The sequence below is a fragment of the Coenobita brevimanus genome, chromosome 29, assembly GCF_032717465.1.
Source record: "Coenobita brevimanus isolate Jiangsu-jjx chromosome 29, ASM3271746v2, whole genome shotgun sequence".
Classification (NCBI taxonomy): Eukaryota; Metazoa; Arthropoda; class Malacostraca; order Decapoda; family Coenobitidae; genus Coenobita; species Coenobita brevimanus.
This window is the reverse complement of record NC_136982.1, coordinates 12,034,988-12,179,166: the sequence shown is the minus strand read 5'-3', so window position 1 is coordinate 12,179,166 and position 144,179 is coordinate 12,034,988.

Here is a 144,179-nt window from a genome sequence, read left to right as displayed (position 1 = left end):
ATCTACTGAATCTCTGACTAACTTTGGATTGTTTTGGATTATTCTTTTCACTTCCTTTTTAATGCTTTTTTCTTCCACCTTTGTTTCTAATTCTTTGTTTACTTTCACCATTTCAGCATACGTGGTTTCCACCTCATTTTTGTAGCTTTGCACAGCTTCATTCACCTGTGTTATCGTCTTCTCAATTACCCTGTTCTGGTCTATCAGACTGCTTACTTGCCTAATTGTCTCTATCATTTTTGAACTCTTCCATAATACTCTCGTGGTTGACTACTGTGCTTGCTGTTTCACTCATTTTCCTCCTAAGTGTACTCACTTCCACTGTTAGCTCATCTATGGCTGTGTCTCTCTTGCTGACCTCCCTTCCTATTTTTTTGTATTTCTTCCTTTTGCAAGTGCACCTGCTTCTTTATTTCATCAATCTCATTCTGAAAAGCCATCTCCAGTCTGTGTACACGCTCCATCAGTTTATTGAGTCTCAATTTCAACCAGTTCTTGGTAGAAATCATCATCCTGCTTTCTACCTTTATCCCTTTTCTTTTCCAAATTTGCTTTACTAAAGTATGTGGCCATTTTGCAATACTAACAGCACAGAGTACTTACATTCCCTAGGGCAGTTGTAGTCTAAACAAACAATCAGCTGATTGAGCACATTCTTTCGTTACTTGGTTCTATTTTCCGTTTGAACAAGTCTTGCTTAAACTTATTATTTTTTTTAAATAATAGAAAACCATTTAGTATAACCTGGTACAGAGCTTGATTCATATAAAGATACTAATTAAGGTAATGCCACTGGCCATGCTGGCTCGGTATGGAGCGCTGTCGGCCCCCGTCCACTCTCCTTGGTGCCTCCTGTGTGTGTGTGTGTGTGTGTGGTGTTCCCACTATATCTCATGAACGGCTTGAGTTGTCAACATGAAACCTTCAAGGTATCAAGATATGGCCAAAATCTGGGACGACTTCGAAAATGGACACTCAGGGTTAACGTCAAGGTTACCGAAATGGCTGCCAAATGTCAACTACTTTATACTGCCCACCGTAGCTCAATTATATCCCATGAACTGGTTCAGCTATCAACGTGAAATCTTCAGGGTATCAAGATATTACTAAAATTTTGACCGAGTTCAGAAATGGGCAATCGGGGTCAATGTCAGGGTCACCAAACGACCGCCAAAAGTCAACTAGTTTTTATCGCCCACCTTCGGCACCATTATACTTCACGAACGACTTGAACTATCAACATGAAACTTTCAGGGTATCAAGATATTGCCAAAAACTTTGACGAAATAAAAACCGGGTAGTCGGGTTCAAGGTCAGCATCACCATAATGGCTGTCAGAGGTCAACTACTTTTTATCACCCACCTTTAGCACCATTATATCTCATGAATGGCTTGAGCCATCAATATGAAGCCTTCAGGGTATCAAGATAATTATGGCCTAGATCTTGGACTTCGCGAACAGCATATTCTGGCAGGCGATTAGCGTTCGGCCATCGAATCCTTTTCTTTCATTATTAAATGAGTTCTTAAAGGCTATAAGTAGCAATTCCTGTTCGCAGTGCCTAACCTGAGTTTAATCAAATCGTCTAGAACTAGAAAGACTACATAAAGCCTATGGCATCGGAGTGAAGGTGCTTATTTTGAAGCAAGTTACCTTGGCAGTTCCTGTGGAATGTCATGAAGGGATAAGCAATGCGGTATACAGGTTGACGTTCTGGGAAAAATAACATGAAACTGTGAGATAGTTTTGCAGCGTGGACCTAATGGAGAGTGGGAAACTGACTAGGAGTGTGTGTGTGTGTGTGTGTGTGTGTGTGTGTGTGTGTGTGTGTGAATTAGGTTATTAGGAGGAGAATGAGGGAAAACCGAGAACGCTGTGCATAGATAATACAATGCAAACGGGTAAAGGAAGGTCGTTTGTGAAAGAAGAATTGTTCGTTAGTTAGCCGGATGAATACCATCTGGAGGTTCTTTTGTTGCAGTAGTCTTTCGTAGGATGCAGCGTTTGTCAGCACATACATAGGTAGATTTCCATGTACGTGATGTATAAGTGGCCATCTCTGTATGACAGTGTGGAGTTCAGTCAGTGAGTACAGGGTTGTATTCAAAAACTCTTCACCATAAGCTGAGCACAATATAACATAATAAATCAATTTTGATAATAATTAACTGCTATGAAGACTTGATTACAAATTGGCTAAAATCCTTTATTATGTGCGAGCGAGTGCAGTGCTGTTTACTTTCAGCTGCGAAATGAGCGACGTGACCCGACACAATCCGACTGCGATAGTTTTCAAACGCTAATAACTTTTATACTGTGTGAGATAGAGAAGAAATTCCTTCAGCAGGCAGTATAGGTAGATACAGTCAATAAATTTTGTTTTTGGCTATATATTTCCTCGTTAGGCCAAAGAAACCGCTTTGAATCCCAGGTTACCAGGGGAATGTACCGAGAGATTCAATTGACATGCTCTACTATGAAATCGATTTACAGCACTGTGAATGTGACACATGCGAGTTATGAGTTAGTTTTCACTTTCACATGTCGATTGCACGTGCATGCGTGCCTGTGTGTTCTTACCTAATTGTGTGTGTGTGTGTGTGTGTGTGTGTGTGTGTGTGTGTGTGTGTGTTCTTACCTAATTGTTCTTACCTAATTGTATCTTTACAGGAATGAGTCAAGCTCGTACTGTCCCGTGTCTTAAACCATATTTATCGTACATATCCTTAAATTTGTGAATTGTTTAGGCACACACTATTTCATTCGGTAGTGCATTCCATTGATCAATTGCTCTGTTTGGGAAACTGAATTTCCTTACGTCTTTATCACCTCTCTTCTTACGCAGTTTTTTGCAGTGTCCTCTTGCTGATGCTTCTCCATATGTTAAGTAATCATTTATGTCTATTTTCTCCTTTCCTGATATGCACTTATATAGCATTATCATGTCACCTCTTTTCCTTCTCTCCTGTAGTGTTGGTAGATTCAGTTTATTTAGTCTTTCTTCGTAGCTTAGGTCCCTTAAGCTTGGTATCCATCTTGTAGCGGCCCTTTGAACTTTTTCAATCTTGTCTATATGCTTTTTGAGATGAGGACTCCAGACTACTGATGCGTATTCCAGGGTTGGTCTAATGAATGATGTTATTATCCTTCTTAGCATGTCTTCATTTATGTATGTGAATGCTATTCTCATATTTGCAAGCAGTGTATACATGTTCCGTACCTTCTCGCTGATGTGGTCAGCTGGAGATAGTCTGTTATTGATAATCACACCTAGGTCTTTCTCTCTTTCTGATGTGTATAGGGTTTTATTTCCTAACTTATAATCCCAATCAGGTCTTTTCCCACTTTTACCAAACTTGATTACATGGCACTTATCCACATTGAATTCCATTTGCCATGTACTACTCCATTCATGAAGTTTATTTAATTCTTCTTGTAGCTCCCTACAAGAGTCTGTGCTAGTAATTCTCCTTTGTATTTTTGCATCATCTGCAAACATATTCAGATAGCTCTCATTTCCAGTGTTACTGTTTATATCATTTATATACACTAAAAACATGATTGGTGCCAGCACCGAACCCTGTGGTACTCCACTAGTCAGTTCTTTCCATGATGAGTAGTTTCCCCTTAGTACTGTCCTCATTTCTCTTTTTATGAGAAAGTCTTGCATCCAACAAAGCAGTTTGCCTCGAATTCCTCCTTGATGGTACAGTTTCCATAAAAGTCTTTGGTGTGGTACTGTGTCAAAAGCTTTCTTGAAATCTAAATAGATACTGTCCACCCATCCTTCCCTTTCCTGTATTGTGTTATTACTCTGTCATAGTAGCTCAACAGATTAGTAACACATGATTTTCCTTTTCTGAAACCAAACTGTCTTTCTGTTATCATACTGTGTTCTTCTAGATGATTTACCCAAGCTTTTCTTATAAGTTTTTCTAATACCTTGCTTACAACACTGGTCAGTGATACTGGTCAGTAGTTAAGAGGATTTTGTCCATTTCCTTTCTTGAATAAGGGGACTATATTTGCTTTTTTCCAAATATCAGGTAGTTTCCCTTGACTCAAGGATTTCTTGAAAATTAAAAATAATGGTTTACTTAACTCCTTTGCACATTCTCGTAATACCCAACATGAAATTTCATCAGGACCACTTGCTTTTCCTCTGTCTAATCTACTTAGCTCCTCCTGTATTACTTTTTCTGCTACTTGTATATCTGGTAGTATGTGTGGACATGCGTGTTCCGCATAGTCCCTCTCAAAATTTTTTCCTTCTGTAAAAACTAACTGGAAATTCTTATTTAGTGCTTCACAAATATCTTTCTCTTGTGTATAAGTGATTCCCTCGTCCGTAATGGATTGTATTATATCTTTTACTTTGTTTGCTTCTGATATAGCTGTAAAACAGCTTTGGTCGATCACTACTTTTATTTATTACATCCTCCTCAAACTGTTTTTGGGCTTCCCTCCTTATTCTTGTATAGTCGTTCCTTGCCTGTTTGTAATTATTGTACGCCCTTTCACTATTGTGTCTTCTGTATCTATTCCACAACAAATCTCTTCTTTCTTTTGATTTTTTACATTCTGTATTGAACCATTTCTGTATTTTCTTATCTGCTTCTTTGTGCAGTGGGATGTACTTCTGGACTCCTATTTCATAAAATTCACAAAAATTTTTATATACAGCATTTAAATCTTGTCCTCTAAGCTCATTTTCCCAATCAACTTCTAAGAAATACTTCTTTAGGTCTTGATAATTTCCCTTTGTAGAGTTTAGGCTCTTTTTGTAACTGTCATTGCTGTTTACTATGTCATATGCTATCCTGAAGTTATAATTTAGTACTGCATGATCGCTTTTGCCGAGTGGAGGGTGATATATTAAACTGTCAATGTCAATTTCTTGCCTAGTAAATATTAGATCTAGCACTGAAGGTACATCAAGTCCTCTTTTTCTGGTGGTTTCCCTCACATGTTGCGTTAAGAAAAACTCATGTACGAGATCCAAGAGCTTTTGGTCCCAACAGCTTTCTTGGCTATTTATATCTAGAGTATTCCAATTTATATTTGTATTGAAGTCCCCAGTTAGTATAATTCTCTCCAATTTCTCTTTCATTTTATGTAGCAATGATCTTATACTCTGAATTGTACTCTCTGCCAGGTCCTCATATTCGTCTCTTTCCCATGTGTTTGATCTGTGTGGCATGTACAAATTGGCTACAATTGCTTTACCTTCAGATGTGTCGATCTCTACTACAATCAGTTCTACTTGTGATGGTATATCTAGGTTTATTTCCTTGACTTTTTAGATTTTTCTTAGTTAATATTATAATTCCTCCTCCTTTTTTTAAATATTTGTCTCTTCTCCATATATTGTATTCCTCTAAGTTTAGTATGTCATTGGATATCCTTGGTGTTAATTTTGTCTCAGTTAGGCATATTATTTGTGGTTCATTTTCTCTGACATAATCATTCATCTCTAGTAATTTAGTTACCATTCCAACCACATTTGAGTACATCAACTTTATCATCTTGTTTATATACTTGTCATGACATGGTTCTACTACCTTCCTCCTTTTTCTTCCATCCTGTTTGTGTACCACTTTCGTACCTGCAATCCTATTACTTTGTAAAAAAATTTCTTCTCCTCTTCTGATCTCTCATTTTTTATTTTTGCTTCCTCCCTTTTCTCTTTCAGTAATTCCAGTTCCTCTTGTGTTAGGCATCTTTTTATCCATACATTATTGAACTCCTCTTTTTCCATAAGATTCTTTGCATTTTTTAGTATCCCTTCCACAGTGTTTACACTCTGGAAAGTCACCTTTAGAGGTCTTGTCTTGCTTTTCTCGTATTTCCCTAACCTTTTGTGTTCCTCTATGTCTTTACTACAGATTTCCTCTGATACTTCTTTCAGTAAGCTCATTACATTTGCCATCTCCTTTTTGTCTCTAGTGATCTTGTTTTTAACCTCTTCCTCTTCTATACCAGTGATTACTATTGATTTATTTATCTCTACTGAATCTTTGACTAACTTTGGATTGTTTTGGATTATTCTTTTCACTTCCTTTTTAATGCTTTTTTCCTCCACCCTTGTTTCTAAGTCTTTCTTTACTTTCACCATTTCAGCATACGTGGTTTCTACATCATTTTTGTAGCTTTGCACAGCTTCATTCGCCTGTGTTATCTTCTCCTCAATATCACTGCTCTGGTCCATAATACTGCTTGCTTCCCTAATTGTCTCTGTGTTACTTTTGAACTCTTCCATAACACTCTCGTGATTGACTACTGTACTTGCCATTTCACTCACTTTCTTCCTAAGCGTACTCAATTCCACTGTTAGTTCACTGATGGTTGTGTCTTTCTTATTGGCCTCCCTTCCTAGTTTTTCTATCTCTTCCTTTTGCAAGTGCATTTGCTTCTTTATTTCATCAATTTCATTTTTGAAAGCCATTTCTAGTTTGTGTACACGTTCAACCAGTCTATTGTGAGTCTCCACTTCAACCAGTTCTTGGCAGAAATCATCATTTTGCTTTTTACTTTTATCCCTTTTCTTTTCCAAATTTCTTTTACTGAAGTATGTATCCATATTGTAATACTAAATGAACAGCGTATGTACTTACAGAGTATGTACACTTTCCCCGTGTTGCTGTAGTCTAAACAAACCCTGCTGACTCAGCACATCGTGGTTCTTTGTTCAGCTTGAACCGGTCTTATTTAAACTTATTTTTTCTTTTCCTTTTAATAATGAAAAATCATTTAGTCTAACCTGGTACAGAGCTTGACTCATTCAAAGACGCTAATTTAGGTAATGCCACTGGCCGTGTTGGCCTGGTACGGAGCGCCGATGACGAACATCTACCTCCGATGACTCCTAGTGTGTGTGTGTGTGTGTGTGTGTGTACTGTATATGTGCGTGACAGAGAGAAAACGTGAGAAAGTAAATAATTTAGCTCAATTATTATTCTGTTATTGTTTAACTACCTCACCAGAAATGTTGAAAGTTAACACCAAGATGAAATTATGATGATAGATGTATGTACAGTTGAGCAAGTAGAAAGTGAGAAAAAATATTGGGGAATATGGAGACATTGGCAATTCCCTGTAGTAAGTCCACGTATCTTATGAATGAATCGCTCAGAACTTAGAGCCTGTGTAAGGTGGACCGTGATTGGCTGAACTGTTGAGTGGCCGTGAAGCAATTATTCTCATCATAATATACGTAAATCAAGGTTAATAACTAATAAGTGGCACGAAACAATGTATAGCGAATACTACAATATTTAATGACTGAAAGTGAAGTATAATAGAATAATAAGCATCAGCAATCTTTAAAATGTAACTGGCAACATAGCACCGAAGAGCAGCGTGTCAGTTGGTAGTTTCGTTTGTTCATAATGTTCAAAGCAGTGGAAACGAAGTCTTGTGAATCAGATTAAGAGAATTTGACCTCTAATGAAGAGAACTGGCAATGCTTTCTTTAACGAATGTAATATTGGTATTACATTCCATCAATTACAAGGGTTGCTACTCTCTATGACGCATGATATCTGTTAATATGCATAGGCAGTAAATTAATACTAAAATACAGTATCTGTTGTCTCACTACCTTTTATATTTCGTCAAATATATTATATTGAAATAAGAAGAGAGAAGACTGTATTAAGCCTGGAAGACCTTGGAGCAGGAGGGAGAAGGAAGTAGAGAGGGACAGCAAGCACGACGAAAAAAGAAAGAAACGAGGGACAGTTGAAGATCTGAAAAGATCTGACTTAGGACCAAAGGGGTGCCAAAACCCTTTAAGTATCGCCCACGTCTTTGCAGACAGTACCCCCTCACGGGGCTCATTCTCAATATAAATGCATTACATTAGAAACGCAAAAATATAGTAAGATAATTAGCAACATTCATATGAGATGGTTACCTTAAAATTTTTCCTAGCAGCTCCACTTAATTACTTATCACTCGGCAATGCCTGATAATTTCTCTCAGCTACGGGCACTGGCTGTCCGCTGGTTTGCCCATCAAAGTAGCCACAAAGTGTTCGATGACCGGCTTTAAGATCATATGATTGCTTTGACTTTACAGTATTTGTGTATCACTTACTGGCATCACTATCGATTGCCAGGATGTTTACCGTGTACGATATAGCTGCGAGATGAGCATGGCGCTGATTCCAACACATATCTCACAACGGCTTTATCTCCATTTATCATGTCCAAGAAAGTTCATCGCAATCATTAAATAGGACATGTTTTCTAATGTGGTGAAAATGAATACAGGGACGGCATGGTAATCGATTAGGAAGGTTTGTTTTTGCCTAACATATATTTGTCCCTAATGTTGATAATGTTTCAACTCTACTAGCCTATATCTCCTCATCGGTAAGCATAGAACAAAATCATAATAATTTACAGTAAGTTTATTCTACTATACCTCATCATCGGTAGGCATAGATCAAAATCACAATTTACAGTACGTTTATTTCCTGACAAAATATTCATTCCTCATCACATTATGAAACAATGTTCTCCCCAAACTAACGAGTGATCTATATGTGACAAATAATTAATACTCCTGTTTTATTCGGAATATTGTTCAAAAGAATATATCATGACAACATCATTGGATGAAATTATTAACTCAAAATATATCTGCCACTTTAATTACACTCAACATTTAGTCCACAGACCACTGCTGGTAATCACATTTTGAAGACGGTCAGGTAGTGGCGAACTATGATTGTGAATGATGTGAGGCTTTCTCCCTAGGTCCTAGGACCTCCCACTCCCTCATCATGTGACGCAACAGTCGCTGTGGCGTCCTTTCCTCGTTGGGCTCCCAAACATTAACAATATTGGCCCAAACATTCTCAATGGGATTTAGGTCAGGGCTGTTGCTAGGCCAAAGCAAAAGTTCTAGGTGGCGCTGATCCTCAAACCATGTTCGCACAAGTCTCGCTGTGTGCACGGGGCAATTATCATGCATGAAAATGATGTTCTCAGGATACGGAAGGGTGTATGCGCGGACATTAGGCAGCATCACCTCCTTTAATACCTCCAGATACTGCTCAGCCCTGAACCTTCCCTCTATCTCTGTGACCTCACCAACACTATGGAGACCAATCCACCCCCACACGTTACATGTTACGTGACCACTCGGTGCATATACGTAGATGTGTTCCCGAGCATAACCATAAAACATTATGTCCTTGTCAATTTTGACACGTAATACACATTTAATACTTCATTTTCTATCTTTATTCTGTAATATATATTCCATAAGATTTATTTATTTATCCGGTTACACATTACCTATGGTAAATAAAAATTCTCTCTCTCTCTCTCTCTCTCTCTCTCTCTCATGGCCACACTACCTAACAGTAGGCTACACAGTCAGTATTTGTTTCCTTATCTGGATTACTGGGGGAGAGTCATCTTTTCTGATGAGAAGACCATCTCTTCAACTTCCCATGGGAAACTTCATTGCTACAGGCTTAAGAGCACAAAGTGCCAAGTATCAGACCACACTTCACAGTCACTAGTAGATTTTTTTTGTTTTATAACCCGCCCCGTCCCATCGATGTATGGGTATGTTGCAACATTTTGCATTTGCCAGTCCCGACGACGACTGGTACGTCGTGCAATTGCAAGGTCCCTAATTTGCACAATTTTCAATTTTTGCGCGTGATTTTTTGTACGTATACACGGGACACCTTCCTCTATTCCTTTTCAAGATGCCAAGCAGGAACAATGCCTTACACCGCATAACCTCCCCTCTCCCCCCCTCACGCCATTGTCTCGGCAATTCACCTGTTACCAGTGACCTGGCCAGTAAAGACATTCAGGGTCAGAGTGATTCCCCGATCGATGACAATGTGTAGGAGAAAGTTTACATAGCATTAGAGGAAGAAACAGTCAGAAATAATGATCAGGTAATGTGGCAAGAGAAGGTCAGGTATGGTGATGATTTAGTGAGTGAAACAATGCATATAATGCCTATATTACTGTTTGAAAACCAATATACTCTTGTACTACATATAAATTCGTATCAAGTAAATAAATAAATACTGTTTATGAGTGGTGTGAAATAGTTACCCTCCCATAGAACTCGTTTTCTTTGGTGCCAGCCTGTTAGAAAACCCAGTCAGGTAAGGAGGTACTCATACCTGGATCGAGTATTTTAAACCTCAGGTGAGCGATTTCTCTATGAATTTTCGATGTTTCTCACCAAAAGCAGAGGTTTTAGCCAAAAAAAAAAAAAAAATCGAAAATACCTCGGAATTGGGGGGTGTCAGAGGTGCTAAATAGCTCGGGACGTGACGGGTTAATGCTAGGAAGAGGGAACCAATGGCCACGAGCCCGCAATAACTGTACCTTCTAAGAGAAAAACAAAATACAGTTGTGGTCCCTCCTAATGATCCATCATCAGATCCATCCTCCTCTGATCTGCCTGATCCAGTTACTGACTTCTCTGAACCCCTTAATGATGATCTCGGTGACCCATCCCGTGGAACTGAGCTGTCACTGAACTCGTTGTTTCACTGAACTCGTCATTACCCACCCAATGATCCCCAGCAGACTTTATGCAGTCCTCAACAACAAGCACAACGGTGGTAAAACAGTGCACGGTTTTACCCCCCAATGTATATAAAAAGATTGCTCTGAGGATTGTTGGGTCACCTAGCGGTGTCACTGCTATTTCTCTTCCAGAGATCTGTCATGCTACGAGCCTGAGTTACGAGTCTGCAATGTGATTGGTGTCAGATGATGGCTTATGCTATTTGTGCTTAGCCAACTCTACTAATGCCCCACTTAAGCTGCATACTGAAACACAGATTGGTGATTTTTTGGTCTACCCAGTGGGTGTCCGTGTATGCAAAGACTTCCCACTCTCTGTTGCAGATGTGTGCTCAGTTGTTCACTCTATTGACATTACCACCTCATCTTATCTTGAATCTCATGTGAAATGGGACGATTATCCTGAGTACAGAAGTCAGTTGCTTGATCTTTTGCAAGATTATCGTGAAGTACTAGTCCTACCCTGTGAGAACACGGGCAAAACAAATCTTGTAAAATATTTCATTATATTGCGCCCTGACGCCCAACCCATTTATGTCCCTGACTACGGTTTACCTCATATTCACCATCAACGGGCTGTTTATCTTATTCAGGAAATGTTGGAATCTGACATAATCGGACACTCTGACAGTCAGTGGAATAGTCTGTTATTTCTCGTTCCAGAGAACAGTGGCAAGCTACAGTCAGTCATTGAGTACCATTGCATAAATGGACTGATTTGTTAAGGACAGACTCCCAGTTCCTATAGTCACTGATTTGTTCGAATTCTTCGGAGAAAACAATTATCTTTCCACCTCCCTGGATCTCTTGATTGGCTATTGGCAAGTAGAAATGGACGAATCGTCTCATCCAATCACTGCCTTCAGCACCCCATCCGGTCATTACCAATTGTATAGACGCCCATTTGATTTAAGTAATGCACTGTCAGCGTTCATGCAGCTAATTCATACAGTCTTTGCTGGCATGATATGTCACTCAGTCTTTGCTTATCTTGATGATATCATTAACGCTAGGTGCTCTGCAGAGGAACACTTAGAGAAATTGGCCGAGGTATTCACTTGGTTCAAACAAGGTGGACTTGAAATCAAGTTATCAAAGTGTCATTTCTTATGTAAGATGTTACAGTTTCTAAGACATGTCGATGCTAACGGCATTCATACATCAGATGAAAAGGTAAATACAGTGACAAACTTCCCTACTCACACCAACACAGATGCAGTACGTGGTTTTCTCGATCTTAGTGGCTACCATTGTCATTTCAACAAAGGCCCAAATTCCTGCACCATTAAGTAAACTGCTGAAGAAAGACGAGCCTCTTATGTGGTCAGACGAGCAAGCTACCATGTTTTCCACCCTGAAAACTGCTCCTGCAGAAGCCACTGTCTTGGTGTTCCCTGGTTATGCAAAACCATTCCTACTATGTACTAATGCTTCTGGAGTGGGCCATGGTGCTGTTTACATGCAAGATGACTCCGAGGGAAAGAAACGTGGCATTGCCTATGCCAGCCGTTTGTTAAACTCCACAAGAAAGAACTAAAGTGTAGCTCATCAGGAAGCCCTCATCATGGTCGGCTCCCCAAAACATTTCTGCGACATCATCTATGGTTGCCCTGTTCGTATCCAGACAGACCATCCTCCTCTGTGTGACCTGTTTTGAGTATGTAATCTTACCGGTCACCTTGAACATTGGGCACTAATTGTTAATGACTATAATCCAACATCTGAATATGTCCCAGGAAAGACATATGATGTAGCCGATGCTCTCTCTCATTATGTTGCCACAGTCTTGACTGGTTGTGACGTAAATTTGGCATTCAGTTATGACACACCATGGCTTCCAGTGTGTTGACCCTTTATGATCTCAGGTCATAATTATACCAATGATTCTTCCTTACCAATGTTACCAGTTCCTGTGTCTGATTTCTTCGTCTTTAATGTCTTTCTCTACAAAAAGATGGTAGTCATAGGTAATGACGTGCCTCATCATGAAGTTAGGTAACTAGTCATTCCAACAGACTTAATTCCTGTTGCCCTCCATTTAACCCGCGGCGTCCCGGGGATGTACTTCCACGTCCTCACGTTTTGTCACAGCTAATCCCGGGGACGTACTTCAACGTCCTGCAATTGCAAGGTTCATAATTTCCACAATTTTCAATTTTCGCGAGTCATTTTTGGTACATATACACGTGACACCTTCCTCAACAAGATGCCAGGCAGAGACAATGCCTTACCCAGCATGACCTCCTCCCCCCCCCCTGCATGCCATTGTCTCAGCAATTCACCTGTTATCAGTGACCTGGCCAGTATAGCCATGTCATGCCACGGTACGAAATTCAGGGCCAGAGTGATTCCCCAATCAATGACAATGTGGAGGACAAACTTTACATAGCATTAGAGGAAGAAACAGTTAGAAATGATGATCAGGTAATGTGGCAAAAAAAGGTCAGGTATTAGTGAGTGAAACAATGCTTATAATGCCTATATTACTGCTTGAAAACCAATATACTCTTGTACTACATATAAATTTGTAACAGTAAATAAATAAATACCGTTTATGAGTGGTGTGAAATAGTTATCCTCCCATAGAACTCGTTTTCTTTGGTGCCAGCCTGATAGAAAACCCATTAAGGAAAGGAGGCTCTCCTACCTGTAATGAGTATTTTAAACCTCAGGTGAGCGATTTCTCTATGAATTTTCAATGTTTCTCACCAAAAGCGAAAGTTTTAGCAAAAAAAAAAAAAAGGGTCGAAAAATGGTCGGGATTGGGGGGTACCAGTGGTCAAAAAGTGGTCGGGACGGGGCGGGTTAATCCATGACACCACTCACACGTCACACCCGGATAAAGGCAGAAGCTTACTATGAGCATGTCTTTCATAGTATTAGCCCACTGTGTGAAAGGATGTAGAAGCTCACTGCGATGCATGTTTATCATGTGCTCATAATAAATCATTGGTCAACCTGCACCTATATTGCAATACCCTGTACCGTCAAGGCCTTGGCAATCTGTCTCCCTTGATCTTTTGTAATTATCATGTACAGAACCTGGCTTACTTTATCAATTAGCGGCAGTCGATCATTTCTCCAGGTTCGTGATATTGGCTCCACTGCATGACAAATCTGCAAATGTGGTTGTCCATGCTTTTGTAAATTCAGACATTTGTCTTTTCTCAACCTCAGAAGTCATTCTAACTGATAACGGGTCAGATTTCAACAATTTATTGCTGGAAGAAATTTGTCATCTCTATAGAATTAGGAAGTGAAATATTGTTCCCCATCATCCAGTCTCTAATGGCCTCGTAGGGCGCCAGAACGGGAAGACATTGGAGAGTCTACATCACATGGTGGGAGATCAGAGTTCCACTTGGGATGAGTGGATTCTCCAGGTGGCTGCATCAAATAATGGATCACTCAATAAATCAATTGGTGAAACTCCGTTCTTTGTCATCTACTGCTTCAACAAAAGACTACCTTATTCCTTGCTGCAATCTAAGCCTGATCCGGTCTGCAGTCATGATGATTATGTCAAAGTCCACCTCTCAAATTTTCAGAAAATTCATAAGTACGTTCAGGATAATTTGGCTCACTCAAATGCAGATGTGGTACGTAAGCATCACACAGATGCCTTCGAAGTTACAATCCAAGTAGGTGATTTAGTTTTTGCCCTGGATCGCGAGTGTGAATCAAAACTTGATAGTAAATTCCTGGGTCCTTTCCGAGTCAAGATTCTCTCACAAGGACAATAAATTTGAAATAAAAGATCAGTCTAACACAGACACCAAATGAATGCATGCCAATTACCTCAAACATACACCGAGGGGCACAGTATTGGAGGAGCCACTAAGAGATGCCTCATCTTTTTCTCAACACAGAAATTTCTTCTTCTCCCATTTCTTCTTTTGACACTTCCTCAGATTCCTCTTCTTCTAGAATAGAGCCACCTTCCCCTGTTGTTAATAACTATCATGCAAAGATGTGCTCTGCCAACAACTCTCTTACATAAAATTATCGCCCCGGACTCTCGTCATAATCATCTTCATAATCACTGTCTCTGACTTTAACGTATTTTATAGGAAAGATGTTGTGGGTCCACGTGCTGGCAGTGCTGACCCTAGGAGGGTCTGGGTTGAGCGAGGACGATGGTGCCGTATGGCCCGGGGCCTTGGTTGGCACGGGAGGCGAGGTAATGGTGGTGAAAGATGTAGTCTCCATGTGCTATGACCTACAGCCGCTGGCCTCTGTAACCATCGCCCTGCCTGATGTAGGACACCAGCTAGAGGAGATACAGGATTTTCTGTCTGACATCATGGAACTAGATAACAAGGATGCATTTTGGTACCCACTTTACCGACTCTCCCGTTTACATGACATCTTCTCTAACCAAACACCCATAGGTCATTCACGATTGAAGCATGCACTCTTTGATCTTGGGGAAGAAATTCTAAGTGGGTTATTTGATGTGGCGAGCACTCATGACCTTTCTGGATTCAAATCTGACTTTGTTGAATTAGCTAGTGTCCTAGAGTCTCACAATAGGGCAACTAACGTTCAAGATTCTATTCTACAGAAGATCACAACTTACTTAAATGACGTCACACACACATTAAACAAATTCAAAGGAACTCTAACAAAGGAGACTTCAAAACTCAATATTATCTCAGAATTGTTGTATGTCAAACTACACATGGACAGCCTACATGTTTCCCTGGATCTCTTCTCTCCCAGGCTACTACCTTAGTTCGTAATCTAGTGAATGCTGTCGATGGTCTTGTCATTGTAGACTTAGTACCTATCTCTGACCACTCTACATTGGAATAAGCTCGCTTAACCTTCGACTTGTATCCAGTGCCTTCATATTCCTCTTTAGAATACTACTATCCAATGCTTTAACCCACTTTCAACACTAAAGAAATTGTTGTTCATGTCACTCTTCGTTCTTTTATCACATTCGATCTCTTCCACATCATTCCATTTCCTTTCTGGTACAGTGATTCCCTATTACATGCCTCTGTTTCCTCGGAGTACCTCCTCCTATCTCATGATAGTATCTCTGTTGCTTTCCCTTTCTCCAATGATCTCAGCATGTGTGCTTTTCTTACACCAAACTCTCGAGTTTGTGCTGCTTATCTCCTGACAATTTTTCTTAGTAGCACTGCTCCTTGTGAATCTGACTTAGTTCGTAATTTCTCGGTACTATCTGTTTATTCCTTCGTTCCAGCCCTCCCAGTGTCCTATGTCGTCTGAACCATATCCGCTATTTCTTCTTCAATAGCCCAATTCCTGTTAGTCTTATTTGTCCTGCAACTCCTGTTGCTCAGTATCTGCAGCTGATTTGTACAAGGCCCCTGATTATTGTACAGTAAAATCAGAATCTATGGTTGCTCACGCTACACATCATCACTCTGCACTTCGTTCCCACAAATATGAAACTTTCCAACCCATCAATGTGACATTCCACCTGCCTGCTGACAGTCTCTCTGTTACGTGAGATAACCTACGCATGTTGGATTTTCTTAATGACAGTGATATTGCTATGGACCAGCTTTCTTCAGCCTTTAAGAGTTCATGGATACATCCGATTTTTGTTTCCCCCAGTGGCAATTTCTCTTATTGGATTTTTTTTTACTATATGTATATTTAACCGTTGTGTTACAAGAATGGATAAAAGACTGCATGAGATCCACATTGCGACAAGATTAGTGCTGCAACCACTAGACCTGGAAACTAGTAGTTCTTACGGTCGTAGTCTTAAAACTATGGGCAGGTGTTCACCTTGCCCTGTCCGTATCTATTGGTAAACTTAATGCATGAAAGGGAGAGTGTTCCCCAGTGAACAGGAGAGTATTACCCCAGCGTAGTACTGGAATCTGCAGGGAGTCTCATAGCACCCCTTCGCATGCCCCTTCGTCTTACTATAGTACCTTTGTGCACAGAAAACTGTGTAGAATTTGAAGGACCCTATGGTGCGTGTGATGGGAATTTTAATTTAATAATAAAAACATTGTGTAAAGAAAACAATAAGCATTTGATATTTTTTCATCAAGTTTAAAAGACTTCACCACTTCTCCAGAGATGGTTAAATTACGACTAGACGAAAACAAAATGAGATACTGTATCCACTTCCATTATATTTTTTTCAGTATTTCTACGAAGCTGTTTATTAGATACGGTGCATGATACTCTTATAAAATAGTTTGATTAGTCATGAAATGATTCCTACAGCAAAGAATGGCCGAGTGGAGGTGTAGGAGGACTACTGGGCCTCGGAATGGGTCACTGCCCCCGAGAAATAGGCCCTGCAGCCTTTGCCCAGAGTCGGACACATTAAAAAAAAATAATAAAAAAAAAAACAGACAAATCGTGCACAGCCAGTTAGTTTGAAATAATGTCTCATGTTTGCGTTTAGTAAAATTTTACAAGTCCATACTATTTTGTTTTGCTTAGCAGTATATTTTTCTGCTGTATTCTGGTGTGATTTGAACGAATTTGGTCTTTATTTTCGGTGCTCGTGATCGGTTTTCAAATTACACCCCCCTCCCAAGTGTCTTGGGGGACTGGTTGGTTTTCGGGGTTCTGGGTGGGAAAATTTACAAAAACAAGCATATGGAGCAAAAATATCACCAAAATCGGTGTGACCAGCCAAGGCGTATTCGTAGGGTTATAACTGACAGCATGAACCACTCTGAAGCTATGTCTGCCACCGAATTTTCCCCATGGTACGGGTATGGTATACATACTCATACAAAGTATTCAAGAACAAATGCCAGTCTTTAATAATAAATGAGGAAAGAATTGCTAACATTAAGAGATTATATAGTAGGCTATATGAATCTTAGAAGCTTTTTTTTTTTTCAGTATTTTAAATTTAAAACTAATCAGGGTTGCCAACTGTTTACTGCGCTTACCCACACGATGGGGTGCGCTCTCACCCTTTCAAGATTACCACTTACGTTGAAGGTGTGAGCTTCCACTTCGAGCTGGGTGCGGGAAGGGTAACTCCCTGCCCTCAGTTTCAATACTACGGGCGTTAATGACACTCAGTGGGTCTGCTGAAGATGTGAAGATCATGTAACTTGATAATGAAGGAAATATAACTGTAAGTGATAACTATACCAATTCAGAATAGTAAATGAAAAATTAAGTAATATGATGATAAAAGGATAGCAAATGAACGAGTTTAAGTGAATATAGTTGCAAAGGAATCAAAGGTTAATAATAATATAGACAAAAACAATGAACTGTGAATCAGCAACATAAACAACGATATAGTAGATATCAGAAAAGGATAACAAATGTGAAGAAGTTAATCAATGACTAAGAGACATCACTCTCAAAGACAGTTTTTGTGAAATCAACTAATGTGTACTCAACTGCTACGTATTCATTATTCCGTGTATTATTACAGTTTTCAATACGAATTCTATATAATGAACTTCAACTGTGAACTTCTGAAGTATAATAGACTATGTGTTCCTACAGTTTCTATGCTTATCACATGATCCTTGCATTGTTAATTAATTTTTATTACATTAACACATTAATTACCTTGTAATTTTACACCCAATAGTAGTAACTTTTCACTGAATTTTAACATGGCCATGAACTGTAAATATACTTCCTTCCTTATTGGATCCAACTGCTTGATTACAGCATTCTGCCCCTTTCATTGTTATACTCCCATGGAGTTAGAAGTTAACTATATTATGTATCCATTTACTCTTACCATATTACTGATTCATATCTCCAATGAGACTTAATACTGTCGTCCCCCCCTCCTTTTTTTCTTCGTCTTGCATAAATTTTATCTGTTGCTTCTGCTAATCATAATAAAGCACAGTAATCACATTAAAGATTGCTATGGGTTAACGAATTTCCAAGAAAGGGTACAGCGCGACATTAGTTAACGCTGAAAAAATACAGTAAATGCAATGTGTGTGTGTGTGTGTGTGTGTGTGTGTGTGTGTGTGTGTAGTTCTGGGTAACACCAAGCAGTTTTATCTAGCTTTGGTAAGAAGTCATTGTGCCATAAGAATCTATAACCTCTTCAGTACCCTGATGTCTTTATTCATGCCGACCAGGTCGTTTTTATTAGGTTGAGCAAAAAAATAAATAAATGAATAAAATCTTGAAGGAGTTCCGTAATCCCTTCACCATTCTAAAATAATGCTCTTGGTGAAGTGGTCACAGATAATTGGCCGTACCTGTATTTATAAAAGTCTCAAATAATTTTTATCGATAAAATTAACTATTTTCTTTTTTTTTCGTATATTTTCACTATAAGCATTTAACTGATTTGGTTACCAAGTGTCTGGTGTACACTTTTCACTCTAACTTGGCCTATAATCAATATCCCTCCGTCTTGAATGCTGAGTTGTGTCAACAGATTATCACTTCATAATGAACCTGATAACAAAGAAGTGCTATGGAAAGAATGTAAAGACGTAGCTTTTTCGTTTTCTACGTATGTGGTGGTGGTGGTGGTGGCGGCGGCGAGAATATGAAGACTTGAATTAACGCCTGTCACCAGCACTAGACTTCGTTAAGAGGTAACAATAAATGCCGAAAACATGTGACCGTCTGTATGAAACGAAGCACCGGGTTGGAGCCGCTGCAATATCGGGGTCTGAACGTTGGACGGACTCCTGAGACTCGTATCCTCTTGTCCATCACATGTTTGGAGTATGTGTGGCCGCATCCAAAGATACACATTCAGTTTTGGCCAACACTAAATCTTTTCCTAAATAGCCACACTTAGCAGGTCAAATGCACGGCGCAGGTTCCTATTTCAGTTCTAGGTAAGTGAGAGTGTTTAGTGTGAAATAGTCCCGGTCCAAGGGTCTTATTCTGTCTAGGTTGGCAGGCTTTGTTGCACCATTGAAAGTCCCTATTTCAGTAAGGATGAGAGTTTAGTGTGGGTTAGATTTGTATTCTGTTTGGGTTAGGGGACTTTGAAACACCATCGAATTTACATTTTAGTGCTTTACTTCAGTAAGGGTGAGAGCTTAGTGTGCATTGCTCTGGGGTGTATTTGACTATGTAAGGAGATACTGTAGCACAATCGAATGTACAGTCCAGGTCCCTATTTAAATAAGGGTGAGATTTTACGGTCGTAATCTTAAACTGTGGGAAGGCGTTCACCTTGCCCTATCCGTATCTTTTGGTAGTCTTAAAGCACGAAAGGGAGAGCATTCCCCGGTGAACGGGAGAGGATTACCACAACGTAGTACTGGAATCTGCGGGGTCTCATAGCACCCCTTCGCATGCCTCTTCGTCATATTATAGCAGCCTGGTGCAAAGAAAACCATGTAGAATTTGAAGGACCCTATGATGTGTGTGATGGGAATTTTAATTTAATGATAAAAACATCGTGTAAAGAAAAAAAAATAAGCGTTTAATATTTTTATTGTTTTAAAAGACTTCACCACGTCTCCAAGGATGGATAATTTCCGACAAGACAAAAACAAAGATGAGATACTGTATCCAATTCCATTTTCTTTCTCAATGTTTCTACCAAGCTGTTTATCAGACATGGTGCTTGATACTTTTATAATTAGTTTGATTAGTACATGAAATAATTCCTACGGTAAAAAATGGCCGAATACTACCAAAACAGACGACTGGTGCACAGCCAGTTTGAATTACAAAGTCTCATATTTGTGTTCGGTGAGCTTTTACAAGTCCGCACTATTTTGTTTTGGCTTGGCAATATATTTTTATGGTGTATTTTGGTGTAATTTGAACGAATTTGGCTTTTATTTTCGGTGTTCGTGATTGGAGTTCAAATTAACACCCCCGCCCCATGTTTTGGGGGGTGGGATTTCGGGGTTCTGGGTGGGAAGAATGGCAAAAACAAGTATTTGGGGCAGAAATATAGTCAAAATCGATATGACCAGCCAAGGCGTATTCGTAGGGTTAATACTGACCGCATGAACCCTTTTAAAGCTATGTCTGACACCGAATTTTTCCTGCGGCACAGGTTCTCCAAATCCTGCATGCATACTCCTGAACAGAGTATTTAAGAACAAATGCCAGTTTTTAATCACTGATGAGGTAAGAATTGCAAACATTAAAGATTATACTGTGTGTGAATCTTAAGAAGTGGCATATGTATTGTGTTAATTTTAAGATTTTGAATTTTAAAATTAATCAGCGTTACCAACTCTGCCACGCCTACCCACACGAAGGGGTGCACCCTCCCGCTTTCAAGATTACCACTTACGTTGAAGGTGTGAGCTTCCACCTCGAGCGGGGTGCGGGAAGGGTAACCCCTGCCCTCAGTTTCAAGACTACGGGCGTTAGCGTGCACTGGTTTGGGTCATATTCAGGTTATGTTAGGAGGCTGGTAGCACCCTCTAATGTACAGTCCAGGGCCCGGATTCACAAACGGTCGCACGCTTTTGGCGCCTGCCTTACCGGTCGTGCAGCTCCCTTTTGGGGTTACACCGGCATGTATAAACTGTGTCGGCCGCCATTTTTTGTCGTAGCATCTCCCTTTCGCTAAGGGTCCTCCAGACCACCCTGACAGGATCGTGATTCGGAAATAGAGGCACATTGTATCAATTACATGACCCCCGACTAAAACAACTGTGAGATGTGCGACGTGAAGGGAATGTACACGTACCTATGTACATACCGTACTTACGTACGCACCTGTGTACATACGTCTGGATCTACGTACGTACTTACATCCACATCCACGTACGTAATTACGTATGCATATATTTATGTGAATGTATGTACGTGCCTACCTATGCACCTGTATACGTACCTACGTACACGCCCATGCACGTATTTACATACGCACCTATGTATGTACTAAAGTATTCATGTACTTACCTATGTATGTACTTACGTACGCCCGTATGTACGTGCTTACGGAAGTACTGTAAGTACATACGTACGTCCTTGCGTAAGTATTCACGTACGTAAGTACGTACGCATGTAATTACGTACGTACGTAATTACGTACGCATGTGTCTATGTATGAACGTATGTACATGCCTACGAATGCACCCATGTACGTACTTACGTACATGTATACGTACTTATGTACACACCTATGCACGTATTTACGTACGCACCTATGTATGTACTAACGCATTCATGTACGTACTGACGTACACACCTATGTACGTGCTTATGGAAGTACGTACATACGTACGTACTTGCGTAAGTATTCACGTACGTAAATACGTACATACGTAAGTATTCACGTACGTTCTTCCCTAAGTATTTACGTACGTACTTACGTTAGCATTCACGTACGTACGTAAGTGCGTGCTTACATGAGTTGACGAACGGACATAAGTACGTATTTATGTAAGTATTCACGTACGTAGGTGACTACTTATATTCATATGTACGTAAATACCTTAGTCCGCCTTGGGATACATTTGTCCTTAAGTACGTACGTGATTACGAGCGTAAATGCATATGTATGTATTTGTGTACAGTATGTACTTGTTTTGTGGGGAGAGGAAGGGAGAGAAAGAGGAGGAAGGGAGGAGAATGGGGGAGGGTGTGGTCTGTTTAAATTCAGTCACGTGATAGATCGGTGCCTGCTGATTGGTAGGGAAATTTTTCCCCAGAAAAATCCCTGCTCGCTAAGGAAGAGACTTGGAAGGGAACCTAATACAGCGTTTGTGAATGCCCTTGAGGGGTGATCGTTCACTCTCGTACGACGTCGTGCGGCGCTGTTGCCCAGCAGCCTTTGTGAATCCCGGGCCAGGACTATTTCAGAAAGGGTAGGAGTTTAGTGTGAATTGCTTGGGGTTGTATTCTGACAGGATATGAGGTATTGTGGCACCTCTTTCTTACCGATATATTTTCTATATTACAACTTAATTCACTCTTGAATGATATCTGTACCCTCTTCATATAAACATTTCTTGCATATACAGTAGAACTGATAGTAAAATATTAGCGTAGCAGATATATAAATGAACTGGTAATGAAGAAGTGCCGGACAGCCTTCTTAGCATTTTGGCTGCAGTTAGTCAATTTGGAAAGGCTATTTTAGCTGACAACAAACGATATTATTAATGTGAGACATATCCTTCAATATCCTTTTTACTCTAAGGTGGCCTGAAATTGCTATCTCTCCATCTCCAGCTGTAACAATAGATCAAGACTAAAATATGGTGCTGGTCACTAAAAGTGTTATGGAAACAGTGTATAGTTGTAGTACTGTCTTTATCTTCCACTGAACTGCATCAAATAAGCTGCAAAAGAACGATAATATGGGTCAAATTAATGTAACAAAAAGTAAAGCCAAAGATTCTATAAGCTATCTCCTGTAACACTTATTCTGCTACGGATTCATCATCATCGTCATCATCATCATCATCATCATCATCATCATCATTGTCATCATCGTTATCATCCCGCTGCTCTTTCCCCTAGAAGTGAAGAAATAAAAAGAAAAGTACTGTACCAAGGATGAAACCTTGGCTGTCTGGCGAAGCTCAGAAAGCTCATCCACTGGGCCAACAAGAGGCAAAAGGATAGGGACGCCTTCACGTCGTGGCACAGATATGACCGGGTGGTGGAGCTGGCGGGTTATATGAACGTTTCTCAGTCCTCTTGTTATCCTCCGAAAAGAGGATGGTGGACTACGGAAGAAGGGTAACTTGAAGTGTTGTCCACTGGGTTCACGCTCAGCTGAACCTGGAGTTGCAATTTCTTTTTTACATCTCTGGCTCAATCACATAATCTAGGTTACTTGTCCCTGCACAGTTCAGGTGGACTAATATTAGTTGATTTTAATTTCTTAGATTGCAAGTTAAACAAACAGTCGCAAGCACGACTTCAGCTTGAAAAAGCGTACCAGTTCGACCGCACGACTTTGTCAGCTGTTACTACACATGATGCTTCATTAATGGTGAAAAGGTTTTCGATGACAAGCCTTGTTATTTTCAGGTGCGAATGAAGAAATTATTTTTAAGTACATTGATAATAATCAATACGAATTCTGGTTACTGAATAAAAAAAAAAATCCTACTACTACTACTACTACTAATTATTATTATCATTATTATTATTATTATTATTATTATCATGATACTTAGTTATTTGACAGGAACATGTGGAGTTACATGGAGAAGCAACTGTCAAAATGAAGAAGTGAACAAGCTATGTGCTGTCGATGTGGATGTGATAGAAGGCATTAGAAGTACACTGAGGTGGTTTGGCCATGTGGAGTGGATGGGGAGTGAGAGACAAACTGGGAGAGTGTATGTGAGTGAGGTGGCGAGGGAAAAGGGAGATGTCCGAGTATGACATAAAGGGACGGATTAGAGAGGTATGTGAGGTAAGAGGGAGTAAATTTGGAAGAGAGAAGGGAAAGGGCAGGGTGACATATACTGTATATAGGCGAGTTGTTTCTCGCCACCCTTGAAGTGATTGAGGCATCCGGGTAAACAAATAATAACAATGATGATGATGATGATGATGATGATAATAATAATAATAATAATAATAATAATAAGAATAAGAATGTAATGTCGAAACATGGCACGAAACTAGATACACGAGTTCTTTTTTGAGTCCACATTCGTGAAGTAAATTATTATCTTGCAGCCACATTCCACATGTCTAATATGTCTGTTGATATTAGTCTAGTTCTGGCTAATGTAATGGCTACATTCACTGCTGACATATGAACATTCGAGTTGCAATAACTGCTGAGCAGATTTTAGACAAAACATTTGGCATATTGTCTGTGGATGATGGTGTTGATGAGTTTTTTTTTTTTTTTTTTTTTTAGCCTCGTCATACTCGAACTGAATTTCGCACACCACTTTTTAATAGGGGAGTGTGATGGGTTTGTCCCCTAACGTGTGCTACATGTCTTGAAACACACCTTGGGGAGCCACTGTAGCTTCACCAAGAAATAATGATTACTTGCATGCTAGACTTATATTTATCAAAGTGCTTTTTACTACAACTTGTAAAACGAACAGTTTTTAGATTAGTAGCGATATAATTTATTTGCATGGGATTATTAATAGTAATAATTGTATGAAATTAGAAAGACAAATTAATCTTAATATTCGGGGGCATCATTCTGGATAGGTAAAGAAATATATAATTTTCCATTCTGTATTTTGAGATATATAGGAATGTGAAAAGGATTTGTTTTTTCTCTTACTCAGATGTATAAGTTCAACAGGATTCCACGTTTAAATTCCTTAACCCGCCCCATCCCGTCGACGTATGGGTACATTGCAACGATTTTGCATTTGCCAGTCCCGGCGACGTACCAGTACGTCGTGCAATTGCAAGGTCCCTAATTTGCACAATTTTCAATTTTCGCACGTGATTTTTCGTATGTATACACGGGACACCTTCCTCTATTCCTCTACAAGATGCCAAGCAGGGACAATGCCTTACACTGCATAACCTCCCCCCTCCCCCTCTCATGCCATTGTCTTGGCAAAGGACCTGTTACCAGTGACCTGGCTAGTAAAGATATTCAGGGCCAGAGTGATTCCCCAATCGATGACAATGTGGAGGACAATGTTTACATAGCATTAGAAGAAGAAACAGCCAGAAATAATTATCAGGTAATGTGGCAAAAAAAGGTCAGGTATGGTGATTAGTTAGTGAGTGAAACAATGCTTATAATGCCTTTATTACTGCATGAAAACCAATATACTCTCATACTACATATACATTCGTACCAAGTAAATAAATAAATACCGTTTATGAGTGGATAAAATAGTTACCCTCCCATAGAACTCGTTTTCTTTGGTGCCAGCATGTTAGAAAACCCACTCAGGTAAGGAGGAACTCCTACCTGGATTGGGCACTTTAAACCTCAGGTGAGCAATTTCTCTATGAATTTTCGATGTTTCTCACCAAAAGCGAAGGTTTTAGCCAAAAAAAAAAAAAAATCGAAAATACCTCGGGACTGGGGGATGTCGGAGGTGCGGAAAACCTTGGGACGTGACGGGTTAAATCAACAGAGTTTATGCAGGAAATAAAAAAAAAATCATGTACAGTCGTGGCCATAAATAATCACCTATCATCCTGTACCCCGATCCTCAGACTGGCTCCTTTATGCGCAGCAAGTCACACTGGAGTAAGAAGGGCTGAGAGGGAGGGGCCAGAGAGAGAAGGGAAGGTAGGTGGGGGAACAAGCGATGGTGCTGGGGCGGAGTGAGGGAGGGGAGGGAGGGTAGGTAGGGGAGGGAGAATGAAATGCGAAGTTGTGGCCAAATAATTTGTCTATTTTCTTTCATTCAGGGGATCATATAAAGGAGTTACTGTTCAGTAGATAAAGCTGCATTACACCTTGTGTAACGGCGTCAGATAACAAGCTTTAGACAGGTGCTGATATCAAGGACTGGCTCGTGGGAGAGATATACTGACGTGACAGATCAAACAATTGTGCGGAGCCAGATATTTGTGTTTATCAGTGTATTTTGACTTCAGACGTAGAATGGAATCTAGATGGCTTTGACTTCCGTAATGTTTGTATAAGAAACTTCCGCTTCCCTTACATGTAATTAATATTTGGAACAAAATATTATATGTAACTTTTGACATGGCTGTGTCCACAGTAAATATGATCACCCTCGCGGTATACACTCCCTCTATACAGTCACCATCACGCCAATTCAATAATTATATAATGACATCTCTATATGAAAAGGCTATTTAAAATAACTGTGCATAAAAGGTAAATAAAATTGATGTTTGTGCTGATGGGTGGATATGGTAACCGTATCTCATAATCTGTCAGGGGGAATATGAAACAAAATCCTACCCAAACTCCCAAAGTATATCTATGTCAATGTTCAAGCCAAAGCAACTAGAAACGCCTTAGTAAGTAGTCCAGTGGCCTCATGCCTTAAAAACCTCATGCAGGCGTCGAGGCTCCGGGGAAACAAGGTTGTTGATGGTTTGCATGTTCCATTTGAACAGCTCCCATTCGTTTTTGGTGTACTGGAGAAGGAGGGCCCTTGTTCTCTCGTTCTTTGGCTTCCACGCGTAAGGTGACCAGATTTATTAGAGTTAAAAGCGGGACATTGTCACGTGTGTGTGCGTGTATATATATATATATATATATATATATATATATATAGAGAGAGAGAGAGAGAGAGAGAGAGAGAGAGAGAGAGAGAGAGAGAGAGAGAGAGAGAGAGAAAGAGAGAGAGAGAGAGAGAGAGAGATACAGTGACATGCGAGCGACAGCGACGGCTGCTACGCAGCACTTCACGCTAGGCTGCTAAACAAACACTAAAGTCTAAAACGAACTCCAATGACCAATATACAGTATGGTACGGGCAATGGGCCGACCAAAGTTACTAGTTAGTATTACAGATTTTATATTAATAATTCGGTATTTCATTTGGTTTAGATAATGCTTAATTTTACTAATTCATCATAACTTCATAAAAGATCATGTTATATCTAGTACAATAGTAATTTTCTAAAAGGGGGACAGTTTAGATAATTTGCACAAGAAGTAGGACATTTTATTTACAATTAAGAAAGCGGAACAGATGCAAAAAAAAAAAAAAAGCGGGACTGTCCCGCCTAAAGGCGGGAATCTGGTCGCCTTATCCACGCGTTGACAATCTGGGCCCACATAATCTCGATGGCTCTGCACTAACGTTTGATCTGTCACGTCAGTATATCTCTCTCACGAGCCAGTCCTTGATATCAGCACCTGTCTAAAGCTTGTTATCTGACGCCGTTATACAAGGTGTAATGCAGCTTTATCTACCGAACAGTAACTCCTTTATATGATCCCCTGAATGAAAGAAAATAGACAAATTACATGTATTTGGCCACAACTTCGCATTTCATTCTCCCTCCCCTACCTACCCTCCCTCCCATCCCTCACTCCGCCCCAGCACCATCGCTTGTTCCCCCACCCACCTTCCCTTCTCTCTCTGGCCCCTCCCTCTCAGCCCCTCTTACTCCCGTGTGACTTGCCGCGCGTAAGGGAGCCAGCCTGAGGCACGGGGCACAGGAGGATAGGTGATTATTTATGGCCACGACTGTACATACAAGTATACCAAGAATTTTGAATTTTCCCACTGTGCGGCTCCGGTGAAAGCATTTCAAGGACTCTGTGGGTGAGGTGACGCCGCTGTCACCGTCTGATCTGACTCACTCACACCTGACTAGTGAGGTGGCCACTGACTGCTGACCCGGACTGATCATCCGGGTGGGATATTGAGAACCAGCTGCTGCTATAACAGGTGGCAGTGGGTCGAGTTCCTGACCCTAACTTCTTCCCATAACTGGGTGATAGAGGGTGGAACTTGCTGACCGACGTATAAATCAGGCTGGGTTATACAGTTTTCACGAACTTTTAATTTCTGGAACACCCATTTATGTTATATAACTCCCCTTTTTCTCAGAACGTCCACAACCCTTCATACATTATATGGGGGTCAACACCATCACCGTCAGAGTTGTTTTAGTTCAAAATGGAGTCTTTGCGAAGGAAACTAATATCAAATTCCAACCACACCAAAAACCAGCGGAAAAACCAGGGCTTCATGTCCAAAGCGAACTGGAGCTGAAGCGGCAAATGTATATATTTTTTTTCCATCGCCCACTCTCTCCTTTCTCTTTCCGCTTCTTCCTTCTTTTCCGTCTTCACCCTAACTTCTTTGCTTTCCTTTTTCATTTGTTTCCCATTTTCATCGTTCTCTTTCCCCTACCTTCTTCCATAATTTTTCTCCTCTCTTCTCACTGTTAACTATTTTTCCCGTTTGCCTGTCACTCTTTCCCTGTCCTTCTTCATCCTTTTGTCTCTCTTACTCTTTTTTTGTACTTTTTCTTTCCTCTTTGTCCTTCATATCCCCTTCCATCTCAATTTTCTTTGCCTTAATGTAAATTTCGCTTCATTACCTTGCTCTTTGCTTCGTTCTCTTTGAATTTCCTCCTTCCCTTTTATTTCTTTTTTCTGGTTCACGTTTATAATTTATTTCCTGCTCATTTCATTTTTTTTTTTTTTGCTTTCGTTATTTTTATTATCATTTGTTTTATTTTCCCCTCATTTCTTTTTTTTCTTCATTTTTAATCGTTTTTGCATCCTTTCCGGGTTATTTGGTAAAATCCTTGCTTCCCTTTCGTCTTCATCGCTTCCTCCTTTTTTTTTTTTTTTTTTTTTTCATTTCTGTCTCCTTTCCCTCCATTCTCAATTCTTTACTTTTTACTGTCTTCTTTCTTTTCCTTACTTGCTTCCTTTCTTTCGTTTCTTCCCTTCTTTCTTCGTCCTTCCCCCTGTCCTCTCTTTTTAGCTTCCCTCTCTTGTACCTTTTCTCTTCTCACTTCATAATCCTAACTCTTTTTTGCTTTACGGTTATTTGTTCATCTCTTCCCTCTCTTGGTTAGAAACCCCATTATTCTTGTCATTTTACTTCCCTCTTCCTGTCCATTCCATTTTCGTTCTTCTGCCCTCTTCTCCCTATCTTTTGCCCTATTTTCTCTTGTTATGTCATAGCTCACCTCCTTATGTCCTCTCTTATATTTTCTCTTGCCTTCCTTCCTATATCATTCCACCCAGTCTCATCTTTCTTCTACTCTTCTCTCGCCTCGTCCCGGCTCGTTACGCCATCCCTCTTTTTACCTCTTCATCCGTCTGCCTGTCTCGTCTCGTCTCTCTCTCTCTCTCTCTCTCTCTCTCTCTCTCTATCTATCTCTCTCGAGCTTTTCATTTTTGTCACAGGTCGTCTGTCTTTCATTCCCGTCTCTATATCTCTCCTCTTAAATCTTTTCACTTTACCTCCTTTCCTTTTTTTTTTTTCCCCTTTTCTCTTCTCTGCCCATTTTCCTTCTCTCCCCTCTTTCTTTCTCTCTTTCTCTTGCTTCTTTCCTTCACTTCTTTTTCCATTTTCTCCTCTTCTTCCTTCTCTCCTCTCTTCCCTTCCGACTTCTTTTTACTTATCATCCCTCTTCCCATCTCACCACTCTTCACTTCTAAATTCTCTTCTCTTGTCCCCTCTTCCCTTCTCCTTCATTTCTTTTGGCTTCTTTCATTCTCTCTCTCTTCTTTTTTCCCTTTCTCTCCCTCGCCTACCACACCCTTTCTCCTCCATAACCTTCTTCTCCTTCTGTTTCCCTCCACCTTCTTCCTCCTTTCTTGCCTCCTATTATTCTGCTCTCCGTCATTTTCATTCTCTCTTCTATCTCCCTCTTCCTTATTCGTCTTCCAGCCTCGTTCCCTGTCAGTCAATGGATCTCTTTCTTCTTTTCTAGTCTTCCACCACTTTTTTCCCTCCTGCCCTCTTCTTCTCTCTTTACGTCCAATCCTTTTTCTCTCTACCGTTTTTCCTTGCCCTTTTCTTCTTTCTCTTCCCCATGTCTCTCCCTTCGCCTCTCCTCCTTTTCCTGCCACTATCTTTTTGCCTTTTTTATGCAAGGAAGAAGGAACCAAAGGCCAGGAGCCCGCAAACCGTCCCTTCCAAGAAAAAAACAAAAGCAATACGAAAGAGAACCAAATTGAAGATCCGTTCATTTCGAGATGCCTGGACTCACTGCGTTTGAAAGACTATAGATCATAGGAAGTAGGAAATACAGACAGAGGGAGACAGTTCCAGAGTTGTCCTGTTGCATAAATGAAGGACTGGGAGTAACGGTTAACTCTTGCATTAGAGAGTTGGAGAGAAAACGGATTTTTTTTTTTTTTTATGTGGGGAAGAAGGAACCAAAGGCAATGAGCCCGCAAAATTGTTCCTTCCAAGAGAAAAACAAAATACAAGACAGAGCCAAATTCAAGATCCATTCATTTTGAGATGCCTTGACACACTGCGTTTGAAAGACTGGAGATCATAGGAAGCAAGAAATACAGACAGAGGGAGACAGTTCCAGAGTTGACCTGTTGCATAAATGAAGGCCTGGGAGTAACGGTTAACTTTTGCATTAGAGAGTTGGACAGAAAAGGGGTGAGAGTTTGCTGCTAGACGGTTGCAACGCGCCCGTCGTAGAAGTGGAGGAATGCATGCAGACAGTTCAAAGGAACAGTGACCATTGAAGTAGCGATAGAAAAGAGATAAAGATGCAACATTGCAGCAAAGAGACAGAGGTTGAAGGGAGTCAGTAAGAGGGGGAGAGTTAATGAGACGAAAAGCCTTTGACTCCACCCTATTGAGAAGAGCTGTATGTGGGGAGCCTCCCCACACAAGAGAGTTGTACTCCACACAGGGATGAATAACACCCGTGTATGAAGTCAACAGCTGTGCAGGGGTAAAGAAAGTACAGAGTCCATTTCGCACACCTAATCTCTAGGAAGCAAATTTTACAAGAGATGTTATATGATCTTTCCAGTTTAAGTCCCGAGAGAATGAAACCCCAAGTATGTTTAAGGATGATGCAAGATTAAGCTGGATAAACATTAGTCGGTACCCTGTACAAGATTTTGCCTGGTTGAAAGGTGTAATAACTGAGTTTATGATGGATAAAAACAACAAAATTATTTTTACCTCAGTCAGACAAACGACCCAAATCAGACATTCGGTGTGTGATAGCCTCATCCCTTGTTTGTTGAAGTAACTGCTGAGATGGATGTTGCGAGAACCAAATGGAAAGGTGAAGGGTGGAATCATCAGCATTTGAGTGGATAGGGTTAGATGCACAGCTTAGGTCATTGATGAAAAAAAGGAAGAGAGTTGGTTATAGGGCAGAGCCCTGAGGAACACCACTATTGATAGATCTAGAAGAACAATTGCCGTCTACAACAGCATCTATAGAATGGCCAAAAAGAAAGCTACAGATTAAGGCACAGACAGAAGGATAGAAACCAAATGAGGGCAGTTTGGACATACGGGTACGTCTCCATGTTTTGTCACAGTGACACCTGATGACGTATCCATACGTTTTGCAATTTCTAGGTCCGTCATTTTCACATTTTTCAAATTTCATGTGTGATTTTTTAGTATGTACAAGCTGGACACCTTTCTCTACCTGAGGCCAGGTGGGGACAATGCCTTACCCCTCGTGACCTCCCCCCCCCAGCACGCCATTGTCTCGGCAACTCACCTGTTACCAGTGACCTGGCCAGTAAAGACATGTTGCACCACAGTACGAAATTCAAGGCGATATTGATTCCCCAGTCGATGACAATGTGGAGGACAAAGTTTACGTGGTGTTAGAGGAAGAAACATGCAGAAGTGATGAGGAGGCAACATCGCCAAAGAGGGTGTGGTATGTTGATGTGTTTGGTGAGTGAAACAACTCTTATATCGCCTATATTACTGTGTGAAAACCAATATACTTTTGTCTATCTATCTATCTATAGCCCGACGCCCTAATCCCGCAAAGGGTGGCCGCAGACAAAACGCCTCCAAGTCACTCTGTCACCTACCATTTGACTCCCCTCCCCCCAACTCACCCTCCCCTCCCTCATATACCTCTCAACTCCATCCCTCCACCTCATCCTCGGTCTACCCCTCCTTCTCCCTCCCTCCACCTCACCTACATACACCCTCTTAGTCAGTCTTTCATTCTCCATCCTCTCCACATGTCCAAACCACCTCAGTGTATTTCTCCTAATCTTTTCAACCACATCCACATCTACCCCACAACGTTCCTTCACTTCTTCATTCATCAACCTGTCCCTCCATGTCACTCCACATGCTCCTCTCAAGTAACTCATTTCCACTGCTCTCACTCTTGACTTGTTCCCCTCTTGCAAGGTCCACGCCTCGCTTCCATACGTCAGAGTAGGGATCACAATACCATCATGCAGTGACTTCTTAACTTCCGTACTCACCTCCCTATTTCTCATCACTGCTTTCAGTGTGCCAACAACCTTCCTTCCCTGCTGTACCCTTTCACGTACTTCATCCCCCAAAGTTCCATCCTTACTCATCACACTACCCAAGTACTTGAATGCACTCACATTCTCCATATCCTCACCATCCAACCTCACTGCACACTCTGTGACTTCATTCCTCTCAAACACCATAACTTTACTTTTGTTTACATTAACTTTCAGCTTCCTCCTCCTACACACTGTCCCAAATTCATTCACCAAACCTTGCAACTCCCATTCATCTTCACTCAACAATACTGTATCATCAGCAAACAGCAACACCGGAAGCTTCCAAATCTCACCCTCATTCATTAGGGCCACCCCCACATCCACTGCCCTGCCTTGTACCTCCTTTACGACCCCATCCATATATATATTAAACAGCCATGGAGACATTACACACCCCTGTTTCAGTCCCACATTGAGATCAAAGAACTCACTCAGCTCACCATCCACTCGCACCGTAGCCCTAGCTCCCTCATACATACTCTTCACAGCACTCAACAATTTCCCCTCCACTCCATATATTCTTAATACCTTCCACATACCTTTCCTATCTCCAAGTCCATGAAGGCAGCGTACACTTTCCTTCCCTTCTCTAGATACTTCTCCACTAAACATCTTAGAACAAATATCTGATCTACACACCCTTTTCCCTTCCTAAATCCCCCTTGTTCTTCTCCAACTAGCTCCTCTGTCATATGCCTAACCCTATCAATGAGTATTCTACCATATATTTTACCAGTCACACTAAGAAGGCAAATACCCCTATGGTTACCACATACTTCTCTCTCCCCTTTTCCTTTGTACAGAGGAACAATTATACCTGATTTCCAGTCCTCTGGAACCCTTCCCTCTTCCCAAGCCAATCTACACAACTTCCATATCCACTCCACAACAATCTCACCCCCATACCTAAGCATTTCACCACACACTCCATCAATTCCTGGGGCCTTTCCCAGCTTAATCTTCTTCATCGCTTCCACTACTTCCGACCTACTGATCTCTTCCTCCCTCCTCTCATCTTTTCTTCTCCCAGCCATTCCCCAACCACTTATACTCACACTGCTCTCACTCTCTACATTCAACAAATCCTCAAAGTGCTCCTTCCATCTCCTCAATTTCTCTCTCTTTTCTCCACCAACAATCTATTATTCCTATCTTTCACTCCCCTACTATTTCCCCTTTCACACTGCCTTACTTTCTTTACCTCCTTCCAAAACAATTTCTTACTCTCCTCCATTTCACACTCAGATTCCTCCCAAACTCTTCATCCACTTTCTTCTTACTCTCCTTCACCAGTCTCTTAACCTCCCTTCTCCTGCTCACATATACCTCTCTCTTCTCTCTCTCATCTTCTCCCCTACCTCTACTCGCCAACCATTGACCATATGCCTTCTTCTTTTGTTCCACAGCTCGTTTCACCTCATCATTCCACCATGCTGTCCCTTGCACACCCTTGCATCTCCTCCTCACTCCACAAACCGCCTCACACGCTGCTCTTATCTCTTCCGTGAATATCTTACATACGTCTTCCACCCCTTCCATCTGCTCTAGCTCATACCTTCCCAATCTTTCTTCCACTATGCTCTTATACTCTGTCCTCTTCTCACTATCTTGCAATTTCTCCACTCTTCTCACAGGAGCTGCTTCCTCCTGTCTTCCCCTTCGCCTCCTCAACCACTTTCTTTGCAGCTCTACCCTGGCCATCACTAAGTGATGGTCCGAGACTCCATTCCCCCACCCTCTCCACACCCTTGCATCCAACACTTGTCTTCTCATTCGCTCATCCACACACACGTAGTCTATCATTGCCTTTCGTTCAACAAGTTCACCATCCATCCTCCTCATTACTCTCCATGTATACCGGTGGATCATCTTATGACGAAAGTAGGTGTTGGCTATTGCCAACCCCTTACCAGCACAGATGTCCACCAAAGCACTACCATTCCCATTTACTTCCGCTGGCACACCCCACTGACCAACCACTCCATCCACTCGTACATTCCCGACTTTGCCATTCATGTCTCCAATCAACAGCACTCTCTCGCTCCTCTCAAACTTGTCCATACATGCTTCTACTCTCGCCCAAAACTCATCTTTCACTCTTGCCACTCGATCCTCAGTTGGAGCATACACACATACAATCGCCCATGCTTGTATACCTACTTTCATCCTCACCCATACAATCCTTGCACCCACTGTTCCATACTCTCTTATATTCTCCTTCCACTTCTTGCTTATCATCAGACATACTCCCTCTCTTGCCCTCTCGCTCTCACTGACTCCCGCACATATACCTACACCGTATTCCCATTCTCTCATCCTTTCACCTTCCCATTTAGTTTCAGTCAATCCACATATATCCACTTTTGCATCCTCAAGCACCTGGACAATCTCTCTCTCTTTCACTTCATCATTCACTCCTCTCACATTCCACGTTCCTACTCTCAGAATGTCCTTTGTCCGTTCCTTAGTCGTCAACGTATGGTCCATCCGGGTCCGAGGCGCTTTATTTGCTTTTTTAGTTAGTACTACTTTTGTACTACATATAAATTTGTACCAGTTAATTAAATACATACTTACTCTGAGTGGTTTGGAATCGTTTCCCCTCTCACAGAGAACGTCTTTTCTGGAGCCTGGCTCGAGAGAATATGGTACCAGGTGAGGGTAGGGCCACCTGAATTGGGCATTTCTAAGCTCAGGTGAGCACTTTCTGAATTTTTGATGTTTCTCATAAAAAGCGGAGGTTTTAGCCCCCCCAAAAAATCGAAAATCTGCCAGAACTGGGGGGGTCATTGGTGAAAAATCTGCCATGACACAGTTGGGTAAAGATTTGTGCCAGACTTGATCCAAAGCCTTTCAGATGCCAAGTGCTATGGCACAGCTTTAGCCAAAATCCCAAATGGAGGATGTACAGAAGTCTGAAAGGTAGGTGAGAAGACCACAAGTGGAGCGTAGCTGATGGAACCCACACTGATGATCAGAATGAAGGTTATAATAGGAAAGCTACTTTAAAATTATTCTGTTAAGAACTGACTCAAAAACTTTTGAGACACAGGATGTAAAAGAAATTGGACTATAGTTAGAGGGTTGAAAATGGTCCCTCTTCATTGTTACTGGATGAATGAGAGCAAACTTCCAACAAGAAGGAAAGTTACAAGTTGACAGACAAAGATGAAAGAGTTGACCTAGGCAAAGTGTAAGCACAAAAGCACAGTTCTTGAGGACAACACGAGGGACCCTATCATGATCATATGCCTTGTACATGTTGAGGCCAAAGATGTCAGAAAATACATCAGCTGAAGAAATTTTAATGTCAGCCATGAGGAAGTCAGAGGGGGAAAAGATGGAGGAACAGGACCGTAATTGTCTAAGGTGGAATCAGAGGAGATCTGCTTTATCAACAGAAGAAATAGCTACAGAGCCATCAGAGTAGAAAAGAGGAGAGAAGGATGATGAGGTAAAGTTGTTAGAAATGTTTTTGGCAAGGTGCCAGAAGGAGGGGGAAGAACTCGAGTTGGAGAGTTCAGAACATTTAATATGAATGAAATTATTTTTAGCAGAGTGAAGAACAGACTTAGCACGATTCCGGGAAGAAACAAAAAAAGATGTGATTCGGGGGTGGGTTGGCTCCTGTACCTTTTATAGGCCTTCTCTTTGTTGTGGACAGCATTGAAACAAGTGTAATTAAATCAAGGCTTTCTTACTTTAGTCAGAGGATATGAGAAAGGAATGTATGCTTCCATGCCCAAGAGAATGACCTCTGTAATGCAAGGCACACTCAGATGGCTCCCGGCCATGGAGCCAATAATCATTCCAGGGAAAATCAAAGAAGTACTGCCTGAGGGCCTCCCAATCTGCAGCTCCAAAGTGCCACAATTGACATTTCTTTGGAGGGTTCACAGGCCATACCAGAGAGATAGGACAGCTTAAGGTAATAAGATTTTTCTTTTTTATGTGAGGAAGAAGGAACCAAAGGCAACGAGCCCACAAAACTATTCCTTCCAAGAGAAAAACAAAATGCAAGAGAGAGCCAACTTCAAGATCTGATCATTTTGAGATGCGTTTGAAATTTCGAGATTTTAGGACACAGGAAATACAGACAGAGGGAGACAATTCCAGAGTTGACCTGTTGCATATATGAAGGACTGTAAGTAACGGTTAACTCATGCATTAGAGAGTTGAACAGAAAAGGGATGAGAGTTTGCTGCTAGACGGGTGCTATGTGCCTGTCGTAGAGGTGGAGGAATGCATGTAGACAGTTCAGAGGAGCAGTGACCATTGAAGTAGCGATAGAAAAGAGATAAAGATGCAACAGTGTGGCGAAGAGACAGAGGTTCAAGGGAGTTACTAAGAGGAGAAGAGTTAATGAGGCGAAAAGCCTTTGACTCCACCCTATTGAGAAGAGCTGTATGTGGGGAGCCTCCACACATATGAGAGTTGTACTCCACGCAGGGGTGGATAAAACCCCTGTATAGAGTCAACAATTGTGCAGGGGTAAAGAAGGAACGGAGTTGGCTTAGCACACCCAATCTCTTCAAAGCAGATTTTACAAGAGGTATAATATGATCTTTCCAAGATAAGTCCCGAGTAAATGAAACCCCAAATGTTCAAGGATGGTGCAGGATTAAGCTGAATATTATTAAACATTAATGGGTATACCTGTGGAAGATTTTGTCGGGTTGATAGATGCAAAAACTGAGCCTTTGATACATTAAAAACAACCAAATTATTTTTATCCCAGTTAGAGATACGAACCATGTCAGATATTAGGTGTGCCATAGCCTCATCCCTTGTTTGTTGAAATAACTGCTGAGATGGACCTTGTGGGAATCGAATGGAAAGGTGAAGGGTGGAATCATCAGCATATGAGTGGATTTGGTTAGAAGTACAGTTTAGAAGGTCATTGATGAATAAAAGGATGAGAGTTGGTGATAGGACAGAGCCCTGAGGAACACCACTGTTAATAGATCTAGGAGAAGAACGATTGCCGTCTACAACAGCGGCTATAGAACGACCAGAAAGGAAGCTAGAGATGAAGGCACAGATAGAAGGATAGAAACCATAAGAGGGCAGTTTGGAAATTAAAGATTTATGCCAGACTCGATCGAAAGCCATTGAGATGTCAAGTGCAATGGCAAAGCTTTCGCCAAAGTCCCGAAAGGAGGATGACCAGGAGTCTGAAAGGTAGATGAGAAGATCGCCTGTGGAGTGTCCCTGACGGAATCCATACTGACGATCAGAAAGAAGGTTGTGATAGGAAAGATGCTTTAAAATGTTTCTATTAAGAATGGACTCGAAAACTTTTGAGATACAGGATGTTAAAGCAATTGGACGATAATTAGAGAGTTGGGAATGGTCACCCTTCTTTGGGACAGGTTGAATGAGAGCAAACTTCCAGCATGAAGGAAAGGTACAAGTTGATAGACAAAGGTGAAAGAGTTTGCCTAGGCAGGGTGTAAGCACAGATGCACAGTTCTTGAGAACAACAGGAGGGACTCCATCAGGCCCATATGCCTTATTAGTATTGAGGTCTGTGATGGCAGAAAATATATGAGCTGTAGAAATTTTAATGTCATGCAAGAGGAAGTCAGAGGGGGGAAGTGATGGAGGAACAGCACCGGAATCGTCTAAGGTGGAATTGGAGGAGAAAGTCAGAGCGACGAGATCTGCTTTATCAGTAGCAGAAATAACTACAGAGCCATCAGAGTAGAAAGAGGAGGGAAGGATGATGAGGTAAAGTTGTTAGATAGGTTTCTGGCAAGGTACCAGAAGGAGCGGGAAGAATTCGAGTTAGAGAGTTGAAAGCATTTACTATGGATGAAATTATTTTTAGCAGAGAGAAGATCAGACTTAGCACGATTCCAGGCAGAAACGTATAAAAGACGTGATTCAGGGGTGGGTTGGCTCCAGTACCTTTTATAGGCCCTCTCCTTGTTGCGGACAGCATTAGAGGAAGCATAATTAAACCAAGGCTTTCGTGCATTAGTCAAAGGACATGAGAAAGGAATGTATGCTTCCATGCCAGAGAGAATAACCTCCGTAATGCACAAGGCACACCCAGATGGCTCCCGGCCATGGAAGCAATAATCATTCCAGTGAAAATCTGAGGGCCTCCCAATCTGCAGCTCCAAAGTGCCACAGACGACGTTTCTTTGGAGGGTCCGCAAGCCGTATCAGAGTGATAGGACAGGTTAAGGTGATAAGGTTGTGATTGGAGGAGCCCAACGGAGAGAAAAGATTGACAGTGTAAGCAGAAGGATTAGTTGTAAGGAAGAGGTCAAGTATGTTGGAGCTCTCTCCAAGGTGGTCAGGGATAAGGGTAGGGTGCTGTACAAGCTGCTCTAGGTCATTAATGATAGAAAAGGTGTAGGCTTGTTCACTAGGTGGATCAGTGAAAGGAGAGGAGAGCCAAAGGTGGTGGTGAACATTGAAATCTCCTAGAATGGAGATTTCAGAGAAAGGAGAAATGGATAGAATGTGTTCGATCGTGGAAGATAGTCAAAGAATCTTTTATAGTAGAATTAGGAGATAAGTAAACAGCGCAGATATATTTAGTCAGACAATGACAGGAAAGCCGAAGCCAGAGTGTAGGGAATTCAGAAGAATGGAGTTCAGGAACATGAGAGCAAGATAAATTGTTGCGTATATATAAACAATAGCCACCTTTGGCTTTGAAATGAGTATAGATAAAGTAGGAGGAAACAGAACAGGGTCTGCAGTCAGTTGCCTCAGACAGGTGAGTCTCAGTTAGAAAAAGAAGGTGAGGTTTAGAGAAGGAGAGGTGGTGCTCAACAGAGCGAAAGTTAGAGGAAAGGCCACGAATGTTGCAGAAATGAAGAAGAAGAGAGTCAGACAGTGGTTCCAGGCATCTTGAGTCGTCACCGGGAGAGGGGCAGAATGTGGGGACATTTATGGTCCCCCCCTGGGAACTCCGAGGCTATGTTATTCGAAGCCTTTTTTTTTTTTTTTTTTTGAAAAGGAACTGTGGTGTGTCCTGTGCATGTAGCTTTGTGTTGATAGTTAGATAAACTTGTATTGGAGAGCATGCTGGCCTGTTCCCTGTGTTACTGAAACACTGAAAAAGTTCGGCAAAGGGGATGGTCGGGACATTGTCCCGAGGGCTGATGAAACTGGAGCTCCAGCTCTCCCTGTCATCAGCTTTCCATCCACCTTGGGAGTACTGCCCTGCTCAACTGGTGCTACAGTCTACTCCTGCTATCGGAGAAGCCCAACGAAGATGAAAGATTAACAGTGTGAGCAGAAGGATTAGTTGTAAAAAAGTCACGTATGTTGGAGCTCTCTCCAAGGCGATCAGAGATACAGGTAGGATGCTGTTCAAGCTGCACTAGGTCACTAAGATTTAGGCTTGTTCACCAGGTGGATTAGTGAATGGAGAGGAGTGCCGAAGGTGGTGATGAGCATTGAAATCTCCTAGAATGGAGATTTCAGAGAAAGGAGAAATGGATGGGATGTGTTCCATCGTGGAAGTAAAATAGTCAAAGAATATTTCACAGTCAGTGGAATTAGGAGATAAGTAAACAACACAGGTATTTATTTAGTCAGAGAATGACAGGAAAGCCGAAGCCAGAGAGTAGAGAATTCAGACGAATCACGTTCAGGAACACGAGAGCAAGATAAGTCGTTGTGTACATATACACAACAGCCACCTTGCGACCTCCATATCTACTTCTTCACCCGTTCTCTACCTCCCTTCCATCTCCTTGCCCTTCTTTCCTCATTTAATCATCTTCCTCCTCACTCATATCTCGTCTCTTTCCCATCACTCTTTTCCCTTGATGTCCTCTCTCTCTCTCTCTCTCTCTCTCTCTCTCTCTCTCTCTCTCCTATCTGTCTCCCTTCTTTCCTCTTCCCTCTCCTTCATTCCATGTTTCCGTTCTTTTCTCCACTTATTCGTCTCCTCCGTCTCTTTCTCATTCGCCCCTCCTTTTTCTTTCCCAATCTCCTCTTTGTCTCCCCTCTTTTCCCTTTTTCTCTTCCATCTCTCCCCTTCCTCTCAATGCTCTATCTTTCCTTTTCCCCTTTTATCTTTCCTCGCCCTTATTCTCCATTTCTTGCATCTTTCCCCTTCTCATTTTCCTCTCTTTATCTTCTTCTCTAACTACCTTACTCCTCCCTCAGCTTTGTCTCACTTCTCTTCTCTTCCTTCTTTTCTCCTAATACTTCTCCTCTCCTCTCTTCCTCATATTCTTTTCTATTCTCCCTACTTTTCTCCTCCTTCTCTTGTACTCTCCCTCTTTTTACCCAACCCCTACTTTCCTCTTTCTCTGCTCCTCCTGTCCCCTCTTTCTCCTCCTCCTCAATGTCACGCCCCTTCCCTCTCCTGCTCTCCAATCTTCTTATCATCATCATCATCCTGTCTCCTCTATGTTCCTGCCTCTCTCGCCTCTCGTTCTCCCTCTCTTCCACTTTCCTATCCTCATCCACATCTCCCGCTTTTCTCTTCATTACACTCTTCCTTCATTCCTCTCCTCTTTGTTTTCTCATTTCTTCTCCTCGCTGTTTTTCTGTCTACTCCGCTTTCCCCTCCTCCTTCCCCTCACCCTCTTCTTCCCTACCCTTTTGTACTCCACTTCTCATATTTCTGTTCATTCCCCTCTATCCCCCGGCTCTCTTGTTGTTGTTTACTTGTGCCTACCTTCCTTCTTTCTCCTACATTTTCTCTCTTTCCTACCCTCTTCCTCATTCTTCCCTCCTCATTCCCATCTCCTTCTCCCACTTCTCCTCTCCTTTTCATTTTTTTCCCATTATTCTGTGTTTCTCTTCCTTCTCGCTCTCCGCTCTTCTCCTCCTCCCTTCAATTTCCTATTTCAATTTGCTCATGTCTCTCTCCTACGTCCTCATCTTCCCTCCACCTCCATGGCTTTTCACCTCCCCATCTAATCTCATCTAAGCGGTTAAGCCATATATTCTTTTCTGCGCCGTTTTTATTTCTTGTTATCGATTTCTGTGTTCTTGCTACATGAATATTTGATTTATGGCTTCTGCCTTGCCAGTGTTTATGCGAATTTTAACCATTTTCGTCCTTGTTTTGCCCCCCCCCCCTTTATCTCTCTCTCTGACCTAAGGATGTAAGATAGTAACAGGACAGGGCGCATGTCGAATGCCGATTTTTTTTTTCTTTTTTTGTTGCTTGTGTTAGTTTGAGCAGGGCTACTTTCACACCAGCGGTTTCTTCCGCGGCTGGTTAGCCGCTCGTTGGATGTGCGATTTTGGTCATCCCTTCACAGGATGGTTGTAGCCGCCACGTGTCAGTCTACTAGTGTCTCTTCATGATGGAAGATGTGAGGAAGAGAGTTGTGTGTGTTTATTTAATGAAAAAGGTCATTAAAAAAAAAGACACATCGGAAATTTTGGATCAGTCCCTTGAACAGTAGTCGACTCCTACAGGGTGCATTTTACATTGTATGAAGACATGAAAGCTGATGATGCCGTGACACAGTTCTGCAATTTAAAGTCATCCGTGTTCATAAAACATACCGTAGAGCTCCATCCATCCATCCATCATCCAATCCTACGTTGTCCCATGAGGAACGTAGGAGTCCGGTCTAGGCAAGTTGGTCTTGACATTTAAGATGAGAGTGACCAGCCTCACTCATCCCTGAGTGGCATTATGAGCAATAAACCCCAACCCCCCCTTGGATATAAACCATCACTGGCTCAATCTGAATGGAGCACAGTAATTGGCTGAATCGGTAGAGAGGCGGCTTGCAGTCCTGATGGACCCAGGTTCGAATCCTGGCTGGGGCAGGGGACAGTTTAAGGATTTGAATTTCATAAAAGAAAAAAAAAAAAAAGCAGACTTTCCTGATCTACCAGATTACCCGCCGACATGTAAAAATACCCCCGCTAATACCATTACACCAGTCCTGTATGAGACAGCCCTGGCATGTATTCAATATGGACGGTGGGTGTTAGCGCCGAAGTGGTGACATGTGGAGGTGTAGGAGGACTACTGGGCCTTGGGATAGGCTACGGCCCCCAAGATATAGGCCCTGAAGCCTTTGCCCAGAGTCGGACACATAAAAAAAAAAAAAAAAAAAAAATTACCCACTAAACCACCGGGTGCCAAAATTTGGTTACACAGTTACCACCCAGCGTAGTAAATGGTTTCCTGGTGTACAAGAAACCATTTGGCTTGTCACTCACTGTAGAGTCACCCACAGGGAGAAGGATAAGGAAAGAATGAAGGAAAGAAAGACAGAAGAGGGAGTGTAAAGTCACTCGGAGGCAGAAGGTCGAGGAAAAAATGAAGGACAGAAAAACAGAATAGGATGAAAGGAAAAAAGGATGGAGGAGAGGAAAGGGCAGACACCTGGGAGTAGCGCTACATCGAGTGAGTGGATGGTGAGCGCCCCCACCTACCACACAGAACATACAGCTGCAGGGTTAATAAGTCTGTAATAATTATACACTACTACATTAAGAGTGCTGTGGTGGGGCATGCGGAAGAGGTGTGTGGTGCGAGACCAGTGGGTGGTGGTGTAAGAAAGGGAAGTGAACGGTGGTGCGAGGAAGTAAGTATGGCTGTGGCTGAAAAGAGACGTGCATATGATGCATGGCTGCAGAGGAAGGATGAGGTGTCATATGAGAGGCATAATGAAAAGAGGAATAGGGCGAGAAGGGCTATGTGTGATGCTAAAGTGGCAGCAGATGAGAGGTGGGGTTGGCGGTTGACTGAGAATTTTCAACAGAATGAAAGAATGTTTTGGAAGGAGGTGAAAACGGTGTGAAAGGGAGAGTCTGGGAAGGAAGAGTGAGTAAAAGCAGAGGATGGAAAGATGTTAACTGAGATGGATGCAGTAAGGAAGAGATGGCCGGAGTATTTTGAAAGATTGTTAAATGTGGAGGAGGAAAGGGAGGCTGAGGTTGTGACAGAAGGAAGGATGCAAGGAATAAATGTGTTGGGAGAGATGAATGATTCTTTGATCACGATGAAGGAAGTGCAGGAGGCAGTAAAGCAGATGAAAACAGGGAAAGCTGCCGGTATGAATGGGTGTGCTGTGGAATGTCTGAAAGGTGGTGGAGTGACTATTGTTGACTGGTTAGTAAGATTGTTGAATGTGTGCTTTGTGCAAGGTATGGTGCCAAATGACTGGGCAAGTGCTTGTGTGGTCCTGGTGTATAAAGGTAAGGATGAAAAGTATGAATGTACTAGCTTCAGGGGTATAAGCCTGTTGAGTGTCTCGAGGAGTAGACTGTAGCACCAGTCCAGCAGGGCAGTACTCCCAAAGTGGATGGAAAGCTGATGACTGGGAGAGCTGGAGCTCCCATTTGATCAGCCCTCAGGACAAGGGCTTGTATCAGGACTCCATATTATAAATACAAATCATAATAGACAGCATGATGGATAGATAGATAGATAAAGCACCAGACAAGGTGTGGGAAATGGAAAATAGCTTGCAACTCTTTAAGTGAAGGAATGCTGGACTTGCACCAGAAGCTGTACATACACACAGACATACAGTGTTCTAGAAGCTTCCACAACAGTATAGCTCACGTGACACAACCCCTGCTAAACGAGAATGTAGGAATCAGAGCTCAGAACGGGGCAAGCCATAGAACCAGCAGGTAGTGGAGAGATCAAATAAGAAGAGGGGTCCGACTAGACTTAGTAAATTAAGTCCCTGTGTAATACACACGCTGCTCAGCTTAGACTTTCTTTGAAGATAATAAATCAAGATCAACTCCCTGTATTCATCTTTAATTCCTCCTGCTCTTCAAGAACCAAAATAACTTTAACCAAAATTCAAGACTTACCTATTGCAAGACTAAAGAGTTACATATATATAAATGGTGGCTACGAAGTTCCAACAATAAATGGTGGCAGCAACGATCGACTCTATGCCTACGAACCATCATTTCTACAAAAGCAGGCAAAACTTTAACCAAGATCAGCTCCAGTTCTACAGCTGCTTCTACATTACTACAATTCTATGATCAAGTAACCACAAGCGAATATACAATAAGAAGAACGAGTCTACGAGGCTACAAGTCTACGAGCATACAGTAGCAATGACGAGTTACAAGTGAGGATCAACAAGCTCTACAATTAACTACAAATAACAAGTCTACAAGACAACTCTATCATCTTCATCATGCAACTTCAAGCAGCAGCAAGAAGAATAAAAAACAAAGCAAGTAAACGACAAGCAAGAACAAAGCAACAAACACTAGATCCCCAACGCTCTCTCCTACCGCCCCCCTACCTCCATTGTTGACGCTGGTCAAGACGACGCGGCAAACATCAGAGCCACATTTATAATGCATCTCACTCACCTTTCCTCACTCAGGTTACTCATTGCTACTCAATTACCCACAACAGCTACCAGTGTGGGAAGCCGACGTCACCATGTGTATCTGCTGAGACGATGTCACCATGCGTGTTCACTGGGACGACGCCACACCAATCAACGTGTGACTGACACCAGGCACTTCTCACCCACTATTCATTACTCATGCTCCTACTCATACTTATTTATTTCCACAGTATTTAGTGGGAATTCGACGTTCTGTGGTGAGGTTCGCCTGTGAGTACAGCTGTTAACCACTACATTCATCAGGCCATGGAATTTCCTGAGTAATATCGTCCATCAACCCAACCCTAGAAATATAGAGATCTTCATTCAAATCTGCATTTATCTTCTGAGATCGACAGCCGCTTTCGACTCACCTCTCCGAGTAACCATTTGTATCAAGTGGGTGTAATTATACTTACTCGTTTATTCTCAGTGCTTTAAATTAGATATAATCACCCCCTTTACTTATTATTATATATACATTTATACACTCACTATCTAGCATTCATTACAACTTGTTTACTCATCTATTTAGTTAGGACATAAACAAAAGACGTATTTCATAACACCATACCTTAGCAACATGAATTCTTTATAGCTGAGTCATAGGACAGGAATATTTTCACCTCCACCTGTGTTAGTACCAGATGATACACATGTAGAGCCCACTGTGGATACACAATTAGGAGAGCACCAGGGCAACACACCCAATCTACAAAATGCACCGAAAACTAAAGATAAAGAAACTAATACATCAATTCTAGATGATAATGATGATGATTGGCAAAACCCCTCTGATATAGTGAGTGAGAACTTTGTCTCTGACTTGCATTTCTATGAAAATATACTTAACAGAGTTCATCGTTCAGGGAAAACCTATTCCACTATTCCCTCGCACAACGATAAACAATTCCAAGTTAAATTAACAGAGCAACCAGTGAAGATGAATACCACGGATCAAACTCAGATATATGTTTATCATGAGGATAAAACTGCCCTGAAATTCTCTGGCACAGAAAAAGACAGTACCGTTACCTGGGTTTCTAGTCCTGAAAACTGGGGGGGTGGGGGAGGGAGTGGATCTATACACTCATCTGTTTGTGTATGTTTGTTTAAGCTTTTAATATTACCAATTCTTTTTGGTTTTACTATCAGCTTAGGAGACATTGCCTATGGTATCATTCATACTAGAGACAATAAATTATCCCCGAAATTTAAGGCCCCATACAGAGTAATTAACATAAAAGCAAAGTTTTAATTAGGTCACTGTCAAGTGGCGAACAGAAACAAGTTCATATTGACCATTTAAAACGAGTTTCAAGGGAATTATCCAATAATTATACAGCCTAGGATACCACCGAACAACCGAACATAACTCATGAAACTAATCAAGAAAACAACAATAAGTACAAAAATAAATTAAGGTCACATACCAAACAATCAAACATAGGTGCAACAGTTCCAATAAAATCTATAGTACATCATTTATATGAATTAAATACCGATTTAAACTCCTATAAATGAAATAACAAGCAAGGTATTGTTCTACGTTAGTCAACCGTAACCCACATCATCACTATCATCGACCACAGTTTGACCATAATAAAAAATTAATAGATTTTTTTTGTCGGTAGGTAACGATGAAGGGACTTATGCTATGGATTCTCCTCTACATAGCTAGAGGATATGCTTACTTAGACCCCCAACACATAGTACGGCAAGGATGCCTCATAGCTCCAACGGCCACGACATAATCGTAAAAGATGTCATGAGTACTGAAATCAGTTTGGATTACTTGTACGAATTACCTTCTTATCTAGAAAACTTCACGAGACCAATGAGGACCCTGGACTTCATGATAGGAGGCTATGTTTCACAAACACATAACACACAGGAAGTTGATGAAATAGTGAAGTTAGCGAAATAGAAGATAGAAAAGGCGAAGTCAACTATGCTCATCATGATCCAAGATCTCCCATCTCATGGAACGGAGGTATTGAGCGCCATGAACAACATTACACGTTCTCGCCAAAAGCGCGGTTTGTTCGACCTGGGTGGTGCAGTTCTTGGGAACATCTTAGGATTAGCTACAGAGGAAGACATTCAAGAAATAACAAATTTAATAAAACAGCTCAGGTACTAACATACCAAGATAAATTCATCTCAGGACATAACTCAGCAATGAAGACAATCAAGAAAAATCTGAAAAAGACGGAAAACATAGCTGTTGAAAGTGTAGATAAAATAAATGACATGGAAGGAAACATAACACTTTTCCAACACTTCTCCTTCATCACGGAACACATTGACACAATTGTACTCCAATTAGACTACACTAAAGGTCGTTACAGGGCACTTATGGAAGGAAATTCGAATGCCGGTGATGGCAAGATCACAATTGACTTACTTCCTGTTCATGAGCTACGTCAGATAATTAGTCAAGGCATACATAAACATAAATTGAAGCCTTTGTTCCGAAGTAGGGATTTCATGGAATATTATCCATATTTAGAAGCAACACTAACACCAACATCAGTAGTAGTTCATGTACCACTCATAACTGACGACCTGTTCACAGTATACGAAATACACCCCTTCCCTTCTAAGAATAAAAACACTTTGGTCATCATCAACATCAACACAGACACCGAACTCATCACGGTCTCCAAGAGATGGAACACTGTCACTTTCGCAAGTGAATCAAAGATTGAATGAAAGTGCCGCACATCCTTACACGCCGTTCACCTTTGTCCTGCGTACATTATCACGTTTCAGCCCACTGACACAGTCCCTTGTGAAATGGCTATCATAAAAAATGACAATAATCATAATCATTGCAACTTCACTTTTGCTCCAGATAAGTTTGTACACCATCAACGCATCGGACACTCACAGTTTTTTTATTTCACTCATAACACATCAATTTACATAGTCTGTCCAGATATGCCACCATCTTACACTTCAGCATCAGGATTATACATAGCACCAGACTACTGTGAGGTATTTACACCATCCATGTCCACTTTATCCACCATCAATCACTATGCCATCCTCAATCGTACACACAAACATTTCCACCCACTACCCACTATGGACTTCAACATGAGCACAAGTATTAAGTTGACTTCACCTAAGTTTGAAACTATGCAACTGATCAATGAAACAATGAAGCCCTGGGAATATTATAGTTTGAGTATGTTCAACCCATATTACGTGTATAGCCCAGCATCTACTGTCTTTATAATCTTCTGTCTTGTATTTGCAGTAGTGCTGTTCACAATGCACAGAATGCATGCAAGAAATGCAAACTTGGAGTCAGCATTTAGTGAGGGTAGAGTAAGCATTCGAGTTAACCCCCCTGAATGAAGTGTAGATATTTTGTGTGTATATATATATATATATATATATATATATATATATATATATATATATATATATATATATATATATATATATATATATAATTGTTACGGAACAGAGACAGATAATGTACACTTTAAGTGATAACACTAAAAATCATTACTGTCCCGTAAAGTTCCAGGTTCAAAACAAAAGAGTTAGGTAAAATTACAAGTTAAAGTTTAATGCTCAAACTAACAACAAAACATTCAGGACTCATAAGGATAATGTAATGGCAAAAAACAGGTTAAATATATATGGTTAACTGCAATAGCCTCTATTAACACGAAATTAGCAAGAGTAAATTTATCTAAGTCAGCCCTGATAAAATGACAATACACTGGATAATGCTCAGTTAATGCAAGATAAATTATTACAGATACAAACTACCATTAACAATTGGCTGACATAAAACCTTACATTAATCACAAAAACCTTACTAGGCCTAAGAATTAACACCTTATGCTACACAGTACAAGAAAAAATGCTATATCACTTATCCTCAAATTACACAGCTGCTAGATGGTTGGAGACTTCCTGAGCACTTACAATAATAACAACTGTACAGGGGAGGACAGAGATGTGAACAAAATGAAGAGTAGATCTAAGTGGCAATAATGCAGAGACTGAGCTCATTATATAGGGGCCGGCAGAGCTTGATACAACTTGTAAGAAGGACGCGCAAATGAAGCCAGAGGGGACAAAGAGTTGACACTCCTGCTCTGAACAACAGAAAGAACGACTTACTTTACTATAAGGGTAGAAGGGGGGAGTGAGGTAGAACACGCTCGTGATCAAACATGCAGCATACTGTACGTTAGAATTACACAAAGGATGATGAAATCAAAGGCTATGTAACACCTCCCCACAAAGAAAAAGAAATTTACAAAGGAAATTTCTTATTACTCTAAAACAATCTGTCTAAAGTCTAGATAAGCAATCTGCAATAACATTTTCTTTCCCCTTGACATGTTGTATGTCTAATGAATACTCCTGAAGAAGTAGACTCCATCTTGTCAATCTCTGATTTTTATCTTTAAACTTACTAAGGAATTTCAGTGGGTTATGATCGGTATAAATGACTATGGGGTCAAAACCAGAACACAAATAAAATGAAAAATGCTGTAAACCCAAAATCAAGGCCAAAAGCTCTTTCTCAATAGTTGAGTAGTTCTTTTGAGGTGTAGTGAACTTCTTACTGTAATAAGATACAGGGTGTTCAATACCCTGATTATCCTCTTGCAGCAAAACAGCCCCAGCTCCTGTATCACTTGCATCAACAGCCATCTTAAAAGGCTTAGCAAAATTTGGAGTAGCGAGCACCGGCTAACTTAATAGGATAGCTTTAAGTTTGCTGAAAGAGGATTCACAGTCATCAGTCCAGACAAATTTAACTCCCTTTTTCAGTAGGTCTGTAAGTGGTGATACAAGAATTGAAAAGTTAAGAACAAATCTCCGGTAATAACCTACCATTCCCAAAAATCTTTGTAGCTCTTTCCTACTTTTAGGTCTGGGAAGATCACTTATAACCTGAACCTTAGCTCCTGGTGGTGCAACATGTCCATCACCAATTACGTACCCAAGGTACTGAACTTTAGCTTGACCAAACTCACACTTTGATAAATTAGCTACAAGATTAGCCTGAACCAAACGCTCAAGAAATTTACTGACATGGCATAGGTGATCTTTCCAGTTGTCACTGAAGATTAATACATCATCAATATAAACAACACACCCTGCCAAACCCTCTGTTACAACATTCATGAGCTTCTGAAATGTGGCTGGTGCATTCTTCATACCATATGGCATTACGGAACATGCAAAAGTCTTTCCTAGTGTTACAAAACATGAGATCTCCCTAGCACATTCAGTCATAGGTACTTGCCAGTATCCCTTTAACAAATCAAACTTACTTATGTACCTAGCCTTTCCGATCTTGTCTATGCAATCTTCCACGCGAGGGAGAGGATAAGTGTCTGTTTTGGTTATCTGATTAACACGTCTGTATTCAATGCAAAGCCGCTGTGACCCACCTGGCTCAGGGACTAGAGTGACAGGAGAACTCCACTCACTCTGACAGGGCTCAATCATCTTGTGGTCCAACAGGTAGCCAAGCTCCTTCTGGATGAGAGGAACTTTCACTGGGTTCACACGGTAAGGAGGCAGTTTAATTGGCTTTGCATCTCCAACATCGACATCATGCATCAACACAGTAGTTCTTCCTGGAGTGGCACGGAACACTTGCGGGTACTCCTGCAGTAATGCCGAAAACTCCTGCCTTTCCTCGGGAGGTAGATGAGAAAGCTTAGTCTGGAGATCATTCATGATATCAGGATTCTTCCCCAAACTATCACTCAGGCTCATGCTGCATGGGAGAACTTCACTTGCAGACTCGGGTGGAACAGCTACAGTGCAGACTGGGTTATTTTCGTCCCGCCTGTGATATAACTTTAGCAAGTTGATGTGACAAAGTTGCTTGTTCTTTCTACGATCTGGTGTGGCGATGACATAGTTGACATCACTGAGTTTCTTCTCCACGAAATAAGGACCACTAAACTTGGCTTGAAGAGGTTGCCCATGCACCGGTAGCAGAATCAAAACCTGATCTCCTGGCTGAAAGTGGCGTAACCTGGACTTCTTATCATACCAAGTTTTCATCTTCTGAGCAGCTCCTAAATTCTCTCTCGCCAGCTGTAAAGCAGTGGACAGCCATTCTTTGAACTTCATCACATACTCCAGCAGGTTGACGTCATCTTCCTCCGACAGCCAGCATTCCTTGAGTAACTTAAGAGGTCCTCTTACTTCATGGCCAAACAGTAGTTCAAAGGGTGAGAAGCCCAGTGATTCATTTGGAGATTCTCTTGCGGCAAATACAACGAATGGAAGGCCTTTATCCCAGTCTTTCTGATGTTCCAAACAGTATTTCTTGAGCATCGATTTGAGTGTTTGATGATATCTCTCCAACGCTCCTTGGGTCTGGGGATGGTAAGCTGAAGACGTGATCTGGGTGATGCCCAACTCTTTCAGAGACTGCTTGAAAACATTTGACATGAAATTACTTCCCCGGTCGGACTGTACCTCCTTGGGCAGACCAAACTTTGTGAAGAACCCTAGCATTTCCTTGACCACGTTCTTTGCTGAGATATTTCTAAGTGGAATGGCTTCAGGATAACGAGTAGGCATATCAATCAGGGTCAACACATAAGAAAATCCTGAAGAAGTCTTAGGAAGAGGGCCCACAATATCCACAAACACACGGGTGAATGGCGCCTCAAAAGGAGGAATGGGAACTAGAGGTGCAACCTTTTCGGTCTGATTACACTTCCCCACAACTTGACAGGTGTGACAAGACTTACAATACCAGGAAACATCCCTGAAGATACCTGGCCAGTAGAAGTGTTTCAAAATGCGTGCCACAGTCTTCCTTACTCCAAGGTGTCCTGCCAAACTGGAATCATGAGCCACTTGAATGATATCCTGCCTACAAACACGAGGGATGACAACTTGATGTACAACCTCCCATTCACAGTCGGCTGATGCTGTTGGGGGTCTCCACTTCCTCATAAGTACTCCTGACTTTATATAATAACAAGTAGAAGCACCAGCTGACTCTTCCTCACTGCAAGCAGAGTTAGCTAGACCTTTCAACTCAGGGTCAGCAACCTGCAACTCGACCAACTCTTGACGAGACAAATTATCAACAATACTCATCTGGTGAGTGGTCCAAATTAGCAAGAAAAGTGTCAGCTAGGATAACATCATCATCATCATCATTATCCTCTAAGTCACCAGTAACTTTAGACTTAGCCCTAGTGACAGCACATGCAGGGAACACGTCAGGGACATCACAATCCTGGGCCGCAGCCACTGGCTCACTAGACAACTGGGGAGCTGGACACACTTGACTTCCACCAATATCATTTCCAAGTAAGAAAGTTACACCTGACATTGGAAGTGTCTCAACCAACCCAACCATAACGGAACCATTAACAAAACCAGACTCTAAATTCACTCTGCACAGAGGGACAGAGAAGTAATTATTCCCAACGCCTTGTAAGATTACAGTTTCATCAGAGGAATTAACATTAGAGCCTAGAACACTGGTCAGCATAAGGGATTGGCATGCACCTGTATCACGATATACTGTATTTTAACTGATTTCCTGTCATTACTGTCCAGAGGACTGACAAAACCATCAGACAGGAAATTAGCACATGAACTCTTGAGAGTGTCACCCACATTACTGCTCAAAAGAGGAGCTCCATCATGAGAATTTAATTTACCCCTCAAAGCAGGTTCATAACTCAGTTAAAGAATTCTGGGAACCCTCAAGGGTGGACACTAGACCAATTGACTGAATATTTAAAGACTCCTTTTTGTTCACATCACGCTGTCTCCTGAAACATTTCTCCGTAGTATGACCAAGCTTACTACAATAAGTACATTTACTTTTCTGAAATCTAGAGGTGGAGCTGGTATTTACTTCCTGAGAAACATCATCTTTATTCTCTTTCCTGTTACCTGTACTCTGAGTAGAGGCAACGTACTTACTCTCAGCTTTCCTCTCTTCTTTAGAATATCTCTTGTGAGTGAGAACATATTCATCAGCTAAAACTGCAGCATCAGACAAATTATCTACTCTTTTCTCATCAAGATATAGGCTTACATCTTTATAAATACACCTTTTGAAGTCCTCCAGCAAAATCATCTGCTTAAATTTGTCAAAATCAGAATCCACATTCTTAGAATTTAACCACTGCTCTAACAGATCTTCTTTGATTTTTGCATACTCAACATGGGATTGCTTATCTTGCTTATAAGTTGTCCTAAATTTTACTCTAAAGGCTTCAGGAACAAGCTCATAGGCCTTAAGAATCAAGCTCTTAACTATATCATAATTATCAGATTGATCCTGAGGCAAAGATGCGTAAGTTACTTGAGCTTTACCGGTGAGAACAGTTTGAAGGAGTACTGGCCAATACTTTTTGGGCCAATTAAAACCTGTAGCTACCCTCTCAAACAACTGAAAATACTTTGTTAAATCAGATTCATTAAAAGGAGGGACAAGTTTAACATTTTTAGCCACATCAAAATCATCAGAGCTAGATGATCCAGTTCCACCTTGTTTCATGCGATACTCATGGTCTGCCTGAATCCTAGCAATTTCAACTTGTGCCTCAGCCTCCTTAGCTTTTGCCTGAAGTTCAGCCTCCTTAGCACGAGCCTCCTGCAGGGCTAGCTGTAACTTAGCTAATTCAATCTGCGTTTGCTCATTTGGAGGAGTTACATTAAACAAGCTTTCATTAATCATGTCAACAATTTGATCTTTAGAATGATGAGAGCGAACAGCAATTCCCAATTGTTGAGCAACAAGCTTAAGTTCATTCTTTGTTCTGTTTTCTACATCACACACTGTTTGCACATTTGACAAAAATCCTTTGGCTTCATCAAGAGTAGTAATAGTAGACATCATGAATAAATCACAGTCACAAAATATCAAACAATATCCTGATGATAATATCCTGAATATCCTGATAAGAGGTCGCCAAATTTAATGTTACGGAACAGAGAAAGATAATGTACACTTTAAGTGAGAACACTAAAAATCATTACTGTCCCGTAAAGTTCCAGGTTCAAAACAAAAGAGTTAGGTAAAATTACAAGTTAAAGTTTAATGCTCAAACTAACAACAAAACATTCAGGACTCATAAGGATAATGTAATGGCAAAAAACAGGTTAAATATATATGGTTAACTGCAATAGCCTCTATTAACACGAAATTAGCAGGAGTAAATTTATCTAAGTCAGCCCTGATAAAATGACAATACACTGGATAATGCTCAGTTAATGCAAGATAAATTATTACAGATACAAACTATTATAACAATTGGCTGACATAAAACCTTACATTAAACACAAAATCCTTACTAGGCCTAAGAACACCTTATGCTACACAGTACAAGAAAAAATGCAATATCACTTATACTCAAATTACACAGCTGCTAGATGGTTGGAAACTTCCTGAGCACTCACAATAATAACAACTGTACAGGGGAGGACAGAGATGTGAACAAAATGAGGAGTAGATCTAAGTGGCAATAATGCAGAGACTGAGCTCATTATATAGGGGCCGGCAGAGCTTGATACAACTTGTAAGAAGGACGCACAAATGAAGCCAGAGGGGACAAAGAGTTGACACTCCTGCTCTGAACAACAGAAAGAACGACTTACTTTACTATAAGGGTAGAAGGGAGGAGTGAGGTAGAACACGCTCGTGATCAAACATGCAGCATACTGTACGTTAGAATTACACAAAGGATGATGAAATCATAGGCTATGTAACAATATATATATATATATATATATATATATATATATATATATATATATATATATATATATATAAAGAAGAATGACACCTGATATAGAAGTATACCAGTATCATTATCTTTATATGAAATATTAATAGCTCATACCATAACCTTAACTTTGAACTATTATTTTTTTTGCATAAATGCATTTTACTATTATACATACACATCTTACAAAATGTCATACAATAACCAATTTAATTATATTGCATTTGGTCAGTTATGTATACTACTTGTTTAAAATGTAATATTACTGGATTATTGCACTATTAACATGAATATTATATCTATACAATATTATAATCAATAATGTGTAGTAATAGATTAACATATGTCAATGATGATTGTTGTTGGAGGACTGCCAGCTCACGTGACCGAGCGATGTCAGGACTCCATATTATAAATACAAATCATAATAGATAGCATGATGGATATATAGATAGATAGACAGATAGAGCACCAGACAAGGTGTAGGAAAAGGAAATTAGCTTGCAACTCTTTAAGTGAAGGAATGCTGGACGTGCACTGGAAGATGTACATACACACAGACATACAGTGTTCTAGAAGCTTCCACAACAGTATAGCCCACGTGACACGACCCCTGCTAAACGAGAATGTAGGAATCAGAGCTCAGAACAGGGCAAGCCATAGAACCGGCAAGTAGTGGAGAGATCAAATAAGAAGAGGGGTCTTATTAGACTTAGGAAATTAAGTCCCTGTGTAATACACATGCTGCTCAACTCAGACTTTCTTTGAAGATAATAAATGAAGATCAACTCCCTGTATTCATCTTTAACTCCTCCTGCTCTTCAATTACCAAAATAACTTTAACCAAAACTCAAGACTTACCTATTACAAGACTAAAGCATATATATAAATGGTGGCTACGAAGTTCCAACACTCGACCATGCCCCTTTGCTGAATTTTTTTAGTCTTTCAGTAACACAGAGAGTAGGCCAGCATGCTCTCCATGTTTCTCTAACTGTCAACACCAAACTAGATGCACAGTACACACTACACTTCCTTTTCAAAATTAAAAAAAGAAACATGGCTGACACAAATCAAGCCTCGGAGTCCGCGGGTGGGGGGGTGACCATAAATGCCCCAACAATTCTCCCCTCTCCCTGTGACGACTCCTTGAGCTTCCTGGATCCACTGTCCGACTCCTTTCTTCTTCATTTCTGCAACATTCACAGCCTTTCCTCTAACTTTCTGTCTGTTGAACAGATCTCTCTTCCTCTAAACCTCACCTTCTCTTCCTTACTGAGACTCAGCTGTCTGTGGCAACTGACAGCAAACCCTTTTCTGTATCCTTCTACTTTCTCTATATTCATTTCAAAGCCAAAGGTGGATGTTGCGTATATGTACGCAATGACCTATCTTGCTCTTGTGTTCTTGAACTTAATTCTTCTGAATTCTCTACTCTCTGGCTTTGGCTCTCCTGTCATTCTCTAACTAAATATATCTGCACTGTTCACCCATCTTCTAATTCTACTGACCATCAAAAATTCTTCAACTATCTTCTACGATGCAACACATTCTATCCATTTCTCCTTTCTCTGAAAACTCCATTCTAGGAGATTTCAGTGTTCACCACCACCTTTGGCTCTCCTCTCCTTTCACTGATCCACCTGGTGAACAAGCCTTCATCTTTTCTATCCTTAATGACCTAAAGCAACTTGTACAGCACCCTGCCTATATCTCTGACTGCCTTGGAGAGGGCTCCAACATACTTGACCTCTTCCTTACAACTAATCCTTCTGCTTACACTGTTAATCGTTTCTCTCCGATGGGCTACTCCGTTCATAACCTTGTTACTTAACCTGTCCTATCGCTACGGTACAGCCTGTCGACCCTCCAAAGAAACGTCGTCTGTGGCACTTTGGAGCTGCGGATTGGAAGGCCTGCAGGCAGTACTTCTTTGATTTTCCATGGAATGATTATTGCTTCCATGGCCGGGAGCCATCTGAGTGTGCCTTGCGCATTACAAAGGATATTCTCTAGGGCAAGGAAGCATACATTCCTTTCTCAAATCCTCTGACTAATGCAAGAAAGCCTAGGTTTAATCACGCTTGTTCTAATGCTGTCCAGAACAAGTAGAGGGCTTATAAAAGGTACTGGAGCCAACCCACCCCTGAATCGCATCTTTTTTATGTTTCTGCCCGGAATCATGCTAGGTCTGTTCTTCCGTCACCTAAATATAATTTCATCCATACTAAATGCTCTCATCTCTTCAACTTGAATTATTCCCGCGCCTTCTGACACCTTCCCGAAAACCTTTCTAACAACTTTACCTCATCATCCTTCTCTCCTCTTTTCTACTCTGATGGTTCCGTAGCTATTTCTTCTACTGATAAAGAGGATCTGTTTGCTCAGACTTTCTCCTCCAATTCCACCTTAGACAATTCCGGTGCTGTTCCTCCATCACTTCCCCCCCTCTGACTTCCTCTTGACTGACATTAAAATTTCTCCAGCTGATGTATTTTCTGACATCACTGGCGACAATACTAACAAGACATATGGGCCTGATAGAGTCCCTCCTGTTGTCCTCAAGAATTGTGCATCTGTGCTTACACCCTGCCTAGGTAAACTCTTTCGCCTTTGTGTTCCAACTTGTACCTTTCCTTCTTGCTGGAAGTTTGCTCTCATTCAGCCAGTCCCCAAGAAGGGTGATCATTCCCAACCCTCTAATTATCGTCCAATTTCTTTAACATCCTATGTCTCAAAAGTTTTCGAGTCTCTTCTTAACAGAAAATTTTTAAAGCATCTTTCCTATCACAACCTTCATTCTGATTGTCAGTATGGGTTCTGTCAAGGACACTCCACTGGCGATCTTCTCACCTACCTTTCAGACTCCTGGTCATTCTCCTTTCGGGACTTTGGCGAAAGCTTTGCCATTGCACTTGACATCTCAAAGGCTTTCGATCAAGTCTGGCATAAATCTTTAACCTGTACAATCTTGCCGTCGGCATGGTGCCGACAGTACAAAACGTCTCGATTAATCCCAGTGACGTGATGGTGCCGACAGCATAATTTGAGTGCTGTAGCACATCTCAAACTGCTTTAATCTGGCAAATTTTTTGCCAAGGAGTAGCTTAATGTATTGGCAACACTGTGTCCAAGCAGTATGGCTAATTTTTTGCCAAGGAGTAGCTTAATGTATTGGCAACACTGTGTCCAAGCAGTTGCAGTACTGAGTTTGGTTTTGCGTGGGTGGGTAACATCAGTGTGCCACTGTCCGTCATAGCATCAGAATGTCGCGAAAATCACACCATTTTTCCGCCTCACTGGGCTGGAGGAGGCTGTTGAAATTGTCACATGGACCCTTCTGTCCCTTCATTTACTGATTCTTCAGAAGAGAAAGACCTGGATGCCTATTCTGGGGAGGCATCCACTCGTACACTGATGATTCCACCCTACACCTTTCCATTCGTTTTCCGCAATGTCCATTTCAGCAGTTACTTCAACAAACAAGGGATGAGTCTATGGTACACCTAATGTCTGACTTGGCTCGTATCTCTGACTGGGGTAAAAATAATCTGGTTGTTTTTAGTCCATCAAAGACAGTTTTTACACCTATCAACCCATCAAAATCTTCCACAGGAGTACCCACTAATATTTAATACTATCCAACTCAATCCTGCATCATCCCTGAACATGCTTTGGGTTTCATTCACACAGTACTTATCTTGGAAAGATCATATTGTATCTCCTGTAAAATCAGCTTCCAAGAGATTGGGTGTGCTAAGCTGACTTCATGCCTTCTTTACCCCTGCACAGTTGTTGACTTTACGCACTGGTTTTATTCGCCCCTGTTTAGAGTACAACTCTCATATGTTGGGCGGCTCCCCACATACAGCTCTTCTCAATGGGGTGGAGTCAAAGGCTATTCGTCTCATCAACTCTCTTTCTCTTACTGGCTCCCTTCAACCTCTGTCTCTTCGCAGCACTGTTGCCTCTTTATCTCTTTTCTATCGCAACTTCAATGGTCACTGCCACTGAACTGTCTGCTTGCATCCCTCCACCTCTACGACAGGCACGTAGCGCCTGTCTAGCAACAAACTCTCATCCCTTTTCTGTCCAACACTCTAATGTAAGAGTTTACCGTTACTCCCAGTCCTTCATTTATGTAACAGGTCAACTCTGGAAGTGTTTCCCTTTGTCTGTATTTCCTACTTCCTATGATATCCAGTCTTTCAAACGCAGTGTGTCCAGTCATCTCGAAATGAATGAATCTTGAATTTGGCTCTCTTTTATATATTTTTTTTTCTTGGAAGGAATGTTCATGTGGGCTCAGCCTTTGGTTCCTTCTTCCTCGCATAAAAAACAGGTATGGTGTATGGTAGAGTGTTAAGAGAGTTAGAGAGGGTACAGATGGAATGATTGGTGATAAGCAGTGTGGCTTTAGGAGAGGGAGGGGATGCGTGGATCAGGTGTTTGCTGTTAGACAGGTGTGTGAACAGTATTTAGCGAAAGGTAAGGATGTGTTTTGGGCATTCATGGATGTAAGTGATTGGTTTCCCGTGAGACTGGGGCTGCGGCAGGGATGTGTGATGTTTCCTTGATTGTTTAATATTTATATGGGTGGTGCTGTGAAGGAGGTGAATGCAAGAGTGTTAGGTGAATGTCTGAGTCTGGTGAATGTTGATGGTAGAGAGTGGAATCTGAAGCAGCTGCTGTTTCCAGATGATACTGCACTGGTGGCTGATTTAGAGAGGAGATTGAGATAGTTGGAAGAGGAGTTTGGAAGGGTGTGTGAAAAGAGGAAAATGAAAGTAAATGAGAGTAAGAGTAAAGTGATGAAGTGTACGACATTGGTAGATGGTAGGAGGATGAATATAGTTTTGAATGTTGAGTTGCTTGAGGAGGTAGAGTGTTTTAAGTATTTAGGGTCACATGTTGCTGTGGATGGAAGAATAGATGCAGAAGTCAAGTTCAGAATGAATGAAGTAGGAATGGTGCTGGGAGGAATGAAAAAAATGTTTAGATGTCGTTCGCTTTGAATGGATGTAAAGAGAAGGCTGTATGAGGGTATTGTGGTACTGGCTCCATTATACGGGGCTGAAACATGAAATATGGGTGTAGCAGAGAGGAAAAGTTTGAATGTAATGGAGATGAGGTGTCTGAGGAGTATGTGTGGAGTGACGCGTATGGATCGAGTGAGAAATGATGAAGTGCAAAGGAGAACTGGAGTTGTTCTGGAGATGGCTGATCGAGTTGAGCAGAGGGTGTTGCGACAGTTTGGGCATATGGAGAGAATGGATAATGAGCGATTGGTGAAAAAGATAACTAGATCTGATGTGAGAGATGTAAGGCTGAGAGGTAGACCACAAATAGGATAGTTGGACAGCGTGAAGAGAGCGTTGGATGCGAGAGGGATGTCTGTTGAGCAAGAAAGCGTGGCTGTGCATGACAGAAATGAACAGAGAAAAATTGTGATTGAATAAATGATGATGCAACCCTGACGGGATATTCTCCAGCATTCTGTCTGATCAGCTGATCAGGTCAGATGCAGGTAATGGGATGGGTCTATTATGATGTGGCAGGGATAAACCAGCTCTGCTGTTGGGCCCTGCTGCGGATGTCACTGATTGCACTGCACAGTTGACCCTCGTGTGTTGTGGTGCGGTGAGGATCTGTTCCTTCTCCCCTTTGGGTCTAGGATGCAAATAAACGTGTTTGAGCGGATGAGTAAATTGGGACTGTGTCGTCCTGCTTTGACTACCTCCCTTTCTTTGGGAGAAGCAGCCTAGGTATATAGAGAGATTACATTTGCAGTATGAAGTTTTATATATATATATATATATATATATATATATATATATATATACCGGGTATATAAAAATATGCAAAATTATAGTACATCCACCTGGTGAACAACCCTACATCTTTTGAATCCATAATGACCTAGAGCAGTTTGTACAGCACCCTACCAGTATCCCTGACCGCCTTGGAGAGTTCCAAAATACTTGACCTCTTCCTTCCAACAAATCCCACTGGTTATGCTGTAAACCTTTCCTCTCTGTTGGGCTCCTCCAATCACAATCTTATCACCTTAGCCTGTCTTATTGCTCCAGTACGGTCTGTGGACCCTCCGAAGAAACTTCGATTGTGGCACTTTGGAGCTGCTGACTGGGAGGCCCTTAGGCAGTACTCCTTTGATTTTCCCTGGAATGATTATTGCTTCCATGGGTGAGAGCCATCTGAGTGTGTCATATGCATTACGGAGGCTCTTCTTTCGGACATGGAAACATACATTCTTTTCTCATATCCTCTGACTAATGCAAAAGAATCCTTGACTTAATCGCACTTGTTCTAATGCTGTCCACGACAAGGAGAAGGCCTACAAATGGTGCCAAAGCCAACCCACCCCTGAATCTCATATTTTTTTTTTATTCTGCCTGGAATCATGCTAAGTATGTTCTTCTCCCTGCTAAAAATAATTTCATCTGTACTAAATCCTGTGAACTCTCCAACTCGAATTCTTCCTGCTCCTCCTGGCACCTTGCCAGAAATCTTTCTAACAACTTTATCTCATTATCCTTCCCTCCACTTTTCCACTATGATGGCTCAGTTGCTATTTCTTCTACCAATAAAGCACAACTCTTCACTAAGACATTCTCTTCCAATTCCACCTTAGATGATTCCAGTGCTGTCCCTCCATCTTTTACCGCCTCTGACTTCCTCGTGGCTGACATTAAAATTTCTTCCATTGATGTATTTTCTGCCATCATTGGCCTCAATACTAACAAGGCATATGGACCTGATGGGGTCTCTCCTGTTGTCCTCGAGAACTGTGCTTCCATACTTACACCCTGCCTTTAACATCCTGTATTTCAGAAGTTTTCGAGTCTATTCACAACAAAATAATTTAAAGCATCTTTCCTATCACAACCTTTTCTCTGATTGTCAGTATGAGCTCCGCCAGGGATGCTCCACTGGTGATCTTCTCACCTACCTTTCAGACTCCTGGTTGTCCTCCATTCGGGACTTCGGTAAAAGATTTGCCATTGCACTTAAAATCTCAAAGGCTTCCAATTGAGACGGCCTCTGTTTTTCTCCTACAGCTGTAAATAGTGGTGTTCCTCAGGGCTCTGTCCTATCACCAACTCTCTTCCTTTTATTGATCAATGACCTCCACAGCTGTACATCTAACCCTATCCACTCATACACTGATGATTCCACCCTTCACCTTCCCATTCGCTTCTCGCGCGTCCATCTCAGCAGTTGCTTCAACAAACATGGGATGAAACTATGGCACATCTGATGACTGACTCGGCTCATATCTCTGACTGGGGGTAAAAATAACCTTGTCGATTTTAATGCATCAAAACTCAGTTCTTTCATTTATCAATGCGACAAAATCTTCCACAAGAGTACCCCCCTAATTTTGAACAGTATCCAGCTTAATCCCGCATCATCTTCAAATATAGTTAGGGTTTCACTCTCTCAGGGTCTATCTTGGAAAGAACATATTACCTCCCATGTAAAATCTGCTTCCAAGAGGTTGGGTGTGCTAAGCCGACTCCATTCGTTGTTTACCTCTGCACAGTTGGTGACTTTATGCATGAGTTTTATTCGCCCCTGTGTAGAGTACAACTCTCATACGTGGGGAGGCTCCCCTCACACTGCTCTTCTCAATAGTGTGGAGTCAAAGGCTTTTCATCTCATGAACTCTGCTCCTCTTGCTGGCTCCCTTTGACCTCTGTGTCTTCACCACAGTGTTGTATCTCTATCTCTTTTCCATCACTACTTCAATTGTCACTGCTTGCCTGAACTCTCTGTTTGCATTCCCCCACCAACTACGGCGGGCACATAGCACCCATCTAGCACCAAACTCTCATCCCTTTTCTATCAAACTCTTTAGTGCAAGAGTTAACCACTTGTCCAAGTCCTTCATGTATGCAACAGGTCACCTCTGGAACTGTCTCCCTCTGTCTGTTTTTCCTACTGCTTATGATCTCCAGTCTTTCAAACGCAGTGTATCCAGGCATCTCGAAATTAATGGATCTTGAATTTGTCTCTGCTATCTTGTTTTTGTTTTTTCTTGGAGGGAGCAATTTGCAGACTCCTGGCCTTTGGTTCTTTCTTCCTGCATTTAAAAAAATGCCAGCTATTGGTGCTGCAGAGCGGTTGGCTGGGTGTCATCAGTCTCAGAGCTGAAACCTAACTGGCGACGCAGGCAAAACCGCTCTTTTCGATTTCAGCTCTGGGATGGACAATACCCAACCAACTGCTCTGCAATATCAAGAGCTGGTATGTACTGTGATCGCGTAAATATTCATTTGTCCATAACTGCATACTGAAAATATAAGTCTATATAATTAAAGATTTATTAACTCTATAACTTTATGTTTTATGAACACAGATGATGATTTTAAATTGCAGAACTGTCATGGCATCATCAGCTTTCAGATCTTCATATAGTGTGAATTGCATCCTGCAGGAGTCTACTAGTGTTCAAGGGATGGATCCAGAATTTCCGATGTTTCTTTTTTTTTTTCTTTATGACCCTGTTCATTACATAATTACACAACTCTCTTCCTCACGTCCTCCATCATGAAGAGACTAGTAGACCGACATGTAGCGGCTAAAACCACCCATGTTAAGGGCTGACAAAAATCGTACATCCAAGGGAGCGGGTAAAACCGCCGCTGCAGAAACCGATCGTGTAACAGCAGCCTAAGGGTGCTTCTCCTGTCTTTCCTACCCCCTCCCACCATCTCTCTCTCTCTCTCTCTCTCTCTCTCTCTCTCTCTCTCAGACCTGGCCATACGAATATAATTATTATAATTTATGGGAAACGGCTTTACACTGAGTTACACACAAAATGGTTTCTTGTAAGCCAAGAAACCTTTAACAACGATGGGGGGTAACCAAATAAAAAAACTCATACATGTCCCCAACATGTCAACAAGTAGATTGTTGGAGGGTTAGTGCCCCTCCTCGTAAAACAATTAACTCAACTAACTCAAAGACAAATGGCCACTTTTTAAAGGATTATAGCATCTGGCGATAGACAGATAGATATATAGAAACCTTAACCATGATCATAAGTTAAATTAGTATATTGTTGTTGCCTCCATACAATACCCCTCTAGCTGGGGATATGCTTCTACTTATGAAAGATTATTATGATCTAATATACTAGAATCCTAGTATGTGTGTGTGTGTGTGTGTGTGTGTGTGTGTGTGTGTGTGTGTGTGTGTGTAGTGCAGCTAAAACTGGAAACAGTATTTTGATGAAACTTGGCACAATAGTTGGAACTGGGTGTCAGATGGGTCAGTTTCAACTTGATGTTGATGGATATATTCTGAAACGGTGTTGCGGCCCATTATAATTGTTCTCAGTAGTGTTACTATATGCGCACAGGTACGAGGCGGTGGGACATTTCCGTGGAGTGTTTCATATGTTGCTGCAGAGAGAGAGAGAGAGAGAGAGAGAGAGAGAGAGAGAGAGAGAGAGATGTACAAATGGAATAAGTTTGTTTCCTTTTCCGTGGAATAAGATGTTTGTAAGACTGCACGGTGGATATCTATCCCCTCCTCCCTTCTTCCTCATAGTCCCATACTCCCACTCAAACCCCTCATATTCTCTCCTATCCCATAACCCCATCCTGTACCCTCCATACTCTCGCTCACAGCCAGCTAGAGTTTACTGTACTTCTTGCACCTCTCTAATTACTTGTAGTCCGAGCAACTAATAATGAAATACCGTAAACTGTATTATAAACATCTCTTTCGACAGCCATCTCCCACACATCTCATTTCCCAGACGCTTCAGTCCCAGATGCTTCAGTACAACTATTTGCCCATGGAGAGCAACTTTGTTATGCTGCTGAACCTGAACTATAATAACCACGATAGGGATACTCAGTGTGGGTAGATTTGGAATCTTTATGAGAGAGAGGTAATTCTACTCCCTTGACAATGCTTCAATATAACCCTTAAGAGTTTCAGTGGTAAATGAATCAGTATGTAGCCCTCATCATCCTTTTATGCACGGTTTTCAGTGAATAGTTTAACACGCCACGTCCTGGTTATTTTTAGCCCTATGGGTCACCCCAGTGCCGGACATTGTTGACCTTTTTTTTTTTTTGGCCTAAAATAATAGAATTTGATGTGGAAACAACTAATTTCTCCATTAAAATGCTCATCGAGTCTCGGATATCAGTTTTATTGAGTCCTGCATACTCATATACAGGTATAGTTGCTCTCTCACGCTCACCACGTACGTGAGAAAGCCGTTTTCTATGTAATGTATACTCAGGAAATTATGCTGGGAAGATATAGCAATGTTCAGTACGCTTTTCTGATTACTTATTACTTCAGGATCTATCACAATTTGCTTGTCTTTCTCACTCTGAATGCATTATCTTACACTTACTTGAAGATAGGTACAACCTGACTTCATTGCGTACAATCCTGGCACTTACAAGAAGGTATTTACAACTTGACTTCACTATATAGTCCTTACACTTACAAGAAAATATTTACAATGTACACTTACATGAAAATATTTACAAAATGCCTTCACTATGTACAGCACTAGGTGAGGCACACAAGCAGTGAGGCAGAGCGAGCGTGAGGGGGGAGCGAATGAGTGTACGGCCTTCACAGCCTGGGGGATGGTAGAGGAACAGTTACCTTACATGCCTGCCAATTTTTACCCATGAATTTTGAAAAATGCAGTCACAGTGAAGTTTTTTATTTTAAACTGTTTTAAAACGGCACTGGCACTGGCCGCGGAATTATGTCAGACTGTTTTCAAACGGCACTGGCATGCGGCGGGTTAAACTAATGCATTCCTCTCTCTCTCTCTCTCTCTCTCTCTCTCCCTCTCTCTCTCTCTTTATATATATATATATATATATATATATATATATATATATATATATATATATATATATATATATATATATATATATATATATGCACACAGAGTCTGTATAGGGTATTGTAACAGCAATTTCTGGCAATGGAGATCTATTTCGATATCCCAGAGGTCGCAGCAGTTCTGGAGATTGCAAGAACGGCATGTCTCTTATCCCACGGATTCGTATCGCTCATCTTATATACTGGGGAGTTATTTGTTACTCTGACAGAGGTGGGAGGAATGACATGGGTACAGAGATTCGGGCTTGTGGGATGGCATCAGCTGTTGAAAGAGCATTACCAATAAACAATAGTTACCACATAATATTCGACTAGATTAGTCCTCAAAATCACTAGATTATTGCTTTATGGCATAAAATACTTAAATCTCTATAGACAATTGGGTGCACTTCCTACAATATAGAATAAGATAGCTTAAATCCACAAAAATAGCTAGCATTCGTGTTACTATATGTCATATCTTCTGCTGGTTCAAAGTAATAATTTCTAGAGCTTGCAGTAATTGAGGTACATTGGCAACACTGTACACGGTCGGTGTAGGGAAATTAGAGCAGCGAGCGGGAGGGTGTCTGTGCATGACTCTGGCTGGTGATGATATGAAGCATATAATTATGCCTGCAGGTGTAAGGAACAGATGACCTATTGGGGTTTTGTGGGACAACTCCACCCACACCCACACCCTTGTCATAACCAATGGAAATTAACCCATTAGCACCCAGTGTCCTCAATATAGGACAGAACTGGGCATTTTCAAACTTTAATAAAGAAGGGAACCTGGGGGTAGATACCTATGAGCTTCACGACTATGAGCCGACAGGAGGAGGGCGGTACGCCTAGCACCCTTCGAGCAATATCCCTTGCACAGGATATCTGGAAAGCAATGGGTTAAACACTGGCAAATCTATCAGTTTTTTTCATAACGTCACCACAACTGATAAGGTGCGATATCCCAGTTGTCGTACTAGTAGATCACCAGTATACGTTATACGTATGATGTGTGTGTGTGTGTGTGTGTGTGTGTGTGTGTGTGTGTGTGTGTGTGTGTGAGAGAGAGAGAGAGAGAGAGAGAGAGAGAGAGAGGGGTGTCTACTACCGCAATATTTAATCACTTTAGATTTATTTTTTCTCAGTGTAGTACACCTTCTTCCTAAATTGGTGTATGATATATACTGTACTATTCCTTTATTAGTTGTTCAAATTACACGTAATTGGAGAGGTGCAAGACATACAGTAAACCCTTGCTGGCTGCAAGTGAGAGTGTGGAGGGTACAGGTGGGGTTATGGGGTCGAAGAGAAAAGTGGAGGGTTTGGGTGGGAGTGTGGGACGATGAGGAAGGGAGTAGGAGGGGATAGCTCTCCACCGTGCAGTGTTACAAACACCGTAGTCCACGGGAAAGGAACTTATTCCGACGTCTGTACATGTACACTTCGATGTCTATTACTTCACTGATGCTACAAACAGACGATATTATTCATCAGAAAATGATGATAGGTGTAGTGGTGATGGTAGTGGTGGTGGCGATGGTAGTAGTGGTGGTGATGGTGGTAGCTATGGTGGTGGTGGTGGTAGTGGTGTTGGCTGTGGTGATGGTATCTGTCATGGTGAAGGTAGTGATGAATGTGGTGGTAATGATGGTGGTGATGGACCTTCGCCATATGAATGATACAACCCGTGCTGAGCGCTGCTATTGTCACAGTATTATTACTCTTGGCCATATATTGACAGCTATTAAATATTAGCAGCTAAAGGTGAGATCACATGTAGTAGCTGTACGACGTATGGAAGCAACAAGATCAAATGAGAGCTATAACCAGGTACAGTCACGCGTACTAATTTCTGCTCAGGGGTTACCCCTTCCTTCCCCCCTCTACCCTGGGCAGAGGGAAGGGGGGAATCGCGAACAAGTCTACCCCGCCTTCTGCCCCCAACTCCCCCACCCTCCACCTCCAGCTGCCAGTTACTGATTAGACGCAAATTTTCTCATGTCCTGTAAACATGACTAAACTGTCGTCGTACACGCTTTCAACGGCCAAGATTTGGACTATATTTTTAGAATAAATTATTACCGTATTGAACTGCATTCTCAAAATGAAATTATTCACCATCATTGTAATCCAGTGTCGTCCGCTGCACAATTCTGGGTTCCAGTGGTTACCTTTTCACTTCCCCCAGCTGTCTCTGTCTCTCTCTGTCTGTCTGTCTCTTTGAATTTACCTTTCCCACTCTTTCTTTTTAAATTTATATAACTTTCTCTTTGCTTCTCTCCCCCTCTCCCCCTTCTCTCTCTCGTTCTTTGTCTTAAGTCTTCCCCGCCTCTCACCCCTCCCCTCCCCCCACCTTAGGCCTGATCAGCAGTCAGTTATACCGTCACCGCTCCTTCGTATATCGTGTGCAGGCAACATTTATCACACACACTTAGGTCAGATGTATGGAAAGCAAATTTTATATATATATATATATATATATATATATATATATATATATATATATATAATTGTATTTCTCATTATGTGCCAAGTTCAAATAGAGAACACCAGACCAATATTCGTAATTTTTATTAGAGTGACCGTTCCACTTCACATAGCTGGGTAGCTGGGCTTATAAACTGCACACACACACACACACACACACACACACACACACACACACACACACACACACACACACACACACACACACACCGCTCGCTGGTGCGGTGGTAACGTTCCCGCTTGCCAACTGGTGGACGGGAGTTCGCGCCTCGCTCAGGTTGCGAAAAGTTTCACTGACTAAGTGGGTGGTTACTGTCCCCCTTGAGCAAGGGGACGGGTGTGTGCGTGTGTGAAGGTCACAGCCTTGCCCTTAGATCGGACTAAATGAGCTTTCAGCTCCCTTCCGGGAGGGTAAAAGCTGACGATCACGACCATCAAGAGATCCTGACCGACCCGGTGAATTACACACACACACACACAAACACACCTTTGTCATGCTGAGAAGAGTTATGTTGCTCCTGCTCCTGCTGCTGCCGCTGCTTCTGCTGTTGTTTTTGTTGTTATTGCCCCAGGCTTCCTTGAACGTGGTTTCAGTGGTCTGCAGGATGAAATATTCACTTCTGCAGTTTACCATCCTCGTTTTCGCGGGGATATGGAGGGAGTTGATGGATGTTTGTATAACTGATATCGGTTAGACAGAGTGAAAGCTCGCTGGTGCAGTGGTAACGCTCTCGCTTGCCATCTGGTAGACGGGAGTTCGCACCTCGCTCAGGTTGCGAAAAGTTTCACTGACGAAGTGGGTGGTTACTGTCCCCCTTGAGCAAGGGGACGGGTGTGTGAGTGTGTGAAGGTCACAGCCTTGCCCTTAGATCGGACTATATGAGCTCTCAGCTCCCTTCCGGGAGGGTAAAATGCAGACGATCACGACCATCAAGTGATCCTGACCGACCCGGTGAATTACACACGACTTAAATTTTGCACTGAGCGTGGCGACTACAAATATAGTCATTCTAACAACTGGATCTGCTGGCTCCAAACCTTCCCTGTCCCAGTCAAACTCCTCATTCAATAACCGGTTATTGAATGAGGAGTTTGACTGGGACATTTGGAGCCAGCAGATCCAGTTGTTAGAATGACTATATCTGTAGTCGCCACGCTGTCAGTGCAAAATTTAAGTCGTGTGTGTGTGTGTGTGTGTGTGTGTGTGTGTGTGTGTGTGTGCAGTTTATAAGCCCAGCTACCCAGCTATGTGAAGTGGAACGGTCACTCTAATAAAAATTACGAATATTAGTCTGGTGTTCTCTATTTGAACTTGGCACATAATGAGAAATACAAATATATATATATATATATATATATATATATATATATATATATATATATATTTATATATATTTATATAATTAGCTTTCCATACATCTGACCTAAGTGTGTATGATAAATGTTGCCTGCACACGATATACGAAGGAGCGGTGACGGTATAACTGACTGCTGATCAGGCCTAAGGTGGGGGGAGGGGAGGGGTGAGAGGCGAGGAAGACTTAAGACAAAGAACGAGAGAGAGAAGGGGGAGAGGGGGAGAGAAGCAAAGAGAAAGTTATATAAATTTAAAAAGAAAGAGTGGGAAAGGTAAATTCAGAGAGACAGAGAGAGACAGAGACAGCTGGGGGAAGTGAAAAGGTAACCACTGGAACCCAGAATTGTGCAGCGGACGACACTGGATTACAATGATGAATAATTTCATTTTGAGAATGCAGTTCAATACGGTAATAATTTATTCTAAAAATATAGTCCAAATCTTGGCCGTTGAAAGCGTGTACGACGACAGTTTAGTCATGTTTACAGGACATGAGAAAATTTGCGTCTAATCAGTAACTGGCAGCTGGAGGTGGAGGGTGGGGGAGTTGGGGGCAGAAGGCGGGGTAGACTTGTTCGCGATTCCCCCCTTCCCTCTGTCCAAGGTAGAGGGGGGAAGGAAGGGGTAACCCCTGAGCAGAAATTAGTACGCGTGACTGTACATCATTCATATACTATTTTTGGTCAAAATTCATTTGTATTAAAAACACAATCTAATATATTCCCATTGTTTCAGGCAAGTATTTGTGAAGTCTCTGGTGGTCTACGTATGAAAGAACCAACTTCGTCCATTATATAGGTTATTAGAGGTAACCAAAGTAATTCGTGTTTTATAAAATGGTAACGTGAAAAATGTTAACAATTATAAGTATGAATTTTGCTTGTGTTTAATAAAGCATATGAAAAAGTTACTGCTAATCTGTTATTTATTTGTCTTGAAAGATTCTGTTATCGGGCAGTGAACATGGGTTCGGACAGATGAGATACGAGACAGTCCTTTTACAATTTACACCTAATGTTTATGAAAATCTTAAAGATAAATATCATGCCGCATGCATATTTCTCAGTCTATCGACGGTATTTGATTCCTCAGGTCACAAAGTTTTTTCAAGACAAGAAATACAGGAACAAACAGAATGCAAGACATTTATTGTAATACCAAGTATTCTTCAGTTGGCAATATCAGTGAGGAAGTTCCTCGGGGATCTAATTTAGGCTTTTTTTTTTTCATTTATGCCAATGAGTTACAATTTGCAAGTCAGATATGAAAGTACTTTTTATTTATTTATTTATTTTTTCAGATGATACGAGCCCCCTATTTACTTACGAAATTTGAATTATTTGCAAAATAATGTGACTGAACATATATAGTCTGTCACAAAATGAATCTATATGATATGCTGAAACTAAATATCAAGAAAAAAATTCCCTTTCTCAAATAATATGTTAAAGTGTGAATTACCTATCGATTTACTGGGAAATGAACCTATAGAATATGTGGATCTAATTTTTGTGGAGTTTATGAGAACTAATACTTACACTGAACGCCATTTTGTAGGTAACAAACTGTTTTTAAAAATGTATGGTATTATCTAAAGAACATGACACCAATTAACGCAGGAATCTTTTGTTATTATTATTATTATTATTATTATTATTATTTTTATTATTATTCACCCCTTTTTTTCGATTCGGCCTATTTTTGCGTTTTCATTCGTGATCATTTCAATCTTTTTTTTTTTTCATAAATTTCTTGTTTCATCCCAATTTCTATCCTCCAATTTTCTCCGCATTTACCCTTTTGTTCTAGTTATCGCATATTCTCATTTCGCCCGCTCTTTAGTTCGTTAAATTTTCTCGTTTTCATTATTTTTCCGTTTTCGCTTATAGTCTCCATTCATATTTTCATTTCATTCATTTACTTCAGTTTCCTTCTTTAACCCCCATTTTCTTGAAATTCATCACATTTCCCTATTTGACTCTCCCTATTTTCTTTTCTTTTTTTTCGGCTCAGCGATTTTTCTCTTCTCTATTTTCACACGTCATCCTTTAATTCCCGTTAGGCGAAATTCTCATTCTATTTCATTTCCTGGTGTTTTACCTCATTTCCCCTAGTGTCATAATTGTTACCCGTCCCCGCCCCGGATGGGCTTGGGGACGAGTATTATTTTCACTTGGTTTGTCTGTTTGTATATTTGTCTGTCTGTCTGTCTGTCTGTCTGTTAACAATTTTACACGAAAACTGCTGGGGCGATTTTTACTAAAATTATAGGGATGATGGGCTATGACCTAATCACGTGATTAAATTTTGGGCCAAGCTGGGCCAAGGCCCATGCTAAAGGCTAAGCCCCAAAAAAGTAAAAAAAAAACACACAATCGTATTTTCGCAATAACTCCATCCAAATTCGTCATATCAACATGAAACCAAAACCTAAAGGTGCATCTTTCAAATCTGCATCCTGTAACATACCTTATTACATCAGGGGGGTCACGCCTCAATTAGCGGCAGGGGAAGAATTTCAAATGGGTAAGGCTCAAAATTTCAAATGGAAATAAAATCGTCAATTTTCACCCGACTTACTCCAAATTTGATATGACATCTTTGACTATATATCCTGTTGTTTTCAAACGTTAGCACTAAAATGGCTGCCGGGGACGGGTTTGCTGTGTCTTGGCAACTCTTCTTGTTATCTTTTATCTTTTCCCTTACGTCTATTGAAGTTCGTCTCTCTCAGTGTAATAATCTCTCGGTTAATCTCATTTTCTCTCGTTTTATTCCAATACCAGATGACAAAAATAAAAGGGAAACGGAAAATGCAGGAGAAAGGTAGTGACTGTAGAAGCGAAATACCCTCAATGAGATTGAAGGATTCAAGGGGGTAGAGAGAGAGAGAGAGAGAGAGAGAGAGAGAGAGAGAGAGAGAGAGAGAACGACCATGACGACCACAACGACGATGAAGAAGAAGAAGAAGAAGAAGAAAGACAGCAGGAGTAAAATGAAGAAACCAGAGAAAAGAGGGAGATATTAGAGACTAATAGACGAGGGAGGGAGGAAGACTGAAAAAAAAACATGGTGCGGGGGAGGAGGAGAAAAGAAGAGAGTTCGTAGATGTGGAAACGATATATACATCAAGGTAAAGAGAATATGAGAGGTAGGTTCACCGTCCCCGGCTCTCACAGAGGGTTTGACGTCAAGGATAATAAGAGCGAAAGTGAGAGAATGGGAGAGTGACAGAAAACGAATGTGATGGTATACCAATGTAAACTGATGATTTCTGGATCAATTGGTAGGTGTTTGGTGTTGCCATACTCTCAACCATTGATGTCTGTCAATATTTTCAGTTGTTTTTCTCATAATCTGCTAGCCTACAGGCACCTGTGACATCGGATCTGTGTCTGTATGGCCCTGTATACGACATTCCTACATTCTCTGAAAACAAATAGTTCTTCTTGAAAACATATTTCATATTATTTCAGAAACATAGCATTAACCTTTTCATTGCTCTACATGCAGTTTAGGATGCAATTAAAAGTAATCCATATAGGCCAGGGAGCTCACATCACAGGGCAGGTAGGTGTGTGACTGGCCTAGCTACCAAGAGGAGACCCTCAGTCTCATTATATGTGACGTCATGCGCAGAGAGAGACACGTTTTTGCTCCCGGTCCCCTCGGTGTGAAACTACCTTATATTCTCTTTACCATGGTATACATAACAAGACTCCTGTTGACCCAGAACGAGGTTATGTGCTCGGTGAATAATTACAATTGAGATCTAGCCAATGTTTTTTTTTTTTTTTTTTTATGTGACCGACTCTGAGCATAGGCTTCACAGCCTGATTTCAAGGCCCAGTAGTCCTCCTACGTACCGCACACCTCTACATGTCACCACTTCGGCGCTAACACCCATCGTCCATACTGAATACATGCTAGGACTGTCTCATATAGGACTTATGCATTGGTATTAACGGGGGTATTTTTATGACATGTCGGCGGGTCTTCTGGTAGATCAGTAAAGTCTGATTTTATGAAATTCAAATCCTTGAACTGTTCCCTGCCTCAGCGGGATTTGAACCCGGGTCCGTCAGGACTGCAGGCCAACTCTCTACCGATTGAGCCACCGCAATGTGCGTGAGGAAATGACAAAAAAGGAGGAAGGCTCTCCCCACCCACCGCTTTTTTTTTTTTTTTTTTGTTAATATAGCCGGCAAGAAAAATAAACACTCCATTATTAATGAAAAGAAGAAACATGAACTTTTCTATGGAAAGGAAAGATGTACTTTTCATTATACAGTCTCTGATCTACAAGGTATGCTAAAGGATATACAGAATCGCACAGTCGTTTGCATACATATCTGCCCGCAAGTAAACAACACTGGCTCGTTTGTGGCCAATAATGTCGAAACTTTTACCCAGCCGAATCGTAAATACCTTTTTACTATTATTGCACCAGGACCTAACAGTAGATTATTCTTTTATTCTACCGCGCCATTTCTGAAGTAATTCTTTCCTACTGTATATTAATGGTGCATCTGTTTCCTTTTGGTTTCGTTTTATTTCTATTAGAGTGATCACTTTGTACTGGAACAAATTTTCATAACTGATGTCGCCGAGTTCAGAATTTTGTATTCTCGGTCCCACTCCCCCTTTTTTTAGGAAGAGAAAAAACATATTGAATTTTTTAATGTTTTCTTCCTGTGGCAACTTTCGCAATGATGAAATAATTTTATGGCGATTTGCTGTTCTATGTCGACTTTGTCTTTGTCTTGAATAAAGTTTGGTGACAAGGAGATGGGTTTAAGTATTTTGTAGTCAAAGTTTTTAGGGATGAAGTTGAGCATCTTTTTGCCTTATTACTCGCCTCTCTACTCTGTTCGGAGATTTCAAGATCAGTACTGATACTGGGAGGTAATGGGAGGTATTCTCATCTATCTATCTATCTATCTATTGCCTGACGCCTCAATCCCGTTTGGGGTGGCCACAAACAAATCGCCTCCAAGTCGCCCTGTCCCCCGCCATTTCACTGCCCTGCTCCCAACTCACACCCCCCTCTCTCATATACCTCTCCACCCCATCCCTCCATCTCATCCTCGGTCTCCCCCTCCCTCTTCCACCCTCCACCTCACTCACATACACTCTCTTTGTCAGTCTTTCACCCTCCATCCTCTCCACATGGCCAAACCACCTCAGTGTGTTCCTCACAACGCTTCCTATCACATCCACATCCACACCACAACGTTCCTTTATATCCTCATTCGTCAGCCTGTCTCTCCACGTGACTCCACAGGCTCCTCTTAAATAACTCATTTCCACTGCTCTCACTCTTGACTTGTGTCCTTCCAACAATGTCCAAGCTTCACTTCCGTACGTTAGAGTTGGTATCACAATACTGTCATGTAGTAACTTTTTTACTTCCATGCTCACTTCCCTGTTTCCTATCACTGCTTTCAAGGAACCAGCAACCTTTCTTCCCTGCTGTACCCTTTCAAGCACTTCACCCTCCAAACCTCCATCCTTACTCATCACACTACCCAAATACTTAAACGTACTCACATTTTCCAATTCCTCACCATCCAACCTCGCTGTACATTCACTGACTTCACCTCTCTCAAAGACCATCACTTTACTCTTCCCTACATTCACCTTTAGGTTCCGTTTCTTACACACTCTCTCAAACTCATCCACCAAGCCTTGCAGCTCCCCTTCGTCTTCACTCAACAACACAGTATCATCTGCAAACAACAGTACAGGAGTTTCCAAACACTATCCTCTCTCACCAGGGCCACTCCAACATCCACTACCCTACCTTGTACCTCTTTTATTACCCCATCCATGTACAGATTGAACAACCATGGAGACATGACACATCCCTGTTTCAAACCAACTTTCAAAGAGAAAAATTCACTTAGTTCACCATCCACACGCACTGCAGCCTTCGCACCATCGTACATACTCTTCACAGCATTCAACAACTTCCCATCTACTCCATATATTCTTAACACTTTCCACAATCCTTGTCTATCCACCCTGTCATATGCTTTCTCCAAATCCATGAAAGCCGCATACAACTTCTTTCCCTTCTCTAGAAACTTTTCCACTAAAGATCTAAGAATGAATATCTGATCTACACAACCTCTTCCCTTCCTAAAGCCTCCCTGTTCTTCTCCAACTAATTTCTCTGTTCTTTCTCTTACTCTGTCTATAAGTATCCTACCATACACTTTTCCTATTATACTAAGAAGACAAATGCCCCTATGGTTACCACACACTTCTTTTTCCCCTTTTCCTTTGTACAAGGGAATAATTATACCTGACTTCCAATCCTCCGGGACTCTACCTTCCTCCCAGGCCAATCTGCACATCTTCCACATCCATTCTACTACTATCTCTCCCCCATGCTTCAGCATTTCACCACACACTCCATCAATTCCTGGGGCTTTCCCCGATTTAACTTTCTTCATTGCTTCCACAACTTCTATCCTACTAATTTCTTCCTGTCTTCTCACCTCCCTCCTTCTCCCAGCCATTCCCCAGCCACTTATACTCGCATTACTTCCATCCTCTACGTTCAACAATTCCTTAAAGTGTTCTCTCCATCTGCTCACTTTTTCTCCCTTCTCTACTAGTAATCTACCATTTTTATCTTTCACTCCCCTGCTAACTTCATTTCCACCCTGTCTTACTCTTTTCACTTCTCTCCAGAACATTTTCTTACAGTCCCTCCACTTTACACTCAAATTCCTTCCAAATTCCTCATCCACTCTCTTCTTACTCTCTCTTACTAATATCTTCACCTCTCTCTTCCTTTCCACATATAACTCTCTCTTCCGCCTCTCAACTTCTTCCACGCCCCTATTTCTCAACCATTCATTGTATGCTTTCTTCTTTTGTGCCACAGCCTGTTTCACCTCTTCTGTCCACCACGCTGTTCCTTGCACCCCCCTCCGTCTTCTCTTCCTTCCACACACCACATCACATGCTGCACATATTTCTTCTGTAAATATCTTACACACACCTTCTACGTCTCCCATCTGCTCCAGTTCATATTTGCCCAATCGTTCCTCCACTTCTCTCTTATACTCTGCCTTTTTCTCATCCTCTTGTAACCTTTCCACTCTCCTTGCAACTACTCCTTCCTCTCGTCTTTCCCTTCTTCTATTCCTCCATTCTAATTGGACATTGATTCTGGCCACCACCAAGTAGTGGTCAGAAAGTCCACTCCCCCAACCTCTATACACTCTTGCATCCTTTACACATCTTCGCATCCTTTCATCCACACACACATAATCAATCATTGCCTTCCTTTCACTCAGTTCACCACCCACCCTTCTCATCACTCGCCAGGTATACCTGTGGATCATTTTATGCCTGAAGAGGGTATTGGCTATCACCAACCCCCTCCCAGCACAAATGTCCACTAACGCACTCCCATTCTCATCTATCTCAGCAGGCACACCCCACTCACCAACTATTCCATCCACCTTCACATTACCAACTTTACCATTCATATCACCAATCAAAAACACTCTCTCATTCCTTCCAAACTTTTCCATGCACACTTCCACATTTGTCCAGAACTCTTCTCTCACTCTTCTAGCACGATCTTGCGTTGGCGCATACACACACACAATCCCCCACATTTGTATTCCAACTTTCAACTTTACCCACACAATCCTTGACCCAACTGATCCATACTGTCTTATGCTCTTCTTCCATCTTTTACTCACAACTATACACACTCCTTCCTTTGCCCTCTCATTCTCATCTACTCCTGCACATATACCCCATCCATACTCCCATTCTCTCACACTTTCTCCTCTCCATTTTGTTTCAGTTATTCCACATACATCCACTTTCGCATCCTCAAGCACCTGGACAATCTCTCTCTCTTTCACCTCATCATTCGCTCCTCTTACATTCCATGTACACATTACCAAGTCCTTTGTCCGGTCCTGGGTCGTCAACGTTTGGTCAGTCCTTGTCCGAGGCTTCTTGTTTGTTTCTTTAGTTAGTTGTTTTCCGGGGAGGGGCACTAACCCTCCGCCAACCCTTTTAGTCGCCTTTTACGACAAGCAGGGATACTGGGGGAGTATTCTTGAAACCCCCCTACCCCCAGGGGTATTCTCATACGGTAAGGAAACTAATCAACACCTCTTCCTTACTGCCAATTAATTTCTGATTCTGCTTTGTTACTATGTTCTCGTGTGTTATTCATGCAGTCTATGTCGACATTAAAAGATATAAGAAGCAAGGAACAGGATGTTAATGTGTAGCTTGGAAAACAAATTGTTAAGGAAGAGGTGCAAGGAATTCTACTTACCCAATCAGAATACGGGACACTGTCACCTAGAACTCTTCTGTACATCCGTCAGTGGGTATCCAACATTCGATAATTGTACTTAGTGTTTTTATCGCCAAACTTCTGAAGGAAGAAGGAGCAAGAGAAGCAGAAGAAATGAACTGATATCCACATAAAGAAGTACAGAGGAGAAAAAGAGGTGGCCAGGAAGAGAATCCTAGGATGAGGAAGGAAAAATGAAGAGTAGAATGAAAGGGAGAGGAAGAAAGACCAATTAGAAGAAAAAGAACAAATGAGAAGGATGAAGAATTGGAAAGTATGAGGACGAGGGAACAAAATGAAGGTAAGGCAAGAGGATGGGAGAAAATGGATAAGCAAAAAGAAAACGTGAGGAAGGAAAATCACAAGAAGAAAATAACACGAGGAAGAATTGGAAATGATTAAAACAGCATAAAGGGTAAGAAAGGCAAGGAAAGGGGAGGAGGAAAGAAGAAAAACGAAGAGAACAATGGGGAAGGTAGGAGAAGGATGGAGGAGAAATTAAAAGAAAGAGATAAAAGACAGGAAGGCAGGCGGTATGAAGAGAGAAGGAACGTGAAAGAAAGGAGAAGAGTAAATGAGGCTGTTAGCCCGCTGTATAAAAAGAGTCCGGGAGATAAGGCGGTGAGGCATGAGGGAAGGGGAGGGGAAGGGGATCAGTGGAGGGGGAGGTGAAGGAAGAAGGAAGACAGAGATTGGGAGGGAGAGGAAGAGGAGGGAAAAGGAGGAACAAAAACAAGTAGGTTATCAAGGAGCACAAACAACAACATACAGAGGGTTATACGAGTTTATTATTGAGAAGGCTAATGTATCATAATTATACAGTGAGTCGAAAACAGGGATAGCAGAGCGGGAATAGACTGTAGCACGAGTCGAACAAGACAGGATTCCCAAGGTGAACAGGGAGAGCTGTAGCTTCCATTTCATCAGTCCTCGAGACTACCTTCTGATCATCCGCCTTTGCTGAACTTTGTCAACGTTTCAGTAACAGAGAGTAGGCTCGTATACTCTCCTGTACATTCCTATCCAACTGCCAACACCAAACTACGTGCACATTACTCGCCAGACTTCCTTTTCTTAAAAAAAAAAAAAAAAAAAAAAAAAATCACCTAGCCTTGGCGTCCCCAGGGTGGGGGGGATCCGCCCCTCACCGGGCGACGGCCAAGAGAGATGCCTGAAAACAATGTCTGACTCACGTCTTCATCGTCTCTGCAGCATCTGTGGCCGATCCCCTAATTTTCTCTCTGTTGAACACCACCTCTCCTCCTCTAAACATCTCTTCCTTTCTGAGACTCAGCTGTCTGAGGCAAGTTAGGCAACTGTATCACTCTATACTCACTTCAAAGCCAAAGGTGGCTATGACGTGTATGTATGCAAGAAGTAGCTTGCTCTTACATTGCTGAACTTTAATATCCTGAATTCTCTACTCTCTGGCTTCGGCTATCCTGTTATTCTCTGGCTAAATATATCTGTGCTGTTTACGTATCTCCTAATTCTGCTGAATATGGAAAAGTCTTTGACTATCTTACTAATTTGGAACATACTATCAATTTCTCCTTCCTCTGAGATCTCCATCATAGTTGATTTCAGTGTTCACCACCACCTTTGGCTCTCCTCTCCTTTCACTGATCAACCAGTGAAAAGGCATATATCTTTTCAATCCTTAATGATCTAGAGCAGCTTGTAGAGCATCCTAGGTGTATCCTTTAACACCTTGGAGAGAGTTTCAACATAATAACTGACCTTTTCCTTACGACTAAATCGTCTAGTTACGCTGTAAATCTTTTCTCTCCATTTGGCTCCTTTGATCACAACCTTATCTCCTTGGCCTGTCCTCTTGCTCCAGTAAGGCCTGTGGTCCCCGCCAAGAAGTGGCAGCTTTGGCACTTTGGAGCTGCTGAATGGAAGTCCTGAGGCACTACGTCTTTGATTATCCCTGGAATGATAATTATTGCTTCCATGGCCGAAAGCCACCCGTGTGTGTCTTGCGTATTATGGAGTTATTCTCTTGGGAATAGAATCGTGCAGTCCGTTCTCTTATCTTGTGAATAATGCAGAGAAGCTGTGGTTTAATCACGCGTTTGTTCTAGTGCTGTCCAAGACAAGGAGACAGCCTTCAAAACCAACTGGAGCCAACTCACCCCTAAATCTCATCACTTTTATATTTCTTCCCGGAATCTTGTTAAGTCTGTCCTTTGCTTTGCTAAAAAGTTTCATTTGTACTAAATGCTCTGAACTCTCCAATTCAAATTCTTCCTGCTCCTTCTGGTACCTTTCCAAAAACATTTAACAACTTTCATTCATCATCCTTCTCCCATCTTTTCCACCTGATGACTCTATTGCTGTTTCTAATACTAACAAAGCAGAACTCTTTACTGAAACTTTCTCTTCCAGTTTCTCATTAGACGATTCTGGTGCTGTTTCTCCATCACTTCCCCCCCTTTGACTTCCTCATGGCTGACATTAAAATTTCTTCAGTTGATGTTTTCTCTGCCATCACTGGCATTAATACTAACCAGGCAAATGGGCCTGATGGGGTCCCTTCTGTTGTCATTAAAAATTGTGCTTTTGTAATGACACCCTGCCTAGGCAAACACTTTTGCCTTTCTTTGTCAACTTGTACCATTCCCTCTTGCTGGAAATTTGCTCTCATTCAGCCTGTCTCAAAGAAGGGTGACCATTCCCATCCCTCTAACTATCGACAATTTACATCCTGTGTTTCAAGAGTTTTCGAGTCTATTCTTAATCAAATAATAATAATAATAATAATAATAATAATAATAATAATAATAGTTGTAGTGGTAGTAGTAGTGGTAGTAAAGAACTTGTCCTATCACAACCATCTTTCTGATTGTCAGTATGGGTCTTATCATTGATGCCCCATTAGCAATCTTCTCACCTTCCTTTCAGACTCCTGGTCATCCTCCTTTCTGGAATTTGGAGATAGCTTTACCGTTGCACTTGACATCTCAAAGTTATTCGATAATCGGGCATAAATCTTTAGTTTAGAAACCTTCCTCTTATGGTTTCTATCCTTCTGTCTGTGTCTCCATCTCCAGCTTCTCTTCTGGTCGTTCTGTATCGGCTGTTGTAGACGGACACCTTTCTTCTCCTAGGGCCATCAATAGTGTTGTTGCCCAGGGTTCTGTTCCAACACTAACACTCTTCTTTCTATTTATCAATTACCTTCTAAGCTGTGCAACTAGCCCAATTCACTTTTATGCTGAAGGCTCCACCCTTCACCTTTCCATTTTTTCCCGCAGCATTCATCTAGTTACTTCAACAAACAAGGGATGAGGCTATTGCACACTTTATGTCTGACATGGCTCATATCTCTGAATGCTTTAAATGTAATCTTGTGTTTAATGCATCAAAAACTCAGTTCCTACATCTTTCAACTTGTCAAAATCTACCACAGGAATATCCACAAATTTTTAATAATACACATGTCATTCCATCACCATCTAGAACATACTTTGGGTTTCATTGTCTCTGAATTTGTCATGGAAAGATCATATTACCTCTCGTGTAAAATCTGCTTCCAAGAGATTAGGTGTGCTATGCTGACTCCATGTTCTCTTTACCCCTGCACAGTCGTTGACTTTATACATGGGTTTTATTCGCCTGTGTGTAGAAAACACCTCTCATGTGTGAGGAGGCTCCCCACTTACAACTCTTCTCAAGAAGGTCGAGTAAAAGGCTTTTCATTTCATTAACTCTCGTAATCTTACTGGCTCTGTCCAACCTCTATATCTTTACCGTGCTGTTGTGTCTTTATCTCATTTTTATCGGTACTTGAATGGTCACTGTGTCAATAGGTAGATAGAAAGGTAGATAGGTATCTAGGTAGGTAGTTGCCACCAGTGTCGATAATATGGACATTGTCGAGAATTGTTGCCACCAATGTCGGGTATCGTAGAGGATCGTAGATTACTGCTGCTGCCAATGTTAAATCGTGAGGCGTTGGATAGCATGCAGATTGTATACTTTCGAGGCATGTCTTCTCTGTCTCGCTGCCCCCTGTGTTTATCTTGTATCGTAAGTGAGGTGATGTAGAGACACTCGGGGGTTAAGGGGTTTTATTGTGACACAGTTATGTTGTTCATGTGATGAACAGAGCGACGTGACCAGGGCTGTCAGAGTGACAGCTAATCCTACTTTCCTCAATCTTCTCTTTCTTCTCTACTCCATCTCGTTCTCTAATCCCGCCCAGTTTCCTTATAACTCTTCTGGCCCCTACACCAGATTCTATTACTGCCTGGCTTCTGGTTACCTGGCGTGTGTGTGTGTGTGTGTGTGTGTGTGTGTGTGTGTGTGTGTGTGTGTGTGTGTGTGTGTGTGTGTGTGTGTGTGTGTGTGTGTGTGTGTGTGTGTGTGTGTGTGTGTGTGTGTGTGTGTGTATGTAGTGTATAGCACGCTTCCAACACATGAGCTGACTGACCTACGTGAGTCTCACAACATCACGTGTTTGACATACATCATACATTCTTGGTCGTCTAGAACCAGAGGATGTTTTGTGATTCTCGTCTTGATGCACCAGATATTACATATTGTGCTTGTTTTACATATTGTGCTATGACTACATAAATGCCTATATATCACTCGGTCACGCCAAACTGTCGTAGCTTCGACTTATCTTTGTATTACAGTCTACACAATGTACAGAAATATGGTACAAGGCTACTTCTCTACTTCTTAAACAAGTACGTTAAATACTAATGTAATCGTACAGTATAATAGTGATATAATTATATTTATAAGTATTTATACACGTACAATACCAATACAATAGAAATACAGTGGCAAGTCCACAGAATTCATTCATATCAAGAAAGTACTTGCTATCTATTTATATGAGACATTGTAATATGGAAGCATATTATAAAATGGATACATGTATTACTGGTTTCATTCAGTTGTGCTGTTTGTATTCAAATTAATTCTATACTATATGTAACTCCAGTGCTTGGTTATCGTATATATTTAAAATTCATATACAATATTTACACAGTTGGTCTCACTTGTAACGCATACCTTTTACATAATGTTTCCGAGTTTTCAATCCTAGCTTGCATTCTGTGCATTGCCAGAATTAATATAGCAAATATGATGGAGAAAATTATAAGGAGCTGGACTATAAACATATGGACTGAACATAATCCTACTATATTCCTCCCAAAGTTGCATTGTTGATTGATTATTTGCATGGTTTCAAACTTAAGTGAAGTTAACTTCATATGTGTACTCATATGTGTACTCATATTCATCGTAGATAATGATTGGAAGAACTTATGTGTGGTTTATACTAACATAGTGGTTTCTAATAGGTAGAATGGACAATGAAAGGGTTAGTACTAAACGGTAATCCAGTGATAATTATGTATTAACCAGACGCTAGTTAGTTAGTTTAGATTCGTCCATCTGTATGTAATTACAGTAGTATGGACACGGGCAGCATGAGGCCCGTCAGGGTGGAATGCGAGTTGAATTATTGTGGGGGGATGGCTATCGAGGGGGAGGGTAGGAGCATCTAGGAGGGCTGAGGTGGGGGACAGGGATACGATCTCGGCAGCTGTATCAAAGGAAGAGATTCTTCTGACAAGTCTGCCTCCTAGGGCAGAGGGGAGGGCTGCTGTGGCGGAAAAGTTGAGCAAATAGTGGTTGAAAGGCCATTCTTCAAGTTGGTGACAGTGGGGTCATGGTTCGGGATTCCGCCGTGCTATTTGAGACAAGCAGGTGTAGCCCATCCGTAGGCAACACAGGCGAACGATGAGCTAGCTAGGTGTGCTAGCTGGGGCGGAGAGGGGCTCGTAGGTGGTAGCTCTTGCATACCATGTTGCAGAGTGTGAGCCCTCTGCAGCTCGCTCTTCGTGCTCTGATTGACTGAGCCTGGAGATGTTGGCACTGGCTCTCCGTTTGATGTGAGAGAGGCTCGTCTTGAGGGGGAATGTGATGTCAGGTAGGGTGGTTGCTGAGCATCAGATGCTGATTCATGGGTTTGAGGTGTGTCTGGGCAAGCTGTGAAATCTGATGTATTTTGAGTGAAATAGAAAAACTGTGAATGTCCAATGCGCTGATGACTAACGAGTTTATTTGGATGAAATGTGAAGTTGCAACGATGATGGATGTAATAATTCTTTATGTTAGCCATTGCACAAGGGACTGTCTCAGCTGGCTGAAACGTGAAGATATATGCAACACAAAGTTGAAATGCATGCAATGATGTATGAAACTTATGTTCAACTGTTATTTCGCTAGCAAAGGTGGCAGTGTCCTGTTTATTGGAGATCTTGGTTAATATGGATAATATACCATCAGATTCCTTTCCTCAAACAAAGACTTCAAACCATGATTATTTACGCTTTGACTGAATGCTTGACGTAGATTGTGAATGGGAAGTAAGTTAATGATGATCTTTCCTTTACCAGCATTAGGAAAGCCTTTCATGAAAGCTTGATAACGAGTTTATTTACTGCCTAACTGAAGTATTATTACGTCAGTATGTTCCATGATCACAGGGAAGTGTTGGAAAAGTGTAGTATTTCTAGTATTACCTTCCAGTGCTTATACTTTCTCCACAATTTCTTGAGTTGATTTCTTTGTCTTTCGTAGGTTTTATACAATCGTCATCATTAGCTACACTGTTTTGAGTATCAGCTAGCTTATGTTCATATGTGAGAATATGTGCAATCTTGCAAAATTTGTTATTTATTTCTGCTACATGATTTTCTGTAACCAATCCAAAAATGTTAACTAAAATTGCTCCACCTAGGTCGAACAAACCACATTTGTCACGTGTATTTGTGATGTTTGTTTCCCTAATTGTGTCAGTCTAACATGATGAGATGTCCTGGATCATAGTGGGCATTCTGGTCCTACCCTGTTCTACTTTATTAGACAGCCAGTCGAATGATTTTACCAAGTCATGCTAGGGGTGACGATGCTGATGATGAACATTTCAGTTGACTTAAAATCTGGCTTTAGGGAAAACAATGACTCTGCTCTAAATTATTCAATATATTACCTATATTAGGATTCTAAATCGATTCCTATGCCATGTAAATTCCTTGTTGTGGTAACTGCTGTGTTAGATTCACGTATGTTTGTATGTGTGGTATGTGACTGTAATGTATTCAGGTATGTATTAATTTCTTCGGTTTATTTCCATTGAATGATTTGTTGTTGTTGTTGTTGTATCGGATATTTAATTATTGGAAGCTAAATTTCCTCAGACCCTTTTAAAAAGATCAATATGAATTTTTTTTATCTTCGTCACTAGATAGTGACTTAATGCCTTATTGTCTGCTATCTTAACACTTTGGCCCGCCCGGTGCGCTCGACCTGCGCTACCCTAGAATCGACCGGGCATTGCCAGGCATGCATAGTTAGTCGCACTATAGGACTACATAATAGATAGATAGATAAATAGATAGATAGAGAGACAGATAGAAGCAGGAAGTCAAATGATGAGAAGGTGTTGTGTTTGCGAGAAGCGAGCAGCGCTAAACGCTTACACGGGGGAAAGCTGACGACAGCAGCCAGTAAGGAGATGATTCAGTTAGCTGTCAGCAGTCCTCTCGTGAGAAAGTTCTGTTGCCATGAGGAAGATACGTGACACACACACCCTACTACACGAGATTTTAGGAAAGAGAGTTTAGAAGGAGACAAGCGACCCTAGAGAGAGGTCGAGACGGAGATTAGCTTTAGAACAGAGAGAGAGAGAGAGATAGCGAGACAGGGAGGTAGCTACCCAGGACTTATACTATTATACCTGTTTAATATTTCCAAGACAAATAAAAATAGTCCCATACTATTCTTTACCTCTCCCGTCACTACATGACATCTGGTGGGGAAACTACTACAAGATATAAAAGCCGCTCGACCACAAGTCTAAAATATACTTCTCTACAAGTAACTACAAAGTCTTTATGACATTTGGTAGCAGCGAACGTATACGAACCTCGTCTACGAATCAACATTAAATTCCTACAAAATATCAAGATTGACAACAACCAACAATATCAGCTCTGCCCCCTCCGTCTCCCAGATCATTACGCTGATGCAGAGGTCAAGAGATCACTCGACGCCTTGCAAGTAGCTTAACGACAAACCAGCAAATCTGCGGACATCGTCTCCGAATTAAAAGCAAATTTCTACAAAAGCAACCGAGACTACAAGGTTAGCTTCAGTTCTACAAAGTCTACAGCCATCTACAATCAACTACAGCCATCTACAATCAACTACAATTAACAACTCTAACGTCGTCTGTATAATCTTCTACACGCACCTACAAGTAGCGGCAGTCTTCATCCCACAACGAATAAATCACTAGAGAAAAGGACAGAGAAAACTTCCACATAGAATAAAGGGAACAAACAAACGAAGAGTGAGACACGATTTACAACTCATCTTACTCACTCGTCTTCACTCAAGTTACTCATCGCCTACTCATTCACTCACCACAGCTACCAGTGTGGGAAGCCGACGTCACCATGTGCTGAGATGACATCACAACGCGAGTCTGCCACGCCAAGCAACGTGTGACGGACACCAGGCACTTCTCACCCACTACTCATTACTCATTATTCACATAGCTCCTACTCATATTCACTTATTTTCACAGTTAAGTTGGAAATTCGACGTTCTATGTTGAGGTTTGCCTGGGACAGCCGTTAACCACTACAAATACCAGGCCATGGAGTTTCCTGAGTAATATCGTCCATCAACACACCACTAGAATTATCAAGAGATCTTCAATCAAACCTGTATTTTCTTCCGAGATCGACTTTTGTATCGACACACCTCTACGATCTGTATCAAGTGGGTAAAATTATACTTGCTCATTTCTTCTCAGTGCTAAAATTAGCTATATTCAACTTATTTAATCATCTAGTTTGCTAGGACATAAATAAACAAGAGGCGTATTTCATAACATCATATCTTAATGACAGGAATATTTTCGCAACCACCCACGTTAATACCAGATGACACACAAATTGCCACAACATCAGACTCACAATTAAGAGACAGCCCACCCATTGTACAACCCACACCACACGTTATAGATAAGGAAACAAATACGGGAGTTTCGGATGATGAGTGGGAAACCCCTTCAGATGTTGAGAGTATCGACTTCGCAGCTGCCTTAAATACGTATGCCAATATACTTAACAGGGTTCACCGTCCGGTCATACATATTCTACCATTCCCTCACATAACGATAAACTCGTACAAGTTGAATTAACAGGGCAATCATTAAAGATGAATCAAGAAACAAATACTGCTGATCTAAAAACCACACCTCACGTTTTTGTGTATCACGAGGATAAGACTGCCCCAAAATTCTCTGGCACAGACAAGGATCGCATTGATGTCATTTCATTAATCAGTCAGTGCGAACAAATGTTCATCAAGCGCCACATACTAGATGAACAAGAGAAAATTGCTATTTTTTCATCTTGCATAAGCCAGGAAAGATGTCCAGCAAGCAATTTATTGCGCTCCGATAAGCTACATCGTGCTAGGACATATGATGAATTTAAAACTGAATTTCTGAAGAAATTTTCTGGAGGTATGAACTTCTTGCCAGGTATAATTCCAGAATTACACAAAATTGTAGATCTTGTAAGGGAGCACACTACAAACCATGTGCTCAGTGAAATAACTGCTGATGTCTCCACAATCAAGAGAACCCTATTAGCTACTCTGGAGAATTCTAAGTGGATAACAGATGATGGAAAGATGTCCCCAGACCTCGTCGTGGACATCATTGGTTATGTAGCTGCCTTGTGTAAATTACCTGATAGAACCCTTAAGATCGCCAAAACAATCGCATACATCCCTGGAATGTGCTTACTAGACTTAATGAACGAGGTAGAGATGCAGTGCAGTAAAGCAGGTGTGGTCGACACACATGCACATTCTGGTAGAATCAGGGTACCTGAGACAGTATCAGCTGTGAAAACATCAACACCGACCCCAAACAGAGAACAAAATCGATCGCGACCTGAAATGAGGCAGTCCAAACAGACAAAGACGCCTAGACCTCGTTCCCACACGCCTTCCTACAGGCAGTTTCATAAGTTTTCGCGCAGCCCGAGCAGGTCTCGCGCCATAAACAACACTTTTTATGGGAAATCACCTCGTAGGTCACAGTCAAGGGATAGGTCCATTCTGTGTCATTACTGTGCAAAACCAGGACACACAAGGTATGAATGCTTTATCAAGGCAAAAGAGGATAATCAAAAGACACAAGGGTTTGGTCCTTACTGTAGGCATCATAGATACCAAGGGCACTGGACTAGTGATTGCAAAACAGTAGAAAAAATTGTGTCTATGTTCAAATCGGGGGAAGACCAAGTCATGACAAAAAACGAACAAACGTAAAGAAAAACAAGGTTAAACTTCACATAGGAGGCATGTTGGGAAATGAGTGTATCTTGATACCAGCTGTATGTGAGGATCAAAACGTTTCCTTATTTTTAGATACAGGCTCTCCAGTGAACTTAATAACACATGAAGAACTAAACAGAATTCTTAAAAATAAAAAGAAAAGTAACTTTTCTGGATGAAGCTGATTTAGAATTAAACACAGTAGATGGTCAAGAGATTACAGTAAAAGGTATGATAAGATTAAATCTCAGTTTCACAGAAACTACAAGACCATTCTCTGCATTGTTCTATATCGTTGAAAACTTAGCAATTAAAGCTCATATGTTACTGGGCTTAAGATCCATGAGAACTGAGAACATAACTATACTCCCACAAATGAATGGAATAGACTTTGATAATGAATTTATAGAGGAAATACTTTCAGAGCCCTCACCGATTGGTAGAAGAGAGCCAAAAAGAATTGGTAATATTAAAGGCTTTAACAAACATACACAAACAGATGAGTGTATAGATCCACTTACACCAGCAACCCCATCCTCCAGAATTAGTGACTCAGATAACAGTACTGATTTATCAATTTTTCCAGCCCATCTCACTAATGATTTGGTTATACCACCTAATTCATACATGAAGGTTACCATAAAGAGCAAATTACGGAATAGTACTGTTCTTGTCTTAGAAGAATTATGTAAAGTAAAAGGATTGTCAGTAGAAAACGCATTATGTCATACGAACGACGAAGGGCTAACTCAGATATTCATTATTAATCACATGAATGGGGAAGTTCAGTTGAAGAAGGGAACTTGCATAGTTAATATTGAAAAATGTTTAGCCCTGTGAAGGAAATAAATATTGGTGGAGAAACAAGAGAGATAAAATCTACGGATAGAGAAAGAATAAAAGAGAATTTAATTCACTCAGGTGAATTTGACGAAGAAAATTATTTGTTAACCCTGTTGGAAACACACAGGGACACCGTAGCCTTGCCCGGAGAACGATTAGGGTGTACTAACTTGATTAATCACATGATTAATGTGCACCCAGAAACACCACCAATTTTCGTACCAGCTTATCGCATACCACACTCCCAACGTACACTTGCTAATCAGTATGTCGATGAAATGTTAAAGCTTGGAATTATTGAGCCTTCAGTTTCTCCGTGGAACGCTCCCCTTTTCTTTGTGCCCAAGAGAAATGGAGAAATGCGTGCGGTAGTAGATTACCGTAAACTAAATAATCACACCATCCCAGACAGATTTCCCATGCCATTGCTAAGTGATGTTCTACAGAATATTGGTCCTGAGAATAATATATTCTCGACCATCGATCTCCTAAACGGATACTATCAGATTCCGGTATCTCAGGAGTCACGTAAATACACTGCCTTTTCAACAAACAGAGGCCATTATCAATATACAAGAATGCCAATGGGACTGAGGACAGCCCCCGGTACGTTCCAGCGTCTTATGAATTACGTATTGTCCGGAATTTTAGGACAAGGAATATTTGTTTATCTTGACGATATTATTATCGCAACGAAGAATATTAAGGATCATCTCAGGAAATTAGACTTACTCTTACAAAAGCTTAGTGATGCTGGATTAAAAATTAAACTTTCTAAATGCAAATTTTGCTTTAAGGAAATAAATTTCTTAGGCCACAAATTAAGTTCTGATGGTATTCACACCACTGATGACAAAATACAGGCAGTGAGAGATTTTCCTGAACCCACTACGACTGACGAAGTTAGACAATTTTTAGGTCTGGCTGGGTACTATAGGTCCTTCGTACCACAGTTCTCTCATATAGCCTTCCCTCTATTCCAACTACTCAAAAAAGATGCTGTATTCCAATGGGAAGAAGAACAAAAAAGGGCATTTAACAATCTAAAAATTAAACTAACGAATGCACCTTGTTTAGCATATCCAGATTACACGAAATCATTTCTTATTTGTACAGACGCATCAGTTAAAGGATTAGGGGCTGTACTGATGCAGGAAGATAAAAGAGGAAAGAATCAACCAATTGCATTTGCCAGCAGACAAACAAGAGGTGCGGAGAAAAATTATAGCACTACAGACTTAGAGGCACTTGCAGTGATTTTTGCATTACAAAAGTTTCGAGATTTGGTATATGGTTACGAAATCCACTTATTCACCGACCATAAACCACTGGTGGGTATGTTTAAAGAAAAACTCCTTTCTGGGAGGAGAGCAAGATGGAAATGTACAGTTGAAAACTACAATGTACAAATACATTATATACAAGGTAAAATGAATATAGTAGCTGACGCATTATCTAGGAACCCGAACACAATTCAGGTTGCGGCGTTAGATCTCAAAGGAAATATCCCAAACCACGAGGATATCGCAAAGGCACAAAGACTTGACCCAGTATGGTCAAAAGTAATATACAAGTTAGAAAGTGGAGATGACATACAATTACCCAAACTGCATGTCCCACTTGAACAATTCACAATGGTCAATAATACATTATACAAAATTAACTCTAAACAACCAAAACGCCAAAGAAATACTAACCAGTTGGTAGTACCTAATGACATGATACCCCAAGTATTACGAATGATACACGACAGCCCACATGCAGGACACCCTGGAAAAGATAAGACATTCAACCAAGCCCAGCTATTATATTACTGGCCTTCATTACGAAGAGATATACACAATCATATAGACAGATGCGAATCATGTGCGAAACACAAAGGATACCCAATCACACCCGCACCGATGGGTAATTACCCAGTACCACATCAGCCATGGGACGTTGTCGCTGTTGATTTACTCAAGATGCCATTATCATACAATAATAACCTATACTTATTCGTAGCAACGGATCATTTTTCCCGTTATGTCATTTTAGCTCCAATTAAAGATAAGACAGCAGAGACAGTAGCAAAGGCAATAACAGATAATGTAATATGTCGCTTTACTACCCCAAAGGTATTAATAAGTGATAATGGAGGAGAATTTAATTCTGAGATCTTACAAGAAATATGTAAACAATACAACATTAAAAAGGTTAACGTTTTGGCCTATCACCCAGCATCGAATGGGTTGGTAGAGAGACAAAATAAAAGGTATTAGATGTGCTACGACACATTCTCAGTGAAAATTATGCAAGCTGGGATGATTGGATTCCCAGAGTAGAGGCCTCCATTAATGGGTCTATAAATAAATCCATTGGTGACACACCACATTTCATTATATATGGCACAGATAAAAAATTACCATATGAGCTCCTAGAAGGTGACAGCATGCCTATATACAATTACGATGATTACTCTAAACTCCGTTTACGTGAATTCCAGGACATACACAAAAGAGTGCAAAAACAATTAACGATGTCCAAGGAAGAAATGACGGAGGCATTTAACAAAAAGGCAAAAGATTCACCTATCAGCTTAGGAGACATTGTTTACGGAGTCATTCATACGAGAGACAATAAATTATCCCCTAAATTTGAGGGCCCATACAGAGTAATTAACATAAAGGCAAACAAAGTTTTAATTAAGTCACTTTCAAGTGGCGAGGAAAAACAAGTTCATATTGACCATTTAAAACGAGTTTCAAGGGAATTATCACATAATTATTCAGCCTCGGATACAACCGAACAGGTGAACGTACCTCAAGAAACCAAGCAAGAACACAACAATGATTACAAAAAGAAATTAAGGTCATATACCAAACAATCGAACATAGGTGCAACTATTCCACTGAAATCTACAGTACATCATTTACGGGAATTAAATATCGATTTAAACTCCTTCTATAATTGAAATAACAGCCAACCGTAACGCACATCATCACTATCATCAACCACAGCTTTATAGGAAATTAATAGATTTTTTTTTTCGGTAGGTTACGATGAAGGGACTTATGCTATGGATTCTCCTATACATAGTAAGGGTATATGCGCACCTAGACCCCAAGCATATAGTACGACAAGGATGCCTCATAGCTCCAACAGCCACGACTACAATCGTCAAGGACGTCATGAGTACTGAAATAAGTCTAGATTACTTGTATGACTTACCTACTTATATAGAAAGACTTCTGACGCCGATGCGAACTCTGGACTTCAAGATAGGGAATTATGTTTCACAATCACATATCACCAAGGAAGTGGATGAAATGGTGAAGTTAGCGAAATGGAAACTAGAACAGGCGAAGTCAACTATGCTCGTCATGATCCAAGATCTCCCATCTTCTGGAACAGAGGTGCTGAGCGACAGGAACAACATCACACGTACTCGCCAAAAGCGCGGTTTGTTCGATCTGGGCAGGCGCAATTCTTGGGAACATCTTTGGATTGGCTACAGAGGATGACCTTAAAGAAATAAACAAAAAATTTAATAAGATAGCTCAGGTACTAACATACCAAGATAAATTCATCACAGGACAGAACTCAGCAATGAAAACAATTGTGAAAAATCTGAAACAAGCAGAAAACGTAGCTCTCGAGAGTATAGATAAAATAAATAACTTGGAGGGTAACGTTACCCTTTTCCAGCACTTCTCCATCATCACAGAACATATTGACACGATTCTACTACAATTAGAGAACACTAGAGATCATTTCAGGGCACTTATGCAAGGAATTTCGAATGCTGGTGATGGCAAGATCACAAATGACTTACTCCCAGTTCATGAGCTACGTCAGATAGTTAGTCAAGGCATACATACACATAAATTGAAGCCATTGTTCCGCAGTAGGGAATTTATGCAATATTACCCGTACTTGGAAGCAACACTAACACCAACATCAGTGATAGTTCATGTACCATTCATCACGGAAGACCTGTTCACAGTATACCAAATACACCCCTTCCCCTATAGAAACAACAACACTTTAGTCCTCATCAACATCAACACAGACACCGAACTCATCATGGTCTCCAAGAGACGAGACACTGTCACTTTCGCAAGTGAGTCAACGATTGAGCGAAAGTGCCGCACATCCTTACATGCTGTTCATCTTTGTCCTGCGTACATTTTCACGTTTCAGCCTACTGATACGGTCCCTTGTGAAATGGCTATCATCAGCAATAACAATATTCATCATCATTGTAACTTCACTTTTGCTCCAGATAAACTTGTACACCATCAACGCATTGGACACTCGCAGTTTTTTTATTTCCCTCATAACACATCAGTTTACATAGTCTGTCCAGATATACCACCATCTCATACATCAGCCTCAGGATTATACATAGCACCAGACTACTGTGCGGTATTTACACCATCCATGTCTACTTTTTCCACCATCAATCACTACGCCATCCTCAATCATACACACAAACATTTCCACCCACTGCCTGATATGGACTTAAACATGAGCACAAGTATTAAGCTGACTTCACCTAAGTTTGAAACTATGCAGCTGATCAATGAAACTATGAAGCCCTGGGAAGATTTGAGTTTGAGTATGTTCAACCCATATTATGTGTATAGCCAAGCACCTTCTGTCTTCATAATTATCTGCATTGTGGTTGCAGTATTGCTGTTGGCCATGCACAGAATGCATGCAAGAATTGCTAATTTGGAGTCATTGTTTAGTGGGGGGAGAGTTAACATCACAGTTAACCACCCTGAATGAAGTGTATATATTTTGTATATAGTATTAATTATATATAAAAAAAAGAAAAAAAAAAATAATAATAATAATAACACAAAGAAGAATGACCCATATATGGCAGACCAGTACCATTATCTTTAAATGAAATATTAGTAACTCTTACAATAATCTTAATTTTAAACTATTTTTATTCTTGCATGTATGCAATTCACTATAATAACCCAAGTACATACTGTATTACAGTTAAATAATTTACTTTAATGCATTTATTCCAATATGTATTCAACTTATTTAAAATGTAATATTACTGAATAATCACTATTTACTATGCATAATATATGTATACAATATTCATACAATTATGTTACTTTACAATATTATGTATTTCACTTAATTAGCTTATAAGTTCATTATAATGTGTATGTAGTATGTATTAATATATTATAACTATTAAATGTCGATGGTACGCCATTTTCGTGCGGCCGAGCAAATATAGGACTACATAATAGATAGATAGATAAATAGATAGATAGAGAGACAGATAGAAGCAGGAAGTCAAATGATGAGAAGGTGTTGTGTTTGCGAGAAGCGAGCAGCGCTAAACGCTTACACGGAGGAAAGCTGACGACAGCAGCCAGTAAGGAGATGATTCAGTTAGCTGTCAGCAGTCCTCTCGTGAGAAAGTTCTGTTGCCATGAGGAAGATACGTGACACACACACCCTACTACACGAGATTTTAGGAAAGAGAGTTTAGAAGGAGACAAGCGACCCTAGAGAGAGGTCGAGACGGAGATTAGCTTTAGAACAGAGAGAGAGAGAGATAGCGAGACAGGGAGGTAGCTACCCAGGACTTATACTATTATACCTGTTTAATATTTCCAAGACAAATAAAAATAGTCCCATACTATTCTTTACCTCTCCCGTCACTACATGACATCTGGTGGGGAAACTACTACAAGATATAAAAGCCGCTCGACCACAAGTCTAAAATATACTTCTCTACAAGTAACTACAAAGTCTTTATGACAGCACATGTTTATACTCTTTTCTTATTTCTGTCCTTATTTTTCACTCTGTATCATTCAGTGTGGTCTTAAATTGTTTGCAATAGTTTTTCTATAAGGATATATACTATAAGAGAAACTGACACGTAAAAGCACAAAGGCAGCTAACATAAATGTTTAAACTCTTTATTTTCGACGTTATTTTTTCATTTTATTCATTTTACTCTTCATTTGTATACAAATGTTTGTTCTACAATAATATGTGTATAAAATAATGATCATACGACCAACATGACTATTACTAACATAAAAAAAAAAAGTGTAAGGAAGGCCGGGCGCACTCCATCACATTATCAACTCGTATATTGTTTTATTTTTGACGATATTTTATGTGCTACTTTATTAATTTTAATCTCTAACTGTTCATACGAGTTTTTTCTACAGTGTTATATGCATTGAAGAATGTCAGAATATGAACATCACTGTTACTAATACAGGGCATACAGAAGAGATAAATATACTGTATATGCATACATAATAAAAATAATCTATATACAATAATTATATTTATACGTACCGACTAATGATGTTTGTAGACCACGAGCTGAGCATCAGTATAACCTCTCCACCTGCTCCAGTAAAATACACTCCCTGGAGATGCTCAGCAGGTGGTAGGTGGAGGGGACGGTGGGGAAGCATTAATGCTTCATCACCCAGTATTTCTTCTTGCGGTGGTACAAGCCGTGGCAAGGTGCAATGAACAAAACCACATCACACGACTTGCACTTACACTTGGTGTCTTTCCTTTTCCCAGACTTGTAGCAGACACGATACCTCAGATATTTCTTCATGCTAAGTAGGATATGGTTCAAATTCTTGTTTAGACGTTCTAGTTTATCAACAATAAGAGGTCTTTTCTCAGGAGGATCTGTAGGTGTTGTCTCAACCTCCTCTTTTGAGTCAGATGATGAATCTTCTTCTTGTGGTGCAGGAGAGAAGAGTGACCGCCTCACACTTGATGGCCGTGGTGATGCCGCAACCTCACTACTAGCGCTACTGTCATGCTTACCTGTGTCAGCAGCATGAAGGATCGTATCATTTCTGACAGGCCAATCCGTGTACTCAAAGTCCATCAGTGAATCAGTGAGGAGTCCGTGGAACTCAAGGAATGTCAGTTTCTTTGCATCAGCTGAAAACTACTTATACAGAACATAAGCATTATGAAGAGCCATTTGCACAAAGTAGAACGTGAATTTCTTTATCCACTTTTGGCATTTCCATGTGAAGCGATAATATTTCACCACTTGGTCAAGTGGTCACCTCCTTTCACATGATCATTGTAGTCATACATTGCCGAGGTTTTTTCACAGTGACCTGTTGCAATGAAGTTGTTCCATATTTGTTCCTTACTCTCCGTCTCCTTTGCAGTTCTTGCGTATCAGCATTATGGCAAGTTGTTATTACTGAAACAACTCGCTTGTCTTTCCACAAATTATGAAAACATTGCCCTTCTGTCGGAATATAATGGTATCAGCTGGCAGGTTCTTCTTTGCTTCTAGCAGGAGCTCTTTGGGTGCACCATGCTGCAGGCTGAGAGCACCACAGGTGTTCACACCCTTTTCTAGGAGCTGTTCACTAAGTTCCACTGAGTTGTAGAAGATATCCATATACAAATGATAACCTTTATTCCTCAGTGGTGCAGGCAAACCCATTACTGTTTCAATTATTGTTTTCCCAATCCCTGCATATACATCAAAATCAAAGACATAACCCGTCTTTGACTCAGCCAGTATGTACAGTTTTACTCCATATTTATTAGGTTTATTTGCATTTTAAACCTTGAGCGCTAAATGCCTGTCCATGCCATTTTGCCGTCATCTAAAGACAAGTGCTTCTTGGGAATATAGAAGGTCTTGAATTTGTTGGTCAGGTATTCCATTACTGTTCTAATTTTTAGGAGTCTGTCAGTAGTGTCTTCAGTAATTGCTCTATCGTTATACGTGTGAAAATACTTGGCAATTACAGCATATCGCTTCGAAGTCATGCACATGCTGACAGCAGGCACATGCCACTTTTTACCTGTTTGCCATTACATTGTCATCTTTGGGGCTTTCACAGCTCCCATCACCATATTTATACCCAAAAAGTTTGCCATCTCTTTCACATTCACTTCATCCCACTCAGTCCATCTTGTGTTGGACGCATCACGCAAGGATTTCGCAGCACACGGGTTAGTTTCATTCACCAAATATTTCAACAAATCTCTCGTAATGAATACCTGAATAAATCCAAGAGCAGTGGCTGGTGCTGGGACAGTCAAGTCTGGTGTTCCGGTAAAAATATCTACAAACGGTGCAATGTTGTTTGTTGACCAGGCTGAATCACCTGCTCAAATGGTATGAGGAGCTTGGAAATGGGCACATGGGGCACTTGCATGAATCTGACTGGAGGCAGAGGGACTACTTGGGTTGGCATCAGCTGATGATGACCCGCCATCACTACTGCCCTCACCATCGCCCTCTCTCACACCACCAGCCTCATGCAAGCCACTAGCCTCATGCTTGACACCACCACCACCACCGCCAATACTTGTTTCACTTACTGTGTCACTCTCTACCAGTTCACTGGGATCACTGTCACTTTCTGTACTGTCAAGGTCTTCGAAATCACTTTCTGAAAATTCCTCCATAACAGCCCTAAACTTTGTTGGTGTGAGTTTCAGTCCTTCATACTTCTGGCATACACTCAAAACTTTCTCCTTTATATGCATTTCTTTCTCGTTTTTCATGATGGATTTGGCTTTTCCTTTGTCACTATCCATCATGGATAAGATTTACAGTGAATATAAATGAAGTAAGACACAGAAAATGATGAAAAATCCACAGGTAACTGCAGTAAACAGTGTCACGATTCGGCGCGATTTGTATTTGAATAAACTCGTGACATCAACTTTGGTGGGAAACCACGAATTCTAGTGGAATCACAGTATTTATCGCTCAGTTTAACTGCTACATATTCACACGGTTGGGAGTGTTTTCAGAACAATTTTTCACTATGTCATAAGTGATCGTCTTTGTGTGAGTCATTAGCACTTCTGCTGAGCGATTTATTATGGGCGTGTTTCGCTCATTCTAGCCGTTAGCAATGCGGCCACAACACTCGCCTCTTTCTCACGATTTGAACTCAGTCAAGATTTGAGCGCTGTGAAAGCAGGTTGGGCCCAGTGCGTAGCAGTGCCGCTGTTGTCCAGTTCCTGAATTTCCACCTAGCATGATTGGTGAGAGACTTAGCGTGTGGAGTGTCCTTCCTCAGTAACGACACCCAGTCATCCATTTTGTCCACTTTTCTGATCAGTATTTTCTTTTCGTATTTTCCTAAGTTTAAGAGTTAGCTTTTGAGTGAGCATGTGAGTGCGATTTCCTTATTTTGAATTCAGTTTGAAATATAACTTAAATTTATTCCTTTGTAATCAATAAATTTAACAGTTCTTTTTCTTGAGCTTCATGTAATGTAAACTCGTGTTTTATTTACCATATTAAGCTTATTTCACTTATAGCTCCTAGTTTGCATAAATGCTTTGCTATTCATAACTGGTACTAAGGCCAGTCCTTTTATATTAAGCTTAAAATCTGTTGTGCCAACCAGGAGTTAATGCATCAGCAAGAACCTGTTATCATTAATAGCATTAGTTATTGATTGTCAGGGGTGAAGTCACTTTCTCCGGAGGCTAACAGTACTAACAAACAGCAATTGTGAGGAATTAGTCTCTGCTGTGTACTGTTGAGAAAGTTTATAAATCCTCAGCCTTAGAGAATCGGCGAAGTAAGCCGGGATAAAGTAATCATGGCTTGATTTTTACAAGACAATTCATTGTCCTGCTCTCAGTATTATCGAATATTTTCTTTAATACTGTATATAATTAAAAAACCCGTGACAATTGGCGACCTCGCCAGGATATTAACTCCTAGCTCTAAAGCTATTCACGAGATAATACTCACTCACTCATACTTAGGTATTTATCATTAAAGTCTATAGGCACTATCTTACTGATGATTATTAATTAATAGTTGACAGTCAGTTGTTTGTTTAATTCTCTTTCTTTACCAGTTTAATTAGATAAAACTGGTCACCACTAACCTGTGCCTATATTCTTTATTTTTGATTATTGGCATCTCTCTTTGCAAAAATCACAGTCAGTACTGAGTCGCTAGTTTACTTAGATTGAGTTAGAATCATGTCTACCAGCATCTATGTACAGGAAGCTAAAGATATAGGGCTTATGGATCCGGAGAAAATTAAGGACTTTGTCCTCTCTCAGTTTAATTACGAACAGCAACGCGAGAATGATGCTCGTGAAGAGCATCGAATTCAGCGTGAGGAACGCAAATACGATCGAGAACAACGCAAAAACGAGCGAGAACAGCACGAACATGAGCAAAAACAATGTGAACTCAAGTTAGAACAACGCGAGAGAGAACGTCAACACGAGTTAGAACAACGAGAAAGAGAACATGAATAAGAGTGAGAACAATGAGAACACGAACGTGCCGAGCGAGAAGTATGCGAAAAACAAGAAATTGAAATGCTGAAGCTCAAGCGAGATTCCTTGGCTTCAGACACATCTGGTGCAGCTGGCCCAAGCTCAACGAACGTTCTCCCTGCACATGTTATGGCGACCCCACACATCAAGCTTCCCCCATACAAAGAAGGCGAGCGAATTGAGCCATACATAGCTCGTTTTGAAGACATGGCTCAACTTTACCAGCTGGATGATGCAGCTAAGCAGCTTCAGTTTCTTAGCCTGTTTGAGGGCCCTGCCCTCGATATTCTCCACAGAATTCGTGGAGACAATCTCACGTATGAGATGATGAAGGCCGCACTCGTCAAAGCGTACGGTCTCACAGTTGACAACGCAAGAGTCAGTTCATGAGGACGCGTTTACAGGAAGAGACTGCCGTTCAGTTTCTTGACCGGCTTACTGCTTACTTAGATCAGTGGATGGAGAAAGATGAAACTCCTTCCACGCATGAGGGGATAATTGACCTTATGCTGCGCACGCAGCTAGAAAAGTCGTGGCCTACTGAACTTATGGCTCAGCTTAAGATCTGCCAGGTAAGAGATGCCAGCCAAATGGTGAAGAAGGCTGATGCATTCTTTACTGCATACGGGTATCAAACTCGCAAGCAGCATACCTGGAACAGGAAACCTGATAAATCTGGGAAACCGTCTCAGACTGAACCCCAGCAACAAGGCCGTTCTCAGAATAATGGCCAAGGTCGAAAACTGCAGAGGAAGGACCAGGGGCAAAACACTCAGAAACCTGAGTAGAAGAGGTACAAGAGGTACCCTAACCAGCAGCAGTATCAGCCACACAACCGACCATCAGGACTGTCCTTTTCAGCACCAGCTCAAGTGAACAGGAGGCAGGAGGTGAAAGCAGCCTTCATTCCTCAGCAGCAGCAAGGTGGTCACGTCCCTACCAGTATGGGTACTCCCCCACAGTTCTCTAGTCCCACAGCGACAGTGAACACCCCTCCACAGATGGCCAATGCTCCATCTCCCCAGGCAGTGAGTACGACCCCTCAGGTATCAAATTCACAGGGCACCATGTTTGCCGCATCATTTTTTCAGCAGCCTAATCAGTGGCTAGCTGCTTCCTCCACAGGCCTTCCCACAAGTGACAATGCCTTCCTTGTTCAACCAGGGTTTGTGGAGCCATTCCTGTGAAGGTCCTGAGAGACAACGGTTTTTCAGGTTGCTCTGTCAAGCAGAGTCTAGGTCGGCCTGAGGAGTACACAGGTCGACAGATCCATGCTAACCTTATTGATGGATCAGTGAGATTGTTCCCTGAGTCACGTATCCAGGTGGCATCTCCATTTTACACTGGTACGACAATCGCAGTTGTCATGCCAGAACCTTTATTTGACCTAATCATAGGCAATATTCCAGGTGCCAAGCATAGTTGCACCATAGATGACGCTACTCAGACTTTGGCTACAGTAACAAGAGCCATGCCCGAGGCTCCAAGCTGTGTCACCCCAGTGACCATTGAATTGCCACAAGATCTGATGTGTAGCCAAGTTGTTGTTCAAGAACAACAGTCTGACCCGACACTTGCTGCCGTGCAAAAGAAACAAAAGGGTAGAGTGATAAAGTATTCACGGGGAGGTCAAGCCAAGTTCCTTCGTAAACAAGGACAGCTGTACCGTGAGTCACGAACACCCCAGGGCGAGGTTCGACTGCAGTTTGTCGTCCCCGCAAAGTACCGCCAAGCAGTGTTAGAATGGGGTCATTGTTCAGCCTCAGGAGGTCACATGGGAAAAAGGAAGACCCAGGGCCGTATCTGAGATGACTTTTTCTGGCCAGGGATGGGACTAGAGATAGATAGATTTGTGCGTTCCCGCAATGTGTGTCCACGTACCACTAATCAGGGACATGTCCTTCCTGTGCCACTTGAAACCACACCTGTAATCTCTGAGTCAGTTGAGAGACAGGGCAGTGGTGAAGTGGGTGTAGACCCGACGTCTCACCTGTTGGCCCCACAGGACACATCATGTCCAAGGCCTGTACATAGATATATACCATAAGTTAAGGGGGAAGTTTGAGAACCCCATAGAGAGAGTCTGAGGCTGTGTATGAATTACCTTGTGGAACGTCTTGAGCTGTGGGCCTCTCTGAGGATTCCCAGAGAATGCACAATATCCACATGAGTGTTCACAGCCATGGTGGGTGTTAAAACGTAACCTGCCCAAGATTGCATAGCGATTCTCAGCTTCCTGTCATTAATCATAAGCGTAGAGTTAGTTAACCAGTAAACTGGGTTCCATTAGCAAATCGCAGCGTTTGATGTCCTGCACAGATGCCCAGTCTTTTCGCTCGTGACCACGTTCCCTGGTTAATTTAGCGAATTGCAGCGTTTGATGTCCTGCACAAATGCCCAGTCTTTTCGCTAATTAGGTATAAGGTTTAACCAGTAAACTGGGTCAGCGTTTGATGTCCTGCAGAAACGCCTTGACTACGTTTCCTGGTTAATAATGTAAATAGTGTACTTTTTGTAACATAAGTACTGATTGCTAGGCAGAGAGAGAGAAATGACACTTTTGATGCTCCACCTTGATTGTTTTCGCAGGTGCAGCTGGTGGGTGCAGCATTGCCGTGCAGAACAGCTGATCGTCCCTGACGCATGCTGCTGCCTCTTCTCTTCTGCCTCGTCATCATCATTTACTATTGATTTGCATTATGTAATTTTACACGTAGGTACAGTTAAACCACAACTGTCACACCTACACCGTGTATTACATACATCACGCTACATAACAATTAGTTGTTAACCCCTTAAACGCGGCCGTGAACAGTCGACCTCCCCCGAGTGGCGGGGTTGTATCACGGTCTGAGTACCTGTAGGAAAATATTAGCCAAAAATCAGAGATTAATCCTAGAACATTATACTTGGTATGGCAGATAGTACTTACATTCAGCTTTCTCCAGAGACAGGTGTTGAGCCTTCATGGACTACCCAAGGACTTGTGGAGACTTGCAAAGTTGGGTAACCAAATCTTCACTTTCACACCTCCAGCAAACCGGTTTCCCCTCTACCACAGCCTCATTCTGTCACAGTAAACTTTATACTACAACATAAAGGTAGTTTGGAATCTGTATTTGTACAATAAGCACTGAAAATAAGGCTAAAATCAACGGAGCATACGGCCGACATGCAGTGCGGCGGCGGTCTTCCCGTCAGTCAACAAACATTTCCATTTTCACAGCTAAAAACATGTATACTACATTATTTTCAATCATATTACTTCCCAAAAGATCACCGCGGCGCGCTTTTTATTCTGCCTTACGCCCGTCACTTTATTCTCGTTCCTGTCGGCCGCTTGCACTGACTCGGAAGAGCTAGAACTCGCCATAATGTCACTTTGAAAGCCTGCAGTAAACTGACGCTAAAGAGGGGCAAACCGTGTGAAAAAAAAGCTAGTGTTACAACTGGGGAAACAAGCGTTTCCTATTAGCATAAACTGCTTGTGAGAGGAGAGTGCAGATTTACAGTTCTGAGCAGTCAGAGCACTGCCATGTATCACAGCCAGGCTGGCCGGGTCGTGGTGGGGGGGGGGGACGGGGGAAAAACGCGATACTTGGCAACAACTGAGGTCAGTAGTACAAAGGTAAAGTATGCTAATTGTAGAAAGGGTGGTGGTACTGATAGACAATACCAGCTGGAGCCTGCTTGCCTGCGGTTATTCAAAATTTACTATTATCGCAAACGTGACAATCTGCCATTATGTCCTTTTCGCCGAGCGTCACAAACGCGACGATCTATGTTTAAAGGGTTAATGTAAATGTAGTGAACTTTTTGCTCAGTTTGACCTGAGTACAGGATTTTTCATTGTCGTCACGGAGTTTTTCCCTCAAGCTTGCTTCTCTTAATGTAAATACGAGGTTTTTCGCTCACTGGCGACTGTGACTTTTTCCTGTAGCAGGATAGCACACACACACATCACAGTGTGAATCTTGTGTCACTGAGTTTGGGTTTATATGTATGTGTATTGAAAAAAAAAATTCTGAAAAAAAAAAAAGATGATTTTCATGGGGCGTAATGTCATGAGTTGGCGCGATTTGTATTTGAATAAACTCATGACATCAACTTTGGTGGGAAACCGTGAATTCTAGTGGAATCCCAGTATTTATCGCTCAGTTTAACCGCTATGTATTCACCCGGTCGGGAGTGTTTTCAGAACAATTTTTCACTGTGTCATAAGTGATCATCTTTGTGCGAGACATTAGCACTTCCGCTGAGTGATTTATTATGGGCGTGTTTCGCTCATTCTAGCCGTTAGCAATGCGGCCACGACACTTGCCTCTTTCTCATGATTTGAACTCAGTCAAGATTTGAGCGCCGTGAAAGCAGGTTGGGCCCAGTGCGTAGCAGTGCCGCCATTGTCCAGTTCCTGAATTTCCACCTAGCGTGATTGGCGAGAGACTTAGCGTGTGCAGTGTCCTTCCTTAGTAACGACACCCAGTCATCCGCTTTGTCCACTTTTCTGAGCAGTATTTGTATTTTCCTAGGTTTAAGAGTTAGCTTTTGAGTGAGCGAGTGAGTGCGATCTACTTATTTTGAATTCATTTTGAAATGTAACATAAATTTATTCCTTTGTAATCAATAAATTTAACAGTTCTTTTTCTTGAGCTTAATGTAATGTAAACTCGTGTTTTATTTACCATATTAAGCTTATTTCACTTATAGCTCCTAGTTTGCATAAATGCTTTGCTATTCATAACTGGTACTTAGGCCAGTCCTTTTGCGTTAAGCTTAAAATCCGTTGTGCCAAGCAGGAGTTAATGCATCAGCAAGAACCTGTTATCATTAATAGCATTAGTTATTGATTGTCAGGGGTGAAGTCACTTTCTCCAGAGGCTAACAGTACTAACAAACAGCAATTGTGAGGAATTAGTCTCTGCTGTGTACTGTTGAGAAAGTTTATAAATTCTCGACCTTAGAGAATCGGCGAAGTAAGCCGACATGAAGTAATCATTGCTTGATTTTTACAAGACAATTCATTGTCCTGCTCTCAGTATTATCGAATATTTTCTTTAATATTGTATATAATTAAAAACCCCGTGACAAACAGACGTGGCTGTAAGCAGGGTCTGACCATGAACTAGGGCTGGACAAGCTCCGGTTCTGGAACCGGTTCCATCGGATCCTAATAAATTTCCTTGGAACCGAATACCTGGACAGGAACCGGTTCCTCTAAACGAAGCCTCAGACTCGGATTTTGGTAATTATATTTTGGTTATCAGGCATATGTATCCTTTGAAAGTAATAAAATAGAACATTATATATTCTCAAATATTAATCATTAATAGTATATTTAGTCAGTAAATTATGTACTATAAACCATAACCTGCCATGTCAATAATATCCCTATGTTCCCAGACTATATTATAACTTGCTATATATATATATATATATATATATATATATATATATATATATATATATATATATATATATATATATATATATGTAGATAGATAGATAGATATAAAGCTAAATGTACAGAACAGTCAGAGATCATTCAATTAAATTCATAAAGTTATTGGGTAACATCGGTGTGAGAAGTTGGTAAACACTGAGTGAGTGAGTAGAAGCCGATACTCATTTGGTATTATCAAGTCCAGGAACCCAGAGTCGGAAGACGGAGGCCCTGGTGACTCTTATGGCATCTGGGTAATTACTGCATGAGGAACAGGTTCCGGAGCCGGTTCTAACGGATCTCTTCTCCTAGGGATCCGGAACCGTGAGTACTCAGTTTATCGGATCTTGCCTAACCCTACCATGAACAAAGATGGGAAGTTACTGTTACTGATGTTCTTTTTGGCGTGGGTGGCTGTGTGGCAGACTGGGGCAATCACATGACTTACAGAGAAAATGGGAAGACATTGATGCTCATTTAAAACCGTATCCCATGAAAATTGAACGATAAATAGATTTTTGGCAAATAATTTACTTCAGTGACAAGAATATCATCAGTGGCGTGCCTATGGGAGTTTTTTGGATGACGAAAATATCTTCATCGGTGTCCCAAAGTGTTTACCCTGTATTGGCCTCCAAATTTCGGTGACAGTTCAGTGTCTCTGGTGTGAATGATGCCATGGAAAATGACACCTATGTTGATATTTAATTCTTTTGCCTTCTTATTCAGTGAATGTCATTTCTTCCTTGGACATTATTAATTGTTTCTTTAAGTTTGTATCTATCTCTTGGAATTCATGTTAGGATAATCATCATAATTGTATGTAGGCAATTGCTCTCCTTCCAGTATCTCATATGGGAGATGTTAGTCTGTCCCATAAATAAGAAAATGATGTGTGTCTCCTATAGACTTGTTAATTGTACAGTTAATTAACGTTTCAAGTCCAGGGATCCAGTCATCCCAGTTTGTATAATTCTCATGGAGTATGTGACGTAATACATCTAATACTTTTTTATTCTGTCTCTCTACCAGTCCATTGGAAGCTGGATGATAGGCTAAAACATTAAGCTATACTGTATTATTTACATATTTCTTGTACGATCTCACAGTTAAATTCTCCTCCATTGTCACTCAGTAGCACCTTTGGTGTGGTGAACCTACAGATAACATTATCTATGAATACCTGTGTGGCTGTTTTTGCTGTCTTATTGAGGGGTCCCTAGTCTAAAGGGCGTAAACCCCCAAAGCTAGGTTTGCAACAAATCGCTCCCAAAGTTTGGAAACCTTATTTTCACTTGCAACTCAGTTATCACTAATGACAGAGCAATAGCTTATTAACACAACATAGATCCCAATGTGTTTTAGTGAATTATGAAAAAAATTTGGTCAATATCAATATTTTTTTAAAATCTACCCCAGCAATTCAGGTGCCAACTTAGGGACTGACTTGTGGCACTCTACTATATACAAAGATACTTATATCCATATAAAGAAATAATTTTTAGATAGATACACAGATAGATATAAAGGTAAATAGATGGCCGGTAATAGGTAGATAGACACATTTTGATGATTAATAGATAAAGGATAGATAATGGTATACCGGTAGAGTAGATAGATAAGTAGATGATGGGGAGGTTGATAGATATCTGGAAAGACATGATAGATAAATGGATATATAGATAGATAGTGAGATGACAGAAACAAGACATCTCTTTAACTCTTCAGCCCAAAGCACGTGACCAATCACAACACAGGGCCTGCTTGCTGTCTCGATTCTCACTGGCGCATGCTGAAACACGTGGAAGGTAACAGATGAGCTCATGTTTACATTCCACATCACCCCCTTTAGACATACCCAGTAAAATGCCTGCTGCCGGACCATCCACCCCGCCACCCCCCACCCCACCACCGGGCCACCACCACCCCACCACCCTAGGAAGGGACAACGGGGAGCTAATGACCCAGGGCAAGAGGGTCAGCCAACCACCACTGACCTGTGCCCCTTCTCCCCGCAACTGCCCCGACGCCAGGTGAGCCTGGATCTGAGACAACCTCACCGGCGGGCTAACCATCGACAGCAGTGGGGTGGGACTGATGAAAAATCAGTCCCTAGTAGCTTTTTGGTGACGGCCATAGTTACACCCCTCAAAGGCAGGAGGCCCTTTGGTGAGCCAAGAGGTGTCCCCACCTCTGCCACAGTGAGCCTTGAGGGAACTCCACCCTCTGCCACACTTTTGGTGAGCCACGAGGGGCCAGTCCCCTCTGCCACAGTGAGCCACGAGGGAGAAATACCCTCTGCCACAAACAGGGCAGGAGGCCCTTTGGTGAGCCACGAGGGGCCAGTACCCTCTGCCACAGTGAGCTACGAGGGGCCAGTACCCTCTGCCACAGTGAGCCACGAGGGAACACCACCCTCTGCCACACCTTTGGGGAGCTACGAGGGGCCAGTACCCTCTGCCACCCCAAGGGTAAGAGTCCCTAATAGAAAGCCAAAAGTGGGCCCCAGGGTAAAGCAACCTGGAGCCACAGCTGTGATGGAGACAGGAGAGAGAGTCGCCTCCGTGCTACCCTCCCTGTATATGAGAGAGAACACGGTCTCCGTGTGTCCTCTACCTTCAGCGCTCTCCTGTGGGAGTAGCTGGACACCACTCGGGAGAGTTGCCCCGAAGGTGTCACCGGAGCAGAGGCAAACTCCCAGTCCGGGCCTGCCTCCTACTCCGGGGAAATTCTTGTCTTCCCCCAGGCACCAGCAGGAGACGAGGCCGCAGCCCACACCTGACAGCGCGTCCCCTGGCAGACCTCCACAGCCCCAGGACCCCCAGGCGAGCCCAGCAGCCTACCAGCGTGAGCAATGCTGCCCTCCTCACACCACAGAGCCTCCGATGCCAGACCCGCCTCCTCCAACTGTTTGGCCCCAGTCCCGAGGGCCACCACTCCAGGTCGAGGCCCCAGACAGGCGGGCCTCCCTGCACCACACCGACGAGACCCTGAGCTGAGGGTCTACACCAGGTCGAGATCCCCAGATAGGAGGGCCTCCCTGCAACTCACCGACGGAATGGACCCGGGTAGTGACTCCCCCTGCGGGTAGTGTGACGCCCGCCACAGGTAGAGTCCCTGGAGGTCCCCCCCCCCGACTATAGTGACAGAGTGAATTAACCCAGGAAAAACGGGTAGATCAGTGACACCTCTTCGATCTCCATATACCCAAGAAAGTGGAACAGGAACAGTGACAGAGTGACATAGTGCAATCTAGAGGAAGTCAACAAATAAGTGTTAGTAATCGCAATAAACTCACCTGTCCCTTAAAAGAAAGTAATTCAATAATAGTAAGTCAAGTGTTGTCCCCCCCTCCCAGAATAGAGGAGTTTCCCCATCAGTGTGAACGGCAGTCGGGTGCGCGGGAGAGTGTCGCCGCGCCTAGTTAACCAGGTCAAGTGTCATGATCCGCCCCCTGCCTTTCTTATAGTAATACTCCTCCCCTAGACTATTAATCTTGCATATTCCTTTTATAAATGTGAGTATAGATATTGTGGACTTTGATGAAAGACAATCACCCCCACTTATAGAACCACAAGCCATTGTTATATGTGATCATATTGTGTGCTGAGTATCCCGTGTCATCCTACCGTAACTCTGTATATCTGTATCCTATATCCTAAATATCACTCTGTATCATATTGTAACGGTTTTAGAATTAAGGTAATAGATGTGTTAAGGTGTACTGCCTAGTTTTTATGTCCTGTTCCTTTGTTGGTGCTTTACTTCCGGTCCGGAAAGAGGACCCCGCTCAGTCGCTAGTGTTTTTAGGGCGAAGAGTCGACCTAAAAACACTCAGCATAACACCCAGGATGTGAAAAGTTGTTATGGGGGAATAAGGCTGGAAATACACTTTATTTTCAAAGGTGTTTATACCAACTTTGTAGTGCAGTAAGGGGAGTGTCTCCACCAATCCGACTTAGAGGAAGGGTGAATATAGTGCTATCCGTCAATATCCAGAAATCAGGGGATTGGTGCAAAATCCCCTTTAGACTGATGACCCCTCAGTTACATATAATGAAAAATGATCAGTAACAACAAAAAGATATTATTATTATTAGATAAAGGTAGCTTAAGTAAGTCAGCCGTGACAATGTCCTATGGCTGGTTAGGCATAGGACTTTTTCCTATGGGTGCAGATGTTAAAAGTGTAACATTTGTGCTATGCGCGTGATTCTCATCTGTCAGTGTGATCATGCATGCCTTTGCATTGTGATGGCCAAAAATATGACATCTGGGCCTGCCTGACTGTCCTATTTTTGCCAGGATGACCTGCATGTGGACTATCGTGTATTATCCTTAAAATGTGAAGTATCATTGTATTAGGAGTAACTAAGTGCCTGATATTTCTTATGTGATTAGGCTGTCCTGGATTTACCTTATTTAAGGATATATCATCACCTGATATTAAATGATTTATAACTTTTAGACCATACTGGGTCATGTTTTTATCCTTGTGAGATTTTTTCATTGTTGAGGAGTGTTTTCCTGAGACCAATTGTAGCGACATTGATTGTTGTTGAATTTCGTGATAAAGCGTCAGATGTTATATTCATTTTACCCTTTAAATTATTAATATTTCCATTGTAATTATGTACTGTACATTTCCATCTTGCCCACCTCCCAGTGAGGAGTTTTTCCTGAAGCATGCCCAAGAGAGGCTTATGATCAAAATCGAGATGGATTTCGTAACCATATACAAGATCACGAAGTGCATTTATCTGTGCTAGAGCCTGTAGGTCTATAGTATTATAATATTTCTCTGTCCCTTTTGTTTGTCTACTGGCAAAGGCAATTGGTTAATATTTTCCATGTTTATCTTCTTACATCAGTATGGCTTCTAAGTCTTTAAGTGATGCATCTGTGCAAATTATGAATGGTTTATTATAATTTGCATATGCTAAGCAAAGTGCACACGTAAGTTTATCTTTTAAATAATTAAATGCTATCTTTTCTCCCTCCTACCATAGAACTATACCTTGTTTTTTCAGTAGGTGGAATAACGGCTCTACTATATTAGAAAATCCTTGTATAAAAGGTCTGTAATATGCTGCTAGTCCAGGTAGTCCCAGAAACTGTCGTATTTCGTCTACATTTGTGGGTTCTGGGAAATCTCTTACTGCTTTTATTTTTTCATCTGAGATGTGGATATACTCTGCATCCAGCCTATGGCCTAGGAATTTAAATTCTTTAACCCTGAACCACCGGGTGTCAGTATGGGCCGACGCAAAAGAGGTGGTGGTAAGCCACTGGATGTTGATAGGAACTGCAATTGTTTTCACGGCACAGCTTGAAGTGACCGCCACTTTATCTCGTCACCACATTTTTGGCAGTGAATCCTCCCACCCGAGGCAAGCATACATCAGTCATCTCTGTGAATTTGCCAGATGTAGGACGATTTTCTTTTTCATAAACCTCGTGTCCAGTTACATTCCTGCCCTATGTGGACACCTTTCCTTATCCAGCCCTGCCAAGCCTCTTTCCAAGGATACTAGAAAAGCACTCAGGAACAGTGCCATAGGGTGTGCCTTGGATACCACTGTGTCTAATCCAGTAATTGAGAAGTTATGTTAAAAGCGAAGCCAAAATCGGGGCTGCGCACAAATGCATGAAAGCATCCAGCTTTGCACACCAAAAATTACTCTTCATCACGTCCATACTCATAAACACAAAAACCTACAGACCTGGGGATACTATATTTAGCAAGGAAAAGAGTTATTGAGTTAACTATTTTTTAATCTGTTTCCCAAACTTCTATCGTTTCCAAGATATTAAGGTTTAAAACAGACTGTTTTTGGAAAAATGCCCATTGTGAAAGGACAACTATGCTACAAATAGCCCAGCATGGAGGGGTTAAGGCAAAATTTACATTTTGACAGCTTAATTTTTAAATCCAGCAATTGCTAACTTGTTTAACAGTTGATCAAATTTTTGTAAATCCTTTCCTATTGTTTTTGTTGCAATTATAATGTCATCCAGATAACAAAAATGCCATCACATAACATTCCTTATAACACACTGTTCATTAATCGTTGGTAGGTGCCTGGAGCCATTCGAAGTCTCTTTTGGCATCTTGCATTACTGAAAATGACCATTAATTGTGGACAATGCTGTATATTTGCATGATTCCCTGTCTAACTCTGTCTGATAATAGTTACTAAGCAAATCGATTGCTGAAAATACATTGTTTCCTGGTCCAATATTTGTAAGATGTCACTTAACACTGGTATGGGAAAACGTTCACGGTTTTAGTTTGCAATAATCAATAACACCCTGCATTTCACCATTCTGTTTAGGTTCAGAGAAAAGTGGTGTGTTCCCTGGGAACAATGAAGGTTCAGTGATACCCAAACTTAGCATTTCATCCTTATATTGTTCAGCTAATGCGTGCTGTGTGTGTGCTACTCATTATGCTGGCAGGTAGGCTGTGTGTCAGGTTTTACATTAATTTTGTGTTGTATTAATTTCGTACAACCTAATTTTTTACCAGGTAATGTGACTGTCTGTCAGTGTTTTTATAGTAAATATAGTAGGTCATTCTTTACAACAAAATATTCTGAGTGACTCAAGTGTTCTTTTATGCACTCTCTGTCTGTTGATTTTATTTTGTTACATGTTCCAACTATTGTTACTTCGTGTATAAGAGCTGGACAAGTCTCTAAATTACATATACAAGTTCCTTTTTGATCTGCAAATCTCCATTCATCAGCTTAATCAGGAAAACATTCGTTTCCCCTCTGCTATTTATCTAACATGGAGCATTCTCTTTGGATAAAATTTCACACTGCAATTCTCATTTAATACAATAACATTACAACCCTTCGTTATCATGAATTTCATAAATGATCTTGGTGGTAAAGTTATGTCATAGCTGATGAATGATGGGTGGGTGTTTGTTTTTTTTACATGACCTTGGCTGGGAGGTGTGAGAAAGTGGGTCTGACTGCCCGTTTTCTGTGAGTGATTGTAAGTCATACTCTTTGTTTCTTTTTTTTTTTTTTGCTGTTGTTGTTAATTGCTCTTGTTACTTTAGATTTTCTACAGTTGTTAGTTGCAGTTTCTGGAGAAGAAATTTCCTTGATTAATTGACTGTTAAATTATATACTGTATAATTAACTCTTATCCACCGGGAGTTTCCTGCCATCACCCACTCCTCCTTACAGGGAATTTCTGAGATTTTGGGGAAAATACACTTAGTTCAACCCCTAATATATGCCAAACTAGAATAGCTAGAGAAAATCCTCCCCAAGTCTTCCTTTTTCCAAAGATGGTATCCTGAGGTCTCCAAGTGATCCCGTCGATAAGTGAGGATAAGTTGAAGACGACTGGTTTTACACGTTTGGCGGGCTTCTGAGTGTGCACCACTAGCTGTGACCTCGGACTCACTGGCTAGCATTGGCAGCACTGACCAACGTGGTGATTGTAACACTACCCAGGTGTCGTTGGTTGGAATGTCGAAGGTTCCACTCGACTTCTGACTTTTCCTTACTCACCATCGTAAGGATGAGTCATCACCCTGTCCATGTAGCACCCTAAAGGGTTTTCCGCCCGTTTCATAATGCTACTATGAACCATAGGCGTGTGGGAAAGAAAACAGCTCTTTGTATTTCTGTATTCACTTCTTGCATCAGTAATAATATTTTCCCTCTACTGCGACAACTATAATTGCACGACATCACGATTACGGGTAATTGCACTTTGACAAGTAAATGCTGTGGCTGTTTCACGCAGTATGGTTGAGTATGAGGTAATTACATGTACTATAATTCAGACTGATTTGTACTGATCAGGGGCATCGTGAAAAGCTTACAAATGATATACACAACTTTCATTATTTGTACTTCACATCACAAATCCACTTATGCTCACATATTCAGCACTAATTTCCTGAGTATTGAGTGAAAAAAAAAAAATTAGTTCCAGCCAACGAGGCAATTTCCTTTCTGGCCCACTCACAAGTGGTTTTCGTTCATGTAACAGATAGGATACCTCAAGGTATTTCCAAGAATTTTTTCAACAACAACCAATAAACCCTCTCGCGCATGGTAAGTTTCAGTAAGGTTTCCGGGGCACGATTTTATCTGCCTGGCCGCCCGGCCCGGCCGCCCGCATGCGGCAAAAACACTCTCGCCTTATTTTCGCCATCCAGACATTAATATACTGCCATGAAACCTATATCATCTTATTCGTCGATGTTTGTCCTAGCTGATAAGCATCACAAAACAGGAAAACACGAATAAAACTACATCAGGCGGCCCTGAATAAACATTTTGCAATGTCAGTTTCACTTCCCAGCATCAGCTTTCAAATGAGACATATCTGGTTGTAATACGATTTGTAGTTTTCGAGAAAATAGCCAAAAACTGAAAGCCATTAAAAAAAAATCAGGGAGCTTTTCTGAAGAATTTTTCTAGCACACCTTATGTTTTCATTGCATAATATTGTGAAGAATTTCACGAGCATTCTCATGAGCACCTCCAAGTTTTGATACGCCTCATAGTTTTCGAGTAAATCGCCAAAAACGACTGGGTACTCACGGCCGTGCTGCACTTTCGTCATGCATGCACAATAATCATTATATTCCCGCCTTTTCATCAGAGATATTATATTGTCCTGAACATATGTAGAATTCACTGATTTTTATCACGGTTCTTACGGGAAATCGATAGGTACAATAGTTTGGGAGTAATTGGACGTCAAACGTAGAATACTCCTCCTCTCACCTACATATTTTTGCTCATTAGGTTTTATTATTTTCTTTTTTTAACTCAAAGCATACACGTAAAATATCATAAGGTTTTTGATACTGCTCTCAGAAACTCCACACGACCACAAGTCTTTTTGCTAGGTACTGATACTGAAGCTGAACACTCTTCCATCTCATATGCGTGTAGGTAAAAAGCAATACTTATTTGTGTAAAAATTATAGAACTATAGAAATAGGTCAATATACAAATCAACAAAATACGGATAACTCACTTCCTCCAGAGGTGTTGAGATGCTGGCAGGAGCTTGAAATGTTGCTGGAAGATAAGGAGTTATGTAGTGTGTGAGCGTGTGTGTGCGTGGGTGAGTGTGTGTGTGTGTGTGTGTGTGTGTGTGTGTGTGTGTGTGTGTGTGTGTGTGTGTGTGTGTGCTTGTGTGTGTGTGTGTGCATGTGTGTGTGTGTGTCTGTGGCTGTGGCGTATTTTCTTCTCTCCTTGCGATACGTTTGCCTAAAACACATGCGATGCACACTAGATTTCTCCACGAACATTCACTGCACGTCATACGTATATATATGTGGCTGTGGTATATTTCTTGTCTCTGATACTTGCGCTATGTTTTGCTAAGTCAGTCAATGCATGAAATATTTCTCGGTGAACACTCGCTGCACTACTTTATACTTACGTTTCACACTAAACCATATGCAATATAACACATTATCACATGATTCCATCCCAACCTCCTCTATTATTCCCTTCCCAACTCCATGGCATATGTGACTCCCTGTTTCCTTAGCTACTGTTGCATATCTCTATGGCGTACATAATGCCTGCTATGGTAGGTCAGTTATTTCACCAATCCAGGCACTATATGTTTCACAAATATAAGTATTGGCTTCACAATAAAAAGGTAAAATACTCATCATTTACGGGCAGGGTGAAGGAGAGTGGAAACCCCGTTATAACAAACTAGACTCATGCCTGTAGGCCTAACGGCTAATAACAGGCCCCAATGCTTTACGAACAATATATCTATGTTTCATAGACACAGTCACTTCATATTGTAGTCAAAAACACTGTACAATCACAATATTTCATAATGGCTTCTGCCTTGGGTGGGAGGGAGGGAAAATGGTGGGTTTAAAGGGACGACTGACAGCTGCACAACCCTCCAGCCCAGCTGGTCATGAGATACTAAGGTTTTTCTGCTATGCTTTGTCTCATCAGAGCAGTTGCAGTGTTGCCAATGCCATACCTCGGGAGAGACACGCACCCGCTAGAATGCACCAAAATTTGATGCAAATTGGCTGAAAACTTAATTTTTGGCAAATTTTTCTGTGCTTAGGAACGAGATCCGCGTGTCTGTGCATCTTCCTACCAAACCACTTGGAACATGATTTGCATGTGTGTGCCTGAGAAGGTAAACAGTAATGCTTATTGCATTGCACTTGTAGAACTTATTATAAAACACTTATATCATAGCACTTACAAGAAATCACTTATAATATCCAACATTTCACTTACCTTTAAAAAAAAAACTCACTTTTGCATATCTGTATACTATTTACACTTTCCTACACACCTGCTCAGTCATCACACTTGGAATGGTACACGCAAAAACATTTTTGGCATAGAGGGTCCTTGTACTCTGCACACTAGTAGGCTGTCTCTTTTCATGCTGGGGGACGGCGTTTGGTTGTGTTACAGGCGTGGCACCGACTATATGCCTGACGACCTATTGTGGTACGGCCAATCTCTACCAGCTTGTGCCACCAGAAATACTCGGCACAGCTTGGCCTGTGTGCTGTAGCCACTGTCCCCTGCCTAGCACCTGGCACCTGTGCAGTTGAACATTCTTCAAGGAGTTCGCATGCAAGCTCTTTCTCAAACTCTTGTAGAGAGAGAGGTTTCCTGATGAGCTCCTTGAACAGTAAGAAACTGTTCGGGACGGCGATATCAAGAAGGTGTAGAAACGTTTTCTTGTACCACTTGCAGGACTTACGTAGGCAATCAACCTCACCTGTTTGCATGTCCGATTTATCAACAAGCCGCATGTTGATATTATAATCATGGACAGTATCTTGCTTCAACACAGGTTCCCTGGTCCTGTAGTTTGTTTTTCCAGTTTCCTCAAACACACCATTATGTACTGTTGACAACATGTTAACCCGTCTCTTGTCATGCCAGAGAAGGGCTAACATGTTGCCACATTTCTTGGTAAGAAGGGCTCCTTTCTCAGTATTTGCTGGAAATACAGGGGAAACTCTTTTTATTTGCCCTAATGGTTCCGCAGGACCCAGTACCGTGTTCAGGCAAATACTTGGTCAAAGCTGGGGTAGTGTAACAATTATCGGTATACAGAATGTGGTGCTGTTGGAATACCTTTCCATCAGTACTTTCACGGCTGATACCAGGAAACCGTGAGGATTGTTACTAGGTTAATCATCATCTGCTGCATAATAAACTATCATATCAAGCACATAACCAGTTTTGCAGTCACAAAGGACCAAGAATTTCAGGTCAAAATGGTGACGCTTGGAGAGCACATACTGAATAAATGCCAGCTTGCCTCTGAATAACACCGGCTACTCGTCAGTTTCCACTTTCTGAAACGGATGAAAAACCTTGGGAAATGGCTCCTTGAACATTGTTAGGATGGGTCTTAGGTCAAAGCGTTGACACTTGGAGTGCACATACTGAATAAATGCCAGCCTGTCCCTGAATACCAACAGCTACTCATCAGTTTCCACTTTCTAAAACGGATGAAAAACCTTGGGAAATGGCTCCTTGAACATTGTTAACATGGGTCTAATTTTCCACAACCTGTCGTTCGGTGCAGGCCCGTAATTTCTATTGAAATGGAGGAACCTTAGGATGGCCAGGTACCTGTCACAGGCCATATACTTATGAAAGACAGGTGTGCCCATGAGTTCATCTACTAACCAATAGTCATGGAGCACATGTTTTCTTATGTGCACGATCAACATGGTATGGGCTAGCCACACAAACAATGCCCCCACCTCCACAGGTTGCCAGTCCCTCGTGTGCATACTTTCACTGGCAGCCACATTCAGCTACCACACACACATATAGCTCGGTGGAAATTTATTTCCTTCACCAGGTATTGCATTAGTGCAGTTGTGAATGTCACCCTGAATATACTGTTAATAGTCCAGGGCCTGAGGGGAAGCTCATCCTCCCGAACACCTGCTCCTTCCTCGTCAAACAAAGGCACAGATGGCTCAAGTCCTGCTCCATCCTCCCAGACAAAGCTATCCCCTCTACCTACACCTGGTAAAGCAGCCCATCTGCCATGTGCAGGACATTTCTTTTGCGTGCATGCATGCCCAAGTACATGCCCACGCACACGCCCACAGGCAAGGGGTGAGCAGGAAGGAGAGGGAGAAGTGTGGGAGGTGGGTGAGTAAGGTGATGATGACTCACCTGATGCAGGACTTCCCTATGGAGATGCTTGGTGCTGAGTGACACCATGTGGTGCCCGTGTGTAAAATTCCACTCCTGAAGGGCCCGGTTTTGGTGGTTCCACCCTTGAGGTGCTCAGCTGAGGTAAAGGTGGACATTCAAGGGCAAGACGTCAGTGAGTAGGCAGTGGGCATGATGGTGAAATGGCTCATCGGCGTTTATTCCACAGATGACCACCTACTCCACACTCACATGTTTGGTGTGCTGAGCCACCTACCTTCTCCTCCTATTCAGTAAACTTGTCACTGTCAAAGGCCCTGCCCTCCTCCTGCTGGAGTTTGAGAGCCTTCTCTGGCATCTGAGAATGGGTAGGGGTCAGAGGGCAAGAGAGGTCACTCTCAACATGATAGCTCCTTCTCTCCTTGAAGGATGTGCTTTCACTAAGTGTCCATGGTAGACATGGTGTCGTTCAAGGCATGACTGATGGCACTATCACTGAGCCCTTTCCCCTGCACTAAAGGCAGAACTTTCACGGGGGTCGATGATGCTATCAGCCCTGCATGCAGTGGTACAGAATTGGAAGATGACGAAGAAGAAGACATGGCTTCTCATGCTACCAGTGCCGTGTACAGAGTAAGCCACGCATCCGTGGGTACCTGGGGGTCCTACCTACCCTATGGGTGTCATAGAAAATGGTCGCTAGTTCAAAAGGTGGTGCGAAGGTGCTTGTCATTTATCCCATCAGCCAGCTGCACTCTGCGCCCTGAATTGTGACAGCTATATACATTAGCCAGTGCCTAGGGGTTACAGTGTTGCATTAGCAAAATATTTTTTTCTCTCACTGTACAGTACATAGGCAGAGAAGCATGTTTGCTTTAAATGATACATTCTCTCGTATAAATAGTAGTGACTGTTTTGGCAGTATCTGTAAATTTGATGTCTAACTCAGTCATACCAACTACAGTTTATTAATATAAGTTTGGTTCCTCCGTAACTGTTACCATTCTTTTTGTTTCTAAAAATTCGTTCTAATTCATCTTCTGTTATTAGACTGACTGGAGAGCCAGAATCCATAAATAATGAACTCTTTCCATTTTCACACAAAGCAGAACCCAGAATGCTTTCGTTTCTGTTATGCTGGGTGTTTTTAGGTCGACTTCCCATCCTAAGGACACTAGCTACTGAGCCGGGGTTCTCTTTCGAGACCAGAACTAGAATACACTGTGAGAGGAACAGGGCATAAAACCTCTGGTCAACCAACATTACACGTGTATTACAGGTATCTCAAATTCATACAGCATGGAATACAATGTAAATATAATTTGGGCATAGTACTATACAGGTTCAAAAGTCACTGTCTGGACTGGAGGACTCTGTCAGGGCTGATGAAGTCTCAGACTGTCTATAGGTGTCAGCCAGGTGTGGGAGGGGTCCCGTTAGGTGTGCCTTCCCTTAGAGGGCACGGGACTACTCTTGGGGGCCACGTCATCTGGAGTGTGCTGCTGGGCAGTGTGGAGAGGGGCCCATACCTAGTGCAGTCTTGGTGGGGAGTTTGGTCCTTAGGGCTGGGACCGAATAGGGAGAGTAGGTGCGCTTGTCTGCGCCCACTCAGAGGAGGAGGTCGTCGTTCAATGGGGCTGGGAAGGTCACGCCCCGGGGTCCTGGGGGCGCCTCGGGGAGTCAGGGGGCTGTGGTCTCCCTTGGGTTGGGTTGCCTTCAGGGGTGGTCTGCAGCGTCCTCTCCTCTGGAAGTCCGACAGTGGGTGGTCTCGCCTGGGTGCCGGCTGCACTTTTTGAACCCCCAGGGTCACGATGGGGCCTTGCCAGACCTCCTCCAGGCGTAGCTCCTCCTGGAGGCTTCCTCTGCGGGGAGAATGGGACGGGCATCCCGCTTGGCCACAAGAGGGGTGGGCCAAGCAAGGGACATCCACCAGAGGAGACGTCACAGGGAATGAGAGATGGGTGGTGTCTGCTCTCTCCCTGGTGCGGCTAGTGGCCATTGCCAAGGTCTCGAGGGCAGCAGGGATACTGTGGCTAGTGGCCATCCCTCTCCTGCTGGTGCAGCTAATGGCCGTCACCGGGGCCCAACTTCCTGGCAGGACTGAGGGCGAGATGTGGCTAGTGGCTGTCACCTGTTCACTGGTGCAGCTAGTGGCTGTCACCGGAGTCCTATTGGGCGAGTTGCGGATAGTGGTCGTCACCTGTCCTCCAATGCAGCTAGTGGGCGTCGCCGGTGCTTCGTTCCCTGAGTGGACTGTGGCCTGGGTGCTGCTAGTGGCCGTCACTCGCTCTCGGGTGTGGCTAGTGGCCATCACCGAGGTCCTGTGAGGGAAGGGGATGGCAGATTCATTTATCTATCTATATACCTAGGCTGCTTCCCCCAAGGAAAGAGAGGTAGCTGAGGCAGGACGACACACTCCCAATTTTCTCATCCACTCAAACACATTCATTCACTTCTTAGCCCCAAAGGGAAGAAGGGCCAGATCCTCACCGCACCACACCACACGAGGGTCAATTGCACAGTGCAATCAGTGACATCTGCAGCAGGGCCCAACAGCAGAGCTGGTTTACCCCAGCCACATCATAATAGACCCATCCCATTATCCATACCTGACCTGATCAGCTGATCAGACAAAATGCGGGAGAATACCCCCTCAGGGTTGCGTCAGTATTTATTCATTCACAATTTCTCTCCACTCATTTCTATCACCCACAGCCACTCTTCCTTGCTCAACAGACACCCCTCTCGCATCCAACGCTCACTCCACACTGTCTATCCATCCTATTCGTGGTCTTCCTCTCAGTCTTACACCTCTCACATCAGATCTAGTTATCTTTTTCACCAGTCGCTCATTATCCATTCTTTCCATGTGCTACACCCTCTGCTCAATCTGATCAGCCATCTCCCAAAAAACTCCAGTTCTCTTTCGCACTTCATCATTTCTCAATCAATCCATACGCGTCACTCCACATATACTCCTCAGACATCTCATTTGCATAACATTCAAACTTTTCCTCTCTGCTACACCCATATTCCATGTTTCAGTCCCATATAACGCACTCGGTACCAAACACCCTCATACAGCCTTCTCTTTTCATCTGTCCTAAGCGAACGACATCTAAACACTTTTTTTCATTCCTCCCAGCACATTTCCTACTTCAGTCACTCTAAATTTCACTTCTGCATCTATTCTTCCATCCACAGCAACATGTGACCCTAAACATTTAAAACACTCTACCTACTCAAGCAACTCACAATTCAAAACTATATTCATCCTCTTACCATCTACCAACCTCATACACTTCATCACTTTACTCTTATTCCCATTTATTTCAATTTCCTCTTTTCACACACCCTTCCAAACTCCTCTACCAACTGTCTCAGTCTCCTCTGAATCAGCTACCAGGGCAGTATCATTGCAAACAGCAGCTGCTTCAGATTCTACTCTCTACCATCAACATTCACCAGACTCAGACCTCCACCTAACACTCTTGCATTGACCTCCCTTACAACACCATCCATACAAATATTAAACGACCAAGGCGACATCACACATAACTGCTGCAGTCCCACTCTCACAGGAAACCAATCACTCACAGTATTTCCAACCTTACACACGCCCTACTATTTACAAAAGAACCTTTCACTCCTTTTAGTACCCTAGCATGAAGTCCATACAATGTTAAAACAGTCCACAAAGCCTCCCTATCAATTGTATCATATGCTTTCTATAAATCGATGAACGCCCAAAACACATCCTTACCTTTTGCTATATACTTTTCACACACCTTTCTCACAGCAAACACCTTATCCATGCATCCCCTCCCTCTCCTAAAGCCATACTGCTCATCACCAATCACTCCCTCTGTACCCTCTAACTCTCTTAATACCCTACCATACACCTCACCTAGAACACCCAACAGACTTATACCTCTAAACTTCTAAAGCTAGTACATTCATCATTATCACCCTTAACTTTATACTGTACAACGGGACCAACCAAGCACTTAACCAGTTAATTGACACCATACCTTGAACAAAGCACACATTCAACAATCTTACTAACCAGTCAACAACAGTCACTCCACCACCCTTCAGGCATTCCACAGCACACCCATCCATACCTGCAGCTGTCCCCATTTTCATCTCCTTTACTGCCTCCTGCACTTAATCCATCGTGATCAAAGAATTAATCACCTCTCCCAGCACATCTATTCCTTGTGCCCTTCCATCCGCCACAATCTCAGCCTCCCTTTTCTCTTCTACGTTTAACAATCTTTCAAAATACTCCGCCCATCTCTTCCTTACTGCATCCATCTCAGTTAACATCCTTCCATCCTCTGGTTTTACACGCTCTTCCTTCCCACACTCTACATTTCACACCCTTTTCACCTCCCCCCAAAACATATTTTTATTCTGTTGAATATTCTCAGTCAACCTCCTACTCCATCTCTCATCTGCAGCTACTTTAGCATCACGCACAGCCCTTTTCGCCCTATTCCTCTTTTCCTTATACCTCTCATGATTATGACACCTCATCCTTCCTCTGCAGCCACACTTCATATGCACGTCTCTTCTCAGCCACAGCCATACTTACTTCCTCACACCACCGTTCACTTCCTTTTCTCACACCACCACCCACTCGTCTCACACCACACACCTCTTCCACATGCCCCACCACAGCATTGTTATACAACTGCCATTCCTCTTCCACACTGCCACTTTACTGATCTTTCACTGCGTTCCACTCATCTTTCAGTTTCTCCTGGTACTCTATCATTTTCTCTCTTTTATCCAACTCACTCACTTTCAAAACCTCCCTGCCACACCTTACTCTCCTTGCACTCACCCATCTCTTACCTACTCCCAACTTTCCCTCCACCAGGTAGTTATCAGACATATCTCCACTCTCCACTCTCAAAACTTTCACATCCAACAATTTTCCTATTACATTCCTGGTCACAACCACATAGTCCATCAGGGCTGTATCAACAACCCTTCCACCCTCCTGTCTCACCCATGTATACTTATAAATATCTTTCTTCTCAAACAAAGTATTTCCGATCACCATCTCTCGCTCGCACATCCCTATCATTCGTTCCTTATTTACATTTCTTCCAGGCACACCATGAATACCAAATACACCTTCAACTGCTACATTTCCCAGTCTAGCATTCAGATCTCCCATCATTACCACATTCACAATTGCTCCAAAACTCTGCAGACATCAGCATCATTCCAGAAAGACTCTCTCTCTCTTCTTCATCCCTTTCACTACTATAGTCATGGAAGCGACTCTGAGGTTGTTATTATCATGCTTTGGCAACCTACCATTCAAAAGTGTCTGATTTTGTGTATAATATGAGACGCATGTGATTCGTGTATAACATGTTCTTGTATAATAATATTCGTGTATAATATATTCATGCATAATATTATGATTCGTGTATAATATAATATGAAATCAGATGCACTTTTGAATGGTAGGTTGCCAGGGTACGATAATGACAACCTCAAAGTCGTGCTCCACGACTATAGGCCCATATGCACTCACAAACACCTACAACACATGTTCAAATTTCGCTTTTACCCACATCAGTCTCGATGAAACCTCCTTCCATGCAATCACACACTGCTGTACTTTCGGACTCACTAACAAGGCCACACCTTCTCTTGCCCTTCCTCCATCAACACCTTACAATCTTCCATTCACACTTCCAAACTTAGACTCACCTTTTCCTTTCATCTTTGTTTCACTCAAAGCTAACACATCCAACCTTCTTCTAACATTCTCCCAATGTCCTCCTGTTTAGCCTCAATCATACTACATCCACGCACATTCATAGACCCAATCTTCTGAGTACGGGGATAACTCAATCCCCCAACCCTTTCTCTAGCGTGTCTCTTTTTAGGAATTGAAAAAAAGTAAAACAGGAGGGGGTCCCTAGTCCCCTCACCCCGCCCCTTTTAGACGGCATTTATGACATGTGGGGAATGCAGTTGCTGTATTCTTCCTAACACAACCTGGCCGCAGAGTAGTAGTACCACGCCACAGTGCGGCCAGATTGTGTCCCCCCCGCCTCATGGTGCGTGGATTCAGATAAACAGTAAACAATGTCTCCCTTTTTATTATGGCCATGCGTAATATATGACTTAGGTGAACCATGTTCTATACATTTTTTTAAATTTTCTTATATCGTACAGCACAAATCTTTTTCACAATATTTTCACATTATATAAATATATATATATATATATATATATATATATATATATATATATATATATATATATATATATATATATATACAGTATAAACACTATTGTCTAAGATATCATACTTTTCTATGCTATATACCTACATTGTAAACTTACGAATCTCTCTCTCTCTCTCTCTCTCTCTCTCTCTCTCTCTCTATATATATATATATATATATATATATATATATATATATAAGACACTTTCTGATAACAATTTCTCTTATTTTCTAAAACACACTAAGTGTCTATCTGGTTTTTTACCTATAATCTACACACACAGTCACTGTCTGGTATTAGCAATTGAGGCGTGTGTGGTACTCCATGAAGCACAGGCAGATACAGAATGGTACTGTAATATATGACTTATTTACACAAACCATGTTCTACAGTAGTAAACACACAACACCTACAACCTTCCTCACTCCTCTCTCTCTCTCTCTCTCTCTCTCTCTCTCACACACACACACTCACACCTCTCTTCAATCCTCACCCTCTCAAAAGGAACACTGTATGTATGTATGTGTATGTATGTTTGTATGTGTATTATGTGTATGTATGTATGTGTATGTATGAATGTATTATGTGACAACTTTTTCACAATATTTTCATATTATTACTTATATATATATATATATATATATTTTTTAACCCACCCCGTCACAACCAATTTCCACCACTGACTCCCCCAATCCTGACCAATTGTGGAAAAAATAATTTTTTGGCTCAAACCTCAACTCTTGGTGAGAAACCTCGAAAATTCATAGAGAAATCGCTCACCTGAGGTTTAAAATACTCGATACCCCTTATCTTACTGGGTTTTCTATCATGCTGGCTCCAAAGAAAACGAGTTCTATGGGAGGGTATCTATTCCACACCACTCATAAACGGTATTTATTTATTTATCTGGTACGAATTTATATGTAGTACGAGAGTATATTGGTTTTCACACAGTAATATAGGCAATATAAGCATTGTTTCACTCACCAAACACATCAACATACCTGACGTTTTATGGCAACATTACCTGATCATCATTTCTGATTGTTTCTTCCTCTAATGATATGTAAACTATGTCCTCCACATTGTCATCGATTGGGGAATCACTCTGGCCCTGAATTTCGTACTGTGGCACGACATGTCTTTATTGGCCAGGTCACTGATAACCGGTGAATTGCCGAGACAATGGCGTGCGGGGGGGGGGGAGGTTATGCAGGGTAAGGCATTGTTCCTGCCTGGGATCTTGTAGAGGAAGGTGTCCTGTGTATACATACCAAAAATCACGCGCGGAAAATGAAAATTGTGGAAATTAGAGACCTTGCAATTGATGCCCATTTATATACGTCAACAGGACTGACAGTGACAAAACGTGTGAATGTTTATATACGTCAACAGGACGTGGCGGGTTAAATAACGGAACAGAGGAAGGAAAAACAAATGAGCAAAAAAAATTATCCATATACCAGATTACTGGTGTCCTCCATTCATAAAATATCTGTAACAGTTGGACTAGAACTGCTGTAGGTTGAAGTTTGGAGGGAACCAACTCTGGGGAAGCAAGTTCTAGAGAGATGCAGTCCTGGGAATGAGAGAATTCTGATAGGCGGAAGTTCTGCAATATGGCTGAGTGACGTTCCAGTCATTAGCGCTTCCAGATGCCCGTGTAGCACAAGGGAAGGAATGGAGAGGTGGCACAATGGACGCAACTTCGTCTGAGCACTTGCCATAAGAATACCTTTAAAATAATGCAAGGGAGGCAAAATTCCTTCTTACTTGTAGGCGAGGCAGTTTATTTAAAATAGCAGGGTTATTAATAATTCCAACAGCTTTGTTCTGAATTTTGTCTAGTTGTCAGGACTCCATATTATAAATACAAATCATAATAGACAGCATGATGGATAGATAGATAGATAGAGAGACAGCACCAGCAGCTAAGGTGTGGGAATAGGAAATGTGTCAGCACGAGTCAACCAAAGGAAATGTGTTTGCGATTTCAGTGCGAAAGGAAATGAGTCCACATTTCTGTAAAAAAATGTCACATGTACACTATGTCTCCGGAAATGCTACATACACACAAACACACGGGTTTCTTGAACATTCACATGTGTCTTGCACACATGACACTAGTCCTTGTAGAGTAGGATGGAAGAAGTAGAGAATCAGAAAGGGGCTAGCCATAGAACCGAAAGGTTGTGGAGAGAGGAAGAGAAAAGAGGGGTCCGACGAGACTTAGCTAGTAAATTATGTTCCTGCATAATACATACACTGCTCAACTTAAACTCTTCCTTGAAGAAATAAACTACAATCAACTCCCTGTATCCATCTTTAACTTCTCCTACCTTCGACTACATGATAACTAGAACCAGATCTCAAAATTTACATATTACATGGTCAAGATACCACATATCATAGCTGTTTTAATGCAACCTCTCCACATCCACTCCACAAGGGTGAACAATATTCAAGCTGAGAGCGCACATGACTCTTATAAATTATGGCTAACTGCCCGTCAATGAAGAAGTTATGGGCTTTGTACAATAATCCAAGTTTCTTTGAGGTGATTCTAGCAAGTGATCTGACATGAGAGGTCCAGCTGAGGGCATTGTTAAGTGAGACACCGAGAATTTTAATGCTTTTGGAGATGGGAATATTAGTAGCATTGAAGGTAATATACGAATTGGGCAATATCTGTCAATTAGTAAACCGTATATTCTTGGTTTTACTAGCATTAAATGAGACTAGGTTGTTTTGTCCCCATTCACTGAACGCAGTTAAGTCTTGATCTATGGAGATGGCTGTACTGAGTTGAGAGTTAGAGATATTTAGACGTTGTAAATGGGTGTCTGAGTGTGAATGAACTATGAAGTTTTGAGTCATCTTCATATGAATGGATGAAATTGTGGGTGATAGATAAGAGATCATTAATATGAACTAGGAACAGGGTTGGCGCAAGAACTAATCCCTATGGCACGCCAGCATTAATTGAGTGGAAAATGGAATATACATCATCTACATTTACTCTTATTTTTCTGTTGCTGAGATATGAGGAAAATAGATGAGGAAAAAAGATGTTAGTCCATAGCAAGGAAGTTTTGACAGCAGTGAACGGTGCCATTCTCTGTCAAAAGCTTTAGAGATATCAAGGGCTACTGCATGACTTTCTCCATGTAGGTCGATTGATTGATGAAAGGTATGAGTGAGGAGACTATGTCAATGATGGATCTTGTGTGACGATAACCATATTGTCTATCACTAATTAAGTTGCTGGATTCAAGTTGTTTAACTATGTGCTTATTAATTGCATCTTTATCTCTTTTCTATCACTACTTCAATGGTCACTGCTTCTCTGAACTGTCTGCTTGCATCCCTCCACCTCTGCAATGGGTGCATAGTACCTGTCTAGCAACAAACTCTCATCCCTTTTCTATCCAACTCTCTAATGCAAGAGTTAACCGTTACTCCCAGTCCTTCATTTAAGCAACAGGTCAACTCTGGAACTGTCTCCCTCTATCTGCATTTCCTACTTCCTATGATCTCCAGTCTTTCAAATGCAGTGTGTCCAGACATCTCGAAATGAAATGAATGGATCTTGAATTTGTCTCTCGTTTGTATTGTTTTTGTTTTTTCTTGGAGGGAATGGTTTTCAGGCTCCGGCCTTTGGTTTCTTCTTTCTTGCATAAAAAATAAATAAATATATAAAATTCCAAATACTTTACCAAGAGATGTGACAGCTATTGGTCTGTAATGAGAGTGGTCAGAGGAACTTCCTTTCTTTGATATTGGGTGGATATTGCTTCTTTCCATGAATTAGGGAATGAAGAAGTACATATGTATAGTCAGAAAATTTAGTAAGAGCAGAGGTAAGTTCTGGGGAACACTTTTTCAGAACAATTGGAGGAATTCTGTCTGGGCCTGGAGATTTGTTGGTAGGTAAATTGTCTAGGATGGATTTAACGTGTCTTGTCTGAATTTTAAGTGGACAAAATTGGGAGAGTCAAGTTCTAGTACTGGGACGTTCTGGCTGACTTCCTCTATGGTAGAATTTCTGGCAAATGTACTGGCAAAGATATCTGCTTTCCCACATGGGTTATTTTAACCCTGGAACACATACCCTAAAAAAAATTACATTAACACATACGGGGGTCCATAAGGACCCCAACTTTTGGAAAAAAAAAAAAATACTTCTAATTGCATTTTATTCAATCTGAAGGCACCATGGGCAAGGACAAACTTAATCCTGTTTCCTGAATATCAAATATATGTAAAAATAGAAAATGAAATATTGGACTGGTAACTCTAAACAGAAACTCAAAAATTCATGAAAATTAAGAGTCCTGTAGCACATTAAATTTTGTATCATGTACTCCTATGCAGATAATCCCATGTCCTGTGCTCCAAGTACAGCCTGTGAGTGTGGGATGCAGCTCCTGTACCCCTATCGTTCTGGCACCACTGCTAGATGTCAGGCATGCTGTCAAATAAAGTGGATAATTTTTTTAGTGAAAAAAAATTACTTCTTTGTAGTATATTTTCAAAATGTATATTAGTAATGTTGTATTTCATAGAAAGTTATTACTTACGTTTGAGGAATCCAGTCAAGGCACAGAGGGAGGATGTGGCAGCCACAGAGTGCCTCCTTACAGGCAAAGCACTCATAGCGGCTTTTTCTGTCATCCTTCCTTGGACACTTCCTGCACAGTACCCTGCGAGAGCTGATATTGGACAACACTGCCTGCTCCATCTCTTTAGTAGGACCTTGAGCACGAATGGGGATGTTGCAGACAGAAGATATGCAGGATTGCAGGCTATGTGACAGGAAGGGGGAGGTTAGCCGCTCAGCTGCCCATGGCCGGACCAGCTCCAGTGCCAACTCGCGCATATATTCTCTTCGTTGAGTGAGCTTGCCACCCCCTCTCTTCATATTGGTACAGTGCACAATCCACGAGTTGATCACTGCTGCACTGATCATTCCATAGAATTGTATTATGGATACATTGTATTACGGAACATTGTATTATGGAAACACATTCGTGGGGTCAAAACGGGCACCAATCGCTTCTACACTGGACACGGAGGGAGCTAGAACGACACCCACCCAACCTCACTGAGCACGCAGCAAACACAGAAGCTAGCAGGCAACACAGACAACTGGCACCACTGAGGTGCCAGTGTTACCAATGAGAAGTTTTAGTGGGGTCTGCACCGACCCCTGCTTGTGTTCTAGGGTTGTTGCCATGTGAAGATTTTAGTGGAGGAATTGATGATGTCATGTTAAAGTTATTATTGAAAGAATTGAGAGCTGACCAGAATATTCTATTGTCACTGGGGTTGTTAAGTAGTTTTGATGATTGATTTTGAAGAAAGTTTGATTTAGCGAGATTTATTACAGTTTTTGCATGGTTTCTAGTAATTTTAAACTGAAAGAGTGATTCAGATTTTTTTTTTATTTTAAATATGAGTTATATCCTTATGACTTTTCGGTTGTTGCTGTGGCACAGTTGCTATCAAACCAGATTGGTGAGTTCAATCTTTTAGTGAACTGTTGACTCGGTATGAATAAATCCATACCAGTTAGTATTAAGTCACAAATGTAGGACTGGGTAGAATTGGCACCACTAGAGAAGAAAGACTGCCATGGAATGTCAGCAAGATAATTTCTAAATCCATCCCAGTTTTCCCTATCAAAGTGCCATTGGGTCACCCTGACAGGTTCAGAACGTGGAGGTTTGGGGGGGCTAACTAATGAGGCTTTGATGAGATTGTGGTCAGAGGATCCAAGTGGTGACAATACCTCTATCCTGCATTGATCTGGATTATTTGTCAGGAATAGATCCAAGAGATGGGCATTATGGTCAGGATTATCTGGTATTTTGGGTGGTTGCTTTACCAGCTGTGTGAGATTAAACGATTCTGTAAACAGCTCACACTCTAGACCAGCATTGTCAGTCCTGGCAGAATGTCATAACCATTCAACATTATGTACATTCAAATCACATAAAATGGTAATTTCGGTGCTGAGGGCAATGTTAAGGCTACTCAACTCTGTGGATATGGAGTCAAATACACTGGGTTCTGAAGAAGCATTGGGGGAACGATACACTACACAGATATACAGTATTTGATAATATTAAGACAATTTAGTTTATACAATGATTAATCAATACAGGATGAAGTGAAGTTTAAAATAGTGTCAACTGCATCTTGAGATTTGATATAACAACAAGTGCTGCCCTTGTTATGGAAATTTGTGAGGAAATGGTAACCAAGAAAACAAAATGAGGATATTTCTGTGGGGGGTGAGATTTGTGGTTCTGTGAGGAATAGGGCCAGAAGGGATATGGACTGTAGGAAAAAATGAACTGAATTTAGGTTGGTGCTAAGGCCACGGATATTGGTAAAGAATAAGGCTGCACCTTCACTCCTCCACTGATGAGCATGACTGGAAATTGCAACAGTCACTGCCGACACAGTTGCTTGATGGTAACCGGGAGGACCCTGTGTTGCCAACTCTACCCTGCCGGTCGTGGCAATCCGAGGTACCACCTCATTTGATAGTAATAAGGCAGTGGCCATTGCTAAAGGGAGTGGGAATAGCAGGTGTGATATCTTATGTGCATGTAGTGTGGTGTAGATAGTTGAAGATAGAGGTATTAAGAGATTATGCTGGCCTACTCTCTATGTAAATGAGAGCACCTAAAATGTTCAGCAAAGGGAGATGGTCAGGATCAACTCCTGAGGGCTGGTGAAACGGGAGCTCCAGCTTTCCCTATCACCAGCTTGACATCCACCTCGGGAGTACTGCCTTGTTCCACTGGTGATATATATATATATAAACACTGTTTTCTAAGATATCTTACTATTCTATGAAATGGACATACTTAACAAACTTAAAAATATATATATCAGACACCATCTGATAACAATATCTCTTATTTTCTAAAACACATTCAGTCTCTATCTGTTTTTTTACTTATCTATACACATAGTCACTGTCTGGTATTAGTACCTGCAGAGTGTGAGGTATTCCGTGAAGCATGGGTAGTTACAGAGCAGCATTTGGAACTCGTTACACCGGTACCCTTAGATTTTCTTTGATGGGGCTTACGGTCATTGGTTGCACACACATGGCACTGCCTCTGTGTCGTCTTGCATGCAGTTGTGCAAGGCAGGGGTCTGATGAAATGCCGTGAGACCCAGTTCCCTGTCTCCTGGCGGTCTGGTAGAGTGACTGAGTGACTTTTGGGTGTAGTTCGTGTCACCTGCCCAAATTTCTCCAGAAGCTGCCACATCACAGTTTTTGAGAATTCCCTGAGTGATGGTTGTCTCTGCAGCTCTACCTAGGTCTTGTAGAGGATATAAGCATTGAGCATAGCCATATCCAGGAGGTGGAGGACTGCCTTCTGATACCATTGATGGTACGCCTCAAGCATTGCACTTCTCCTGTCATCATGCCAGACTTATCTACAAGCCTCATGTTTAAGTTGTAATCACATACAGCATCAGGCTTGTAAATAAACTCCCCCACCTTGTGTCGCTTCCCAGAATCAATCATTTCCCCTTTGTGCACGGTGGTAAGCATGTTCACGATCTTCTTGGCATGCCACTGGATCGCCAACAGCTTCTCAGACTTCTGCAGGAGCAAGTCCCCCCTCTTGCTCGTGCTGGCTCTGAGAATTTCAGGGAAGTGCCTGTGGCAACTCCTGACAGTGCTGCAGGAGCCGATGTTGTGCTCAGACAGGTACTTTGACAGTTCTGGGGAGGTGTAATCATTATCCATGTAGAAGATGTGGTTGCCTCCCATGTGCCTGTTGAGTAGCACCTTTACCACAGAGCCTGAGAAGCCAAGGGGGTCATCCTTGGGAGGTCTGTCAATGTCAGTTGCAGTGTACATTGTGAAGTCCAACATATGGCCTGTCCTGCAGTCATACAGTATGTAGAGCTTCAGTCTGAAGCAGTGCCTCTTTGATGGAATATACTGTACGAAGAGTAGCCGTCCTCTGAACAAAACTAGGGACTCGTCGAAAAGGACCTTTTGAAAAGTCTTGAAAAAGTCCGCAAGCTTCCCCTTGAACATCGCGACAATGTCCCTAATATTCCACAGGGTATCTATGTCAGATGGCTGTGTGTTGTTGGCGAAATGCAAGAACCCCACATTATGCAGGAAACAGTCCCGGTACATGTATTTGCCAAATGTTGGTGAGGAAATGATGTCATCCACCAACCAATAATCAGCCAAATCATGCTTCTTCACATGCGGCATCAGTATGAGGAGGGCGAAGAATAAGTACATTTCCTGGATGCCGATGCTCCTACGTGATTTCATCTTCTTCGATCCTAAGGGACCGATATCCTGCTTTCTGCACTGCCACTCGTACCTGTTAGTATCATTGCAGATGTGCTGAATTATGTTGGCATCCAAAAACGCTGTAAAGTAATTGGCATAGTCGTCTCCATCATTGCATGGGAATGCCTGCCTTATCCCAGCATTTGAACAATCAGAGTCACGGATATTAAGCACAAAATCCCTCCCATCCAACCACGAAAAAGTGTCTGGCAGTCCATGGTGTGGTGCGGATGAGGTATGGTGAGCATGAGGCAAGGTGCTGCGAGGGTCTGAGTGGTGGTGGTGGGGAGCACAGGGCCCACTGGCCTGCCACCCATGCTTGCCAGCAAGTGCACTCACTTTTCTCCTCTTCGGTCTTGGAGATGAGGACGAGCATGACGACGGTGATATTTGCCCAGATGAATGCCTGGAGCTAGAGAGAAGTGGAGGGCTAAGGGCTGAGTAATTGTCGCCAGCAATAATGCTTGGTTCATTGGCATCACTGAGATATCACTAACCCCAGACCCAAGTATTGGATATATATAGATAGATAGATAGGTAGATATAGATATATAGTATATATAGATAGATACATATGTTAGGACTCCATATCATATTTACAAATCATAATAGATAAATAGATAGATAGAGAGACAGATAGAAGCAAGAAGTCAGATGATGAGAAGGTATTGTGTCTGCGAGAATCGAGCAATGCTAAACATGCTTACACACTCTTAACTCAAGGAATGCTTTATAGGCACACGACAGCCCCTAGTGACCATACACACACATACACACATACTCACACACGAGCTTCTAGAACTTTCCAATCACAGGGAACACACGTGATACGACTTCTGTTTCACCAGAATTTAGGAAAGAGAGCTCAGAAGGAAGCTAGCCATAGAACAGGCAGGTAGTAGGGAGAAGGGCTCAGCAACTTGGGAGAGAGAGAGAGAGAGAGCGAGACAGGAGGTAGCAAGCGGGACTCTACTTTATACTTCGCTCTGTGTGAGAGACTTGTTAATATTTCCAAGACAAATAAAAATAGTCCCATACTATTCTTTACCTCTCCTGTCACTACATGACAAATGGGAAAGAAGATTATCTACTTACAAAGCTACTCAAGTATAACAACTGCTCGTCCACAAGTCTAATATATATATAACTTCTCTACAAGCAACTACAAAGCCCTTTTATGACATTTTTTTTTTTTTTTTGCAACTGTAAAATTGGCAAAGTGTAACTTGTTAATATTTCCAAGACAAATAAAAATAGTCCCATACTATTCTTTACCTCTCCTGTCACTACATGACAAATGGGAAAGAAGATTATCTACTTACAAAGCTACTCAAGTATAACAACCGCTCGTCCACAAGTCTAATATATATATATATATATATATATATATATATATATATATATATATATATATATATATATATACATATATATATATATATATATATATATATATATATATATATATATATATATATAATGTCATAAAAGGGCTTTGTAGTTGCTTGTAGAGAAGTTATATGTATATTAGACTTGTGGACGAGCGGTTGTTATACTTGAGTAGCTTTGTAAGTAGATAATCTTCTTTCCCATTTGTCATGTAGTGACAGGAGAGGTAAAGAATAGTATGGGACTATTTTTATTTGTCTTGGAAATATTAACAAGTCTCTCACACAGAGCGAAGTATAAAGTAGAGTCCTGCTTGCTACCTCCTGTCTCGCTCTCTCTCTCTCTCTCTCTGTCTCCCAAGTTGCTGAGCCCTTCTCCCTACTACCTGCCTGTTCTATGGCTAGCTTCTTTCTGAGCTCTCTTTCCTAAATTCTGGTGAAACAGAAGTCGTATCACGTGTGTTCCCTGTGAATGGAAAGTTCTAGAAGCCCGTGTGTGAGTATGTGTGTATGTTTGTGTTAATGTTCACTAAGGGCTGTCGTGTGCCTATAAAGCATTCCTTGAGTTAAGAGTGTGTAAGCATGTTTAGCATTGCTCGATTCTCGCAGACACAATACCTTCTCATCATCTGACTTCTTGCTTCTATCTGTCTCTCTATCTATCTATTTATCTATCTATCTTTTATGATTTGTAAATATAATATGGAGTCCTAACATATGCTCGGTACACGCGAAAATGGCGTACCATCGATAGTTAATAGTCATAACATATTAATACATATTATATACACATTATAATGAACTTATAAGCTAATTAAGTGAAATACATAATATTGTAAAAGTAACATAATTGTATGAATAGTGTATACATATAATATTTATAGTAAATAGTAATTATTCAGTAATATTACATTTTAAACAAGTTGTATACATTTTGTGAGATGTGTATGTATAACAGACATACGCATATAATTGTGCAATGGTAATACTGCTAGGTTATACATTACATATTGAGTTATCACTTTAGTAATGTCTAATATTTCACCTAACTTGTATGATGATACTGGTAATACAGAATTGTGCTATAGTTGTATGACTTATAATATTGTACTAGCATTGTGGTAATACATAACTGTAACATTTTATGAATTGTTACAAAATATTGTGGTAATGCATAATTGTGTTGGCCTTATAATTGTAGTTACATTTTGTTAATGCAACTATTACATAAGTGTCTTGGCCTTATAATTGTAGTTAAAGTTACATAAAAGTTACATCTTGTTAATGCAACTGTTACATAAATGGTACATATTGTTTGTAGTTACATAACTGTAGTTAAAGTTACATAAAAGTTACATCTTGTTAATGCAACTGTTATATAAATGGTACATATTGTTTGTAGTTACATAATTGTAGCAAGTGTAACATAATGCAATCGTTTGTCGTTACATAATTGTTACATATCGTTTGTAGTTACATAATTGTAGCAAGTGTAACATAATGCAATCGTTTGTCGTTATATAATTGTTACATATCGTTTGTAGTTACATAATTGTAATAAGTGTAACATAATGCAATCGTTTGTCGCTACATAATTATAATATGGAGTTACATAATTGTTACACATCGTTTGTAGTTACATAACTGTAGCAAGTGTAACATAATGCAATCGCTTGTCGTTACATAATTGTAATAATTGCAGTCCTGACATATGAATCCGGTCATGCTGCGGTCGATGATAGTGATGATGTGTCATGCCACTTGCTTGTGGAGACAACAATTTGCTTTTTTGTTTGTAGTTTATGTGGTATTTTGGCATATGTAGTAACACTTACACTTATTTTCATTTGTTTGTTATATGATCTTACTCTACTTCTCTTTTTTTCTTTCTTACTTTTTCTTTCTTTTTTTTTGTTGTTGTATGTATTGATTTTCTATAGTTTGTTTTTCTTCGCTTGTGTTCGCTTTTTCTATGTTGTTCATGGTTGCATAATTACTGGCTAATTTCCTTGGGATACTTTTTTAAAGTTTAGTTTATATTGCACAGGTATTACTGAAAATGATATTATATAGTCCCATATTTTGTTGTTTTATAAAAAAAAAAATATATATATATATACTATATACAGTATTAACTATATACACTGACTTGTTGTTCACTTGTACCTATCGTGGGTAATATGTGTGTCAGCACTGTGTGGAAATCATTGTCTTCACGATTGTGTTGAAGATGTTCACTCTTGCTAACGTCATTTATGTTGGCCATTTTGTTTTTCTTTTTCTTTTCTGGTTTTCCTTGTAACTTAATTTATCTGTTTCCACTAGGTAGCTTTAATTAATAAATGTTTAATACAGTTCTTTTAATCGCTCACTGAGTAACTGTGATGGTATATTTTCTTTATTACTTTGTAGATGTAATAATGTATAGCTGTATGTATGAAACACGTATTTTATGTAGGTATAAATGGTAACACTCGTTGGTAGTAAATAAATGTTATAATAAATGAATGAATATATACAGTGTAGAATATTTTTTGTTGATGCAAGTATTTAATGATTGAATTATGAAGATAAATGAAATAGGTATATGTATTTAAGTTGTAACTATACAGCACGTTTTATATGTTTGTGCAGAAGCTTCTTGTCTATCACTGTGTATTGTATAAATGAAGTAACTATTTAACTCACTAATTTTTACCGTGGTGGGAATGGTGTGAGTGGTGGTGCAGGTGGTGAGTTGACTGACGTGGCGTCTTTTCAGCAAGCACGCATGATGACGTCGACTTCCCACACTGGTAGCTGTGGTGAGTGAATGAGTAGCGATGAGTAACTTGAGTGAGGATGAGTGAGTAGGATGAGTTATGAGTCGTGTCTCACTCTTCGTTTGTTTGTTCCGTTTTTCTTTGTCGATGTTTTCTTGGTGCTTTTTTCTTGTGATTTACTCGTTGTAGGATGAAGACTGCCGCTACTTGTAGGTGCGTGTAGAAGATTATACAGACGACTCGTAGAGTTGTTACTTGTAGTTGATTGTAGATGGTTGTAGTTCGTTGGTTCGTCGTAGAAATTTCAAGATTGTTTGTATCAGTACTTTGTTAAACTACTGGCAAGACTTCGTTTGATCACTCCTACATCAGCGTGATGATCGTAGAGACGGAGGGGGCTGGTTGGAGAGAATACTATCAGGAGCTATTTGTGAGTTGTTGGTTGTGAGAGGTATTTTTTTGTTTTCAATCTTGATATTCTGTAGGAATTCACTGTTGATTCATAAACGAGGTTCGTATCCCACCGCTGCCACCAAATAAAGGGCTTTGTAGTTGCTTGTAGAGAAGTTATATATATATTAGACTTGTGGACGAGCAGTTGTTATACTTGAGTAGCTTTGTAAGTAGATAATCTTCTTTCCCATTTGTCATGTAGTGACAGGAGAGGTAAAGAATAGTATGGGACTATTTTTATTTGTCTTGGAAATATTAACAGATAGATAGATACGGTGTATATATATATATATATATATATATATATATATATATATATATATATCTATATATATATATATATATATATATATATATATATATATATATATATATATATATATATATATTGTTACGGAACAGAGAGAGATAATGAACACCTCAAGTGAGAATACTAAAATCACTACTGTCCCGCAAAGTTCCAGGCTCAAAACAAAAGAGGTAAAATTACAAGTTAAAGTTTAATGCTCAAACTAACAACTAAACATTCAGGACTCATAAGGATAATATAATGGCAAAACAGGTTACATATATGGTTAACTGCAATAGCCTCTATTAACATGAAATTAGCAAGAGCAAATTTATCTAAGTCAGCCCTGATAAAATGAGAAAACCGGATAATGCTCAGTTGAAGCAAGATATAATATTATTACAGATACAAAATATTACTAATACTGGGTGACAGCATGGAACCAACATGAACCATAAAAACCTTACCAGGCTCATGAATTAATGCCTTAGGCTATGCAGTACAAGAAAAATGGTAATAACACTTATACTCAAATTATACAGCAGCTAGATGGCTGGAGACTTCCTGAGCACTCACAAAAAATAATAATATACTGTACAGGGGAGGACAGAGATGTGAACAGAATGAGGAGTAGATCTAAGTGGCAACTAATGCAGAGACTGAGCTCATTATATAGGGGGCTGGCAGAGCTTGATTCAGCTTGTAAGAAGGACGCGCAAATGAAGGCATAGAGGACGAAGAGTTGACAATCCTGCTCTGAACAACAGAAAGAACGACTTACTCTACTATAAGGGGGAGAAGGGGGGAGTGAGGCAGAACACGGAACCCTGGTCACTATGGAAGCCACGTGGCGAATCGTGAACAAACATGCAGCATACTGTACATTAGGATCATACAAAGGATAATGCAATCATGAACAAAACTGTATCATAAGTTAGAATTATACAAGGGATGATGAAATCATAGGTTATGTAACACCTCCCCACAAAGAAAAAGAAATTTACAAAGGAAATTTCTTATTACTCTAAAACAATCTGTCTAAAGCCTAGATAAGCAATCTGCAATAACATTTTCTTTCCTCTTGACATGTTGTATGTCTAATGAATACTCCTGAAGAAGTATACTCCATCTTGTCAATCTCTGATTTTTATCTTTAAACTTACTAAGGAATTTCAGTGGGTTAAGATTGGTATAAATGACTATGGGGTCAAAAACAGAACACAAATAAAATGAAAAATGCTGTAAACCCAAAATCAAGGCCAAAAGCTCTTTCTCAATAGTTGAGTAGTTCTTTTGAGGTGGCGTGAACTTCTTACTATAATAAGATACAGGGTGTTCAATACCCTGATCATCCTCTTGCAGCAAAAAAGCCCCAGCTCCTGTATCACTTCCATCAACAGCCATCCTAAAAGGCTTACCAAAATTTGGAGTAGCGAGCACTGGCTGACTTAATAGGATAGCTTTAAGTTTACTGAAAGAGGATTCACAGTTATTGGTCCAGACAAATTTAACTCCCTTTTTCAGTAAGTCTGTAAGTGGTGATACGAGAATTGAAAAGTTAAGAACAAATCTCCTGTAATAACCTACCATTCCCAAAAATCTTTGTAGCTCTTTCCTACTTTTAGGTCTGGGAAGATCACTTATAACCTGAACCTTTTAGCTCCTGGTGGTGCAACGTGTCCATCACCAATTACGTACCCAAGGTACTGAACTTTAGCTTGACCAAACTCACACTTTGATAAATTAGCTACAAGATTAGCCTGAACCAAACACTCAAGAAATTTACTGACATGGCATAGGTGATCTTTCCAGTTGTCACTGAAGAGTAATACATCATCAATATAAACAACACACCCTGCCAAACCCTCTGTTACAACATTCATGAGCTTTTGAAAAGTGGCTGGTGCATTCTTCATACCATATGGCATTACAGAACATGCAAAAGTCTTTCCTAGTGTTACAAAACATGAGATCTCCCTAGCACGTTCAGTCATAGGTACTTGCCAGTATCCCTTTAACAAATCAAACTTACTTATGTACCTAGCCTTTCCGATCTTGTCTATGCAATCTTCCACGCGAGGGAGAGGGTAGGTGTCTGTTTTGGTTATCTGATTAACACGTCTGTAGTCGATGCAAAGCCGCTGTGACCCACCTGGCTGAGGGACTACAGTGACAGGAGAACTCCACTCGCTCTGACAGGGCTCAATCATCTTGTGGTCCAACAGGTAGCCAAGCTCCTTCTGGAACTTTCACTGGGTTCACACAGTAAGGAGGCAGTTTAATTGGCTTTGCATCTCCAACATCGACATCATGCATCAACACAGTGGTTCTTCCTGGAGTGTCACGGAACACTTGCGGGTACTCCTGCAGTAATGCCGAAAACTCCTGCCTTTTCTCGGGAGCTAAATGAGAAAGCTTAGTCTGGAGATCATTCATGATATCAGGATTCTTCCCCAAACTATCACTCATGCTCATACTGCATGGGAGAGCTTCACTTGCAGACTTGGGTGGAACAGCTACAGTGCAGACTGGGTTATTTTCGTCCCGCCTGTGATATAACTTTAGCATGTTGATGTGACAAAGTTGCTTGTTCTTTCTACAATCTGGTGTGGCGATGACATAGTTGACATCACTGAGTTTCTTCTTCACGAAATAAGGACCACTAAACTTGGTTTGAAGAGGTTGCCCATGCACCGGTAACAGAATCAAAACCTGATCTCCTGGCTGAAAGTGGCGTAACCTGGACTTCTTATCACACCAAGTCTTCATCTTCTCCTGAGCAGCTCCTAAATTCTCTCTCGCCAGCTGTAAAGCAGTGGACAGCCGTTCTTTGAACTTCATCACATACTCCAGCAGGTTGATGTCATCTTTCTCCGACAGCCAGCATTCCTTGAGTAGCTTAAGGGGTCCTCTTACTCCATGGCCAAACAGTAGTTCAAAGGGTGAGAAGCCCAGTGATTCATTTGGAGATTCTCTTGCAGCAAATACAACGAATGGAAGACCTTTATCCCAGTCTTTCTGATGTTCCAAACAGTATTTCCTGAGCATCGATTTGAGTGTTTGATGATATTTCTCCAACGCTCCTTGGATCTGGGGATAGTAAGCTGAAGACGTGATCTGGGTGATGCCCAACTCTTTCACAGACTGCTTGAAAACATTTGACATGAAATTACTTCCCCGGTCTGAATGTACCTCCTTGGGCAGACCAAACTTGGTGAAGAACCCTAGCATTTCCTTAACCACGTTCTTTGCTGAGATATTTCTAAGTGGAATGGCTTCAGGATAACGAGTAGCCATATCAATCAGGGTCAACACATAAGAAAATCCTGAAGAAGTCTTAGGAAGAGGGCCAACAATATCCACCAACACACGGGTGAATGGTGCCTCAAAAGGAGGAATGGGAACTAGAGGTGCAACCTTTTCGGTCTGATTACACTTCCCCACAACTTGACAGGTGTGACAAGACTTACAATACTAGGAAACATCTCTGAAGATACCTGGCCAGTAGAAGTGTTTCAAAATGCGTGACACAGTCTTCCTCACTCCAAAGTGTCCTGCCAAACTGGAATCATGAGCCACTCTAATGATATCCTGCCTACAAACACGAGGGATGACAACTTGATGTACAACCTCCCATTCACAGTCGGCTGATGCTGTTGGGGGTCTCCAGTTCCTCATAAGTACTCCTGACTTTATACAAGTAGAAGCACCAGCTGACTCTTCCTCACTGCAAGCAGAGTTAGCTAGACCTTTCAACTCAGGCTCAGCAACCTGCAACTCAACCAACTCTCGACGAGACAAATTATCAACACTACGGGATACTGCCTCATCTGGTGAGTGGTCCAAATTAGGAAGAAAAGTGTCAGCTAGGATAACATCATCATCATCATTATCCTCTAAGTCACCAGTAACTTTAGACTTAGCCCTAGTGTCAGCACATGCAGAGAACACATCAGGGACATCACAATCCTGGGTCGCAGTCACTGGTTCACTAGACAACTGAGGAGCTGGACACACTTGACTTCCACCAATATCATTTCCAAGTAAGAAAGTTACACCTGACATTGGGAGTGTCTCAACCAACCCAACCATAACGGAACCATTAACAAAACCAGACTCTAATTTCACTCTGCACAGAGGGACAGAGAAGTAATTACTCCCTACACCTTGTAAGATTACAGTTTCATCAGAGGAATTAACATTAGAGTCTAGAACACTGGTCAGCATAAGGGATTGGCAAGCACCTGTATCATGATATATTTTAACTGATTTCCTGTCATTACTGTCCAGAGGACTGACAAAACCATCAGACAGGAAATTAGCACATGAACTCTTGAGAATGTCACCCACGTTACTGCTCAAAAGAGGAGCTTCATCATTAGAATTTAATTTACCCCTCAGAGCAGGTTCAGTTAACTCGGTTAAAGAATTCTGGGAACTCTCAAGGGTGGACACTAGACCAATTGACTGAATATTTAAAGACTCCTTTTTGTTCACATCACGCTGTCTCCTGAAACATTTCTCCGTAGTATGACGAAGCTTACTACAATAAGTATATTTTCTTTTCTGAAATCTAGAGGTGGAGCTGGTATTTACTTCCTGAGAAACATCATCTTTATTCTCTTTCCTGTTACCTGTACTCTGAGTAGTGGCAACGTACTTACTCTCAGCTTTCCTTTTTTCTTTAGAATATCTCTTGTGAGTGAGAACATATTCATCAGCTACAACTGCAGCATTAAACAAGTTATCTATTCTTTTCTCATCAAGATATAGGCTTACATCTTTATTAATACACCTTTTGAAGTCCTTCAGCAAAATCATCTGCTTAAATTTATCAAAATCAGAATTTACATTCTTAGAATTTAACCATTGCTCTAACAGATCTTTTTTTATTTTTGCATACTCAACATGGGATTGCTTATCTTGCTTATAAGTTGTCCTAAATTTTACTCTATAGGCTTCAGGAACAAGCTCATAGGCCTTAAGAATCAAGCTCTTAACTACATCATAATTATCATATTGATCTGAGGCAAAGATGCATAAGTTACTTGAGCTTTACCGGTGAGAACACTCGGAAGGAGTATTGGCCAATACTTTTTGGGCCAATTAAAACCTGTAGCTACCCTCTCAAACAACTGAAAATACTTTGTTAAATCAGATTCATTAAAAGGAGGGACAAGTTTAACATTTTTAGCCACATCAAAATCATCAGAGCTAGATGATCCAGTTCCACCTTGTTTCATGCGATACTCATGGTCTGCCTGAATCCTAGCAAATTCAATTTGTGCCTGAGCCTGTGCCTGTGCCTCCTGAATACGAGCCTGAAACTCAGCCTCCTTAGCACGTGCCTGAAACTCAGCCTCTTTTGCACGAGCCTGAAACTCAGCCTCCTTAGCACGAGCCTCCTGCAGGGCTAGCTGAAACTTAGCTATTTCAATCTGATTTGCTCATCTGGAGGAGTTACATTAAACAAGCTTTTATTAAACATGCCAACAATTTGATCTTTAGAATGATGAGAGTGAACAGCAATTCCCAATTGTTGAGCAACAAGCTTAAGTTCATTCTTTGTTCTGTTTTCTACATCACACGCTGTTTGCACATTTGACAAAAAATCTTTGGCTTCATGAAGAGTAGTAATAGTAGACATCATGAATAAATCACAGTCACAAAATATCAAGCAATATCCTTATGATAATATCCTGCATATCCTGATAAGAGGTCGCCAAATTAATGATACGGAACAGAGAGAGATAATGAACACTTCAAGTGACAATACTAAAATCATTACTGTCCTGCAAAGTTCCCGGTTCAAAACAAAAGAGGTAAAATTACAAGATAAAGTTTAATGCTCAAACTAACAACTAAACATTCAGGACTCATAAGGATAATGTAATGGCAAAACAGGTTACATATATGGTTAACTGCAAGAGCCTCTATTAACACGAAATTAGCAAAAGCAAATTTATCTAAGTCAGCCCTGATAAAATGAGAAAACCGGATAATGCTCAGTTGAAGCAAGATATAATATTATTACAGATACAAAATATTACTAATACTGGCTGACAGCATGGAACCAACATGAACTATAAAAACCTTACCAGGCTCACGAATTAACGCCTTAGGCTATGCAGTACAAGAAAAATGGTAATAACACTTATACTCAAATTATACAGCAGCTAGATGGCTGGAGACTTCCTGAGCACTCACAAAAAATAATAATATACTGTACAGGGGAGGACAGAGATGTGAACAGAATGAGGAGTAGATCTAAGTGGCAACTAATGCAGAGACTGAGCTCATTATATAGGGGGCCGGCAGAGCTTGATTCAACTTGTAAGAAGGACGCGCAAATGAAGGCATAGAGGACGAAGAGTTGACAATCCTGCTCTGAACAACAGAAAGAACAACTTACTCTACTATAAGGGGGAGAAGGGGGGAGTGAGGTAGAACACGCAAGCCTGGTCACTATGGAAGCCACGTGGCGAATCGTGAACAAACATGCAGCATACTGTACATTAGGATCATACAAAGGATAATGCAATCATGAACAAAACTGTATCATAAGTTAGAATTATACAAGAGATGATGAAATCATAGGCTATGTAACAATATATATATATATATATATATATATATATATATATATATATATATATATATATATATATATATATATATATATATATATATATATATACACACACACACACACACACACTATGTTCTAAGATATCTTACTGACTGTGAGGGTGGAGGGTGGCAGAGGGGAGGAAAACACCGTCGATTTCTCAAAAGTTGCTAGATCGACTATGGTCGTCACCTGGGGTTAAGGGGCTAAGCAAATTGCCAGGTAGGCAACATTCCTGATTTGTTGTAGCTGAAAAAAATGTTATTTCTTTCCATCTCGTCTGTAATGTTTCTTTTAACTAAATGTTGTTCACATTTGTCTAACACTGTCTGTGCACATTCTCTATCCTTCTCATTACCTGAAAATTTTGTGATATTTTTGTCCTCATGATAAACATACACTGGTATCGAATTTGGGTAGTGATGCTGTGGTGGTTGTAATGCACTGGTACTTGTTTTATTTGTCCTGCTCTTATTTGTTTGTCAATCAATTTTTACCGGAATTTCCATGCAATTGTAAAATTAAGATAATTCATAAGTGTTTCCTAATCTATGTTCTCTCTTCTTTCAGTTGTCTGATTATACTTCTGATTAATTTTCATCAGTGCTTTTTTCTTCTGTTTCCACTAGAGTTATTTGTTTCCTGGTTTTCTTGCCCTGCTTCTACTTGTTTTTCTATTTGTGTAGGATTATTAATTTCCTGGTTTCGTTGTTCTGCTTCTACCTGGGTAGGGTTATTGGGTAATGTTAATGCGCATTCTTCTGGCACAAAACGTGGTGGTTTTTTAAACCTAATTATATTACTCACTAGATATTATTAATTAATAATCACATTATATGGCAAGACATGATGTGTTAGTTTGCACTGGTGATTTTAATGCGATTGTTGGCAGTAGTACGGATGGCTTTGAAGATTGTAAGGGTATAAGAAACGAAAATGGGGTGCGATTTGGAAGATTTTGTTTGGCAAATGACCTTATAATTGGTGGAACTATCTTTGAGCACAGAAAAATTCATAAGACTACTTGGACTTCACCATGTGGTAAATACTGTAACCAGATTGACCACATTGCAATTAGCAGAAGGCATAGGAGTTATTTGCAAGATGTTTGAGTAAGGAGAGGGGCAGATATAGGTAGTGATAATCAACTTGTTGTGTCAAATATTAAAATAAAACTTAAGAGAAACGTTAATGGTATTTGTACAGGAGGTAATCATTATGATTTTGATGAGCTGAGAAGTGATGAGAACATGAAGGAAAAGTTTCGGTGGGAATGTAGGAACAGGTTTCTAGTCCTGCAGACTTTGATGGAATCTGAAGACAATGATATTAATCAAATGTGGAGAGAGGTAAAAGAGGTTTTGCATGAGAGTGCAAAGGTTACTATTAAGAAAAAGGGAAAAGCGAGAAGGAAAAAGTGGA